This window comes from Ranitomeya imitator, unplaced genomic scaffold, assembly GCF_032444005.1.
Source record: "Ranitomeya imitator isolate aRanImi1 unplaced genomic scaffold, aRanImi1.pri SCAFFOLD_184, whole genome shotgun sequence".
Taxonomy (NCBI): Eukaryota; Metazoa; Chordata; class Amphibia; order Anura; family Dendrobatidae; genus Ranitomeya; species Ranitomeya imitator.
The window spans coordinates 40,405-184,583 of NW_027194894.1; the positions used below are offsets into that span (position 1 = coordinate 40,405).

General features: G+C 47.0%; 2 protein-coding genes and 1 long non-coding RNA gene across 7 annotated transcripts; 1 reads left to right on the forward strand and 2 right to left on the reverse strand.

Annotated features, from left to right (window-relative positions):
• Positions 1-65,578: 65,578 nt before the first annotated feature.
• LOC138656626 (uncharacterized) lies at positions 65,579-71,546 on the reverse strand. The gene is made up of 3 exons (XR_011316930.1): positions 71,410-71,546; positions 67,832-67,970; positions 65,579-65,942 (listed from the first exon to the last, which is right to left on the reverse strand). It is a non-coding gene; the product is annotated as an uncharacterized lncRNA (long non-coding RNA).
• On the forward strand, positions 71,546-101,530 carry LOC138656623 (polyadenylate-binding protein 1-like). 4 transcript variants are annotated; one of them, XM_069743732.1, is made up of 11 exons: positions 71,770-72,131; positions 74,589-74,795; positions 75,692-75,885; positions 75,965-76,080; positions 83,846-83,982; positions 84,288-84,382; positions 85,544-85,681; positions 85,774-85,869; positions 86,178-86,444; positions 86,673-86,775; positions 101,516-101,530. In XM_069743732.1, exons 2-10 carry the CDS (start codon positions 74,603-74,605, stop codon positions 86,760-86,762), a joined length of 1,326 nt encoding a protein of 441 aa, XP_069599833.1. In that variant the 5' UTR covers positions 71,770-72,131; positions 74,589-74,602; the 3' UTR covers positions 86,763-86,775; positions 101,516-101,530. The 4 variants fall into 4 exon arrangements, with proteins under 4 accessions (XP_069599835.1, XP_069599834.1, XP_069599832.1 ...); XM_069743734.1 differs by lacking the exons at positions 71,770-72,131; positions 101,516-101,530 and adding an exon at positions 71,546-71,624 and having other exon boundaries at positions 86,673-86,821; XM_069743733.1 differs by lacking the exon at positions 101,516-101,530 and having other exon boundaries at positions 71,702-72,042; positions 86,673-86,821.
• On the reverse strand, positions 98,916-120,282 carry LOC138656624 (gastrula zinc finger protein XlCGF66.1-like). 2 transcript variants are annotated; one of them, XM_069743736.1, is made up of 4 exons: positions 120,143-120,282; positions 114,153-114,329; positions 113,948-114,071; positions 98,916-99,762 (listed from the first exon to the last, which is right to left on the reverse strand). In XM_069743736.1, exons 1-4 carry the CDS (start codon positions 120,218-120,220, stop codon positions 99,554-99,556), a joined length of 588 nt encoding a protein of 195 aa, XP_069599837.1. In that variant the 5' UTR covers positions 120,221-120,282; the 3' UTR covers positions 98,916-99,553. The 2 variants fall into 2 exon arrangements, with proteins under 2 accessions (XP_069599837.1, XP_069599836.1); XM_069743735.1 differs by having other exon boundaries at positions 113,948-114,329.
• Positions 120,283-144,179: the final 23,897 nt, after the last annotated feature.

The window sequence follows — 144,179 nt, forward strand, 5'->3', positions numbered from 1 at the left end:
TGGTGATTGTCGGCCACTGTGACATCACTGGTTATTGTCAGCCAGGATGACATCACTGGTGATTGTCGGCCAGGATGACATCACTGGTGATTGTCGGCCACTGTGACATCACTGGTGATTGTCGGCCATTGTGACATCACTGGTGATTGTCGGCCACTGTGACATCACTGGTGATTGTCGGCCATTGTGACATCACTGGTGATTGTCAGCCAGGATGACATCACTGGTGATTGTCGGCCATTGTGACATCACTGGTGATTGTCGGCCAGGATGACATCACTGGTGATTGTCGGCCATTGTGACATCACTGGTGATTGTCGGCCAGGATGACATCACTGGTAATTGTCGGCCACTGTGACATCACTGGTGATTGTCGGCCATTGTGACATCACTGGTGATTGTCAGCCAGGATGACATCACTGGTGATTGTCGGCCATTGTGACATCACTGGTGATTGTCGGCCAGGATGCCATCACTGGTGATTGTCGGCCATTGTGACATCACTGGTGATTGTCAGCCACTGTGACATCACTGGTGATTGTCGGCCATTGTGACATCACTGGTGATTGTCGGCCACTGTGACATCACTGGTGATTGTCGGCCAGGATGACATCACTGGTGATTGTCGGCCACTGTGACATCACTGGTGATTGTCAGCCATTGTGACATCACAGCCCCTATAAATAGAAGCCGTGCAGGGTGTTATGTCTGCTAATGAAAGGTGTTATGAAGGCAATCCAGAGACACAGTGTGCCTAGCGATCAGAGCGCACACAGTGATCTGACAAATACCCAAAAACAAAAGAACGAGCTCTGAGACGTGGAAACTCTGTAGACTGCACACCTGAACCTATCCTAGACACAACTAAAAGCGGCTGTGGATTGTGCCTAACAACTACCTATGCAACTCGGCACAGCCTAAGAAACTAGCTAGCCTGAAGATAGAAAAATAGGCCTGACTTGCCCCCAGAGAAATACCCCAAAGGAAAAGGCAGCCCCCCACATATAATGACTGTGAGTAAGATGAAAAGACAAAACGTAGGGATGAAATAGATTCAGCAAAGTGGGGCCCGATATTCTTAGACAGAGCGAGGACAGTAAAGCGAACTTTGCAGTCTACAAAAAACCCTAAAGCAAAAACCACGCAAAGGGGGCAAAAAGACCCACCGTGCCGGACTAACGGCACGGCGGTACACCCTTTGCGTCTCAGAGCTTCCAGCAAAACAAAAGACAAGCTGGACAGAAAAAAAGCAACAAAATAGCAAAAAAGCACTTAGCTATACAGAGCAGCAGGTCACAGGAACAATCAGGAGAAGCTCAGATCCAACACTGAAACATTGACAAGGAGCAAGGATAGCAGCATCAGGTGGAGTTAAGTAACGGAGCAGCTAACGAGCTCACCAGAACACCTGAGGGAGGAAGCTCAGAAGCTGCAGTACCACTTGTGACCACAGGAGTGAATTCAGCCACAGAATTCACAACAGTACCCCCCCCTTGAGGAGGGGTCACCGAACCCTCACCAGAGCCCCCAGGCCGACCAGGATGAGCCGCATGAAAGGCACGAACAAGATCGGAAGCATGAACATCAGAGGCAAAAACCCAGGAATTATCTTCCTGAGCATAACCCTTCCATTTAACCAGATACTGGAGTTTCCGTCTAGAAACACGAGAATCCAAAATCTTCTCCACAATATACTCCAACTCCCCCTCCACCAAAACCGGGGCAGGAGGCTCAACAGATGGAACCATAGGTGCCACGTATCTCCGCAACAACGACCTATGGAATACATTATGTATGGAAAAGGAGTCTGGGAGGGTTAGACGAAAAGACACAGGATTGAGAACCTCAGAAATCCTATACGGACCAATAAAACGAGGTTTAAATTTAGGAGAGGAAACCTTCATAGGAATATGACGAGAAGATAACCAAACCAGATCCCCAACACGAAGTCGGGGACCCACACGGCGTCTGCGATTAGTGAAAAGTTGAGCCTTCTCCAGGGACAAGGTCAAATTGTCCACTACCTGAGTCCAGATCTGCTGCAACCTGTCCACCACAGAATCCACACCAGGACAGTCCGAAGACTCAACCTGTCCTGAAGAGAAACGAGGATGGAATCCAGAATTGCAAAAAAATGGAGAAACCAAGGTAGCCGAGCTGGCCCGATTATTAAGGGCGAACTCAGCCAACGGCAAAAAGGACACCCAATCATCCTGGTCTGCAGAAACAAAACATCTCAGATATGTTTCCAAGGTCTGATTGGTTCGTTCGGTCTGGCCATTAGTCTGAGGATGGAAAGCCGAGGAAAAGGATAGGTCAATGCCCATCCTACCACAAAAGGCTCGCCAAAACCTTGAAACAAACTGGGAACCTCTGTCAGAAACAATATTCTCAGGAATGCCATGCAACCGAACCACATGCTGAAAGAACAAAGGTACCAAATCAGAGGAGGAAGGCAATTTAGCCAAGGGCACCAGATGGACCATTTTAGAAAAGCGATCACAGACCACCCAAATGACTGACATCTTTTGAGAAACAGGAAGGTCAGAAATGAAATCCATTGAAATGTGTCCAAGGCCTCTTTGGGACCGGCAAGGGCAAAAGCAACCCACTGGCACGAGAACAGCAGGGCTTAGCCCGAGCACAAATCCCACAGGACTGCACAAAAGTACGTACATCCCGTGACAGAGATGGCCACCAGAAGGATCTAGCCACTAACTCTCTGGTACCAAAGATTCCAGGATGACCAGCCAACACCGAACAATGAAGTTCAGAGATAAGTTTATTAGTCCACCTATCAGGGACGAACAGTTTCTCCGCTGGACAACGGTCAGGTTTATTCGCCTGAAATTTTTGCAGCACCCGCCGCAAATCAGGGGAGATGGCAGACACAATGACTCCTTCCTTGAGGATACCCGCTGGCTCAGATAAACCCGGAGAGTCGGGCACAAAACTCCTAGACAGAGCATCCGCCTTCACATTTTTAGAGCCCGGAAGGTACGAAATCACAAAGTCGAAGCGGGCAAAAAATAACGACCAACGGGCCTGTCTAGGATTCAAGCGCTTGGCAGACTCGAGATAAGTCAAGTTCTTATGATCAGTCAATACCACCACGCGATGCTTAGCTCCTTCAAGCCAATGACGCCACTCCTCGAATGCCCACTTCATGGCCAGCAACTCTCGGTTGCCCACATCATAATTACGCTCAGCGGGCGAAAACTTCCTGGAAAAGAAAGCACATGGTTTCATCACTGAGCAATCAGAACCTCTCTGTGACAAAACCGCCCCTGCTCCAATCTCAGAAGCATCAACCTCGACCTGGAACGGAAGAGAAACATCTGGCTGACACAACACAGGGGCAGAACAAAAACGACGCTTCAACTCCTGAAAAGCTTCCACAGCAGCAGAAGACCAATTAACCAAATCAGCACCCTTCTTGGTCAAATCGGTCAATGGTTTGGCAATGCTAGAAAAATTACAGATGAAGCGACGATAAAAATTAGCAAAGCCCAGGAACTTTTGCAGACTTTTCAGAGAAGTCGGCTGAATCCAACCCTGGATGGCTTGGACCTTAACTGGATCCATCTCGATAGTAGAAGGGGAAAAGATGAACCCCAAAAATGAAACCTTCTGCACACCGAAGAGACACTTTGATCCCTTCACAAACAAAGAATTAGCACGCAGGACCTGAAAAACCATTCTGACCTGCTTCACATGAGACTCCCAATCATCTGAGAAGATCAAAATGTCATCCAAGTAAACAATCAGGAATTTATCCAGATACTCACGGAAGATGTCATGCATGAAAGACTGAAACACAGAGGGAGCATTGGCAAGTCCGAACGGCATCACTAGATACTCAAAATGACCCTCGGGCGTATTGAATGCAGTTTTCCATTCATCTCCTTGCCTGATTCTCACCAGATTATACGCACCACGAAGATCTATCTTAGTGAACCAACTAGCCCCCTTAATCCGAGCAAACAAGTCAGATAACAATGGCAAGGGATACTGAAATTTAACAGTGATCTTATTAAGAAGGCGGTAATCAATACACGGTCTCAGCGAACCATCCTTCTTGGCTACAAAGAAGAACCCTGCTCCCAGTGGTGATGACGATTGGCGAATATGTCCCTTCTCCAGGGATTCCTTCACATAACTGCGCATAGCGGCGTGTTCGGGCACGGATAAATTAAATAATCGACCTTTAGGGAATTTACTACCAGGAATCAAATTGATAGCACAATCACAATCCCTATGCGGAGGTAGGGCATCGGACTTGGGCTCTTCAAATACATCCTGATAATCGGACAAGAACTCTGGGACCTCAGAAGGGGTGGATGACGAAATCGACAAAAATGGAACACCACCATGTACCCCCTGACAACCCCAGCTGGACACCGACATGGAATTCCAATCCAATACTGGATTATGGGTTTGTAGCCATGGCAACCCCAACACGACCACATCATGCAGATTATGCAACACCAGAAAGCGAATAACTTCCTGATGTGCAGGAGCCATGCACATGGTCAGCTGGGCCCAGTACTGAGGTTTATTCTTGGCCAAAGGTGTAGCATCAATTCCTCTCAATGGAATAGGACACCGCAAAGGCTCCAAGAAAAACCCACAACGTTTAGCATAATCCAAATCCATCAGATTCAGGGCAGCGCCTGAATCCACAAACGCCATGACAGAAAACGATGACAAAGAGCATATCAAGGTAATGGACAGAAGGAATTTGGACTGTACAGTACCAATGACGGCAGACCTAGCGGACCGTTTAGTGCGCTTAGGACAATCAGAAATAGCATGAGTGGAATCACCACAGTAAAAACACAGCCCATTCAGACGTCTGTATTCCTGCCGTTCAACTCTGGTCATAGTCCTATCGCACTGCATAGGCTCAGGTTTAACCTCAGGCAATACCGCCAAATGGTGCACAGATTTACGCTCGCGCAAGCGTCAACCGATCTGAATGGCCAAAGACATAGACTCATTCAAACCAGCAGGCATAGGAAATCCCACCATGACATCCTTAAGAGCCTCAGAGAGACCCTTTCTGAACAAAGCTGCCAGCGCAGATTCATTCCACTGAGTGAGTACTGACCATTTCCTAAATTTCTGACAATATACTTCTATATCATCCTGACCCTGGCATAAAGCCAGCAAATTTTTCTCAGCCTGATCCACTGAATTAGGCTCATCGTACAGTAATCCAAGCGCCAGGAAAAACGCATCGACACTACTCAATGCAGGGTCTCCTGGCGCAAGAGAAAATGCCCAGTCTTGAGGGTCGCCGCGCAAAAAAGAAATAATAATCAAAACCTGTTGAATAGGATTACCAGAAGAATGAGGTTTCAAGGCCAGAAATAGCTTACAATTATTTTTGAAACTTAGAAACTTAGTTCTATCTCCAAAAAACAAATCAGGAATAGGAATTCTTGGTTCTAACATAGATTTCTGATCAATAGTATCTTGAATCTTTTGTACATTTATAACGAGATTATCCATTGAAGATCACAGACCCTGAAAATCCATGTCCACACCTGTGTCCAGAATCACCCAAATGTCTAGGGAAAAAAAAAAGTGAACACAGAGCAGAAAAAAAAAAAAATGATGTCAGAACTTTTTCTTTCCCTCTATTGAGAATCATTAGTTGGCTCCTTGTACTGTTATGTCTGCTAATGAAAGGTGTTATGAAGGCAATCCAGAGACACAGTGTGCCTAGCGATCAGAGCGCACACAGTGATCTGACAAATACCCAAAAACAAAAGAACGAGCTCTGAGACGTGGAAACTCTGTAGACTGCACACCTGAACCTATCCTAGACACAACTAAAAGCGGCTGTGGATTGCGCCTAAAAACTACCTATGCAACTCGGCACAGCCTAAGAAACTAGCTAGCCTGAAGATAGAAAAATAGGCCTGACTTGCCCCCAGAGAAATACCCCAAAGGAAAAGGCAGCCCCCCACATATAATGACTGTGAGTAAGATGAAAAGACAAAACGTAGGGATGAAATAGATTCAGCAAAGTGGGGCCCGATATTCTTAGACAGAGCGAGGACAGTAAAGCGAACTTTGCAGTCTACAAAAAACCCTAAAGCAAAAACCACGCAAAGGGGGCAAAAAGACCCACCGTGCCGGACTAACGGCACGGCGGTACACCCTTTGCGTCTCAGAGCTTCCAGCAAAACAAACGACAAGCTGGACAGAAAAAAAGCAACAAAATAGCAAAAAAGCACTTAGCTATACAGAGCAGCAGGTCACAGGAACAATCAGGAGAAGCTCAGATCCAACACTGAAACATTGACAAGGAGCAAGGATAGCAGCATCAGGTGGAGTTAAGTAACGGAGCAGCTAACGAGCTCACCAGAACACCTGAGGGAGGAAGCTCAGAAGCTGCAGTACCACTTGTGACCACAGGAGTGAATTCAGCCACAGAATTCACAACAGCAGGGTTCCGGGTGCCATTTTTGGTTCTATAGTGACGGAGAGCATTTGCAATTTCTCACTATGGCTGAATTACATCTGAATGATTTTCAGGTACAAGCGCTATTGGAGGTTCTTATCTTCCATCGCCCTAACATTGCGCTTCTACCACCCGATGGCATCCTCTGCTTCACTCACCGGCTGGTGGTGCAGCTAGTAAAGGATTGCCTGACTAAACACCGACAAGATCAACTGACGTCAGAGTATCTGACAGATTTATGTCACAACATCAAGACTTTACTACAGCAGGTAAGTGGCGGACGCTCCGCACACAACTTCTCTGTACTCAGAGATAATAATGGTGGGACAGAAGCTTCTTCTTTCCTCCCATATAAAACACGACGAGTCCCCAAATCCTGTATGGAGTCAGTGTATCTGCAGAGAGGAGCAGATGACACATACAATGGCCACCAATCATCTCAGATTGTTCTTTTTTGTTTCTTTTCTTCTTTATAGGCTGAAAAAAAGTCTCAATCTGGAGACTTGGCTTATATTACAGAACTGTCCGAAAAAATCCTGCGTGTACTAGAACTTCCGGACCGCTCGTCGGACCGCCAGGTAAGCAGCGTCGGACTGGAGCACCTTGGGCCCACCAGAGAAAATCATTCTTGGGGCCCACTATGTAGCTACAAAGAAATAAATACAAGACCACCAATTGTGGGGTAAAATACTAATATCAGGGTGTAATATAAGGTAGTACACTTCTTAATTATATAGCACTGGTTGGAGTAGCCCCATCATAGAATATAAAGTAGGCCCCTCATAGAATAAAAAGTAGCCCCCTCATAGAATTTAATGTAGCCCCCTCATAGAATATAATGTAGCCCCCTCATAGAATAAAAAGTAGCCCCCTCATAGAATAAAAAGTAGCCCCCTCACAGAATTTAATGTAGCCCCCTCATAGAATATAATGTAGCCCCCTCATAGAATAAAAAGTAGCCCCCTCATAGAATTTAATGTAGCCCCCTCATAGAATATAATGTAGCCCCCTCACAGAATTTAATGTGGCCCCCTCATAGAATATAATGTAGCCCCCTCATAGAATAAAAAGTAGCCCCCTCATAGAATTTAATGTAGCCCCCTCATAGAATATAATGTAGCCCCCTCATAGAATAAAAAGTAGCCCCCTCATAGAATTTAATGTAGCCCCCTCATAGAATATAATGTAGCCCCCTCATAGAATAAAAAGTAGCCCCCTCACAGAATTTAATGTAGCCCCCTCATAGAATATAATGTAGCCCCCTCATAGAATAAAAAGTAGCCCCCTCATAGAATTTAATGTAGCCCCCTCATAGAATATAATGTAGCCCCCTCACAGAATTTAATGTGGCCCCCTCATAGAATATAATGTAGCCCCCTCATAGAATAAAAAGTAGCCCCCTCATAGAATTTAATGTAGCCCCCTCATAGAATATAATGTAGCCCCCTCGTAGAATAAAAAGTAGCCCCCTCATAGAATTTAATGTAGCCCCCTCATAGAATATAATGTAGCCCCCTCATAGAATATAATGTAGCCCCCTCATAGAATAAAAAGTAGCCCCCTCATAGAATATAATGCAGCCCCCATAGAATATAATGTAGCCCCCTCATAGAATAAAAAGTAGCCCCCTCATAGAATATAATGCAGCCCCCATAGAATATAATGTAGCCCCCCTCATAGAATTTAATGTAGCCCCCTCATAGAATATAATGCAGCCCCCCTCATAGAATATAATGCAGCCCCCCTGTCACCCACTGCTGCTTCGCTGGCATCAGGCGGGTCCCCCTGACTCACGGGCCCCATAGCAGCTGCATGGTCTGTCGCTTTTAGCAATACGCCACTGGCTAGGGCCCCTGGAGCAGCAGGAGCCCTAGGCAGCTGCCTGCCCTGTATGCCAGCAGGTGTCAATGCCTGGGCCCCCTGGAGAATCCTCCAGTTCTCTGGAGGGCCAGTTGGACCCTTCCGGTAAGGAGCCATCAATTGGTGCATCAGTAAATGTTGGTTTCATCCATCCTGATTGATGGATTTGGGGATTTAGTGAAATCTTCCACATATTAATTATCTCTATTATATCTATTAGAAAACACCAGACGGCGACGACGAATATGGGGAGAATGTGACCCCGGAAATCCCTGACTCTAATAGGAGTCAGCTGGAGCCGAGCAGCGATCTGATTGCAGGTGAGCCGATCACATGACCGTCTACAAGGAATCTCCAGATATTACACAGCAGGGAATAATGGTGGATTTACTCTCTACTCCGTGAAATGGGACCTGTCAGCACATGATACATATAGGAGTGGTGGGATGATGGCAGAGGACGTTCCCCCCATTATATCCAGATATTACACAGCAGGGAATAATGGCGGATTTACTCTCTACTCCGTGAAATGGGACCTGTCAGCACATGATACATATAGGAGTGGTGGGATGATGGCAGAGGACGTTCCCCCCATTATATCCAGATATTACACAGCAGGGAATAATGGTGGATTTACTCTCTACTCCATGTAATGGGACCTGTCAGCACATGATACATATAGGAGTGGTGGGATGACGGCGTAGGACGTTCCCATTATATCCAGATATTACACAGCAGGGGATAATGGCGGATTTACTCTCTACTCCATGTAATGGGACCTGTCAGCACATGATACATATAGGAGTGGTGGGATGACGGCGTAGGACGTTCCCCCCATTATATCCAGATATTACACAGCAGGGAATAATGGCGGATTTACTCTCTACTCCGTGAAATGGGACCTGTCAGCACATAATACATATAGGAGTGGTGGGATGACGGCAGAGGACGTTTCCCCCATTATATCCAGATATTACACAGCAGGGGATAATGGCGGATTTACTCTCTACTCTATGTAATGGGGACCTGTCAGCACATGATACATATAGGAGTGGTGGGATGACGGCGTGGGACGTTCCCCCCATTATATCCAGATATTACACAGGAGGGAATAATGGCGGATTTACTCTCTACTCCATGTAATGGGGACCTGTCAGCACATGATACATATAGGAGTGGTGGGATGATGGCAGAGGACGTTCCCCCCATTATATCCAGATATTACACAGCAGGGAATAATGGCGGATTTACTCTCTACTCCATGTAATGGGGACCTGTCAGCACATGATACATATAGGAGTGGTGGGATGACGGCGGAGGACGTTCCCCCCATTATATCCAGATATTACACAGCTGGTAATAATGGCGGATTTACTCTCTACTCCATGTAATGGGACCTGTCAGCACATGATACATATAGGAGTGGAGGGATGACGGCGGAGGACGTTCCCCCCATTATATCCAGATATTACACAGCAGGGGATAATGGTGGATTTACTCTCTACTCCATGTAATGGGGACCTGTCAGCACATGATACATATAGGAGTGGTGGGATGACGGCGGAGGACGTTCCCCCCATTATATCCAGATATTACACAGCAGGGAATAATGGCGGATTTACTCTCTACTCCATGGAATGGGACCTGTCAGCACATGATACATATAGGAGTGGTGGGATGGCGGCGGAGGACGTTCCCCCCATTATATCCAGATATCACACAGCAGGGAATAATGGCAGATTTACTCTCTACTCCATGTAATGGGGACCTGTCAGCACATGATACATATAGGAGTGGTGGGATGACGGCGGAGGACGTTCCCCCCATTATATCCAGATATTACACAGCAGGGAATAATGGCGAATTTACTCTCTACTCCATGTAATGGGGACCTGTCAGCACATGATACATATAGGAGTGGAGGGATGACGGCAGAGGACATTCCCCCCATTATATCCAGATATTACACAGCAGGGAATAATGGCGGATTTACTCTCTACTCCATGTAATGGGGACCTGACGGCACATGATACATATAGGAGTGGAGGGATGAAGGCGTGGGACGTTCCCCCCATTATATCCAGATATTACACAGCAGGGAATAATGGTGGATTTACTCTCTACTCCATGGAATGGGACCTGTTAGCACATGATACATATAGGAGTGGTGGGATGACGGCAGAGGACGTTCCCCCCATTATATCCAGATATTACACAGCAGGGAATAATGGCGGATTTACTCTCTACTCCATGTAATGGGGACCTGACGGCACATGATACATATAGGAGTGGAGGGATGACGGCGGAGGACGTTCCCCCCATTATATCCAGATATTACACAGCAGGGAATAATGGCGGATTTACTCTCTACTCCATGTAATGGGACCTGTCAGCACATGATACATATAGGAGTGGTGGGATGATGGCGGAGGACGTTCCCCCCATTATATCCAGATATTACACAGCAGGGAATAATGGCAGATTTACTCTCTACTCCATGTAATAGGGACCTGTCAGCACATGATACATATAGGAGTGGTGGGATGATGGCGCAGGACGTTCCCCCCATTATATCCAGATATTAAACATCAGGGAATAATGGCGGATTTACTCTCTACTCCATGTAATGGGACCTGTCAGCACATGATACACATAGGAGTGGTGGGATGATGGCAGAGGACATTCCCCCCATTATATCCAGATATTACACAGCAGGGAATAATGGCGGATTTACTCTCTACTCCATGGAATGGGGACCTGTCAGCACATGATACATATAGGAGTGGTGGGATGATGGCGGAGGACGTTCCCCTCATTATATCCAGATATTAAATATCAGAGAATAATGGCGGATTTACTCTCTACTCCATGTAATGGGGACCTGTCAGCACATGATACATATAGGAGTGGTGGGATGACGGCGGAGGACGTTCCCCCCATTATATCCAGATATTACACAGCAGGGAATAATGGCGGATTTACTCTCTACTCCATGGAATGGGACCTGTCAGCACATGATACATATAGGAGTGGTGGGATGGCGGCGGAGGACGTTCCCCCCATTATATCCAGATATTAAATATCAGAGAATAATGGCGGATTTACTCTCTACTCCATGTAATGGGGACCTGTCAGCACATGATACATATAGGAGTGGTGGGATGACGGCGGAGGACGTTCCCCCCATTATATCCAGATATTACACAGCAGGGAATAATGGCGGATTTACTCTCTACTCCATGGAATGGGACCTGTCAGCACATGATACATATAGGAGTGGTGGGATGACGGCGGAGGACGTTCCCCCCATTATATCCAGATATTACACAGCAGGGAATAATGGCGGATTTACTCTCTACTCCATGTAATGGGGACCTGTCAGCACATGATACATATAGGAGTGGAGGGATGACGGCAGAGGATGTTCCCCCCATTATATCCAGATATTACACAGCAGGGAATAATGGCGGATTTACGCTCTACTCCATGTAATGGGACCTGTCAGCACATGATACATATAGGAGTGGTGGGATGACGGCGGAGGACGTTCCCCCCATTATATCCAGATATTACACAGCAGGGAATAATGGTGGATTTACTCTCTACTCCATGTAATGGGGACCTGTCAGCACATGATACATATAGGAGTGGAGGGATGACGGCGGAGGACGTTCCCCCCATTATACCCAGATATTACACAGCAGGGAATAATGGCGGATTTACTCTCTACTCCATGTAATGGGGACCTGTCAGCACATGATACATATAGGAGTGGTGGGATGACGGCGGAGGACGTTCCCCCCATTATATCCAGATATTACACAGCAGGGAATAATGGTGGATTTACTCTCTACTCCATGTAATGGGACCTGTCAGCACATGATACATATAGGAGTGGTGGGATGACGGCGTGGGACGTTCCCCCCATTATATCCAGATATTACACAGCAGGGAATAATGGTGGATTTACTCTCTACTCCATGGAATGGGACCTGTTAGCACATGATACATATAGGAGTGGTGGGATGACAGCAGAGGACGTTCCCCCCATTATATCCAGATATTACACAGCAGGGAATAATGGCGGATTTACTCTCTACTCCATGTAATGGGGACCTGACGGCACATGATACATATAGGAGTGGAGGGATGACGGCGGAGGACGTTCCCCCCATTATATCCAGATATTACACAGCAGGGAATAATGGCGGATTTACTCTCTACTCCATGTAGTAGGGACCTGTCGGCACATGATACATATAGGAGTGGTGGGATGACGGCGGAGGACGTTCCCCCCATTATATCCAGATATTACACAGCAGGGAATAATGGCGGATTTACTCTCTACTCCATGGAATGGGACCTGTCAGCACATGATACATATAGGAGTGGTGGGATGGCGGCGGAGGACGTTCCCCCCATTATATCCAGATATCACACAGCAGGGAATAATGGCAGATTTACTCTCTACTCCATGTAATGGGACCTGTCAGCACATGATACATATAGGAGTGGTGGGATGACGGCGGAGGACGTTCCCCCCATTATATCCAGATATTACACAGCAGGGAATAATGGCGGATTTACTCTCTACTCCATGTAATGGGGACCTGTCAGCACATGATACATATAGGAGTGGAGGGATGACGGCAGAGGATGTTCCCCCCATTATATCCAGATATTACACAGCAGGGAATAATGGCGGATTTACGCTCTACTCCATGTAATGGGACCTGTCAGCACATGATACATATAGGAGTGGTGGGATGACGGCGGAGGACGTTCCCCCCATTATATCCAGATATTACACAGCAGGGAATAATGGTGGATTTACTCTCTACTCCATGTAATGGGGACCTGTCAGCACATGATACATATAGGAGTGGAGGGATGACGGCGGAGGACGTTCCCCCCATTATACCCAGATATTACACAGCAGGGAATAATGGCGGATTTACTCTCTACTCCATGTAATGGGGACCTGTCAGCACATGATACATATAGGAGTGGTGGGATGACGGCGGAGGACGTTCCCCCCATTATATCCAGATATTACACAGCAGGGAATAATGGTGGATTTACTCTCTACTCCATGTAATGGGACCTGTCAGCACATGATACATATAGGAGTGGTGGGATGACGGCGTGGGACGTTCCCCCCATTATATCCAGATATTACACAGCAGGGAATAATGGTGGATTTACTCTCTACTCCATGGAATGGGACCTGTTAGCACATGATACATATAGGAGTGGTGGGATGACAGCAGAGGACGTTCCCCCCATTATATCCAGATATTACACAGCAGGGAATAATGGCGGATTTACTCTCTACTCCATGTAATGGGGACCTGACGGCACATGATACATATAGGAGTGGAGGGATGACGGCGGAGGACGTTCCCCCCATTATATCCAGATATTACACAGCAGGGAATAATGGCGGATTTACTCTCTACTCCATGTAGTAGGGACCTGTCGGCACATGATACATATAGGAGTGGTGGGATGACGGCGGAGGACGTTCCCCCCATTATATCCAGATATTACACAGCAGGGAATAATGGCGGATTTACTCTCTACTCCATGGAATGGGACCTGTCAGCACATGATACATAAAGGAGTGGTGGGATGGCGGCGGAGGACGTTCCCCCCATTATATCCAGATATCACAAAGCAGGGAATAATGGCGGATTTACTCTCTACTCCATGTAATGGGGACCTGTCAGCACATGATACATATAGGAGTGGTGGGATGACGGCGGAGGACGTTCCCCCCATTATATCCAGATATTACACAGCAGGGAATAATGGCGAATTTACTCTCTACTCCATGTAATGGGGACCTGTCAGCACATGATACATATAGGAGTGGTGGGATGACGGCGGAGGACGTTCCCCCCATTATATCCAGATATTACATAGCAGGGAATAATGGCGGATTTACTCTCTACTCCATGTAATGGGACCTGTCAGCACATGATACATATAGCAGTGGTGGGATGACAGCGGAGGACGTTCCCCCCATTATATCCAGATATTACACAGCAGGGAATAATGGCGGATTTACTCTCTACTCCATGTAATGGGGACCTGTCAGCACATGATACATATAGGAGTGGAGGGATGACGGCGGAGGACGTTCCCCCCCATTATATCCAGATATTACACAGCAGGGAATAATGGCGGATTTACTCTCTACTCCATGTAATGGGACCTGTCAGTACATGATACATATAGGAGTGGTGGGATGACAGCAGAGGACGGTCCCCACATTAAATCCAGATATTACACAGCAGGGAATAATGGTGGATTTACTCTCTACTCCATGTAATGGGACCTGTCAGCACATGATACATATAGGAGTAATGGGATGACGGCGTGGGACGTTCCCCCCATTATATCCAGATATTACACAGCAGGGAATAATGGCGGATTTACTCTCTACTCCATGTAATGGGGACCTGTCAGCACATGATACATATAGGAGTGGTGGGATGATGGCAGAGGACGTTCCCCCCATTATATCAAGATATTACACAGCTGGGAATAATGGCGGATTTACTCTCTACTCCATGTAATGGGACCTGTCAGCACATGATACATATAGGAGTGGTGGGATGACGGCATGGGACGTTCCCCCCATTATACCCAGATATTACACAGCAGGGAATAATGGCGGATTTACTCTCTACTCCATGTAATAGGTTCCTGTCAGCACATGATACATATAGGAGTGGTGGGATGACGGCGGAGGACGTTCCCCCCATTATATCCAGATATTACACAGCAGGGAATAATGGCGGATTTACTCTCTACTCCATGTAATGGGGACCTGTCAGCACATGATACATATAGGAGTGGTGGGATGACGGCGGAGGACGTTCCCCCCATTATATCCAGATATTACACAGCAGGGAATAATGGCGGATTTAATCTCTACTCCATGTAATGGGGACCTGTCAGCACATGATACATATAGGAGTGGTGGGATGACGGCGGAGGACGTTCCCCCCATTATATCCAGACTAGCTATTGAACCCGTTCTACGCCCGGGTGGCGAGCATTTATATTGGTATATTGTCTCCATTCTGGTATGTGCTGCTCTATCCTGCGTCCCCATCCTGTCATGTGCTGCTCCATCCTGCGTCCCGATCCTGTCATGTGCTGCTCCATCCTGCGCCCCCATCCTGTCATGTGCTGCTCCCATCCTGCGCCTCCATTCTGTCATTTGCTGCTCCCATCCTGTCATTTGCTGCTCCCATCCTGCGCCCGTTCTGTCATGTGCTGCTCCCATCCTGCGCCCCCGTTGTCATTTGCTGCTCCCATCCTGCGCCCCCGTTGTCATTTGCTGCTCCCATCCTGCGCCCGTTCTGTCATGTGCTGCTGCCATCCTGCGCCCGTTCTGTCATGTGCTGCTGCCATCCTGCGCCCGTTCTGTCATGTGCTGCTGCCATCCTGCGCCCGTTCTGTCATGTGCTGCTGCCATCCTGCGCCCGTTCTGTCATGTGCTGCTGCCACCCTGCGCCCATTCTGTCATGTGCTGCTGCCATCCTGCGCCCGTTCTGTCATGTGCTGCTGCCATCCTGCGCCCGTTCTGTCATGTGCTGCTGCCATCCTGCGCCCGTTCTGTCATGTGCTGCTCCCATCCTGCGCCCGTTCTGTCATGTGCTGCTGCCATCCTGCGCCCGTTCTGTCATGTGCTGCTGCCATCCTGCGCCCGTTCTGTCATGTGCTGCTGCCATCCTTCGCCCGTTCTGTCATGTGCTGCTCCCATCCTGCGCCCGTTCTGTCATGTGCTGCTGCCATCCTACGCCCGTTCTGTCATGTGCTGCTGCCATCCTGCGCCCGTTCTGTCATGTGCTGCTGCCATCCTGCGCCCGTTCTGTCATGTGCTGCTGCCATCCTGCGCCCGTTCTGTCATGTGCTGCTGCCATCCTTCGCCCGTTCTGTCATGTGCTGCTGCCATCCTGCGCCCATTCTGTCATGTGCTGCTGCCATCCTGCGCCCGTTCTGTCATGTGCTGCTGCCATCCTGCGCCCGTTCTGTCATGTGCTGCTGCCATCCTTCGCCCGTTCTGTCATGTGCTGCTGCCATCCTGCGCCCATTCGGTCATGTGCTGCTGCCATCCTGCGCCCGTTCTGTCATGTGCTGCTGCCATCCTGCGCCCGTTCTGTCATGTGCTGCTGCCATCCTGCGCCCGTTCTGGCATGTGTTGCGGCCATCCTGCGCTCGTTCTGTCATGTGCTGCGGCCATCCTGCGCCCGTTCTTACATGTGCTGCTGCCATCCTGCGCCCGTTCTGTCATGTGCTGCTGCCATCCTGCGCCCGTTCTGTCATGTGCTGCTGCCATCCTGCGCCCGTTCTGTCATGTGCTGCAGCCATCCTGCGCCCGTTCTGTCATGTGCTGCTGCCATCCTGCGCCCGTTCTGTCATGTGCTGCTGCCATCCTGCGCCACCCCCCGCTCCTGTGTATGCCCCCGAATGCTGCTGCCATATAAAAAAAAAAAAATACCATACTCACCTATCGTCCGGCTCCACTGCAGGTATGTCTTCAAGAAAATGGCGCCGGAAAGCGAGGACTGCGCAGGCGCCGATTCCGGCAGCAGGAATCGGCGCCTGCGCAGTCCGCGCTTTCCGGCGCCATTTTCTTGAAGACACACCTGCAGTGGAGCCGGAGTGTGTCTTCAAGAAAATGGCGCCGGAAAGCGCGGACTGCGCAGGCGCCGATTCCGGCAGCAGGAATCGGCGCCTGCGCAGTCCGCGCCCTCCGGAGCTGGGAGCAGAGGAGCCGGGAGACGGAGCCGCAAGCAGCGCTGGAACCGGGAAAGGTGAGTATACTTACCCTCCCTCCTGGCGGTCCCTGCTTCTGCGGGGGAGATCGCGGTGTGCGTTCAGTGTGAACGCACACCGCGATCTCCCGGGGGCGTCGCTCTGTGAGGCCCAGACTGCGCCGGCGCTTGCGCAGTCTATAGAGGCTTCGGACAGAGTGACGCTCCCAGCGTTATATTATAGATATTACACAGCAGGGAATAATGGTGGATTTACTCTCTACTCCATGTAATGGGGACCTGTCATTACATGATACATATAGGAGTGGTGGGATGACGGCGGAGGACGTTCCCCCCATTATATCCAGATATTACACAGCATGGAATAATGGTGGATTTACTCTCTACTCCATGTAATGGGGACCTGTCAGCACATGATACATATAGGAGTGGTGGGATGACGGCGGAGGGCGTTCCCCCCATTATATCCAGATATTACACAGCATGGAATAATGGTGGATTTACTCTCTACTCCATGTAATGGGACCTGTCAGCACATGATACATATAGGAGTGGTGGGATGACGGCAGAGGACGTTCCCCCCATTATATCCAGATATTACACAGCATGGAATAATGGTGGATTTACTCTCTACTCCATGTAATGGGGACCTGTCAGCACATGATACATATAGGAGTGGTGGGATGACGGCGGAGGGCGTTCCCCCCATTATATCCAGATATTACACAGCATGGAATAATGGCGGATTTACTCTCTACTCCATGTAATGGGGACCTGTCAGCACATGATACATATAGGAGTGGTGGGATGATGGCGGAGGACGTTCCCCCCATTATATCAAGATATTACACAGCTGGGAATAATGGCGGATTTACTCTCTACTCCATGTAATGGGACCTGTTAGCACATGATACATATAGGAGTGGTGGGATGACGGCGGAGGACGTTCCCCCCATTATACCCAGATATTACACAGCAGGGAATAATGGCGGATTTACTCTCTACTCCATGTAATGGGGACCTGTCAGCACATGATACATATAGGAGTGGTGGGATGACGGCAGAGGACGGTCCCCCCATTAAATCCAGATATTACACAGCAGGGAATAATGGCGGATTTACTCTCTACTCCATGTAATGGGGACCTGTCAGCACATGATACATATAGGAGTGGTGGGATGACGGCGGAGGACATTCCCCCCATTATATCCAGATATTACACAGCAGGGAATAATGGCGGATTTACTCTCTACTCCATGTAATGGGGACCTGTCAGCACATGATACATATAGGAGTGGTGGGATGACGGCGGAGGACGTTCCCCCCATTATATCCAGATATTACACAGCTGGGAATAATGGTGGATTTACTCTCTACTCCATGTAATGGGGACTTGTCAGCACATGATACATATAGGAGTGGTGGGATGACGGCGGAGGACGTTCACCCCATTATATCCAGATATTACACAGCTGGGAATAATGGCGGATTTACTCTCTACTCCATGTAATGGGGACCTGTCAGCACATGATACATATAGGAGTGGTGGGATAACGGCGGAGGACGTTCCCCCCATTATATCCAGATATTACACAGCAGGGAATAATGGTGGATTTACTCTCTACTCCATGTAATGGGGACCTGTCATTACATGATACATATAGGAGTGGTGGGATGACGGCGGAGGACGTTCCCCCCATTATATCCAGATATTACACAGCAGGGAATAATGGTGGATTTACTCTCTACTCCATGTAATGGGGACCTGTCAGCACATGATACATATAGGAGTGGTGGGATGACGGCGGAGGACGTTCCCCCCATTATATCCACATATTACACAGCATGGAATAATGGTGGATTTACTCTCTACTCCATGTAATGGGACCTGTCAGCACATGATACATATAGGAGTGGTGGGATGACGGCGGAGGACGTTCCCCCCATTATATCCAGACATTACACAGCAGGGAATAATGGTGGATTTACTCTCTACTCCATGTAATGGGGACCTGTCAGCACATGATACATATAGGTGTGGTGGGATGATGGCGGAGGACGTTCCCCCCATTATATCAAGATATTACACAGCAGGGAATAATGGTGGATTTAATCTCTACTCCATGTAATGGGGACCTGTCAGCACATGATACATATAGGAGTGGTGGGATGACGGCGGAGGACGTTCCCCCCATTATATTCAGATATTATACAGCAGGGAATAATGGCGGATTTACTCTCTACTCCATGTAATGGGACCTGTCAGCACATGATACATATAGGAGTGGTGGGATGACGGCGGAGGACGTTCCCCCCATTATATCCAGATATTACACAGCAGGGAATAATGGTGGATTTACTCTCTACTCCATGTAATGGGGACCTGTCAGCACATGATACATATAGGAGTGGTGGGATGACGGCGGAGGACGTTCCCCCCATTATATCCAGATATTACACAGCAGGGAATAATGGCGGATTTACTCTCTACTCCATGTAATGGGACCTGTCAGCACATGATACATATAGGAGTGGTGGGATGACGGCGGAGGACGTTCCCCCCATTATATCCAGATATTACACAGCAGGGAATAATGGTGGATTTACTCTCTACTCCATGTAATGGGGACCTGTCAGCACATGATACATATAGGAGTGGTGGGATGACGGCGGAGGACGTTCCCCCCATTATATCCAGATATCACACAGCAGGGAATAATGGCGGATTTACTCTATACTCCATGTAATGGGGACCTGTCAGCACATGATACATATAGGAGTGGTGGGATGACGGCGGAGGACGTTCCCCCCATTATATCCAGATATTACACAGCAGGGAATAATGGCGGATTTACTCTCTACTCCATGTAATGGGGACCTGTCAGCACATGATACATACAGGAGTGGTGGGATGATGGCGGAGGACGTTCCCCCCATTATATCCAGATATTACAAAGCAGGGAATAATGGTGGATTTACTCTCTACTCCATGTAATGGGGACCAGTCAGCACATGATACATGCAGGAGTGGTGGGATGACGGCGGAGGACGTTCCCCTTTAATAAAAAGTATTTCTTTGCTGAAATCCAATGTGCCAGTCAGGAGAAATGTAACATAGAAGCCATATGCAAATCAGGATGGAAGTGCACTGGGGGCGGGGACGAAGGAGTCAGAGTGCAGTGACACGCCCCCAGTGCACTTCCAGGATAATTTGCATATGGCTGCTATGCTTCAGCTCTCTTCCCATCACTCACATGTGCAGTGAGGGTGGGGGCTCCTCATTCATGTGGTGATTGGGGGTCCACCACCACTTACATTACCTTTATCTGTGGGTGCGCTGTACGTTCTCATATGTAGAGTCCCCATATAACGAGTATTATTCCCATTTTCAGACGTCTTGTCATTTCTCCCTTATATTACGGTATTATGTATGTAGGACTGATATCGACTAATACATTTTATTTTCTCATCACTTTATCATTATTTTAGTACCATCAGCGCTGGCGAATCCCGACAGTGGAATCTGTAAGATCCTGGAGATCCAAGAATCCGCCGATGTAAGTATCATAGAGATATGGGGGGTGTCTGTGTATCACCAGATCATGGGGTGTGAGTGACCCGTCCAGTATTATCCCCATATAACCATGGGACGGCTCTGTTCTAAGTGTAGAGGACACTGTGGTCTTAGAGAATGGCATTTATATTAAATGGAGTCTGTCACCAGGTTTATGCTGTAGCATAATCTAGGGACAGAGACCCTGATTCCAGCGATATATCACTTAATTTACTGGGGTCAGCAGATGTGATAATATCCCTGTCTTCTCTGCTGCAGATCTAGCAGAGCTATGAATGCTGAACCTTGTAGAACACTGCCCACACCATTGATTGGCAGCTTTTCTGTATACACTGTGCATAGGCAGAAATCTGCTATACCGTGGTGGTGGGTTTACAGAGTACTAGGACAACATGGCATGAGGCACATAGTCCTAGTGATAATCTCCGGCTGATAAAACACTGATTTTATTAAAGCAACAGCAGAAAGTCTAGTAAGTAACACATCGCTGGAATCAGGGTCTCTGCACTTATATCATAACTGCTCCCAGATTACATAGCACAGACCTGCTGACAGATTCTCTGCAAGTTCTACCCTGTGTGATCTCGCGTTTTATCCAGCACTTTACAATTATATCGATATATAGAGGATCCGCTTTATATTTCATCCGTGTCTGCAAAGCGTCGGCTCGTATCGTCCCCTACATCGGATCAGTGTAAATTAGCTGGGACATAATAAAGGAGGAAAAGTTATTACATCCTGAGATGTTTTCCAGCATCTACTGAATCTTACCAAGACAACAACGAAAAAAGGGCGAGTGATAGTCCTGAAGACAATTGTAACAATTTTTATTGAAAATACATATAAAATAACAAGTATATAATAAAAAAATCTTACATGTAAGGACAAGATTGAATGAGAAGCCAAATGAGAACAGAAAAAAACGACCCTCCATAATGCTGGTGAAGTGGATATGGGGAGTGAATCCTGGAGCTAGTGTGAGGAGATTAGTAGAAAGAAATGCCCCCATAAAGTGCTGGTGCAGATCTAAGGACAAGCACCATAAAGTGCTGGTGCTAGTGCAGATCTTAGGACATGCACCATAAAGTGCTGGTGCTAGTGCAAATCTTAGGACATGCACCATAAAGTGCTGGTGCTAGCGCAGATCTTAGGACATGCACCATAAAGTGCTGATGCTAGTGCAGATCTTAGGACATGCACCATAAAGTGCTGGTGCTAGTGCAAATCTTAGGACATGCACCATAAAGTGCTGGTGCTAGTGCAGATCTAAGGACAAGCACCATAAAGTGCTGGTGCTAGTGCAGATCTGAGGACAAGCACCATAAAGTGCTGGTGCTAGTGCAGATCTTAGGACATGCACCATAAAGTGCTGGTGCTAGTGCAAATCTTAGGACATGCACCATAAAGTGCTGGTGCTAGCGCAGATCTTAGGACATGCACCATAAAGTGCTGGTGCTAGTGCAGATCTTAGGACATGGTTTTCTGGGGAGGATGGAATACAAATGATATAATTTTCGGGTTATGAAGGTGAAACCTTATCCCATACTAGTAGTGGAACACTAAACCACCCCAGCAAAATCAAGTCCACAGCTCCCGAGGAAGCCCATTCAAAACGCGCGTTGGGGCTGGCTGAGCGCCCATCCTAGTGGGATACTATGGGGAACATCCTGGACTGATGGGGTAGACGTCATTGTTTGATATGTACTTGATTTATACTCACACTAGCTCCAGGATTCACTCCACATATCCACTTCACTAGCATTATGGAGGGTCGCTATTTCTGTTCTCATTTGGCTTCTCATTCCATCTTGTCCTTACATGTAAGATTTTTTATTATATACTTGTTGTTTTATATGTATTTTCAATAAACATTGTTACAATTGTCTTCAGGACTATCACTCGCCCTTTTTTCGTTGTTGTTTTGGTTAGTATTTGTGGAGTGTCCTTGAAATATTGGGCGCATTATACTCACTGGGTCATGGCGCTGATTTCATTATCTATACTATTATGGTTTCTGCTTTAGTATTATTGTATTCAGCTTCTATATCTTAGTATTATTTCTTATTCTTTTCTAGGACTTGATTAAATCATTGATCCCGGCAGGAGAGCCGCGTATAAGCGACTATGAAACTATCAAACTGATCAGCAGCGGTGCTTTTGGGTGAGATTTCTATTAACATAATCCCCATTTCTCAGGGTTCCCTATGACAATGCTTCGGCCTCTGTGCTCTGCCATTCAGTGTTATCATAGGGAGAAGATCTGAGTCCACATCACTGTCCACATCTCAATGTCACTATTCAGCTCCATTATATACAGCAGAGCGAACTGATCTGTAACACATCTGTCTGTAAGGAAAGGGATGATATCATAGAATACATGACACCCACCGGTCCTAGACCTCCTCTGTTCTTATGCTTCCTCCTGATCTTTCGGGGCCCCATTATGAAGCTGGTAATAGTGATTGGCTGCACACGGTCACGTGAGGGGTGACGCGATACTGACGCCGATGACATCTCCACCCTCCACCATGACCATGTCAGTCCAATCACTGGCCTCAGCAGCAGAAGGGAGAACAACCAAAGACAGAGGATGGCGGACTGCAGTGATGGACCGGGGAAGGACCAAGACAAGTGGGTGTAATGTGTTTAATTACTTTTTATCGTCTTCTTGTCCCTCCATTATTTATTCTGCCTTGGGCTGTGGAGAAAGACTAAAAACCATCTTCTTACAACAATTGGAGCAATTTACATTTTGACTAATTATTATTGTTACTGACTTGTATCTACTGGTCGGTTATAGCGAATCTGCCCAAGATGAATGTCAGCAGATTCTCTCATCTATAATGTGACCTGGTGAGGGCAGACGGGGCGCGGTGCGACCTCCCATCATCTATGTAGTGTTATTTCATGGATTTCTAGATGTGGATTTCTAGTGATGGCCGGACTGCTGCCATTAATCATTAGTGCAAATGATCATGTAATGACTTCTATATCCAGACTGTTAAGGGTTCATTATAAACCATGGATTCTCCTTCTCTCCAGGGCCGTCTGCTTAGTGCGCCATAAGGAATCACAAAACATCTTTGTTATGAAGAAAATGGCCAAGAGGAACCTGACTACTTCTAATAAAATGGAAAGGACATATATCGAGAGGGACATCCTAACATTCGCAGATTGTCCCTTTGTGGTCTCCATGCTCTGCTCCTTCCCTACTAGATATCACCTGTGTATGGTCATGGAGTATGTGGGAGGTAGGACACGAACATTGTGTAGTATTCAACTCATGTCTGCTGACATCTTATCACCTCTCATATCATTAAGACTTGTCCCCGTGGATGTTACATTCCCACAGAGCATTTACTATAGGTTGTCTATTAAAGTCATTGATGTGTGTGATCTCCCCGTATGTCCGCACTGAGAACGTCAGTATCTCCAGGTGTAGACCAGATACGAGATCACTTTATGTCATGAGCTACTTGGACGACAATTTCATCATGACCTCAGACTAATATTATGTACATTATATCTTTATATATTATCCCCTGCCCCAATGTTTCCACTCACTTCTCTTCATACATCATGGTGCTCCGCTGTATAAACCCCTCACCGGTCATATTTCCTTTCTTCTGTAGGTGGAGACTGTGCGACCCTTCTAAGCACCAGGGGTCCTTTCTCTGTCCCGATGGCCCGCTTGTACTTTGCAGAAGCAGTCCTTGGTGTGGAATACCTGCATAGTCACGGTGTGGTGCACAGAGACCTGAGGCCACAGAAGTAAGTGAATACCTGTAGTATAACAAAGGGGGGGAGTTATCCTTTATTATCTCACGGTCTATGAAGCTAAAATCATCTTCTCTTTCACAGCCTCCTGATAACATCTACTGGACATATTAAAATTACCGACTTTGGATGTTCAAAACTTGGTGTCATGATACCAAACACCAACACCTACAAGCAATCAGCAGAGAACATCTCCAGAGAGTTCCAGGACCATGAGGTCAGCATTACCTACAGGAACTTAGCTTGTTCTGTACAAATCTCATAACTCTATTTTGTCTTCCCTACGTTCTTCATTTCTAGAGAGCTTTTCCACTGATATTTTTTCTTCTGTAATTCTGATTTTATGTCAAGAGCTTATCATAATAATAGTTTCATCGATTCTCATTGCTTTTTTCTGTTGGTTTCTAGGAGTGTGGCAGCCCTTATTACACAGCCCCTGAGGTCATCCTGAAGAACGCCTATGGAAGACCTGTTGACTGGTGGGATATGGGCATCATATTAAATGAATTTTTCATGGGAATTGCACCATTTGATGGGGCTTCCCTATCTGAGTTTTATGAAAATGTTGTCACTGGTAAGTAAAATAATCTGATCATTGCTTTTACTGGTTATCTTGGTTTAGTTACTTCCTTTGCTTTATCTTACAGTCCTGTAAATAGGTTTTATGTTCTTTAATTTTCTATATAACAGGAAATATCATTTGGGATCATCATTACAGTCCTCCACCCGATGCTAAGGACCTCATCACTCAGCTGCTGAAAACAAATCCTGTGGATAGACTTGGGACAGGTAACAGATACAATAATATCAATATTCCCTTGTTACACCGAGGACACATCACTAATGTCCATGAGGAACATTAATTCTCTATCAGCTTCTCCATTTATAGTTCTCTTTGCTAAAATTTTCATTCTATTTCCTACATGTTTGCGCAGTTGTGTAATTAGTTCAAATTAACATACGTTGTTCAGATATGAAGTTGTCTCTGACAATGTCCGCATCACTTTTGTTTTCCTTTATCCAGGAGGAGCTTTTGAGATCAAGGGTCATCCATTTCTTAATGACTTAGACTTTGACACCCTTCTAAGTCAAAATCCGGTATACGTTCCTCACCTTGCATCAGGATGTGGACACCAGCCTATTTATCAGTAAGTAGGAGACGTCATCTAAACTAAGTATCTGTTTGCCTCGTCTTCCTTATTTTGTGACAATTGGTTCCCATTAATAAATGGTGACTGTGTTATACTGACAACCTCTAATAACACTTCATTACCTATGTCTTGCAGACCATTCTAATATGGAAAAACATCTGGTCTCAGAGGGTGAGAAGGGCATAAGTGAGGACAATGAGAGCCTTGTCTTCAGAAATTTTACATCATCTTCTGAAAGGCTTTCTAAAGTAAGTATGTGTTAATACATCCAAAATATATATAAAAGACCTATGAAGGTAGACATACAATTATTTAATATCTTATTGCTTCCGCATGTAGCTCTGTACCACCGTTACCAGGATGAAGATTAATGAGAATCCTAAGTCTTCTCCAGATCATACCCAAGAATCCAGCACAAATATTTCAGAAATGTGAGTAGATTATGGGGTCATTATTGGGAGGTCTAGGCTGATTTATGTGCACAACACCAAATATAGGACATAATTACCATAGTATCAAATGCAGAATCCACCATCCCAAGGTTAGAGGAAACCGCTCGTGATAACAGCCCATATCTGCGTACCTGTGACCGGTCATGCATTTTTCATGCTGCCTACACTGTAGGAGAGATGTATTATTACATGCCAGACATTCTTAGTTCCGCTCCAATCTATAGAAGGTAGCGTTGAGCAGAAGACCTTCCCCACTATGGCAGTCATATGTCTTATTAGGCCCATTAGTCCATGTTCTTCTAGTGAGACAACCCCTTTTATACTGTGTTTTCTTGCAATTTACATGTTTTTATTCTTCGAAACAGGCAGAAAGAATCTGATGACGACGCTATTATCATCTTGTCATCCTCGTCCCCACTATCAGGTATGTCCATGTCTACAGCACCAACAATGGGAATGTTGACTTCAAGGCTCAAATATATCCACATGGTTTTTCTGTAATAGTTATCCTATGTTATCCATGTTTCATGGATCCCAATTATGTTGCCCATGGGCCCATACTGTACCTCTAGTTCCCTAATTTTGTAGTTTCTTTCATGGATTCTGTGAGATACGTTGTAGCGTCCAGTAACCTCCATCATCATAAGGTGACATAATCTCTTATAGTAGAATATCATCAGTGATGCACCACATGGTGGCACACAGGGCCCTTACTGCTCTAGATCAGTGACACATCTAATGCCCCTCAGATGGGATTATGTACATTATATAGGACTTATTCTGCCCTATTATGATATAACTAGATGGTAGCCCGATTCTAACGCATCGAGTATTCTAGAATATGTATGTAGTTTATTTATGAAGATTTTAGAATAATACATTGAATACACAGTCTTCGGCCGGCCGCGACCAATTAGCGAAGCGTGGTTCAAATCCCGCGCCAATTCGTGGCCAGACTCCGCCTGTCTCTGATTGTTCGCGGCCGGCCACGTAGTATGTAGCACAGCCACGTAGTATATAATAGCCCACATAATAAATAGCACAGCCACGTAGTATATAACAGCCCACGTAGTAAATAGCACAGCCACGTAGTATATTGCACAGCCACATAGTATATTGCACAGCCACATAGTATATTGCACAGCCACGTAGTATATTGCACAGCCACGCAGTATATAGCACAGCCACGTAGTATATCGCACAGCCCACGGAGTATATAGCACAGCCCACGGAGTATATAGCACAGCCACGTAGTATATAACACAGCCCACGGAGTGTATAACAGCCCACATAGCATATAACACAGCCACATAGTTTATAATAGCCCATGTAGCATATAACATAGCCCACGTAGCGCATAACAGCCCATGTAGTGTATAACACAGGCCACGTAGTGTATAACACAGGCCACGTAGTGTATAACACAGGCCACATAGTGTATAGCACAGTCCACGTAGTGTATAGCACAGCCATGTAGTGTATTGCACAGCCACATAGTACATTGCACAGCCCACGTAGTATATTGCACAGCCCACGTAGTATATTGCACAGCCCAGTTAGTATATTGCACAGCCCACGTAGTATATAGCACAGCCCACGCAGTATATTGCACAGCCCACGCAGTATATTGCACAGCCCACGCAGTATATTGCACAGCCCACATAGTATATTGCACAGCCCACGTAGTATATTGCACAGCCCACGCAGTATATTGCACAGCCCACATAGTATATTGCACAGCCCACGTAGTATATTGCACAGCCCATGCAGTATATAGCACAGCCCACGCAGTATATTGCACAGCCCACGCAGTGTATTGCACAGTCCACACAGTATATAGCACAGCCCACGTAGTATATTGCACAGCCCACGTAGTATATTGCACTGCCCATGCAGTGTATTGCACAGCCCACGTAGTATATAGCACAGCCCACGCAGTATATTGCACAGCCCACGTAGTATATTGCACAGCCCACGCAGTATATTGCACAGCCCACACAGTATATTGCACAGCCCACACAGTATATTGCACAGCCCATATAGTATATTGCACAGCCCACGTAGTATATTGCACAGCCCATGCAGTGTATTGCACAGCCCACACAGTATATAGCACAGCCCACGTAGTATATTGCACAGCCCACGTAGTATATTGCACAGCCCACGTAGTATATTGCACAGCCCACGTAGTATATTGCACAGCCCACACAGTATATAGCACAGCCCACACAGTATATTGCACAGCCCATATAGTATATTGCACAGCCCACACAGTATATTGCACAGCCCATATAGTATATTGCACAGCCCACGTAGTATATTGCACAGCCCATGCAGTGTATTGCACAGCCCACACAGTATATAGCACAGCCCACACAGTATATTGCACAGCCCACGTAGTATATTGCACAGCCCATGCAGTGTATTGCACAGCCCACGCAGTATATAGCACAGCCCACGTAGTATATTGCACAGCCCACGTAGTATATTGCACAGCCCACGTACTATATTGCACAGCCCACGTAGTATATAGCAATGTGGGCATCATATCCCTGTTAAAAAAAGAATTAAAGTAAAAAATAGTTATATACTCAACTTCCGTTGGCCCACGGATCCAGGCGAAGCGCTTACCGATGCTCCTCGCACACTCCGGTCTCAAGAGTGCATTGCGGTCTCGCAAGATGATGACGTAGCGGTCTCGCGAGATCGCAATGCAAGGAGCGGTCAACGGAGCGTCGCGAGGAGAAGGAAAGGCCTATTCTGGATCCGAGGGGCCGACGGACGGTGAGTATATAACTATTTTTTATTTTTTTTAATTATTTTTAACATTAGATCTTTTTACTATTGATGCTGCATAGGCATCTTCAATAGTAAAAAGTTGGTCACACAGGGTTAATAGCTGCGTTAACGGAGTGCATTACACCGCGGCATAACGCGGTTCGTTAACGCTGCCATTAACCCTGTGTGAGCGCTGACTGGGGGGGGAGTATGGACTGCGGGCACTGACTGCGGGGAGTAAGGAACGGCCATTTTGCCGCCGGACTGTGCCCGTCGCTGATTGGTCGCTGAATGATCCCTGACCTCACATGTGTGATGGCTGACAATGATCCCTGACCTCACATGTGTGATGGCTGACAATGATCCCTGACCACACATGTATGATGGCTGACAATGATCCCTGACCTCACATGTATGATGGCTGACAATGATCCCTGACCTCACATGTATGATGGCTGACAATGATCCCTGACCTCACATGTGTGATGGCTGACAATGATCCCTGACCTCACATGTGTGATGGCTGACAATGATCCCTGACCTCACATGTGTGATGGCTGACAATGATCCCTGACCTCACATGTGTGATGGCTGACAATGATCCCTGACCTCACATGTGTGATGGCTGACAATGATCCCTGACCTCACATGTATGATGGCTGACAATGATCCCTGACCTCAAATGTATGATGGCTGACAATGATCCCTGACCTCACATGTATGATGGCTGACAATGATCCCTGACCTCACATGTATGATGGCTGACAATGATCCCTGACCTCACAAGTATGATGGCTGACAATGATCCCTGACCTCACATGTGTGATGGCTGACAATGATCCCTGACCTCACATGTATGATGGCTGACAATAATCCCTGACCTCAAATGTATGATGGCTGACAATGATCCCTGACCTCACATGTATGATGGCTGACAATAATCCCTGACCTCAAATGTATGATGGCTGACAATGATCCCTGACCTCACATGTATGATGGCTGACAATGATCCCTGACCTCACATGTATGATGGCTGACAATGATCCCTGACCTCACATGTATGATGGCTGACAATGATCCCTGACCTCACATGTATGATGCCTGACAATGATCCCTGACCTCACATGTATGATGGCTGACAATGATCCCTGACCTCACTTGTATGATGGCTGACAATGATCCCTGACCTCACATGTATGATGGCTGACAATGATCCCTGACCTCACATGTATGATGGCTGACAATGATCCCTGACCTCACATGTATGATGGCTGACAATGATCCCTGACCTCACATGTATGATGGCTGACAATGATCCCTGACCTCTGTGTGATAATATTCCTCTGCCGTGCAGCCACAGTGACCGCACAGTAGTATGGTGCCATATGGAGTCCCATCACTTACATTATATTTACTTCTGTTCTCACAGGTTCCGTCTTCCGCCGGATCTTATCATCCCACCGGCGCGGATTATCCAGGGCTGCTCGAGCATTTGCTTGTTGCGCCTGTTGCCCTAAAACCATCTGAAAGACAAGAAGTCCAGCAGATCCACCATCACTGCTTCTACTGATCACCTGGCATCTGACCCCGGCTGACTCCCTGACTATGATTGTCTCTACTGATTCTGTCCTTTATCCTTCTATCCTATTATTAATTACAAAAAAAAAATTGTCCTTCTATCCTATTATTAATTACCTGTATAGAAGGACCTTCACATTCTTCTACTGATCACCTGGCATCTGACCCCGGCTGACTCCCTGACTATGATTGTGTCTACTGGTTCTGTTCCTAGTTTTACCCCTCCCTTATCCTTCCATCCTATTATTAGTTATATGGGCAGCACGGTGGCTGAGTGGTTAGCACAGCAGCCTTGCAGCGCTGGGTTCAAATCCCACCTTGGACAACATCTGCAAAGAGTCTGTATGTTCTCTCCGTGTTTGCGTGGGTTTCCTCCGGGTTCTCCGGTTTCCTCCCACATTCCAAAGACATACTGATAGGGAATTTAGCACTATCTAAAAATAAAGATTATTATTAATTACAATAAAAAATAAATAAAAATACTTCTAGGTTTACTTACATTTTTTTCACATTTATCAAACGTAACTATGTATTCTGTTAACTGATAACATTCAGTCTTTATACAGATAGTGGCCGGTGGCCGGACCTTATTCTACAAACACTTATTACCTTTTGTGTCCAACACTCAGTGTCTGACATTGAACCTGGAACCTCTGAATGGTGAAACACCATGGAATAGCGACATCATTGTATTATTAGTATATAAAATACATCACAGTTTTACTTTTGTGTTTTACGATATTGATCAGTTAAATGTTTTTAGTTCGTGTTTCCTCATTTTTCTCAATGACTCTCCCTAGACTGTGGTCATGTTTCAGGGGGCAGTAATAAGGCTATGGATGTGCCCGATATTCAGGGATCGTTTACTGTGAGGCTTTAGTCTATGGCCTTATACCCTGACATAGTCGTCCTAACTAGATCGTTAGACTGGCTCCATCATCGCCCTCTAAACTGTGGATAGAATTGGTATTAAAAAAAAAACAACAACTTTGCTCACACACCGCCTGCTGAGATTTTCTGACAGCACTACCAAAACATACAATGAATAAATAACAGGACCAAGCAAAATGGATAACAACATATTGCACTACATCTCTTTTCATTATTAACACTTTTTTATGACATTTATTACCTTATACCCAGAACATAGATTAATAACAGCATAGGGAGGGAGAGTGGACAACTCTAATGTACAGTTGTGGCCAAAAGTACTGACACCCAGTGGCGTAGGAAGGAGGGTGCAGGGGGGGGGGGGGGGGTGTGAGGCGGGTCCGACCCAGAGAGGAGGAGGAGGAGGAAGAAAAAAAAATAGAGACGCGGGCCCTTTAAATCTTCGGGCGGCGCCGACCGCCGCCACGACTAGGGCCCCCCCCTGATGCCAGCGCTGGCATTGGTCCCCCCGTTCTAATACTCACCTCTCCTGGTTCCTGCGGCAGCTGCAGTGTCCTCAGCGCCCTCTGACTCTGCGACGTCTCAGGGCAGGGGGTGCGATGACGTCATCACTGCACACTTAGCCTCTCTGTCCTGAGCGTTGCAGAGCCAGAGAGACGCTGAGTGCACCGGACCTGCGCTGGGAACGGAAGAGGTGAGGATTTTACTTTTTTTTTTCTTTATGTCTGACTCAGACACACTGGAGGTAATATGCTGGACACACTGGGGCAGATAGATTGCTGGGCACACTGTCTGGGGGCAATGCTGGACACACTGGGGCAATGCTGGAGACCCTGGGGCAGATTGCTGGACACACTGGAGCAATGCAGGACACTGGGGCAGATTGCTGGACACACTGGAGCAATGCTGGAGACCCTGGGGCAGATTGCTGGACACACTGGGGCAATGCAGGACACTGGGGCAGATTGCTGGACCCTGGGGCAGATTGCTAGACACACTGGAGCAATGCTGGAGGCCCTGGGGCAGATTGCTGGACACTGGGGGCAATGCTGGACACACTGGGGGCAATGCTGGACACTGGGGCAGATTGCTGGACACACTGGAGCAATGCAGGACACTGGGGCAGATTGCTGGACACTGGGGCAGATTGCTGGACACACTGGAGCAATGCTGGATACTGGGGCAGATTGCTGGACACACTGGGGCAGATTGCTGGACACACTGGAGCAATGCTGGATACTGGGGCAGATTGCTGGACACACTGGAGCAATGCTGGAGACCCTGGGGCAGATTGCTGGACACACTGGGGCAATGCAGGACACTGGGGCAGATTGCTGGACACTGGGGGCAATGCTGGACACTGGGGCAGATTGCTGGACACACTGGGGGCAATGCTGGACACTGGGGCAGATTGCTGGACACTGGGGCAGATTGCTGGACACTGGGGCAGATTGCTGGACACACTGGGGGTAATATGCTGGACACTGGGGCAGATTGCTGGACACACTGGGGGTAATATGCTGGACACACTGGGGCAGATTGCTGGACACTGGGGGCAATGCTGGACACACTGGGGCAGATTGCTGGACACTGGGGCAGATTGCTGGACACTGGGGCAGATTCCTGGACACACTGGGGCAATGCTGGACACTGGGGCAGATTGCTGGACACTGGGGCAGATTGCTGGACACTGGGGCAGATTGCTGGACACACTGGGGGTAATATGCTGGACACTGGGGCAGATTGCTGGACACTGGGGCAGATTCCTGGACACACTGGGGCAGATTCCTGGACACACTGGGGCAATGCTGGACACTGGGGCAGATTGCTGGACACTGGGGCAGATTGCTGGACACACTGGGGGTAATATGCTGGACACTGGGGCAGATTGCTGGACACACTGGGGCAGATTGCTGGACACTGGGGGCAATGCTGGACACACTGGGGCAGATTGCTGGACACTGGGGCAGATTGCTGGACACTGGGGCAGATTCCTGGACACACTGGGGCAATGCTGGATACTGGGGCAGATTGCTGGACACTGGGGCAGATTGCTGGACACACTGGGGGTAATATGCTGGACACTGGGGCAGATTGCTGGACACACTGGGGGTAATATGCTGGACACTGGGGCAGATTGCTGGACACACTGGGGGTAATATGCTGGACACTGGGGCAGATTGCTGGACACAATGGGGCAATGCTGGAGACACTGGGGCAGATTGCTGGACACACTGGGGGTAATATGCTGGACACTGGGGCAGATTGCTGGACACACTGGGGCAATGCTGGACACTGGGGGTAATATGCTGGACACTGGGGCAGATTGCTGGACACACTGGGGCAATGCTGGAGACACTGGGGCAGATTGCTGGACACACTGGGGGTAATATGCTGGACACTGGGGCAGATTGCTGGACACACTGGGGGTAATATGCTGGACACTGGGGCAGATTGCTGGACACACTGGGGGTAATATGCTGGACACTGGGGCAGATTGCTGGACACACTGGGGCAATGCTGGACACTGGGGCAGATTGCTGGACACACTGGGGCAATGCTGGAGACCCTGGGACAGATTGCTGGACACACTGGGGGCAATGCTGGAGACACTGGGGTAGATTGCTGGACACACTGGGGGTAATATGCTGGACACTGGGGCAGATTGCTGGACACACTGGGGCAATGCTGGACACTGGGGCAATGCTGGACACTGGGGCAGATTGCTGGACACACTGGGGCAATGCTGGAGACCCTGGGGCAGACTGGGGGCAATGCTGGAGACACTGGGACAGATTGCGGACACACTGGGGGTAATATGCTGGACACTGGGGCAGATTGCTGGACACACTGGGGCAATGCTGGACACTGGGGCAGATTGCTGGACACACTGGGGCAGATTGCTGGACACACTGGGGCAGATTGCTGGACACACTGGGGCAATATGCTGGACAAACTGGGGCAGATTGCTGGACACACTGGGGGCAATGCTGGAGACACTGGGGCAGATTGCTGGACACACTGGGGGTAATATGCTGGACACTGGGGCAGATTGCTGGCCACACTGGGGCAATGCTGGACACTGCGGCAGATTGCTGGACACACTGGGGCAATGCTGGACACACTGGGGCAGATTGCTGGACACACTGGGGCAATGCTGGACACACTGGGGCAGATTGCTGGACACCCTGGGGGCAATGCTGGACACTGGGGCAGATTGCTGAACACACTGGGGGCAATGCTGGACACACTGGGGGAAATGCTGGACACACTGGGGGTAATATGCTGGACACATTGGGGCAAAGTGCCGGACACACTGGGGCAGATTGCTGGACACACTGTCCGGGGGCAATACTGGACACACTGGGGCAATATGCTTGACATACTGGGGCAATATGCTGGACATACTGGGGCAGATTGCTGGACACACTGGGGCAATATGCTTGACATACTGGGGTAGATTGCTGGACACTGGGGCAAGATGCTGGACATACTGGGGCAGGTTGCTGGACACACTGGGGGTAATATGCTGGACACACTGGGGCAGATTGCTGGACACACTGGGGGCAGGACTGGAGGCATGGGCAGAATGTAGATACGGGGCATGATTGGAGACACGGGGCAGAATGAAAGACATGGGGCAGGATGGATACGATGGAGACAGATGGGGCAGGATGGGGAGATCATATGGGGCAGGATGGATACTCATGAGGGCAGGATGCGAGAACATATGGCTGGAGCCAGGAATGAGATACACGGGGCCAGGATGGGGAATATTATTACCATAGGGGCTAATTAAGGGATATTATTACTGCAGTGATGTATATATTTTATTTTTTGAGTATACTGTTTTAAATGGGGGGGGCGGTCCGGTTACTGTGCAGAGTGACACTATATCACCTTTTTTTCTTCATGTGGTGTAATGTAGAAGTTGTGAAAAATTAAGTAATGTGTTCTGCAAGCGGAGCTTGAGATAACTGTGTTATTTCGTGCAGAAACGAGCCCTGGCTGGAAGAAATGATGGCGGTCTGTGCTGGATGAAAGATGAAGGACTTCACCTAGAGACGTCACTGGTGAGTCACTGTTACCTTTACACTGACACTATACACTGTATACTATATACAGAGGTCCTGTGTATAATGTCACCAGTGCTCACTGTATTACCTGTACATTATATACAGAGCTCCTGTGTATAACACCACCAGTGATCTCTGTATTACCTATACATTATATACAGAGCTCCTGTGTATAACACCACCAGTAATCTCTGTATTACCTCTACACAGACACTGCATACTAAGTACAGATCTCCTGTGAATACTGGCACTTATGGTGATAGTATTGTGTTTTTTTTTTATTATTACTGATCAGTAATAATAATAAAATAATAATCTTTATTTTTATATAGCGCTAACATATTCCACAGCGCTTTACAGTTTTGCACACATTATCATCACTGTCCCCGATTGGGCTCACAATCTAGAATTCCTATCAGTATGTCTTTGGAATGTGGGAGGAAACCGGAGTGCCCGGAGGAAACCCACGCAAACACGGAGAGAACATACAAACTCTTTGCAGATGTTGTCCTGGGTGGGACTAGAACCCAGGACTCCAGCGCTGCAAGGCTGTAGTGCTAACCACTGCGCCACCGTGCTGCCCAGTATTGTAGTATTCAGTCACTATGTGGTGGTAATATGTGGTCTGGAAATGGTGTTGTGGTATTTGTCCCTTGTATGTGCTATTTGGTCACCAAGTGGTGGTAATATGTGATCTGGTCATGGTGTGGCGGTATTTGTCCCTTATATGTAGTATTATTCGGTCACTATGTGGTGTGGTCTGGTCATGGTGTGGTGGTATTTCTTCCTGTATGTGGTGGTATTGGTCTTGGTATGGTGGATTGTGTTGTGTATGGCGGTCATTTGTGCTCTCTGATATTAATTAGGAGAAGATTGTTTATTTCCAATAGAGTTTTAATGCTTTGTACACAGCGGCAGAGATGCACTTACAGGGGGTTTCCTGTGGAAAAAAGTAATCACCTCTCCACAGGATAAGTGATAACGTATTGATTGGTGGGGGTCTGACTGCTTGGACCCATTCAGCAAAATGTGGAACTGTTTATCCCCATTAGACTGGAGTAGCAAGTCCGACTAGATCACTGATCCATTCATTCACTCTGTGGCTGCACTTGTTTTTTTCTGGAAGCCCCAAAGAGAATGAATGGAGCTGCGGTCAGAAATCCCACTTGCCGCTGCATTTTAAAATAGTGATAAAAGTGTCCTGTCAGGGATAAAAATTCCCCATTCTTCCGATCGGTGCAGTTTCTAATGGTCGGATCTAAGCGATCACCTATCCTGTGGAGCCCATGGATGGGTGATAACTTGTTTTAACCAAGAACCCCATTAATGTAAACTACCGTAATTATACATCCCAGTTATTGGGGCACATGGTAGATGTGCAGCAGCCGCCGGTGTTTTACAGCTGATGCTCCACTATAATGACAGATAATTGCATATAGCTGTAGGGTGGGCCCCTAGAGTCCATTCCTCTGGTGGGCCCCAGACACCCCAGTCCGACTGTCACCCCCTCCAGCCGTTATAAACTAAAAGAGCCACCTTGTGCAGCAGTGATGCTGTATTCTAACAAGGTGGCTCTTTTAGTTTTAGGTGCATGTATTACCAAAATAAAGCGTTTTATATTTTCGCCAAAATACCTGTCTTTATCCACGGAGGCAGGTCCTCACCCCCCTGCTTGTAACACCACATTGCCGTCACTCAAATCTTCAGGGGCTCCGGGCGCCACCCCCTCCGTGCTGTTTACCCATGAAATCCGGCGCCTGCGCTGTGTATCACTGTCTGGTGCAGGCGCAGAGAGCTCTGGCCGTCTGACGTCACAGCCAGGCTTGCAGACTGCGCCTGTGTGGCCGCCCTGCTTGTGAATCCCAGCCCCGCACTCTGCATAATGCATAACACACTGCGGGGCTGGGTTTACCAAGGTGGGTGGCCGCACTCGCCGCACAGGCGCAGTCTGCAAGCCTAGCTGTGACATCAGATGGCCAGAGCTCTCTGCGCCTGTACCAAACAGAGATACACAGCGCAGGCGCCGGATTTCATGGGTAAACAGCGCTGAAGGGGCGGTGCCCGGCGTTGAGTGACGGCAATGGGGGGGGGGCGCCAAACTCGGGAACAGCCCCGGGCGGCAAAAGCGCTAGCTACGCCAGTGCTGACACCCCTGCAATTCTGTCAGATAATACTCGATTTCTTCCTGAAAATGATTGCAATCACAAATTCTTTGGTATTATTATCTTCATTTAATTTGTCTTAAATGAAAAAACACAAAAAGAATTGTCCTAAAGCCAAATTGGATATAATTCCACACCAAACATAAAAAAGGAGGTGGACAAAAGTATTGGCACTGTTACAAAAATCATGTGATGCTTCTCTAATTAGTGTAATTAAAAGCACCTGTAACTTACCTGTGGCACCTAACAGGTGTTGGCAATAACTAAATCACACTTGCAGCCAGTTGACATGGATTAAAGTTGACTCAACCTCTGTCCTGTGTCCTTGTGTGTACCACATTGAGCATGGAGAAAAGAAAGAAGACCAAAGAACTGTCTGAGGACTTGAGAAACCAAATTGTGAGGAAGCATGAGCAATCTCAAGGCTACAAGTCCATCTCCAAAGACCTGAATGTTCCTGTATCTACCGTGCGCAGTGTCATCAAGAAGTGTAAAGCCCATGTCACTGTGGCTAACCTCCCTAGATGTGGACGGAAAAGGAAAATTGACAAGAGATTTCAACGCAAGATTGTGCGGATGTTGGATAAAGATCCTCAACTAACATCTAAACAAGTTCAAGCTGCCCTGCAGTCCGAGGGTACAAAAGTAAAGGGCAGTATGGTAGGAGACCCAGGAAGACCCCACTTCTTACCCCGAGACATAAAAAAGCCAGGCTGGAGTTTGCCAAAACTTACCTGAGAAAGCCTAAAACGTTTTGGAAGAATGTTCTCTGGTCAGATGAGACAAAAGTAGAGCTTTTTGGGCAAAGGCATCAATGTCACGATTCACACCGTGACCGTCACGGATCGGGGTGTCTTTAGGCCAACAGACGGCTATCACATGTGAAGGGTGGCTTATCTTAGTTATTCCTCCACTTCTACAATGTGATGAAAACACACACAAGGCTATTGACCTCTTAGTTTACCGCAGGGGCTTATTTTAGTTATCCCACTGCTCTGCAATAGAACACGAACTGCAGGGATTTATGTATATCCCGCTTTACAGTTCCGCTTGCAAACTTGCAGCTCTCTGGCGCCCCCTTACCCTCAGGTCAGATTAGGTACTGCACCTAGGGTAATTAGTTGCCAGAAAGGCTGCCTGCTAGGTACTGGCTATTGGGCACGCTGCAGCAAGGCGATATAACTACTCCCACTCAGGCAGGAACAATAATTATCAACGCCGCCGTCGCTATGACAACTCCCAAAAGCACAAAACAAGGTATTCTGCCATTAGCTTCAATTAAACGGGTCCGAAGCTAACCCAAAACAGTAACGTAATTCCCTTCAGAAGACTTAGGGTACATTTTAGAGCAGGAAGAACAAAACTAGTAGTTTAAATATTTTACTCCGAAAGATTAGGCAGTGTTTATCAAAATATTACAAGGATGTTACAAATGAGACAATTGAAAATATGTACAAGGGTAATTATAAAATAACAGGGATTAAATGAGACGTTAACACTTACATGTGTTCAGGTCATTTCAGGCAAAACCAGGCTAGTGGGCGGAGCTCCAAATATCCCAGTTCATCAGGGAGCTGGCAGTAAGAGCTCCTCAGGTAAGACTGAAGGCTGGGTTAAGTGTAGAGACTTATAAACTGCAGCCTCGTGACATCACTAAAGGGCTGGTTAATGAAATGTACTGAGGTCAGAGATATTTATGTTCTTAGACTACAACAACAGGTGGCTTTGCAGGATTGGTCACCTGCAGTTTAAAGCCACACCCTGCTCACACACAAGCTTCAAGTTACCCAGTGTCTGCCCTAGGGCTGGTTTGTTGTATTCAGTGGGGGAGAGAGAGAGAGAGAGAGGGGTCACAGCTGCCATATGCTTTCAGGACCATGGTCAGATGTGCAAAAATCCCTCAGCTATGGTTTTTTGCATTATCGTGTCAATCAACATAGAGTTTACAGGAGAAAAAAAAGAGGCAAAGAAAAGAACACGGTCCCTACAGTCAAACATGGCGGAGGTTCCCTGATGTTTTGGGGTTGCTTTGCTGCCTCTGGCATTGAATAGCTTGACCGTGTGCATGGTATTATGAAGTCTGAAAACTACCAACAAATTTTACAACATAATGTAGGGCCCAGTGTGAGAAAGCTGGGTCTCCCTCAGAGGTCATGGGTCTTCCAGCAGGACAATGACCCAAAACACACTTCAAAAAGCACTAGAAAATGGTTTGAGAGAAAGCACTGGAGACTTCTAAGGTGGCCAGCAATGAGTCCAGACCTGAATCCCATAGAACACCTGTGGAGAGATCTAAAAATGGCAGTTTGGAGAAGGCACCCTTCAAATATCAGGGACCTGGAGCAGTTTGCCAAAGAAGAATGGTCTAAAATTCCAGCAGAGCATTGTAAGAAACTCATTGATGGTTACCAGAAGCGGTTGGTCGCAGTTATTTTGGCTAAAGGTTGTGCAACCAAGTATTAGGCTGAGGGTGCCAATACTTTTGTCTGGCCCATTTTTGGAGTTTTGTGTGAAATTATCAATGTTTTGCTTTTTGCTTCATTCTCTTTTATGTTTTTTTTCATTTAAGACAAATTAATTGCGAGGGATGGCCTCACATTTCATCCGCTTTTCGCCAGATCCGTCGAAAATAGTTTATCCGGCACCCGGAGAAAACCGACATAGTAACTTTTTTTGTGTCCGTCGAAAAAACGGACAGCGACGGATTCGGCGACTGATCCCGTTTTTTAACTGAGCATGCTCCGATTTTTTTAGGATCCAATTAGCTGGATCAGCTAGTCAGATCCGGCAAAAATAAACATCTGTCGCATCAGTTTTTCACAATCTGCGACGGATCCGTTTTTTTCACAATTCGATGGATTGTGATGGATGGCAAAAAACTGATGTGTGAAAGCAGCCTAAGAGGGAGTCACGCATCCCTATTATCTGTTTTTCACCACTTTAACCCCTCTCTGACCTTAGATGTACTATCCCGTCGAGGTGACCTGGGCCTATCTGACCCTCGACGGGATAGTACGTCATAGCGATCGGCCGCGCTCACGGGGGGAGCGCGGCCGATCGTGGCCGGGTGTCAACTGACTATCGCAGCTGACGTCCTGCAGGGAGGTGGCTTCACAGCGCCTGCTCGGAGCAGGCGCCGGGAAGCCTCCAGGAGTGCACGTCAGATCGCTGATCTGACACAGTGCACAGCAAAGTGTCAGATCAGCGATCTTACACTATAACATGATGCCCCTTCTGGGGCAATGTTATAGTGTAAAAAAAAAATATATTCACATGTGTAAAAAAAATTTTAAAAAAATTCCTAAAAAATATATATAAGCTTGAGAAAGGATACCATATCCGAAACGTTGCCACGCCGTTCAGGCATTAAAGCCCGTTTTTGTTTAATTTTTGTGCTGTTTTCCTTTTTTTATCTCTATTATTGGAAGCCATTTGAACATTGGTTGGGAAAGCGCTGCACGACAACTGCGGTAATACGTGATGCTGTTCCAATTCTGACTAATACATATATATATATATATATATGCGTCCGTAACGTCCCGACCTGTAAAACTGTCCCGCTAATTACCCCCTTCAGTGAACACTGTAAAATAAAAAAAAAAAACAAGGCAAAACACAACGCTTTATTATCATACCGCCAAACAAAAAGTGGAATAACACGCGATCAAAAAGACGGATATAAATAACCATGGTACCGCTGAAAGCGTCATCTTGTCCCACAAAAAACGAGCCACCATTCAGCATCATCAGCGAAAAAATAAATAAGTTATAGTCCTGAGAATAAAGCGATGCAAAAATAATTATTTTTTCTATACCATAGTTTTTATCATATAAGCGCCAAAACCTAAAAATAAAAAGATATAAATGAGGTATCGCTGTAATCGTACTGACCCGAAGAATAAAACTTCTTTATCCATTTTACCAAACGCGGAACGGTATAAACGCCTCCCCCAAAAGAAATTCATGAATAGCTGGTTTTTGGTCATTCTGCCTCACAAAAATCTGAATAAAAAGCGATCAAAAAATGTCACATGCCCGAAAATGTTACCAATAAAAACGTCAACTCATCCCGCAAAAAACAAGACCTCACATGACTCTGTGGACCAAAATATGGAAAAATTATAGCTCTCAAAATGTGGTAACGCAAAAAATATTTTTTGCAATAAAAAGCGTCTTTCAGTGTGTGACGGCTGCCAATCATAAAAATCCGCTAAAAAACCCGCTATAAAAGTAAGTCAAACCCCCCTTCATCACCCCCTTAGTTAGGGAAAAATTTAAAAAATGTATTTATTTCCATTTTACCGTTAGGGTTAGGGTTAAGGTTAGGGCTAGGGTTAGGGCTGGGGCTAGGGTTAAGGCTACAGTTAGGGTTGGGGCTAAAGTTAGGGTTAGGGTTGGGGCTAAAGTTAGGGTTTGGATTACATTTACGGTTGGGAATAGGGTTGGGATTAGGGTTAGGGGTGTGTCAAGGTTAGGGGTGTGGTTAGGGTTACCGTTGGGATTAGGGATAGGGATGTGTTTGGATTAGGGTTTCAGTTATAATTGGGGGGTTTCCACTGTTTAGGCACATCAAGGGCTCTCCAAACGCGACATGGCGTCTGATCTCAATTCCAGCCAATTCTGCGTTGAAAAAGTAAAACAGTGCTCCTTCTCTTCCGAGCTCTCCTGTGGGCCCAAACAGGGGTTTACCCCAAAATATGGGGTATCAGCTACTCAGGACACATTAAACAACAACTTTTGTGGTCCAACTTCTCCTGTTACCCTAGGGAAAATACAAAACTGGGGGCTAAAAAATAATTTTTTGTGGAAAAAAAAAAAGATTTTTTATTTTCACGGCTCTGTTTTATAAGCTGTAGTGAAACACTTAGGGGTTCAAAGTGCTCACCACACATCTAGATTAGTTCCTTAGGGGGTCTACTTTCCAAAATGGTGTCACTTGTGGGGGGTTTCAATATTTAGGCACATCAGTGGCTCTCTAAACGCAACATGGCATCCCATCTCAATTCCTGTCAAACAGCACTCCTTACCTTCCGAGCTCTCCCATACGCCCAAACAGTGGTTTTCCCCCACATATGGGGTATCAGCGTACTCAGGATAAATTGTACAACAACTTTTGGGGTCCAATTTCTTCTCCTACCCTTGGGAAAATAAAAAATTGGGGGCAAAAAGATAATTTTTGTGAAAAAATATGATTTTTTATTTTAACGGCTCAGCATTATAAACTTCTGTGAATCACTTATTGGGTCAAAGTACTCACCATGCATCTAGATAAGTTCCTTAGGGGGTCTACTTTCCAAAATGGTGTCACTTGTGGGGGATTTCAATGTTTAGGCACATCAGGGGCTCTCCAAACACAACATGGCGTCCCATCTCAATTCCAGTCAATTTTGCATTGAAAAGTCAAATTGCCCTCCTTCCCTTCCGAGCTCTACAATGCGCCCAAACAATGTTTTACCCCCACATATGGGGTATCGGCGTACTCAGGACAAATTGTACAACAACTTTTGGGGTCCAATTTCTCCTGTTACCCTTGGTAAAATAAAACTAATTGGAGTTGAAGTAAATTTTTTGTGAAAAAAAGTTAAAATGTTCATTTTTATTTAAACATTCCAAAAATTCCTGTGAAACCCCTGAAGGGTTAATGAACTTCTTGAATGTGGTTTTGAGCACCTTGAGGGGTGCAGTTTTTAGAATGGTGTCACACTTGGTTATTTTCTATCATATAGACCCCTCAAAATGACTTCAAATGAGATGTGGTCCCTAAAAAAAAAAAATGGTGTTGTAAAAATGAGAAATTGCTGGTCAACTTTTAACCCTTATAACTCCCTAAAAAAAATGTTGGTTCCAAAATTGTGCTGATGTAAAGTAGACATGTGGGAAATGTTACTTATTAAGTATCTTGTGTGACATATCTCTGTGATTTAAGGGCATAAAAATTCAAAGTTGGAAAATTGCGAAATTTCAAAATTTCTTCTGCCCCCTGGACCTCTATTAGGATGGGTATTTTTGGTCATGTTCTATTGGTATAGCTGCTTCTAGCCTGGAGCATTCTGCCCTATGTAGTGGGCCTTATTCTTCTATATGCTGCGTACATTGTGTATTGGGGCTGTATCGATATATAGTGGGGCTCTGGATAGCTTCACCAGGTCCAGATAGTCCCTAAGAACAGTACCAGTCTGTTTTCCTCAGGTTTACATGCCCAGGCTGAGGACTATTACAACATTCAGTCTAATTTCTTAGCATATGGGACAAATGCCAACCCCCATAAATGAACTTCAGCATTAGAGGCTGATCACCTCTTGGCTGTCTATACATCTGATATATATGTGGGGGCGTTTAAAGTGATTTACTTCACTAATCCTAGATACTGTGTACCTTTTCTATCTAGCCCTTGGTCACTATCTGTCCATAAGGGATACATTCGTCGTCTATACATCTACATATTGGTCTTTATTTGCCTATATGGACATATTTGTTGTATATGGTATACATCTGGGATATTTGCTAGATTTATTTCTATAGCTACCATCTGGCCTCATAACAGGACCACATATTCTTGTACTAGTGCCTATGACTGTGTGCTGGGAACTGGGCCAGGCATATATACTTATTTTCACTTTGTACTGATATGCTATGCTATGTACTGTTTTGTCACCTGTCCGAATGTGTTTCTAGAGCAGCTGTACCTTTGATCTAACAATCATTTTGTCATTTGTACTCCTATCATATACTATATATCATGTGTCCAGGGGGAGGTTCCTTATAGGAATCTATGATGTTATTTTTGTCTCTTTTAAATGTTTTTAAATTGTAGTGTGTTGTTTTGTGTCTTTTTGGTCGACATAATAAAGTATTTGAAGTTATTATTTTTAATACACTTTCGTTATTGTGTGGTGGTCCCCTTTATATAGCATGACATCTTTTTCTTGGTGTTTATGGATCTTACTGTAGGTCATGCTGTGGGTTGAACCCCTGTCTTTTGTGATTATATTAGATGGAGCCCTCCACCTCTGTTTTGAATATCTCTGTGATTTAGTTGCATAAAAATTCAAAGTTGGATAATTGCGAAATTTTTGCCAAATTTTCATTTTATATATATATTTGATATATCAATATCAAAGAAATGTTACCACTATCATGAAGTACAATATGTCTCGAGAAAACAATGTCAGAATCACCGGGATCCGTTGAAGCGTTCCAGAGTTATGACCTTATAAAAGGACAGTGGTCAGAATTGTAAAAATTGGCCCGGTCATTAACGTGCAAACCACCCTTGGGGGTAAAGGGGTTAACACAAAAAGATCCATTATCCATTGTAATATAGTTGTGCACCAAATAGCTCAACCTCTGTTTTGAAGGTGGGATCGACTCTTTGATTCTAAGCGCCCCCAAAGATCAGAAAACAAAAATAGCCAAAAAAAGAACATTTCTCTCTCGCCAGCTCTGATCAGAAGTGATGAGCTAAGAACAGAGCGCACAGTCAGTCCACATTGTAAGGAGAAAGTGAGCAATCAGAGACCAGTCCCGCCATCGCAAGTGATGTCATTTGTAGGGGTGGCGCTGGCCTCTGCTCGCTCATTCTTTACTGACACTGTACAATGACAGTGCGCTCTAAAGCCGGCTTGTCGCTTTTGATCAGAGCTTATTAAAAAGTGCATTGTCACTGTGTGCTGAGAAGAACAGTTCATATTGACAAGAATCTACTGAGCATCTGTTGGAATGGACATTTGATGTATGCTGAGTAGAGCAGGTGTCAACAGGTAACAGGATGCAGTAACAGACAGCAGGCAGAGCAAGAGTTAACAGGTTTATTAACAGGGGTATACGCCACGCAGGGAGGTAATGAACTAAGCAGGATGTATAGGGGGTTGTTATTGGCAAGATATGGATACGGGGCGAGGTAACAGGTTAAGCAACTATTAATAAAAGGGTAAACTTATCAGTCCGCCGGCTTCCTGGCTGCAGAGCCTTTAAAGGGAACCTGTCACCTGAATTTGGCGGGACCGGTTTTGGGTCATATGGGCGGAGTTTTTGGGTGTTTGATTCACCCTTTCCCTACCCGCTGGCTGCATGCTGGCTGAAATATTGGATTGAAGTTCATTATCTATCCTCCGTAGTACACGCCTGCATAAGGCAATCTTGCCTTGTGCAGGTGTGTACTACGGAGGACATAGAATGAACTTCAATCCAATATTGCAGCCAGCATGCAGACAGCGAGTAAGGAAAGGGTGAATCAAACACCCGAAAACTCCGCCCATATGACCCAAAACCGGTCCCGCCAAATTCAGGTGACAGGTTCCCTTTAAGTTCCAACGGTGGTGCCTGCGCAACTGGTGCATGATGACTCCGGTTTAGTTCTGTCGAAGCTGGAGCTCCAGTTCCCGGTGATGGGGATGAGTCCTCTTTGTTCCAAGTGGGGTCCTGGATCCTAGGTTCGTCATACGGGGTGCAGCACAGTCTGTTACACCGCCGTAGCGTGACTCATCTCGGCGGGGGTATACAGGTGAGCAATAACGCAGTTATGGTTGAGTCACCCGGTTTGTCTTAGGCAGAATGGGCACAGTATCCACCGGCCCGAAACGTCTGTAACTAGCAGTAACAGGGGCCAACGGGCACCCGTCAGAAGTCTGTCCAAAGTCAGTGTAACTGGACACAGGGAATCTCTAGCGCGGGCCTGTGCTCACACAATGCTCATAGGATGGAGCACAAACCTTCCCCTGCTGCGCGCTCTGTCTTCCCACCAAGTCTACCCTCTCTTTCCCACACGGAGCCTTTTATCATGGTCCTGCCCCCTGCTGTCAAGTGCAAAGGTCAGTCCGGGTTAGAAAACTTTCCCCAGGCAACAATGGTGACAGCCCCGATGGTTTCGAAGCCGATGCAAGAGAGGTACCCCAGTCAGGTCTGGTCTATCTTCTTACACTCTCCCTTTCCTTTTCCTCACCACTCCATGGATAAGAGTTCCTGTAAAGTACATTGACATTCTTCAATTCCTTGAACAATTTGTTGCCAAATAAATTGGTCTTGATTGTATCGGTTGGGGGGTATTCCGGCTGTTGCCTATTCGGAGCGCTGCAAGTCAGAAAGAGTAGCTGAGTCCAATTGGGTAGACGAGTTGTACAGTGAGGGCGGGGACATGCCCATTTCCAACGGTACAGCCATTATAGGGACTGCAAGCTCTCGCCTCTCTTTGTCTCACAGGCGGCTATTCAGGATCTTCCTCTTCTTCACAATCAGAAATGTCTGATGGGGGTACTTCGGGAGCATCTTGCACCTCCTCTATTCGGTCAGGATCTCTTGACAGAGTTGAAGCATGTTTCGGTGGACTATACGAGTGGAAGCGTTTTCTTCCCCTTCAGGTTGGAGCTCTTAGACGGGCCCTTCGGAGTTGATTCATCGCTTCACCTGATACAGAATATTCTCCCACCGGTACTCCAGCTTATCTTGAGGGCGTTTATCTCGAACCAACACCCGGTCCCTAGCTTGAAGAGCTGTCTCTCGCAGAGGGGTAGTTTCTGAATGCTCCATTTCCTGTAATCTGGTCTTTAAAGTCTGCAGGCGATTACAATGTTCTCGGACCCAGGTAGACACCCCCGTCCATGGGTAGTCCTCCTCTGGGTCCAGCTCCAGTCGGTAATGTCACTTCCTGGGTCACCGAACAACAAGGTATAAGGAGTGTAACCGATGGTGCGATGTATTCGGTTGTTGTACACCCACACTAACTCAGCTACGAATTTAGGCCTCGGGGCTATATAGGCAATTATATTGAGGGGTATTTACACTATGTGAATCTGAATTGATATTGAATAAAGGTTATACATTTTACGGGTGTCTTTCAGTAAACTACACCCACACTAACTCAGCTACGAATTCAGGCCTCCGGGCTCTTCCTCCAGCGTTCTTAACATCTGTATAGCAAAATGTTAGAAATGTTCTACCAATCTGTGGTGGCAAGTGCCATCTTTTTTGCAATCACGTGCTGGGGTAGTAGTGTGCAGGCCTCTGATGCTAATAAGCTGAATAAGATTATTAAGAAGGCAAGTTCTGCTGTCGGCTGCAATCTGGACTCTTTTGGGGAGGTAGTGGAGAAAAGAACTCTGAGAAAGTGTATGGCAATTATGAACAATAATGCACATCCATTATATGAGCTATTCATGAGACAGAAGAGCACCTTCAGTAACCGGCTAATACTTCTGAGGTGTAAGAAGGAAAAATATAGGAAATCGTTTGTGCCCCATGGCATTTGGCACAAACGATTTCCTATATTTTTCCTTCTTATGTATGGCAATTATGAACAATAACATTAGGGTTAAACCACCAAGGTGAATGTCTACTTATTTCTCTACATTTCAGTTCACTTGTTGTGTATGTCCTATTCTAATGTATAATGTTCTTCTGTCAACAAACTGTAATGTCAACTATGTAATTCCTTTATGATTTTTATGATTTAAGTCGTGCTGCTGTGATACCATAATTTCCCACGGGATCAATAAAGTGTATCGTATCGTATAAGAGTGCGGTTGAACTGTTCACAGGCTCTATTTCCCTGAGGGTGGTAAGGTGTTGTCCGAGATGTTGTGATCTGGTACAGATGGTTCAATTCTTCCATCACTTCCATCTTCCATGCGCAAGTGTGAACAGATTCATATCTAGCAAGCTTTGCTCAGGGTATTTTATCCATCCATCACTCCTGTGTTTTTATTTTTTCCCTGTTTTTGGTTTCTGATTTAAAGTGTTCAAAGCTAATTTTTTTTCTTTCCCAATAAGGTAGATGGTGATGGTGTAAGGTGCAGTCAATAAAGAGGACACAAGGTTGCAGTCTCTTTACTTCTTTACTGAAGACTTCAGGATCCTCAATCCAGAGCACGGTTAACAGGGCTGTCTGAGACCGGTCGGTCCGATGGGCACATCCAGAGTTCCCTTCGCAGGTGGAAACCGTTGCCTACCACTAGCGCCTGTGTGTTGTAGTGCTACCCTGCTGAGCATTTGGAATAGTCCTCACAACTGCTGTTCTCGTTCGTTCTCTACAGCTCTCGCTCTTTAGTTCCAGATGTTTCTAGTTTCTCGTCCCCCAGGTATGTTATGGCTAGGACGCACCCGTATGATGGGAAGGCTCGGAGCTCTTCCGGGATCCTAGAGACACCCCTCTCCACGCGTTGCCCCCTATGTCTTCGTAGGAAATGTAAGGTAGACAGCCAACCTATAATTAACTGTCCTGCGGAGTTCGAAGTAAGGCCTAGAGTCAGTTACTCCCGCGGTGTTCCGGCCACGCGCCTCAGTAGGATGTTGCCTCGGTCTCACGGCACGACTCCTACTGGCTCTCCTTTGTGCTTGATCTCGTTTCTCACTGTTCCACAATATCCTTCTCTTCGTGTCTCTCTCTTAGGATACCGCCGCGGGGTGTGCAGGCGCGGTTCCGTAACGTTCTGCTCTGTTCGCTAGGTACCTGCCAGGTTCCCACGCCTGACAGGGACCCCCCTGTGTCTTCTCCCTGCAACACCCCCTGCCACAGGATGTTGCCTGAATCCAACCCAGTCAGCTTCTCACTAACTTCCTATCCAACCCCTAGTTTTACAAGTGTGAGTGGCCCAATAAATAAAGCCTTTTTCTCCCCCTAGTGGCCGGAGTGTGAAGTGTAATGTGTGCTGGTGATACCTGGTCAGAACTCCTTTAGTGCCATCAGACGTACCATCAGTCCCCTTAGTGGCAGAGTGACATACTGCAACGACCAGATCTCTGGGGCGCTGCATATCCACCCCTCCCTTCTCCCATGTATAACTCTGAGGCTCTACTGACATTTCTTACCCACTCCAAACCAGCCACTACCGCCATGCAGCACTCAAAACGTTCATACAAATCATCCCACCACCTGCTGTTTCTGTTTTTCTCCTTCTACTAGCTGCAGGTAACATGTCCCCAAACCCTGGACCTCCCTCCACCAGCATACATTACTCTCCTCCAGCTACATATAGAAACCCTGCTAATCTTATTAACATTCAGTGTAAGCCTTCTCCTACTGCTTTCCACTGTGCTCTCTGGAATGCACGGTCTGTGTGTAACAAACTAACTTACATTCACGATCTTTTCCTCTCTAGTTCCCTTAACCTTCTGGCTATTACAGAAACCTGGATCCAGCACTCAGACACCACCGCCGCTGCCGCTCTCTCGTTTGGTGGGCTGAAATTTTCACATACCACCAGACCTGAGAACAGACAGGGTGGAGGTGTTGGTTTACTCCTTTCATCACAATGTGCTTTCCAGGTCATCCCCCTTACATTTCCTTCCTTTGAAGTCCACGACGTCAGACTCTATAAGCCCTTCCACTTGCGGGTGGCGGTTGTTTATCGCCCTCCAGGCTCCCCCCGCCTGTTTCTAGACCACTTTGCCACCTGGCTTACTCACTTTCTATCCTGTGACATCCCCACCTTCATCATGGGAGACTTTAACATCCCCATCAATGATCCCCTCTCCCAATCTGCCTCATCTTCTCTCTCTAACTTCTTCATTCAACCTCACAGTTTACCAATTCTCCTACACATGAGGATGGGAATACTCTGGACCTGGTTTTCTCCCGTCCCGGATCGCTGCACGACTTTACTAACTCCACTCTCCCGCTCTCGGACCACAACCTTCTATCCTTCTCTGTCAACAATTGTCTCCTCACCCGGGACACCGCCACTTACCACACTTATCGGAATACACGTACCATTAATACCCAGCAGCTTATGGACAATCTCCACACATCTTTAGCCCCCATCTCCTCACTCTCCTGTCCAGACTTGGCATTGTCACACTTCAATATTACACTGAAGAATGCCCTGGATGAAGCAGCACCTTCTACACGCAGAAAGACCCAACACAGACAACGGCAGCCCTGGCACACTATGCAAACATGCTTTCTTCAGCGTTGCTCAAGGTGTGCAAAGCGGCAGTGGAGAAAATCTCTCTTCGCAGAAGACTTCATCCACTATAAGTTCATGCTCAAAACCTATAACTCTGCCCTTTCTCTGGCCAAACAATCCTACTTCACCACTCATCACCTCACTATCCAACAACCCAAAATGACTTTTTGAAACCTTAAACTCCCTCCTGAAACCTAATGTACAGGCCCCCATCTCCAATCCCAGTGGCGAGGATCTGGCCACTTATTTCCTAGAAAAAAATCAACCACATCCATCAGGATATCTCAGCCCAATCTCCTCAGTGCCTGGATCCCCTTCCCTGCCGCACCTCAAGCTCACTAGACATCTTTGAGCCTGTTTCAGAAGAAGTTTCCAAGCTCCTCACTTCTGCTCGGCCTACAACCTGCAATAGTGACCCAATTCCTTCACCTCTCCTGCAGTCTCTGTCACCAGTGGTCACCACTCACCTGACTAAAATATTTAACCTCTCTCTTTCCTCAGGCATCTTTCCCTCCTCATTTAAACATGCCATCATTACCCCTTTTGTTGTGAATTCTGTGGCAGAGCTCCCTCCTGTGGTCACAAGTGGTACTTCGGCTGATTCTCTCTATGAGCTTCCGTTAGTGCAGGAGAGTGGTACTGCGGCTTCTGAGTTTCCTTCCTCAGGTGATGTGGTGAAGTCGTTAGGTGCTGCTCTATTTAACTCCACCTAGTGCTTTGATCCTTGCCTCCAGTCAATGTTCTAGTATTGGACTTGCTTCCTCCTGGATCGTTCCTGTGGCCTGCTGCTCTGCATAGCTAAGTTGCTCTTGTGTTTTTTTTTGTTTGCTGTTTTTTCTGTCCAGCTTGTTTATTTGGTTTTTCTTGCTTGCTGGAAACTCTGGGACGCAGAGGGTGTACCTCCGTGCTGTTAGTCTGTACGGAGGGTCTTTTTGTCCCCTTTGCGTGGTTGTTTGTAGGGTTTTGTGTTGACCGCAAAGTTGCCTTTCCTATCCTCGCTCTGTTCAGAAAGTCGGGCCTCACTTTGCTAAATCTATTTCATCTCTACGGTTGTCTTTTCATCTTAACTCACAGTCATTATATGTGGGGGGCTGCATTTTCCTTTGGGGTATTTCTCTGAGGCAAGGTAGGCTTATTTTCTATCTTCAGGCTAGCTAGTTTCTCAGGCTGTGCCGAGTTGCATAGGGAGCGTTAGGTGCAATCCACGGCTGCCTCTAGTGTGGTTGGAGAGGATTAGGGATTGCGGTCAGCAGAGTTCCCACGTCTCAGAGCTCGTTCTATGTTTTTGGGTTATTGTCAGATCACTGTATGTGCTCTGACTTCTATGTCCATTGTGGTACTGAATTACCAGCCACAACACCCTTTACTTAAAAAGCCATCCCTGGACCAGAACTGCACAGCTAACTACAGACCTGTCTCTAACCTTTCCTTCATCTCTAAACTCCTGGAAAGCTTGGTCCACTCCCGTCTAATCCGCTATCTCTCGGATAACGCTCTTCTCGACCCCTTACAATCTGGTTTCCGCTCTTTACACTCCACTGAAACTGCCTTCACTAAAGTCTCTAATAACCCAATAACAGCTAAATCCAAAGGTCATTGCTCTCTGCTGATTCTCCTGGATCTGTCATATTTGATACTGTGGATCACCAGCTCCTTCTCACCATGCTCCTCTCCATAGGCCTCAAGGACACAGCCCTCTCCTGGTTCTCCTCCTACCTCTCTGACCGCTCCTTCACTGTATCTTTTGCCGGCTCCTCTTCCTCTCCTCGTCCCCTTACTATCGGGGCTCCGCAGGGCTCAGTCCTGGGCCCCCTCTTCTTCTCTATACACTGCCCCTATTGGACAAACAATCAGCAGATTTGGGTTCCAGTACCATCTCTATGCTGACGACACCCAATTATACACTTCTTCCCCTGACATCACCCCCAATCTAATTCAAAACACCAAGGATTGTCTGTCTGCCGTCTCTAACATCATGTCCTCCCTCTATCTGAAACTAAATCTCTCCAAAACTGAACTTCTTGTGTTTCTTCATTCTACTAACCTCACTCTACCCAACATCGAAATTACCCTGGAGGGTTCAACCATAACTCCCAAACAGCATGCCCGCTGTCTTGGGGTCATATTCGACACCGAACTTTCCTTTACTCCCTATAACCGATCACTCACTCGCTCTTGTCCCCTGCGTCTTAAAAACATCTCCAGAATCTAACATTTTCTCACCTTTGAAACTGCTAAGACTCTTACTGTCGCTCTCATTCATTCTCATCTGGACTACTGCAACTCTCTTCTGATCGGTCTCCCTCTTACCAAACTTTCTCCTCTCCAATCCATCTTAAATGGGGCAGCCAGGGTCATATTTCTGTCCAACCGCTTCACCGATGCCTCCATCTTGTGCCAGTCATTACACTGGCTACCCATTCGCTACAGGGTCCAGTATAAACTCATCTCTCTCACCCACAAAGCCCTCCGCAGTTCTGCACCGCCTTATATCTCCTCTCTCATCTCTGTCTATCGCCCTACATGTGCCCTCCGTTGTACAAATGACCTAAGACTAACATCCCCCGTAATCCGAACCTCACACCTCCGTCTCCAAGACTTCTCTCATGCTGCGCCAGCTCTCTGGAATGCACTTCCCCAGACGATCAGACTGATACCTCGCCCCAACCTATTCAAGCGCGCTCTGGAAACCCATCTCTTCAAACAAGCCTACCACATCAACTACTCAGTAAACTAACTTTGTCCTGTTCCCTCCTTCCAAATATTATCTGCATGTGAATCTGCACCCTACTACTCATCTGTCTCCACACCCTCCATACACATGATAACTGCACTTGATACTTGACTATTGCACTTAAACACACGGGCTGATGACCGGATCATGCAGCTTCATATGAAAATCCCTATTTATTATAATTGCCAGACCTGAAATAACAAGCACTTTTCACCTATTGTGTCCCCCCCATTTCCTTGTAGATTGTAAGCTTGCGAGCAGGGACCTCACTCCTAATGTCACTGTTTAAATTCTCTTAACTTGTATTGAATTTGTCGGTATATGTCCCCGCTTAATTGTAAAGTGCTGCGGAATATGTTGGCGCTATATAAATAAAGATTATTATTATTATTACAACAAGTTTTGGGGTCCAATTTCTTCTCTTATCCTTGGAAAAATAAAAATTTGGGGGCGAAAAGATCATATTTTTTCACAAAAATTATTTTTTTATTTTCACCGCTCTGCATTATAAACTTCTGTGAAGCACTTGTTGGGTCAAAGTGCTCACCACACATCTAGATAAGTTCCTTAAGGGGTCTACTTTCCAAAATGGTGTCACCTGTGGGGGGTTTCAATGTTTAGGCACATCAGGGGCTCTCCAAACGCAACATGGCGTCCCTTCTCAATTCCTGTCAATTTTGCATTGAAAAGTCAAATGGCACTCCTTCCCTTCCGAGCTCTGCCATGCGCCCAACAAGTGGTTTACCCCCAGATATGGGGTATCAGCGTACTCAGCACAAATTGTACAACAACGTTTGGGGTCCATTTTATCCTGTTACCCTTGGTAAAATAAAACAAATTGGAGCGGAAATAAATTTTGTGTGAAAAAAAGTTAAATGTTCATTTTTATTTAAACATTCCAAAAATTCCTGTGAAACACCTGAAGGGTTAATAAACTTCTTGAATGTGGTTTTGAGCACCTTGAGGGGTGCAGTTTTTGAAATGGTGTCACACTTGGGTATTTTCTATCATATAGACCCCTCAAAATGACTTCAATGTGATGTGGTCCCTAAAAAAAAAAATGGTGTTGTAAATATGAGAAATTGCTGGTCAACTTTTAACCCTTATAACTCCCTAACAAAAAAAAAAATTTTGGTTCCAAAATTGTGCTGATGTAAAGTAGACATGTGGGAAATGTTACTTATTAAGTATTTTGTGTGACATATCTCTGTGATTTAAGGGCATAAAAATTCAAAGTTGGAAAATTGCGAAATTTCAAAATTTTCGCCAAATTTCCGTTTTTTTCCCCACAAATAACCGCAAGTTATATTTAAGAAATTTTAGCACCATCATGAAGTACAATATGTCACGATCTGTAGAAGCGTTCTAGAGTTATAACCTCATAAAAGGGACAGTGGTCAGAATTGTAAAAATTGGCCCGGTCATTAACGTGCAAACCACCCTTGGGGGTAAAGGGGTTAAACATTAAAGACAAATTAATGACAAAAAGCAAAACACATTTTGTACCAAAGTCCCCTGTGCTTTAGCTGCAAAAACAGTATTGTGGTGCTTAAAGGGAACCTGTCACCCCCAAAATCGAGGGCGAGCTAAGCCCACCAGTATCAGGGGCTTATCTGCAGCATTCTGTAATGCATTCTGGAATGCTGTAGATAACCCGCCGATGTATCCAAAAATAAAAATAATTAAAAATGAGAAAAAGAGGTTATATTATACTCACCAAGGGACAGTCCAGGTCCGGTCCGATGGGCATCGCGGTCCGGCGCCTCCAATCTTCATCAGACGACGTCCTCTTCTTGTCTTCACGCTGCGGCTCCAGCGCAAAGTACTGCAGTGCGCAGGCCCCAGGCCTCTCTGACCTTTCCCGGCGCCTGCGCACCACAGCGTGAAGACAAGAAGAGGACGTCATCCTATCAAGATGGGAGGCCCAGGATCGGACCGCCCAGGTGAAAATAATATAACCTCTTTTTGTCATCTTTGAGGATACATCGGGGGCTTATCTACAGCATTACAGAATGCATTACAGAATGCTGGAGATAAGACCCTGGTGCCGGTGGGCTGAGCTCAACGTCAATTTTGGGGGTGACAGGTTCCCTTTAACACAAAATTCCTCTCTCAAGCGGACGGGGCGGGGACACAGAGGAGCGGACGGGGCGGGGACACAGAGGAGCGGACGGGGCGGGGACACAGAGGAGCGGACGGGGCGGGGACACAGAGGAGCGGACGGGGCGGGGACACAGAGGAGCGGACGGGGCGGGGACACAGAGGAGCGGACGGGGCGGGGACACAGAGGAGCGGACGGGGCGGGGACACAGAGGAGCGGACGGGGCGGGGACACAGAGGAGCGGACGGGGCGGGGACACAGAGGAGCGGACGGGGCGGGGACACAGAGGAGCGGACGGGGCGGGGACACAGAGGAGCGGACGGGGCGGGGACACAGAGGAGCGGACGGGGCGGGGACACAGAGGAGCGGACGGGGCGGGGACACAGAGGAGCGGACGGGGCGGGGACACAGAGGAGCGGACGGGGCGGGGACACAGAGGAGCGGACGGGGCGGGGACACAGAGGAGCGGACGGGGCGGGGACACAGAGGAGCGGACGGGGCGGGGACACAGAGGAGCGGACGGGGCGGGGACACAGAGGAGCGGACGGGGCGGGGACACAGAGGAGCGGACGGGGCGGGGACACAGAGGAGCGGACGGGGCGGGGACACAGAGGAGCGGACGGGGCGGGGACACAGAGGAGCGGACGGGGCGGGGACACAGGAGCGGACGGGGCGGGGACACAGAGGAGCGGACGGGGCGGGGACACAGAGGAGCGGACGGGGCGGGGACACAGAGGAGCGGACGGGGCGGGGACACAGAGGAGCGGACGGGGCGGGGACACAGAGGAGCGGACGGGGCGGGGACACAGAGGAGCGGACGGGGCGGGGACACAGAGGAGCGGACGGGGCGGGGACACAGAGGAGCGGACGGGGCGGGGACACAGAGGAGCGGACGGGGCGGGGACACAGAGGAGCGGACGGGGCGGGGACACAGAGGAGCGGACGGGGCGGGGACACAGAGGAGCGGACGGGGCGGGGACACAGAGGAGCGGACGGGGCGGGGACACAGAGGAGCGGACGGGGCGGGGACACAGAGGAGCGGACGGGGCGGGGGTTTTGAAACCTTAAACTCCCTCCTGAAACCTAATGTACAGGCCCCCATCTCCAATCCCAGTGGCGAGGATCTGGCCACTTATTTCCTAGAAAAAAATCAACCACATCCATCAGGATATCTCAGCCCAATCTCCTCAGTGCCTGGATCCCCTTCCCTGCCGCACCTCAAGCTCACTAGACATCTTTGAGCCTGTTTCAGAAGAAGTTTCCAAGCTCCTCACTTCTGCTCGGCCTACAACCTGCAATAGTGACCCAATTCCTTCACCTCTCCTGCAGTCTCTGTCACCAGTGGTCACCACTCACCTGACTAAAATATTTAACCTCTCTCTTTCCTCAGGCATCTTTCCCTCCTCATTTAAACATGCCATCATTACCCCTTTTGTTGTGAATTCTGTGGCAGAGCTCCCTCCTGTGGTCACAAGTGGTACTTCGGCTGATTCTCTCTATGAGCTTCCGTTAGTGCAGGAGAGTGGTACTGCGGCTTCTGAGTTTCCTTCCTCAGGTGATGTGGTGAAGTCGTTAGGTGCTGCTCTATTTAACTCCACCTAGTGCTTTGATCCTTGCCTCCAGTCAATGTTCTAGTATTGGACTTGCTTCCTCCTGGATCGTTCCTGTGGCCTGCTGCTCTGCATAGCTAAGTTGCTCTTGTGTTTTTTTTTGTTTGCTGTTTTTTCTGTCCAGCTTGTTTATTTGGTTTTTCTTGCTTGCTGGAAACTCTGGGACGCAGAGGGTGTACCTCCGTGCTGTTAGTCTGTACGGAGGGTCTTTTTGTCCCCTTTGCGTGGTTGTTTGTAGGGTTTTGTGTTGACCGCAAAGTTGCCTTTCCTATCCTCGCTCTGTTCAGAAAGTCGGGCCTCACTTTGCTAAATCTATTTCATCTCTACGGTTGTCTTTTCATCTTAACTCACAGTCATTATATGTGGGGGGCTGCATTTTCCTTTGGGGTATTTCTCTGAGGCAAGGTAGGCTTATTTTCTATCTTCAGGCTAGCTAGTTTCTCAGGCTGTGCCGAGTTGCATAGGGAGCGTTAGGTGCAATCCACGGCTGCCTCTAGTGTGGTTGGAGAGGATTAGGGATTGCGGTCAGCAGAGTTCCCACGTCTCAGAGCTCGTTCTATGTTTTTGGGTTATTGTCAGATCACTGTATGTGCTCTGACTTCTATGTCCATTGTGGTACTGAATTACCAGCCACAACACCCTTTACTTAAAAAGCCATCCCTGGACCAGAACTGCACAGCTAACTACAGACCTGTCTCTAACCTTTCCTTCATCTCTAAACTCCTGGAAAGCTTGGTCCACTCCCGTCTAATCCGCTATCTCTCGGATAACGCTCTTCTCGACCCCTTACAATCTGGTTTCCGCTCTTTACACTCCACTGAAACTGCCTTCACTAAAGTCTCTAATAACCCAATAACAGCTAAATCCAAAGGTCATTGCTCTCTGCTGATTCTCCTGGATCTGTCATATTTGATACTGTGGATCACCAGCTCCTTCTCACCATGCTCCTCTCCATAGGCCTCAAGGACACAGCCCTCTCCTGGTTCTCCTCCTACCTCTCTGACCGCTCCTTCACTGTATCTTTTGCCGGCTCCTCTTCCTCTCCTCGTCCCCTTACTATCGGGGCTCCGCAGGGCTCAGTCCTGGGCCCCCTCTTCTTCTCTATACACTGCCCCTATTGGACAAACAATCAGCAGATTTGGGTTCCAGTACCATCTCTATGCTGACGACACCCAATTATACACTTCTTCCCCTGACATCACCCCCAATCTAATTCAAAACACCAAGGATTGTCTGTCTGCCGTCTCTAACATCATGTCCTCCCTCTATCTGAAACTAAATCTCTCCAAAACTGAACTTCTTGTGTTTCTTCATTCTACTAACCTCACTCTACCCAACATCGAAATTACCCTGGAGGGTTCAACCATAACTCCCAAACAGCATGCCCGCTGTCTTGGGGTCATATTCGACACCGAACTTTCCTTTACTCCCTATAACCGATCACTCACTCGCTCTTGTCCCCTGCGTCTTAAAAACATCTCCAGAATCTAACATTTTCTCACCTTTGAAACTGCTAAGACTCTTACTGTCGCTCTCATTCATTCTCATCTGGACTACTGCAACTCTCTTCTGATCGGTCTCCCTCTTACCAAACTTTCTCCTCTCCAATCCATCTTAAATGGGGCAGCCAGGGTCATATTTCTGTCCAACCGCTTCACCGATGCCTCCATCTTGTGCCAGTCATTACACTGGCTACCCATTCGCTACAGGGTCCAGTATAAACTCATCTCTCTCACCCACAAAGCCCTCCGCAGTTCTGCACCGCCTTATATCTCCTCTCTCATCTCTGTCTATCGCCCTACATGTGCCCTCCGTTGTACAAATGACCTAAGACTAACATCCCCCGTAATCCGAACCTCACACCTCCGTCTCCAAGACTTCTCTCATGCTGCGCCAGCTCTCTGGAATGCACTTCCCCAGACGATCAGACTGATACCTCGCCCCAACCTATTCAAGCGCGCTCTGGAAACCCATCTCTTCAAACAAGCCTACCACATCAACTACTCAGTAAACTAACTTTGTCCTGTTCCCTCCTTCCAAATATTATCTGCATGTGAATCTGCACCCTACTACTCATCTGTCTCCACACCCTCCATACACATGATAACTGCACTTGATACTTGACTATTGCACTTAAACACACGGGCTGATGACCGGATCATGCAGCTTCATATGAAAATCCCTATTTATTATAATTGCCAGACCTGAAATAACAAGCACTTTTCACCTATTGTGTCCCCCCCATTTCCTTGTAGATTGTAAGCTTGCGAGCAGGGACCTCACTCCTAATGTCACTGTTTAAATTCTCTTAACTTGTATTGAATTTGTCGGTATATGTCCCCGCTTAATTGTAAAGTGCTGCGGAATATGTTGGCGCTATATAAATAAAGATTATTATTATTATTACAACAAGTTTTGGGGTCCAATTTCTTCTCTTATCCTTGGAAAAATAAAAATTTGGGGGCGAAAAGATCATATTTTTTCACAAAAATTATTTTTTTATTTTCACCGCTCTGCATTATAAACTTCTGTGAAGCACTTGTTGGGTCAAAGTGCTCACCACACATCTAGATAAGTTCCTTAAGGGGTCTACTTTCCAAAATGGTGTCACCTGTGGGGGGTTTCAATGTTTAGGCACATCAGGGGCTCTCCAAACGCAACATGGCGTCCCTTCTCAATTCCTGTCAATTTTGCATTGAAAAGTCAAATGGCACTCCTTCCCTTCCGAGCTCTGCCATGCGCCCAACAAGTGGTTTACCCCCAGATATGGGGTATCAGCGTACTCAGCACAAATTGTACAACAACGTTTGGGGTCCATTTTATCCTGTTACCCTTGGTAAAATAAAACAAATTGGAGCGGAAATAAATTTTGTGTGAAAAAAAGTTAAATGTTCATTTTTATTTAAACATTCCAAAAATTCCTGTGAAACACCTGAAGGGTTAATAAACTTCTTGAATGTGGTTTTGAGCACCTTGAGGGGTGCAGTTTTTGAAATGGTGTCACACTTGGGTATTTTCTATCATATAGACCCCTCAAAATGACTTCAATGTGATGTGGTCCCTAAAAAAAAAAATGGTGTTGTAAATATGAGAAATTGCTGGTCAACTTTTAACCCTTATAACTCCCTAACAAAAAAAAAAATTTTGGTTCCAAAATTGTGCTGATGTAAAGTAGACATGTGGGAAATGTTACTTATTAAGTATTTTGTGTGACATATCTCTGTGATTTAAGGGCATAAAAATTCAAAGTTGGAAAATTGCGAAATTTCAAAATTTTCGCCAAATTTCCGTTTTTTTCCCCACAAATAACCGCAAGTTATATTTAAGAAATTTTAGCACCATCATGAAGTACAATATGTCACGATCTGTAGAAGCGTTCTAGAGTTATAACCTCATAAAAGGGACAGTGGTCAGAATTGTAAAAATTGGCCCGGTCATTAATGTGCAAACCACCCTTGGGGGTAAAGGGGTTAAACATTAAAGACAAATTAATGACAAAAAGCAAAACACATTTTGTACCAAAGTCCCCTGTGCTTTAGCTGCAAAAACAGTATTGTGGTGCTTAAAGGGAACCTGTCACCCCCAAAATCGAGGGCGAGCTAAGCCCACCAGTATCAGGGGCTTATCTGCAGCATTCTGTAATGCATTCTGGAATGCTGTAGATAACCCGCCGATGTATCCAAAAATAAAAATAATTAAAAATGAGAAAAAGAGGTTATATTATACTCACCAAGGGACAGTCCAGGTCCGGTCCGATGGGCATCGCGGTCCGGCGCCTCCAATCTTCATCAGACGACGTCCTCTTCTTGTCTTCACGCTGCGGCTCCAGCGCAAAGTACTGCAGTGCGCAGGCCCCAGGCCTCTCTGACCTTTCCCGGCGCCTGCGCACCACAGCGTGAAGACAAGAAGAGGACGTCATCCTATCAAGATGGGAGGCCCAGGATCGGACCGCCCAGGTGAAAATAATATAACCTCTTTTTGTCATCTTTGAGGATACATCGGGGGCTTATCTACAGCATTACAGAATGCATTACAGAATGCTGGAGATAAGACCCTGGTGCCGGTGGGCTGAGCTCAACGTCAATTTTGGGGGTGACAGGTTCCCTTTAACACAAAATTCCTCTCTCAAGCGGACGGGGCGGGGACACAGAGGAGCGGACGGGGCGGGGACACAGAGGAGCGGACGGGGCGGGGACACAGAGGAGCGGACGGGGCGGGGACACAGAGGAGCGGACGGGGCGGGGACACAGAGGAGCGGACGGGGCGGGGACACAGAGGAGCGGACGGGGCGGGGACACAGAGGAGCGGACGGGGCGGGGACACAGAGGAGCGGACGGGGCGGGGACACAGAGGAGCGGACGGGGCGGGGACACAGAGGAGCGGACGGGGCGGGGACACAGAGGAGCGGACGGGGCGGGGACACAGAGGAGCGGACGGGGCGGGGACACAGAGGAGCGGACGGGGCGGGGACACAGAGGAGCGGACGGGGCGGGGACACAGAGGAGCGGACGGGGCGGGGACACAGAGGAGCGGACGGGGCGGGGACACAGAGGAGCGGACGGGGCGGGGACACAGAGGAGCGGACGGGGCGGGGACACAGAGGAGCGGACGGGGCGGGGACACAGAGGAGCGGACGGGGCGGGGACACAGAGGAGCGGACGGGGCGGGGACACAGAGGAGCGGACGGGGCGGGGACACAGAGGAGCGGACGGGGCGGGGACACAGAGGAGCGGACGGGGCGGGGACACAGAGGAGCGGACGGGGCGGGGACACAGGAGCGGACGGGGCGGGGACACAGAGGAGCGGACGGGGCGGGGACACAGAGGAGCGGACGGGGCGGGGACACAGAGGAGCGGACGGGGCGGGGACACAGAGGAGCGGACGGGGCGGGGACACAGAGGAGCGGACGGGGCGGGGACACAGAGGAGCGGACGGGGCGGGGACACAGAGGAGCGGACGGGGCGGGGACACAGAGGAGCGGACGGGGCGGGGACACAGAGGAGCGGACGGGGCGGGGACACAGAGGAGCGGACGGGGCGGGGACACAGAGGAGCGGACGGGGCGGGGACACAGAGGAGCGGACGGGGCGGGGACACAGAGGAGCGGACGGGGCGGGGACACAGAGGAGCGGACGGGGCGGGGACACAGAGGAGCGGACGGGGCGGGGACACAGAGGAGCGGACGGGGCGGGGACACAGAGGAGCGGACGGGGCGGGGACACAGAGGAGCGGACGGGGCGGGGACACAGAGGAGCGGACGGGGCGGGGACACAGAGGAGCGGACGGGGCGGGGACACAGAGGAGCGGACGGGGCGGGGACACAGAGGAGCGGACGGGGCGGGGACACAGAGGAGCGGACGGGGCGGGGACACAGAGGAGCGGACGGGGCGGGGACACAGAGGAGCGGACGGGGCGGGGGTTTTGAAACCTTAAACTCCCTCCTGAAACCTAATGTACAGGCCCCCATCTCCAATCCCAGTGGCGAGGATCTGGCCACTTATTTCCTAGAAAAAAATCAACCACATCCATCAGGATATCTCAGCCCAATCTCCTCAGTGCCTGGATCCCCTTCCCTGCCGCACCTCAAGCTCACTAGACATCTTTGAGCCTGTTTCAGAAGAAGTTTCCAAGCTCCTCACTTCTGCTCGGCCTACAACCTGCAATAGTGACCCAATTCCTTCACCTCTCCTGCAGTCTCTGTCACCAGTGGTCACCACTCACCTGACTAAAATATTTAACCTCTCTCTTTCCTCAGGCATCTTTCCCTCCTCATTTAAACATGCCATCATTACCCCTTTTGTTGTGAATTCTGTGGCAGAGCTCCCTCCTGTGGTCACAAGTGGTACTTCGGCTGATTCTCTCTATGAGCTTCCGTTAGTGCAGGAGAGTGGTACTGCGGCTTCTGAGTTTCCTTCCTCAGGTGATGTGGTGAAGTCGTTAGGTGCTGCTCTATTTAACTCCACCTAGTGCTTTGATCCTTGCCTCCAGTCAATGTTCTAGTATTGGACTTGCTTCCTCCTGGATCGTTCCTGTGGCCTGCTGCTCTGCATAGCTAAGTTGCTCTTGTGTTTTTTTTTGTTTGCTGTTTTTTCTGTCCAGCTTGTTTATTTGGTTTTTCTTGCTTGCTGGAAACTCTGGGACGCAGAGGGTGTACCTCCGTGCTGTTAGTCTGTACGGAGGGTCTTTTTGTCCCCTTTGCGTGGTTGTTTGTAGGGTTTTGTGTTGACCGCAAAGTTGCCTTTCCTATCCTCGCTCTGTTCAGAAAGTCGGGCCTCACTTTGCTAAATCTATTTCATCTCTACGGTTGTCTTTTCATCTTAACTCACAGTCATTATATGTGGGGGGCTGCATTTTCCTTTGGGGTATTTCTCTGAGGCAAGGTAGGCTTATTTTCTATCTTCAGGCTAGCTAGTTTCTCAGGCTGTGCCGAGTTGCATAGGGAGCGTTAGGTGCAATCCACGGCTGCCTCTAGTGTGGTTGGAGAGGATTAGGGATTGCGGTCAGCAGAGTTCCCACGTCTCAGAGCTCGTTCTATGTTTTTGGGTTATTGTCAGATCACTGTATGTGCTCTGACTTCTATGTCCATTGTGGTACTGAATTACCAGCCACAACACCCTTTACTTAAAAAGCCATCCCTGGACCAGAACTGCACAGCTAACTACAGACCTGTCTCTAACCTTTCCTTCATCTCTAAACTCCTGGAAAGCTTGGTCCACTCCCGTCTAATCCGCTATCTCTCGGATAACGCTCTTCTCGACCCCTTACAATCTGGTTTCCGCTCTTTACACTCCACTGAAACTGCCTTCACTAAAGTCTCTAATAACCCAATAACAGCTAAATCCAAAGGTCATTGCTCTCTGCTGATTCTCCTGGATCTGTCATATTTGATACTGTGGATCACCAGCTCCTTCTCACCATGCTCCTCTCCATAGGCCTCAAGGACACAGCCCTCTCCTGGTTCTCCTCCTACCTCTCTGACCGCTCCTTCACTGTATCTTTTGCCGGCTCCTCTTCCTCTCCTCGTCCCCTTACTATCGGGGCTCCGCAGGGCTCAGTCCTGGGCCCCCTCTTCTTCTCTATACACTGCCCCTATTGGACAAACAATCAGCAGATTTGGGTTCCAGTACCATCTCTATGCTGACGACACCCAATTATACACTTCTTCCCCTGACATCACCCCCAATCTAATTCAAAACACCAAGGATTGTCTGTCTGCCGTCTCTAACATCATGTCCTCCCTCTATCTGAAACTAAATCTCTCCAAAACTGAACTTCTTGTGTTTCTTCATTCTACTAACCTCACTCTACCCAACATCGAAATTACCCTGGAGGGTTCAACCATAACTCCCAAACAGCATGCCCGCTGTCTTGGGGTCATATTCGACACCGAACTTTCCTTTACTCCCTATAACCGATCACTCACTCGCTCTTGTCCCCTGCGTCTTAAAAACATCTCCAGAATCTAACATTTTCTCACCTTTGAAACTGCTAAGACTCTTACTGTCGCTCTCATTCATTCTCATCTGGACTACTGCAACTCTCTTCTGATCGGTCTCCCTCTTACCAAACTTTCTCCTCTCCAATCCATCTTAAATGGGGCAGCCAGGGTCATATTTCTGTCCAACCGCTTCACCGATGCCTCCATCTTGTGCCAGTCATTACACTGGCTACCCATTCGCTACAGGGTCCAGTATAAACTCATCTCTCTCACCCACAAAGCCCTCCGCAGTTCTGCACCGCCTTATATCTCCTCTCTCATCTCTGTCTATCGCCCTACATGTGCCCTCCGTTGTACAAATGACCTAAGACTAACATCCCCCGTAATCCGAACCTCACACCTCCGTCTCCAAGACTTCTCTCATGCTGCGCCAGCTCTCTGGAATGCACTTCCCCAGACGATCAGACTGATACCTCGCCCCAACCTATTCAAGCGCGCTCTGGAAACCCATCTCTTCAAACAAGCCTACCACATCAACTACTCAGTAAACTAACTTTGTCCTGTTCCCTCCTTCCAAATATTATCTGCATGTGAATCTGCACCCTACTACTCATCTGTCTCCACACCCTCCATACACATGATAACTGCACTTGATACTTGACTATTGCACTTAAACACACGGGCTGATGACCGGATCATGCAGCTTCATATGAAAATCCCTATTTATTATAATTGCCAGACCTGAAATAACAAGCACTTTTCACCTATTGTGTCCCCCCCATTTCCTTGTAGATTGTAAGCTTGCGAGCAGGGACCTCACTCCTAATGTCACTGTTTAAATTCTCTTAACTTGTATTGAATTTGTCGGTATATGTCCCCGCTTAATTGTAAAGTGCTGCGGAATATGTTGGCGCTATATAAATAAAGATTATTATTATTATTACAACAAGTTTTGGGGTCCAATTTCTTCTCTTATCCTTGGAAAAATAAAAATTTGGGGGCGAAAAGATCATATTTTTTCACAAAAATTATTTTTTTATTTTCACCGCTCTGCATTATAAACTTCTGTGAAGCACTTGTTGGGTCAAAGTGCTCACCACACATCTAGATAAGTTCCTTAAGGGGTCTACTTTCCAAAATGGTGTCACCTGTGGGGGGTTTCAATGTTTAGGCACATCAGGGGCTCTCCAAACGCAACATGGCGTCCCTTCTCAATTCCTGTCAATTTTGCATTGAAAAGTCAAATGGCACTCCTTCCCTTCCGAGCTCTGCCATGCGCCCAACAAGTGGTTTACCCCCAGATATGGGGTATCAGCGTACTCAGCACAAATTGTACAACAACGTTTGGGGTCCATTTTATCCTGTTACCCTTGGTAAAATAAAACAAATTGGAGCGGAAATAAATTTTGTGTGAAAAAAAGTTAAATGTTCATTTTTATTTAAACATTCCAAAAATTCCTGTGAAACACCTGAAGGGTTAATAAACTTCTTGAATGTGGTTTTGAGCACCTTGAGGGGTGCAGTTTTTGAAATGGTGTCACACTTGGGTATTTTCTATCATATAGACCCCTCAAAATGACTTCAATGTGATGTGGTCCCTAAAAAAAAAAATGGTGTTGTAAATATGAGAAATTGCTGGTCAACTTTTAACCCTTATAACTCCCTAACAAAAAAAAAAATTTTGGTTCCAAAATTGTGCTGATGTAAAGTAGACATGTGGGAAATGTTACTTATTAAGTATTTTGTGTGACATATCTCTGTGATTTAAGGGCATAAAAATTCAAAGTTGGAAAATTGCGAAATTTCAAAATTTTCGCCAAATTTCCGTTTTTTTCCCCACAAATAACCGCAAGTTATATTTAAGAAATTTTAGCACCATCATGAAGTACAATATGTCACGATCTGTAGAAGCGTTCTAGAGTTATAACCTCATAAAAGGGACAGTGGTCAGAATTGTAAAAATTGGCCCGGTCATTAACGTGCAAACCACCCTTGGGGGTAAAGGGGTTAAACATTAAAGACAAATTAATGACAAAAAGCAAAACACATTTTGTACCAAAGTCCCCTGTGCTTTAGCTGCAAAAACAGTATTGTGGTGCTTAAAGGGAACCTGTCACCCCCAAAATCGAGGGCGAGCTAAGCCCACCAGTATCAGGGGCTTATCTGCAGCATTCTGTAATGCATTCTGGAATGCTGTAGATAACCCGCCGATGTATCCAAAAATAAAAATAATTAAAAATGAGAAAAAGAGGTTATATTATACTCACCAAGGGACAGTCCAGGTCCGGTCCGATGGGCATCGCGGTCCGGCGCCTCCAATCTTCATCAGACGACGTCCTCTTCTTGTCTTCACGCTGCGGCTCCAGCGCAAAGTACTGCAGTGCGCAGGCCCCAGGCCTCTCTGACCTTTCCCGGCGCCTGCGCACCACAGCGTGAAGACAAGAAGAGGACGTCATCCTATCAAGATGGGAGGCCCAGGATCGGACCGCCCAGGTGAAAATAATATAACCTCTTTTTGTCATCTTTGAGGATACATCGGGGGCTTATCTACAGCATTACAGAATGCATTACAGAATGCTGGAGATAAGACCCTGGTGCCGGTGGGCTGAGCTCAACGTCAATTTTGGGGGTGACAGGTTCCCTTTAACACAAAATTCCTCTCTCAAGCGGACGGGGCGGGGACACAGAGGAGCGGACGGGGCGGGGACACAGAGGAGCGGACGGGGCGGGGACACAGAGGAGCGGACGGGGCGGGGACACAGAGGAGCGGACGGGGCGGGGGCACAGAGGAGCGGACGGGGCGGGGGCACAGAGGAGCGGACGGGGCGGGAGCACAGAGGAGCGGACGGGGCGGGGGCACAGAGGAGCGGACGGGGCGGGGGCACAGAGGAGCGGACGGGGCGGGGGCACAGAGGAGCGGACGGGGCGGGGGCACAGAGGAGCGGACGGGGCGGGGGCACAGAGGAGCGGACGGGGCGGGGGCACAGAGGAGCGGACGGGGCGGGGGCACAGAGGAGCGGACGGGGCGGGGGCACAGAGGAGCGGACGGGGCGGGGGCACAGAGGAGCGGACGGGGCGGGGGCACAGAGGAGCGGACGGGGCGGGGGCACAGAGGAGCGGACGGGGCGGGGGCACAGAGGAGCGGACGGGGCGGGGGCACAGAGGAGCGGACGGGGCGGGGGCACAGAGGAGCGGACGGGGCGGGGGCACAGAGGAGCGGACGGGGCGGGGACACAGAGGAGCGGACGGGGCGGGGACACAGAGGAGCGGACGGGGCGGGGACACAGAGGAGCGGACGGGGCGGGGACACAGAGGAGCGGACGGGGCGGGGACACAGAGGAGCGGACGGGGCGGGGACACAGAGGAGCGGACGGGGCGGGGACACAGAGGAGCGGACGGGGCGGGGACACAGACCCTAGCAATATAAATGGAGAGAAAGGGAGGTTTTGGTGTTTTTTCTTTTAGGAATTATACTCGTCTCTCTGACATTATCAGACGCCCACAGTGTCATCCCTTTGGGTCCTCGCATGGATTGTGGGGGCTCCAGCATTCCACTTGGTGAAGAGAAGTCCAGTGATGAGATGACATCTGCAGGGAGGTCACTGGATGGGGAAAAGCGACAATACCTAGAATAAAACAGAAAAAAAAAATCATGCAGAAACCTGGACACAAGTAGTGGCCGCCACCAGTGGCCTCCGGGCTAATACTGACCAGCACAGCGTGCGAGGACAATAAAGCCCGGGATCTGGAGACATTGTTATCACGCAGTGTCGCTCCCAGAGGTCATAGGACAGTCATCAACCTGACGTCATGTGTGCCCAATAATATTAATGAGAAAACGTTTTATGTAAAAAAGAATAAATAAAACAGGACGGACTCCGCACCATCAGGCAGATTCTCATGTTAATATCAATCCCTCAAATCTCCATCATCATTCATCCCCTCCCCTGTCCCCCCCCCCCCCCCACACACGTAGCGCTATACATCCCTGCACCCCCCACCGCAAGAGACATCACACACTGACCTGCACAACGCGTGACATCAGCCCCCCACACCATGCAGCCCCATACAAGCAATATCACCCCTTTCTCCCCAGGCAGATCCCCCCACCGTCCAGCATGCTCATGCAGCCCCATGCAAGCAACATCACCCCTTTCTCCCGAGGCAGATCCCCCCTTCCAGCACGCGCATGCAGCCCCATGCAAGCAACATCACCCCTCTCTCCCCAGGCAGATCCCCCCTTCCAGCACGCGCATGCAGCCCCATGCAAGCAACATCACCCCTTTCTCCCCCAGGCAGATCCCCCCCACCGTCCAGCACGCACATGCAGCCCCATGCAAGCAACACCACCCCTTTCTCCCCAGGCAGATCCCCCCCTTCCAGCACGCGCATGCAGCCCCATGCAAGCAACATCACCCCTTTCTCCCCAGGCAGATGCCCCCGTTCCAACACGCGCATGCAGCCCCATGCAAGCAACATCACCCCTTTCTCCAAAGGCAGATGCCCCCACCGTCCAGCATGCACATGCAGCCCCATGCAAGCAACATCACCCCTTTCTCCCCAGGCAGATGCCCCCACCGTCCAGCACGCACATGCAGCCCCATGCAAGCAACATCACCCCTTTCTCCAAGGCAGATGCCCCCACCGTCCAGCATGCACATGCAGCCCCATGCAAGCAACATCACCCCTTTCTCCCAGGCAGATGCCCCCACCGTCCAGCATGCACATGCAGCCCCATGCAAGCAACATCACCCCTTTCTCCCCCAGGCAGATCCCCCCACCGTCCAGCATGCACATGCAGCCCCGTGCAAGCAACATCACCCCTTTCTCCCCAGGCAGATGCCCCCACCGTCCAGCATGCACATGCAGCCCCATGCAAGCAACATCACCCCTTTCTCCCAGGCAGATCCCCCCACCGTCCAGCATGCACATGCAGCCCCATGCAAGCAACACCACCCCTTTCTCCCAGGCAGATGCCCCCACCGTCCAGCATGCACATGCAGCCCCATGCAAGCAACATCACCCCTTTCTCCCAGGCAGATCCCCCCACCGTCCAGCGTGCACATGCAGCCCCATGCAAGCAACATCACCCCTTTCTCCCCAGGCAGATGCCCCCACCGTCCAGCATGCACATGCAGCCCCGTGCAAGCAACATCACCCCTCTCTCCCCCAGGCAGATGCCCCCACCGTCCAGCATGCACATGCAGCCCCATGCAAGCAACATCACCCCTTTCTCCCCAGGCAGATCCCCCCACCGTCCAGCATGCACATGCAGCCCCGTGCAAGCAACATCACCCCTCTCTCCCCCAGGCAGATCCCCCCACCGTCCAGCATGCACATGCAGCCCCATGCAAGCAACACCACCCCTTTCTCCCCAGGCAGATCCCCCCCTTCCAGCATGCACATGCAGCCCCATGCAAGCAACATCACCCCTTTCTCCCCAGGCAGATCCCCCCACCGTCCAGCATGCACATGCAGCCCCATGCAAGCAATATCACCCCTTTCTCCCCCAGGCAGATCCCCCCACCGTCCAGCGTGCAGCCCCATGCAAGCAACATCACCCCTTTCTCCCCCAGGCAGATCCCCCCACCGTCCAGCGTGCAGCCCCATGCAAGCAACATCACCCCTTTCTCCCCAGGCAGATCCCCCCCTTCCAGCATGCACATGCAGCCCCATGCAAGCAACATCACCCCTTTCTCCCCAGGCAGATCCCCCCACCGTCCAGCATGCACATGCAGCCCCATGCAAGCAATATCACCCCTTTCTCCCCCAGGCAGATCCCCCCACCGTCCAGCGTGCAGCCCCATGCAAGCAACATCACCCCTTTCTCCCCCAGGCAGATCCCCCCCACCGTCCAGCACGCACATGCAGCCCCATGCAAGCAACACCACCCCTTTCTCCCCAGGCAGATCCCCCCCTTCCAGCACGCGCATGCAGCCCCATGCAAGCAACATCACCCCTTTCTCCCCAGGCAGATGCCCCCACCGTCCAGCATGCACATGCAGCCCCATGCAAGCAACATCACCCCTTTCTCCCCAGGCAGATGCCCCCACCGTCCAGCACGCACATGCAGCCCCATGCAAGCAACATCACCCCTTTCTCCAAGGCAGATGCCCCCACCGTCCAGCATGCACATGCAGCCCCATGCAAGCAACATCACCCCTTTCTCCCAGGCAGATGCCCCCACCGTCCAGCATGCACATGCAGCCCCATGCAAGCAACATCACCCCTTTCTCCCCCAGGCAGATCCCCCCACCGTCCAGCATGCACATGCAGCCCCGTGCAAGCAACATCACCCCTTTCTCCCCAGGCAGATGCCCCCACCGTCCAGCATGCACATGCAGCCCCATGCAAGCAACATCACCCCTTTCTCCCAGGCAGATCCCCCCACCGTCCAGCATGCACATGCAGCCCCATGCAAGCAACACCACCCCTTTCTCCCAGGCAGATGCCCCCACCGTCCAGCATGCACATGCAGCCCCATGCAAGCAACATCACCCCTTTCTCCCAGGCAGATCCCCCCACCGTCCAGCGTGCACATGCAGCCCCATGCAAGCAACATCACCCCTTTCTCCCCAGGCAGATGCCCCCACCGTCCAGCATGCACATGCAGCCCCGTGCAAGCAACATCACCCCTTTCTCCCCAGGCAGATCCCCCCCTTCCAGCATGCACATGCAGCCCCGTGCAAGCAACATCACCCCTCTCTCCCCCAGGCAGATGCCCCCACCGTCCAGCATGCACATGCAGCCCCATGCAAGCAACATCACCCCTTTCTCCCAGGCAGATGCCCCCACCGTCCAGCACGCACATGCAGCCCCATGCAAGCAACATCACCCCTTTCTCCCCAGGCAGATCCCCCCACCGTCCAGCATGCACATGCAGCCCCATGCAAGCAACATCACCCCTTTCTCCCCAGGCAGATCCCCCCACCGTCCAGCATGCACATGCAGCCCCATGCAAGCAATATCACCCCTTTCTCCCCCAGGCAGATCCCCCCACCGTCCAGCGTGCAGCCCCATGCAAGCAACATCACCCCTTTCTCCCCCAGGCAGACTCCCACTTACCTGGTCTGTGACTATGGAGGAGGAACCCAAAACACCCCAAATCCTGCACACAGTCCTCGAAATCCCGCCATGACGTCCACAGCTTCCGTTTCTCCTGTCTGCTCTATGGAGGGAGAGGCGCCGCCCCTTCCGGTCACATGGGCGTGACGTCACCAGAGGTCCTTTAGCCGCCTTGGATTTAGCCTCTAGCCTGAGACCAGGCTTCGCTGGAGTAGGTGAGTATGACGTCTTCAAGGAGGCGGGAAGTGGGAGGGGCCCGGGGCGGGGGGAGGAGCCCGGGGCGGGGGGAGGCGGCTCCGGACTCTAATTTAAAAAAAAAAAAGACCAGAAAGAAAACTTGCTCCCGTGCCGCCCCCCCTCCCCCCATCGTCCTGCCGTAGGCACGAGCACACAAGTGCGTAAACATATAATAAGTGATGATCCAGAAAGGAGAAGTCTTATTTGATTGGTGCACATTTATGGCATAAAATGCTTTATTATAAGGGGGATCCAGACACGTGTCGGCCCCGTAGTAACTGCCCGCTCCTCGCGTGGGCATCAGTTGGCACCATGAGGCGGCCATGCTGTGCCCTGACAGTGACAGTTTACCAGGAGCCGCCATCAGGATCTGACTGGAGACAAGATAGGAACAAGGTGATTACCGACATATTGTGCAGAGTCTGTGAGTCCAAAGTCGGCACAACCTGAAATCTTTGCGGAGGAAAGTGAAGAATTCTAGAATCGTAAGTTCTCTAATCAGCGCCACATGTCAGGCCGGCGTCACACTCGGCGTAAGACAATACGCTCCGTAATTTACGGCTGTAATACGCAGAAAAGTCCCCAAAATCGTGGTCCGTAGCTCCTCCGTAGGCAGGGTGTGTCAGCGTATTCTGTGCATGGCATCCTCCGTATGTAATCCGTATGGCAGCCGTACAATGGATCCATGTGCTCAAAAAATAATAAAAACATATATACTGTCTATATATATATATATGTATATGTATGTCAGTGAGACACATGTATGTATATATATTAATATTTCATCCAGCGCGATATAGCAGAAAGCCGGTAATTCAATTGCCGTCTTTTGCTATCTCCTTCCTAAACCCGACATGATATGAGACATGTCTACATACAGTAAACCATCTCATATCACCATTTTTTCTTGCATATTCCACACTACTAATGTTAGTATGTGCAAAATTTGGGCGCTCTAGCTATTAAATTAAAGGGTTAAATGGCGGAAACAATTGGCGTGGGCTCCCACGCAATTTTCTCCGCCAGAGTAGTAAAGCCAGTGACTGAGGGCAGATATTAATAGCCTGGAGAGGGTCCACGGTTATTGCCCCCCCCCCCCCCCCCCCCCCCCGGCTAAAAACACCTGCCCCCAGCCGCCCCAGAAAAGGCACATCTGGAAGATGCGCCTATTCTGGCACTTGGCCACTCTCTTCCCATTCCCGTGTAGCGGTGGGATATGGGGTAATGAAGGGTTAATGTCATCTTGCTATTGTAAGGGGACATTAAGCCTAATTAATAATGGAGAGACGTCAATTATGACACCTATCCATTATTAATCCAATAGTAGTAAAGGGTTAAAAAAACACACACATTATTACAAAGTCTTTTAATGAAATAAACACACAGGTTGTTGGAATAATTTATTATTCTGGTAACCCACCTGAAGACCCTCGCTCTGTAACAAAGGAAAATATCTATCAGCATATGTACGGGTGTTTAATCCATATTTTAAGCACTATCATTACTAAGTGCATACATTTGATAGCACTTTGGTTCAGGATTTATTTAGCAACATTTCAATAGAGCATGCGGTTTGAGCCTCTATTTCTTCATCTCGCTTTAGTCAGTATAATTATAAGTAAATAGATGACTTTAATATTGAAATTCCTCATCAATTGGTGATTTGAAGTTAGTGGAGGTATTTTCTCAGCATGCTCTATTGTTGAAAAATTTGTTGTATCCAGGAATGTTTATTTTATCTCTTGCTCCCTCACTAGTATTATATTTTGCTCTACACCTACCTGCTATTACATTTATCTGTACGGTTTTAAGGCATTGTTTTATTTTTTGTATTTGTCTGTATTAATAAAGTTATAACTTTTTATTGAAAAGAATCAAAACACTCTTTGATTTAGCACGCAGTTTAATAATTGCCTAGCTGATCAGTATGTTTTATTATTGATGTGTAAATTAACTTGGACAATTAATTATTCGGCCTTCAGATGAGCTCACTGGTGGATTCACAGTTACCTCGTTTTGCAGTATTACATGTACTGTGATACATAGAGGCTGTAGAAACCAAACGGCTCAACATACTAAATTACATTTTACTGTAAAAATTATATTTACCCATAAATACAAGAATAAAAAAAACCAAGATGTCAATTTGACTTTGTTTTAGTGAAGCGGTGAAATCTACCAGTTCTTTAAAGCATGTGTCTGGGACTTTAACATTGATGGACTATCCTTAGGGTAGGTGATGAATGTCTGATTGGTAAGTACCCCCGGAGATCAGCCCTTCCTGGTGTCGTCGGCAGCCGGAACTGCTCAGTTATGGAGCTGCACAGCACAGCTTTGTCTACAGAATAGTGACACATGCACATACTATTCAATAGAGAAGGCATGTGCAGTACCTGGCCGTGGCCACTATACTGTCGATGGAGCTGTTCTGGACAGAGCCACAACTCAGCACTTCCAGCCGCCACCGCCAGGATCGGTTGGGTACCGGGTGTCGCACCCCCAGTAATCAGACATTGATGACCTCTCCGAAGAATAAGCCATCAATGTTACAGCGCCAGATAGCCCCTTTAAAGCTGCTCATACACATTAGATAAATGTTGTCTGACTTTGGCGGGATCGGCAGGCCTTATACTGTGTATCGGGGTCCCCAGCTTCACCCTGAACAGAGGACGGGGGCAGAGAATGATCCGCCCTGTTGAATGTCCTTTTGTTCGGGGTGTAGATAAGCTATGGTCAGGCTGCGGCTAATGTGCATGGCCAGCTTTGGCGTGTGACTGCCATGTAATGCTTTTCAAAAACCTGACCAGCACATCCAAACATAGACTAAGTGTGAACAGGTGCATCTTTCAGCGCTGCAGTGTGCTGCCTTATTTACTTAACTTGCCATGTAATGCTGACATGTTATTATCAAGGTGTTTTTCTTACAATCTCCTTTATTTTAGTGACCCTGCTAATAATGGCCACTAGCGCACTCAGCCACAGTACAGCAACCCTGTATGTTGGGGATCTCCTTCCGGAGGTCACAGAGGAGATGCTGCATGAAAAGTTCACTCCTGCCGGCAACATTTTGTCAGTCATCATATGCAGAGACAAGATCACCGGTCAGTCTCTTGGCTACGCTTACATCAATTTCCAGCAGCCGGAGGACGGTGAGAAGCAATACACAACTATAGCTATACATTGCAGCCCTGCCAGCAACAAGGCTGGGGTGAAATATTGCAACTGTTCCACAAATATCATGGACATACAAGATTGTAGATACAGTGGGGAAAATAAGTATTTGATACGCTGCCGATTTTACATGTTTTCCCACCTACAAAGAATGCAGAGGTCTGAAATTTTTATCGTAGGTACACGTCACCTGTGAGAGACAACCTAAAAATAAAAACCAAACAATCACATTGAATGATTTTTACACAATTTACATTTTATTGCTTGAAATACTGTATATTTTTTTTAATTTCTGGCAATTTTTTAGCTTAACATATAATGTATTAAAAATAAAAAAAATCTTGCAACTTTCAAACTGGACATGGGTGCTTTTATAGATTATAACTTCCTGTTGTTTCAGGAAACAACAGGTGTACATAGCTACAGTCATCAGACCTGAGTCCAATAATTTTATTAAAGCATCTAATGAGCGTGTACAAGTGTCATTGTGAAGGGAGGGTGAGCAGGGTCAGCTGTGACATCTCCTATTGTAATTAGTGGATCTTGTATTATCAGCTGTATGTAGAAGCGTTACCGTCATCCTTCCTCTGCTGATAAGGAGCCTGCTGAAAACTCTTCCTGAAAGGGCAGAAAGTATGAACAGTTCAAGATTTCTAAAAAAATTTTAGAACAAGAAAAATTTGCAAATTATTTTTTTTTAAATAAAATTAATGCAAAACAAAATATAGTAAAAAATGTTGTAGCATGGAATGCTGGAGCTGATCAACAATTCCTATCATGGCATGGCATCCTATCAGGGCGCAGAGGTCACCGAGGTGGATAAAGTCATTGATAGTCTCTTTCTTTGAAAATGTCCCCCATCCTTTCCCGCCAGCGGAGCGAGCTCTGGATACCATGAACTTTGAAGACATGAATGGCAAAGCGATGCGCATTATGTGGTGTCAGCGCAACCCGTCCGTAATAAAGAGCAGGATCGGCAACATTTTTATCAAGAACCTGGATAAGACCATCGATAGTAAATTACTGTACGACACATTTTCTGCTTTTGGCAGCATCATGTCGTGTAAGGTAAGTCAGTCATCCACCACATACGGATGTGTGAGGTCTGTGCAGTAGTAAGGTCCCTTATTAATATGAGGTGTTGCAGGTCGTGTGTGACGAAAATGGATCTAAAGGTTATGGGTTTGTACATTTCGAGACCCGCGAATCAGCCCAGAAGGCCATTGACTCGTTGAATGGCAAGATCCTAAATGACCAGAAAGTGTAAGTATGCCCTCATGTAAGGCCGGCTTCACGTGTCTGGGATTTCTGGACTCCTGGACCCCAAATCAACATTCTCATAGGCATATTTCAAGCTTTAGGGTTCGGGTCAGGAGACCTTCGGCTGGTCTGCAAACCGCGACCTGTATACAGACTGAGACGTGCCAAGACGGCCTAACACAAAGAATCCACAATCGATTATTGACTTACATGTCGCCAGTGGCAGGGGTTATCCACCTCTGGGGACTTTTTTTTTTACTTAATTGCATTTATTTGGGGCTAAAAGTCATTTTTGCAATTCAGTTTCCTTACAAAATTTGCACCTTTTGGCTTTTACAGGCTGTTTGTCTCCTCCTCCCTGCACATTCAACTTTTCTGTGGTCAGTGGTCATAAATCAGCTGAGAAGAGCTCAGAAATAGACAGATAAGTGTTAGAAGCTCTCTTTCTGGATCCTTAGGCTATGTTTACACACAGCAGCAAAATCTGCAGCGTTTCCGCAGCAGTTTCCCATGCGTTGTACAGTACAAAGTAAACCTATGGGAAACTCAATCCGCAGTGCACATGCTGTGGAAAAAAACGCGCGGAAACGCAGCGGTTTACATTCGGCAGCATGTCAATTCTTTGTGCGGGATCCGCAGCGGTTTTACACCTGCTCCATAACAGAAAACCGCAGGTGTAAAAACGCAGTAAATCCGCAGTGGACCATTCTACGTGTGCACATACCCTTAGGCCGGCCTCACACTCAGCGTATAAAAATATGGTCCGTAAATTACGTAGAAAAGTCCCCAAAATAGTGGTCCGTATCTCCTCCGTAGGCAGGGTGTGTCAGCGTATTTTGCGCATGGCATCCTCCATATGTAATCCGTATGGCATCCGTACTGCGAGATTTTCTCGCAGGCTTGCAAAACCGACATATGGACATACAATGGATCCATGTGCTCAAAAAATCGTAACAACATATATGCTGTCTATATATATATATATATATATATATATATATTAACCCCTTTCTGACCTCGGACGGGATAGTACGTCCAAGGTCAGATCCCCTGCTTTGATGCAGGGCTCCGCGGTGAGCCCGCATCAAAGCCGGGACATGTCAGCTGTTTTGAACAGCTGACATGTGCCCGTAATAGGCGCGAGCAGAATCGCGATCTGCCCGCGCCTATTAACTAGTTAAATGCTGCTGTCAAACGCAGACAGAGGCATTTAACTACCGCATCCGTCCGGGCGTCCGGAAATGACGTCATCGCCGACCCCGTCACATGATCGGAGGTAGGCGATGCTTCTCCATAGTAACCATAGAGCTCCTTGAGACCTCTATGGTTACTGATCGCCGGTAGCTGTGAGCGCCACCCTGTGGTCAGCGCTCACAGCACACCTGCAGTTCTGCTACATAGTAGCGATCAGCAGATCGCTGCTATGTAGCAGAGCCGATCGTGCTGTGCCTGCTTCTAGCCTCCCATGGAGGCTATTGAAGCATGGCAAAAATTAAAAAAAAGTTTAAAAAAATGTGAAAAAAATAAAAAAAATATAAGTTTAAATCACCCCCCTTTCGCCCCAATCAAAATAAATCAATAAAAATATCAAATCTACACATATTTGGTATCGCCGCGCTCAGAATCGCCCGATCTATCAATTAAAAAAAAGCATTAACCTGATCGCTAAACAGCGTAGTGAGAAAGAAATTTGAAACGCCAGAATTATGTTTTTTTGGTCGCCGCAACATTGCATTAAAATGCAATAACGGGCGATCAAAAGAACGTATCTGCACCAAAATGCTATCATTAAAAACGTCATCTCGGCAAGCAAAAAATAAGCCCTCAACCGACCCCAGATCATGAAAAATGGAGACGCCACGAGTATGGAAAAATGGCGCAATTTTTTTTTTCTGCAAACCTTGGAATTTTTTTTCACCACACTTAGGTAAAAAATAACCTACACATGTTAGGTGTCTATGAACTCGTAGTGACCTGGAGAATCATAATGTCAGGTCAGTTTTAGCATTTAGTGAACCTAGCAAAAAAGCCAAACAAAAAACAAGTGTGGGATTGCACTTTTTTTGCAATTTCACTGCACTTGGAATTTTTTTCCCGTTTTCTAGTACACGACATGCTAAAACCAATGATGGCGTTCAAAAGTACAACTCGTCCCGCAAAAAATAAGCCCTCACATGGCCAAATTGACGGAAAAATAAAAAAGTTATGGCTCTGGGAAGGAGGGGAGTGAAAAACGAACACGGAAAAACTAAAAATCCCAAGGTCATGAAGGGGTTAATATTTTATCCAGCGAGAGATAGCTTTAAAGCCAGTAATTCAATTGCCGGCTTTTGCTATCTCCTTCCCAAACCCGACATGATATGAGACATGGTTTACATACAGTAAACCATCTCATATCCCCATTTTTGTTACATATTACACACTACTAATGTCAGTAGTGTGTATGTGCAAAATTTGGGCGCTCTAGATATTAAATTAAAGGGTTAAATGGTGAAAAAAATTGGCGTGGGCTCCCGCGCAATTTTCTCCGCCAGAGTAGTAAAGCCAGTGACTGAGGGCAGATATTAATAGCCTGGAGAGGGTCTATGGTTTTCGCCCCCCCCCCCCCCTCCCACCCCCCCGGCTAAAAACATCTGCCCCCAGCCACCCCAGAAAAGGCACATCTGGAAGAGGCTGGGAAAATATTCTGAAAAGTTCCCACGCTCGAGGTCATATGAGGACAACCAGCAGATGGGTGCATCACCGCGAATGAAGGTAACTACAGGTCATTGTCCTACTTTCCATTCATTCGCTGGGGTTTTACAGGCAGGAGCACAGCTGCATTATAGCAGAACTCCTGCCTGTAAAATAATTTAACCCCTTCAGATGGATTTACATCGTGGGACGTGACAGATCATCGGAAGGTATGGGATATTGTTTTTTAACCATTTCATACTATTGGATTAATAATGGATAGGTGTCATAATTGACGCCTCTCCATTATTAATCTGGCTTAATGTCACCTTACAATAGCAAGGTGACATTAACCCTTCATTACCCCATATCCCACCGCTACACGGGAATGGGAAGAGAGTGGCCAAGTGCCAGAATAGGCGCATCTTCCAGATGTGCCTTTTCTGGGGTGGCGGGGGGCAGGTGTTTTTAGCCGGGGGGGGGGGGGGGGGCAATAACCATGGACCCTCCAGGCTATTAATATCTGCCCACACTCACTGGCTTTACCACTCTGGCGGAGAAAATTGTGCGGGAGCCCACGCCAATTGTTTCCGCCCAAATTTTGCACATACACACTACTAACAAGTAGTGTGGAATATGCAAAAAAAATGGTGATATGAGATGGTTTACTGTATGTAAACCAGGTCTCATATCATGTCGGGTTTAGGAAGGAGATAGCAAAAGCCGGCAATTGAATTACCGGCTTTAAAGCTATCTAGCGCTGTATGAAATATTAATATATACATATATGTGTCTCAATGACATATATATAAATATATATATATATATATATATACCTATTCTATGTGTACACATTTATTCTACCTATTCTATTGTAACCTGTCAGTGTGATTTTACTGTACACCGCGCTGAATTGCCGGCTTTTCTCTCTAACACCGCAGCGTATTTCTCGCAAGTCACACTGCTGGTCCGTGTGTAATCCGTATTTTTCTGGCCCCCATAGACTTTCATTGGCGTATTTTTTGCGCAATACGGTGACAAACGCAGCATGCTGCGATTTTCTACGGCTGTAGAAGACCGTATAATACGGATCAGTAAAATACGGCTGATAGGAGCAGGGGCATAGAGAAGCATTGTACCGTATGCAATCCGTATTTTCTGCACCTCTCTTACGTCCGTAAAACACGGTAGTGTGACGCCGGCCTTAGAATGAGCTCACTCTTGGATTTTCAGTTAACCCATTCTGCAGCCAGCACTAGACAGAGCAACACTGAGGCTATACAAGGCAAATGGTGCAACATTCTTAATGAAACCCAATTGCAAAACTAAATTTTAGCCAAGAATATATGCATTTAAGTAAGAAACAAAGTGTCCCCAAAGGTGGATAACCGCGCTGCCAGCTATAGGGAAAATTGGGGTTCCCAGACCCTGTTCTACCAGGCTCCACGTATCTAGGACAGTGTGTGTGCCACAAATTTTTATGGGTACATCCAAACATTGCCAAAATGTCTGCAACTAAAAATCAGTTCTATATATCCGAATAAATGTTTTCTGCAATTAATGGTACAGTGGCAGAGATTTCACAATGTATATACAGAAATAAATATAAATATACTACACACATACAGTGGGGCAAAAAAGTATTTAGTCAGTCAGCAATAGTGCAAGTTCCACCACTTAAAAAGATGAGAGGCGTCTGTAATTTACATCATAGGTAGACCTCAACTATGGGAGACAAACTGAGAAAAAAAAATCCAGAAAATCACATTGTCTGTTTTTTTAACAATTTATTTGCATATTATGGTGGAAAATAAGTATTTGGTCAGAAACAAAATTTCATCTCAATACTTTGTAATATACAGTGGGGCAAAAAAGTATTTAGTCAGTCAGCAATAGTGCAAGTTCCACCACTTAAAAAGATGAGAGGCGTCTGTAATTTACATCATAGGTAGACCTCAACTATGGGAGACAAACTGAGAAAAAAAAATCCAGAAAATCACATTGTCTGTTTTTTTTAACATTTTATTTGCATATTATGGTGGAAAATAAGTATTTGGTCAGAAACAAACAATCAAGATTTCTGGCTCTCACAGACCTGTAACTTCTTCTTTAAGAGTCTCCTCTTTCCTCCACTCATTACCTGTAGTAATGGCACCTGTTTAAACTTGTTATCAGTATAAAAAGACACCTGTGCACACCCTCAAACAGTCTGACTCCAAACTCCACTATGGTGAAGACCAAAGAGCTGTCAAAGGACACCAGAAACAAAATTGTAGCCCTGCACCAGGCTGGGAAGACTAAATCTGTAATAGCCAACCAGCTTGGAGTGAAGAAATCAACAGTGGGAGCAATAATTAGAAAATGGAAGACATACAAGACCACTGATAATCTCCCTCGATCTGGGGCTCCACGCAAAATCCCACCCCGTGGGGTCAGAATGATCACAAGAACGGTGAGCAAAAATCCCAGAACCATGCGGGGGGACCTAGTGAATGAACTGCAGAGAGCTGGGACCAATGTAACAAGGCCTACCATAAGTAACACACTACGCCACCATGGACTCAGATCCTGCAGTGCCAGACGTGTCCCACTGCTTAAGCCAGTACATGTCCGGGCCCGTCTGAAGTTTGCTAGAGAGTATTTGGATGATCCAGAGGAGTTTTGGGAGAATGTCCTATGGTCTGATGAAACCAAACTGGAACTGTTTGGTAGAAACACAACTTGTCGTGTTTGGAGGAAAAAGAATACTGAGTTGCATCCATCAAACACCATACCTACTGTAAAGCATGGTGGTGGAAACATCATGCTTTGGGGCTGTTTCTCTGCAAAGGGGCCAGGACGACTGATCCGGGTACATGAAAGAATGAATGGGGCCATGTATCGTGAGATTTTGAGTGCAAACCTCCTTCCATCAGCAAGGGCATTGAAGATGAAACGTGGCTGGGTCTTTCAACATGACAATGATCCAAAGCACATCGCCAGGGCAACGAAGGAGTGGCTTCGTAAGAAGCATTTCAAGGTCCTGGAGTGGCCTAGCCAGTCTCCAGATCTCAACCCTATAAAAAAACCTTTGGAGGGAGTTGAAAGTCCGTGTTGCCAAGCGAAAAGCCAAAAACATCACTGCTCTAGAGGAGATCTGCATGGAGGAATGGGCCAACAACAGTGTGTGGCAACCTTGTGAAGACTTACAGAAAACGTTTGACCTCTGTCATTGGCAACAAAGGATATATTACAAAGTATTGAGATGAAATTTTGTTTCTGACCAAATACTTATTTTCCCTCATAATATGCAAATAAAATGTTAAAAAAACAGACAATGTGATTTTCTGGATTTTTTTTTCTCAGTTTGTCTCCCATAGTTGAGGTCTACCTATGATGTAAATTACAGACGCCTCTCATCTTTTTAAGTGGTGGAACTTGCACTATTGCTGACTGACTAAATACTTTTTTGCCCCACTGTATCCTTTGTTGGCCATGACAGAGGTCAAACGTTTTCTGTAAGTCTTCACAAGGTTGCCACACACTGTTGTTGGTATGTTGGCCCATTCCTCCATGCAGATCTCCTCTAGAACAGTGATGTTTTTGGCTTTTCGCTTGGCAACACGGACTTTCAACTCCCTCCAAAGGTTTTCTATAGGGTTGAGATCTGGAGACTGGCTAGGCCACTCCAGGACCTTGAAATGCTTCTTACGAAGCCACTCCTTCATTGCCCTGGCGGTGTGCTTTGGATCATTGTCATGTTGAAAGACCCAGCCACGTTTCATGTTCAATGCCCTTGCTGATGGAAGGAGGTTTGCACTCAAAATCTCACGATACATGGCCCCATTCATTCTTTCATGTACCCGGATCAGTCGTCCTGGCCCCTTTGCAGAGAAACAGCCCCAAAGCATGATGTTTCCACCACCATGCTTTACAGTAGGTATGGTGTTTGATGGATGCAACTCAGTATTCTTTTTCCTCCAAACACGACAAGTTGTGTTTCTACCAAACAGTTCCAGTTTGGTTTCATCAGACCATAGGACATTCTCCCAAAACTCCTCTGGATCATCCAAATGCTCTCTAGCAAACTTCAGACGGGCCCGGACATGTACTGGCTTAAGCAGTGGGACACGTCTGGCACTGCAGGATCTGAGTCCATGGTGGCGTAGTGTGTTACTTATGGTAGGCCTTGTTACATTGGTCCCAGCTCTCTGCAGTTCATTCACTAGGTCCCCCCGCGTGGTTCTGGGATTTTTGCTCACCGTTCTTGTGATCATTCTGACCCCACGGGGTGGGATTTTGCGTGGAGCCCCAGATCGAGGGAGATTATCAGTGGTCTTGTATGTCTTCCATTTTCTAATTATTGCTCCCACTGTTGATTTCTTCACTCCAAGCTGGTTGGCTATTGCAGATTCAGTCTTCCCAGCCTGGTGCAGGGCTACAATTTTGTTTCTGGTGTCCTTTGACAGCTCTTTGGTCTTCACCATAGTGGAGTTTGGAGTCAGACTGTTTGAGGGTGTGCACAGGTGTCTTTTTATACTGATAACAAGTTTAAACTGGTGCCATTACTACAGGTAATGAGTGGAGGAAAGAGGAGACTCTTAAAGAAGAAGTTACAGGTCTGTGAGAGCCAGAAATCTTGATTGTTTGTTTCTGACCAAATACTTATTTTCCACCATAATATGCAAATAAAATGTTAAAAAAACAGACAATGTGATTTTCTGGATTTTTTTTTCTCAGTTTGTCTCCCATAGTTGAGGTCTACCTATGATGTAAATTACAGACGCCTCTCATCTTTTTAAGTGGTGGAACTTGCACTATTGCTGACTGACCAAATACTTTTTTGCCCCACTGTATATACAAATATCTACATAGGAATACCCCTCTAAGGCCACGTTCACACGCTCAGTATTTGTAGCCAAAACCAGGAGCAGGTGATAAATCCAGAAGTGGTGCAGGTGTTTCTATCACACTTTTCCTCTGATAGTTCCTCTCCTGGTTTTGGCTACAAATACTGACTGAATACTGATCGGGTGAAAGTGGGCTAAATGTTTGGAGTTTTTTTGCCGCTTGTAAATAACAATTTTGGATAAACGTGTCTGCATTCTCTGTAAAGGTATATTGAACATTCCAAGTCCAGTCACAAACGAGAACCTGAAGTTGTTGCCAGTTCTTTATACACTAATGTTTACATCAATAACTTTGGAGAAAATATGGACGATGAACGGCTCAAGGAATTGTTCAGCAAATACGGTAAATATGAATCGTGTAGCTACGAGAATCACGGTTATTTCAGAAGACCGTATTGTGGCCATATTTTATTCTCTGTATTATTGCTCCACGTCCCGACCCATCAGCGGGTCTCATAACCTGAGGTAACCGCATCGCAGCCATTTATGATGTACGTTCTGGGCCAGGAGGCCCGCTGATGGGTCGGGACATCGAGCAATAACACAAAGAATAAAATATGGCCACAATACAGTCTTCTGAAGTCAGACTTATATATGGGTTGTCCTAAAGCTTCCGAAACCTAAATTTGGGCAATACTCTCACTTTAGGGCCTACACGGAGCGTTAAAGTCATGACTGATCAAAATGGGACGTCCAAGGGATTCGGCTTTGTGAGCTTTAAGAAACACGAGGACGCCCTAAAAGTGAGATGGAGACTTACGAAATATCTGGAGTCAGGATTGGTATCTCTGTTATTGTAGGCCGTCTAAGTTGGTGGAAGATGAGCAGCAATAATCATTTATCAGTCTGTATACCACTCTCGTGAGACAGCATTCCCCTTTGTACTGTTAGTTGGGATCTCAGGGCCTATACCCCTACGGCATTGTTTTACATTTTGGAGCAGAAATTGCCTATGTGCATTAGATTCTGGCGCAGCTGCCGACTTTTCTCAGGTGAAGCTACTTCAGTCGGTGGCTTTTTTTTTCCTATTTTTGCTCTGACATCTTCTCCCTTATATCTTCATTATGAGAGAATAAACATGTTACCTCTTTTAATTGCTCCAAGGTTTCCAAACCCTGAAGCAGTGAAAAGAAGTAACAAAATACTGAACATGGGCAGAGTAATGGATTTTGACACTGCTGTGTATTATGTTAATTTTTTTAAGAGCTTTTGAGACACTTTTTCAGATGGATTCCGCTCGGAATCCACTTGAAAAAGATGATGTATGCACACAGCCACTGAGCGGAAACTCTCTGAATCCTCCTCTGAGACTCAAAACTCCTCACAAACTTGGTAGTTCCTGCTTCAAAAACTCAGCAAAAAGACTCAGTGTGCACATACTCTAAGGGGGTTTTACTTTTTCAGACATTTACTGAATACCCACAAAACAGGGGTCCCTGTGGGAAGTGGCGTGGCTGTGCGTGTGCTCAGCTATCTAAGGATGTGTACATGTGCAACCACCTCTTCATTCTCCACCTGGATGCAGCAGCCATCCACTGGCCATCCAGACAGGTTGGAGGTTGAGGGACCCCTTTTCTTGAGATCGGGTGCCACCTCTGGAACCTTATCTATCAGGCAGGGATAGCATCAGATGATTACGCCATCAATGCCTAAGATGGGAATACCCCTCCTGGCGAGGATAATATAGGTTGCAATCATTTTGCAATCTACAATAGTCAGGTGTGCACCATGTGAACAAAGAACCAGGGGAAGATCAGCTCTCTCAGGATGGGATGAAACCCTGTCCTTAGGAGATCAAAAAATGACAGTCCGTAGGAAATGGTGTCCTGATCCCTCAGGGTGAGAGATCTTGTTCTTGTGACCAACGTATGGGAGTAAAGTAACTATTTTCCTACTTCTATAAGGCCGTGAATGAAATGAATGGTAAAGATGTGAATGGTAAGGCCATTTATGTTGGAAGAGCCCAGAAGAAGTTGGAAAGACAACCAGAGGTTAGGAGGACGTTCGAGCAAATAAACCAAGAATGGATCACCAGTTCCCAGGTGAGTGACTTCACTCCCTTTGTATTTAATTTGTGTGAGTGTTTGAAAAAAATTCTGCATTTTTAATAACTTTTTTCTTCTTCTAATTTTAGGGTGTCAATCTCTACATTAACAATCTTGCAGATTGCATTGATGACAGGCTACTGCATCAGGTGTTTTCCCGTTATGGCACCATCATCAGTGCTAAGGTGAGCTCAGCTTGTATCTGCTTCTTTCTTCTTTCTATCCTCACATTCATTTTCATCTACGTAACATTAAGGGTTATACTTATGGCCAACATTAGACGTTTTCATCGATACATAGGAGAGGTGATAACTTGTGGATTTGCGGTGGTCTTACTGCTGGGACCCCATGGATCCTTTAGGAATAGAGTGATGAGTAGATGATAACTTTCAATGTCGGGAATGACCCTTTAGCGTGAACCTTCTTAGGTGAGGGTGTACTATTTATTTTCCTATGTTTCATTGTAAGGATGTCAGGTGATGTAATATTTCAGGTCATGATGGAAGGTAGACGCAGCAAAGGGTTTGGTTTTGTCTGCTTCTCCGCTCCCGAGGAAGCAACCAAAGCGGTCACAGAGATGAACGGAAGGATTGTAGACTCCAAGCCATTGTATGTCGCCTTTGCACAGTGTAAGAAGGATCGGCTAGCTCCTCTAGCCAACCAGAAGAAGATGGATCATATCCGAATTGTACCCAACCAAGTCATCAATACCTACCAACCACCACCACCTCCCAGCTTTATAATGCCACCTGCTTCACAAGTAAGTCTCCAGATAAAAACAACCTACAGAAAGCTTTCTTACAGAAACAGTGCCATCCTTGTTCTAAGGTTGTGGCTGGTCTTGCAGATCAGCTCCATTCGAGAGAATAGGGCTGAGTTACAAAACCACACTCGACGTGTGGAAAGATGGGAACTGTTACAGAAAGAAAGTAGCCATGTTTTTCTAACGATATACAATCCATTTATTACAACCTAAACTTGTTTTTAGGTCCAGAACCATGCAGGATGCTGTCATACAGTACCGAAACCGCAGGTTGTGCCAAGTCCTAGCCGGACACCACAAAGTATGTTCAATTAAGTAACAGCCCCAGGTACACCAATCACTGTATGATAAATAACAAATCAATAAAAGAATATTAAAAGAATATTAAAATTATAATTACAAGTGTCAGTGACTAGTGTCCTGTGGAGAGAAATGTGGAAACCACCACCGTACCAAGGGAAAGCAACCACAGCCAATATAGCAAAGCCAAAGAAGATCTCCCAAGCAGGAATGAGATTAAAATGCCTTTATTATATATACACTTGGCAATAAGTAACAATGATAAAAGACACAAATGTGCACAATGAGATTATTTGTATAATAAAATCAATATGAATAATAGTACAGACTGACCCCTTGAAAATTATATCCTATATTATACTACCATGACAGGTTTAAACATCGCCCCAGGATGACATATATTATTAGCTGGATTTATATATAAAAAAAGACTTTCTGCATATATTGCAAGTACAGACCTATAGATACAAAATGTGCAAAATTGGTAGCAAATAGTAATTTATGTGCAATAAAGCAATATAAAGTGCAACAGGAGGGGGAAGGGAAAAAGGTCAATTATAACCATACAGTGTACTGAATATGTCAGTATATACACCTTATTATAACACGTGCACAACTATGTCAGAAAAAATAAAAAAACTTTTTTTGTGCAAAGAGAAAAAAAGGGGGGTTATATATACCCATAAGATATGCTGGATTATACCAGAAAGTGCTATGTGCAAAAAGAAAGTGTAAAAACTGAAAAAAAGCCACAATTGCAGGTTACACTATTCTAAGAGGATAGAAGGAGTAATCCGAAACGCGCGTCGGGGTGCGTTTCTTTGGGATTCAGCTGACCTCACAGGTATATTTAAAGATTTAAGTACATCCCCCTGCATTACACCATAGTGATTAGTATCCGGCCCTCTGGTGGTCAGAGTGTGCCAGTGGTGACTTTATGGTGGTGATTTAGCTGCTCTTTTATTTTTTTGGCCACTATAATTAGTACTATTGGAAATATATAGATATATTTGATACTTTCTTATAGACCTATTTTTGTGCAGTATGGTTTAGTATACACTCCTCTTAGAATAGTGTAACCTGCAATTGTGGCTTTTTTTCAGTTTTTACACTTTCTTTTTGCACATAGCACTTTCTGGTATAATCCAGCATATCTTATGGGTATATATAACCCCCCTTTTTTTCTCTTTGCACAAAAAAAGTTTTTTTATTTTTTCTGACATAGTTGTGCACGTGTTATAATAAGGTGTATATACTGACATATTCAGTACACTGTATGGTTATAATTGACCTTTTTCCCTTCCCCCTCCTGTTGCACTTTATATTGCTTTATTGCACATAAATTACTATTTGCTACCAATTTTGCACATTTTGTATCTATAGGTCTGTACTTGCAATATATGCAGAAAGTCTTTTTTTATATATAAATCCAGCTAATAATATATGTCATCCTGGGGCGATGTTTAAACCTGTCATGGTAGTATAATATAGGATATAATTTTCAAGGGGTCAGTCTGTACTATTATTCATATTGATTTTATTATACAAATAATCCCATTGTGCACATTTGTGTCTTTTATCATTGTTACTTATTGCCAAGTGTATATATAATAAAGGCATTTTAATCTCATTCCTGCTTGGGAGATCTTCTTTGGCTTTGCTATATTGGCTGTGGTTGCTTTCCCAAAGTATGTTCAATGTATTGTGAGAATGGGGTTTAGTGTGTACGCCGAGTGTCTTCTCCCGCTAAACCTTACTAGTGCACATCACAGTCTATACAGCGATATTACATAAACTCTGTGGTCTACTATACCAGTCCTCACCATTTTTAAGATTTGCACTTGCCGTGGGGGCATGGTCTGCCAGCGATGTGAGAGGATGCATGCCCGGTCAGCTCCGTGTGCAGATCCTTATACGATCCTCAAGCTGCCCTTTTTTTCACCCTCTGGTCGGGTATACTTACCTGCTTATGCCTGGACACTGTAAACAGCCTTTTCCCTGGCACGGAGCCCGCCATGAAGAAAGGGAACGTGCTCAAAGGCCAGGAGTGCAATCTACAAGGTGGGGTCGACACAATTGTGGCAGAGAGTGCAAGCTGAGCGGGTGAGCACTAAAAGGAGGATGTGGCTAGTTTAGAAAGATTTGCAAGATCAGGAGTGGAAGAAACGGGATGACACGTTGAGAGGGATTCATCCAGACCCAAATTCCTTCTCCCACCTGCTTACTACAGATCAGCCTGAGTATGAACCAGATGAGAACCGGGGAGTCCATGCTGTTTCTCCTACATGCCAACTAGCAGCTACAGAGCCCAAGATATCATGCAAGCCATTGGGGATTGTAGTAGCTCTCTTTCATCTCTGGTGCTGCAGGTAGGAGGAATTATGAAGAACATTTCAGTGGTCAGACAAGATATACGCAGTATCTCAGAGAGGACCACAGACCTCGGGAAGAGCGTTAATGAATTATAGGACATCCTACTTCCAATGAGGCAAGATTTGCAGCAACACACCAAGTTATCAGAGGCAAATCGCATCAACCAGGATGATTTGGAGAACCGCCCGTGCAGGAAAAATATCTGGATTGTTGGAGTCCCTTAAAAATCCTAGGGCGCAAAGACCACAGAATTCTTTGAAACCTGGCTAGTGATGGTGTGTGGGAAGGATACTCTTAGCCCCCTCTTTGCAGTGGAACGGGTGCAGACAAGGCCACTACCGCCTGGAAGTCAGCCATGCACAGTCCTGGCCAAGATACTTCACTATAGGGATACCATCCTATGAAGCTCCATAAATGGTCCAAGAATCTCCATATTCACAGATTATTTTGCTGATGTACAGAAGAGAAGTGCGCAGTTCGTGGAAAATAAAAAAACAACTGTGGACAATGGTTTGCTCCTACTCTAGGTAATATCTGGCCCACCTGTGGGTTGCTGCTATGAATTCAATATCCTTCTTTAGTTTTGCTACTTTAGAACGATGGAGAATTTAGAAGGTTGCTTGGTTACCCCCATTGTGACTGCTACATCCAAGGTTTCGACTTAGGCCCTGGTCCCTTAGAGAGCGCCTGTTAGGGCATGGTCGCAGTGGCCAAAATGTTAGTGTTGAAATTTGGGTTATGTTGAAGCATAAAGGGGGCACAACCGGCCCTCAGATTGCTGTTTAGGTTTACATCAGATCTAGAGTGGTTCTTCTAATCTTGTGCAATGCCACCGATGGAGATAGCCTTTTCTGGAATACCCCTATCTATTCCACAAGGCTGACTCTCAAGGCTAAAAAGATTACCTTATTGTCGTGGAACGTAAGGGGAGTACATGAACCTGATAAAAGGAAGGCGATCTTCGATACCATGAAGAAATGTCAGCACGTAATATTATGCCTCCAAGAGACTCACATGAAGGAGCATAATATATATCTATTAACCCCAGCCTAAGTGGGCTCGAGCTATCATGCAACATTCTCCAAATATTCACGCGGAGTTAGTATTTTAATTAATCATACAATTCCCTTTCACTGTATTGACCAAGAAATAGCTAAAAAGGGACGATACATCTGTCTGCGGGGGAGATTCTATAATATTTTAATCCTTATTGATGCGGTTTATATCTCTCCTCCATACACAGGAACGGTCCTTCAGAAAATAATCGAATTTTGTTAGTAAAGCCCCTGGCTGCCCCCTAGTACTAATGGATGACTTCAACAATACGATACATTGGCTATGAGTTTAGCTGGGATGCGGGAGGGACTTACTCCTTTGGAAAGAAGTTAGAGGAGGTAGCACTTAGATGTTTGGCCATTACCTTACCCTAAAGTTAAGACTTTTTCCTGTTATTATGCTGTCCACAGCTAATTGTCCCGTATAGGTTTGTTACTATGTAATTCCGCAGCTGTGGGAATGATGGGAAGAATAGAATACTTACCTCCGAGTCTCTCTGACCACTCTCCACTTATGGGGCGCCTCACTTCACTCCTGCAAGTTTAACCCTTTCTGGGTTTTTTTGATGGTGTCCATCAGTTCATGTAAAGAACATGCCTACAATTGTGAAGATTTGGTTTTTTTTATTGTGAAGTAAGCAACAAATGGGACAAAATACCTGACAACTTCAGTGTGCATAACTATTCATCCCCCTAAAGTCAGTACTTTGTGGAGCCTCCTTTTGAGGCAATAATGGTTGCAAGTCGCTTTGGATAAGTCTCTATGAGCGTTCCACATCTTGCCACTGGGATTTTTGACCATTCCTGAAGGCAAAACTGCTCCAGCTCCTTCATGATAGATGGTTTCCTCTGGTGAACATCAATCTTCAAGTCTGGCTAAACAATAAAGGGCAGGGTGCACCACAGTATATATTTCAAATGCAATTATAATCACAGGGTGCTACTAACGCATAGAAAGGAGGAGCAATAACTGGAGGAAAGACTAATGTGTATGTAGAAAGTCCACACCCGAGGTACAAAAAATATCAAAAACTACTTTATTATCACCAAAGCACAAACATGACTAAAAACATTTAAAAGCAACAATGATAACACCCCCATCCATGTACAATAATGCATCTATGTGACCCTAGGACATGATACCGTAGGAGGGAGTACCCGTGCCAAAGACACTGCCGAGAACCAGCTGACAGTACTGGAACCCGGATGGGTAGCAGAAGGTACAAGAGCCAATGGAACTACCGAGGACCAGCTGATGGTACTGGAACCCGGTTACTAAGCAGGAGGTACCCGTGCCAGAAAGCACTACCAAGGACCACCAGACATTGGTGGAACTCGGATACCGAGAAGGAGGCACCTAAGCCAAAGGCTCTGCCTGGAACCAGCTGACGGTACTTGAACCAGGATGGGTAGCAGAAGGTACAAGAGCCAATGGAACTACCGAGGACCAGCTGATGGTACTGGAACCCGGTTACTAAGCAGGAGGTACCCGTGCCAGAAAGCACTACCAAGGACCACCAGACATTGGTGGAACTCGGATACCGAGAAGGAGGCACCTAAGCCAAAGGCTCTGCCTGGAACCAGCTGACGGTACTTGAACCAGGATGGGTAGCAGAAGGTACAAGAGCCAATGGAACTACCGAGGACCAGCTGATGGTAGTGGAACCCGGTTATTAAGCAGGAGGTACCCGTGCCAGAAAGCACTACCAAGGACCACCAGACATTGGTGGAACTCGGATACCGAGAAGGAGGCACCTAAGCCAAAGGCTCTGCCTGGAACCAGCTGACGGTACTTGAACCAGGATGGGTAGCAGAGGGTACAAGAGCCAGTGGAACTACTGAGGACCAGCTGATGGTACTGGAACACGGTTACTAAGCAGGAGGTACCCGTGCCAGACAGCACTACCAAGGACCACCAGACGTTGGTGGAACTCGGATACCGAGAAGGAGGCACCAAAGCCAAAGGCTCTGCCTGGAACCAGCTGACGGTAGGCAGCAGAAGGTCCACATGAAAAAAAAGTTGCAAGGCCGCGAGTTGACCGCAGTTACCGAAACCCACAGTTCTACAGGGGGAGCTTGTCCACTTGGCACTATGGAACCAGCCTTGATTGCCAGATCCCGCAGCCCACATAGGAAGCATCTAAACTGCAGGCACCATGGAGTCGGCTAACCCGACCGCAACCCGACAGGACAACGTATTGGAGGCAAAGTGACCTTGACACTACCCGGAAACAGCTGGCGTGCTGGAACCAGGCTGGGCAGGAGGGAGTACCCGTGCCAAAGACACTGCCGAGAACCAGCTGACAGTACTGGAACCCGGATGGGTAGCAGAAGGTACAAGAGCCAATGGAACTGCCGAGGACCAGCTGATGGTACTGGAACCCGGTTACTAAGCAGGAGGTACCCGTGTCAGAAAGCAATACCAAGGACCACCAGACGTTGGTGGATCTCAGATACCGGGAAGGATGCACCAAAGCCAAAGGCTCTGCCTGGAACCAGCTGATGGTACTGGAACCAGGATGGGTAGCAGAAGGTACAAGAGCCAAAGACACTGCCGAGAACCAGCTGACGGTACTGGAACCCGGATGGGTAGCAGAAGGTACAAGAGCCAATGGAACTACCGAGGACCAGCTGATGGTACTGGAACCCGGTTACTAAGCAGGAGGTACCCGTGCCAGAAAGCACTACCAAGGACCACCAGACATTGGTGGAACTCGGATACCGAGAAGGAGGCACCTAAGCCAAAGGCTCTGCCTGGAACCAGCTGACTAGACAACGTATTGGAGGCAAAGTGACCTTGACACTACCCAGAAACAGCTGGCGTGCTGGAACCAGGCTGGGCAGGAGGGAGTACGCGTGCCAAAGACACTGCCGAGAACCAGCTGACGGTACTGGAACCCGGATGGGTAGCAGAAGGTACAAGAGCCAATGGAACTGCCGAGGACCAGCTGATGGTACTAGAACCCGGTTACTAAGCAGGAGGTACCCGTGTCAGAAAGCACTACCATGGACCACCAGACGTTGTTGGATCTCGGATACCGGAAAGGAAGCACCAAAGCCAAAGGCTCTGCCTAGAACCAGCTGACGGTACTGGAACCAGGATGGGTAGCAGAAGGTACAAGAGCCAAAGACACTGCCGAGAACCAGCTGACGGTACTGGAACCCGGATGGGTAGCAGAAGGTACAAGAGCCAATGGAACTACCGAGGACCAGCTGATGGTACTGGAACCCGGTTACTAAGCAGGAGGTACCCGTGCCAGAAAGCACTACCAAGGACCCCAGACGTTGATGGAACTCGGATACCGAGAAGGAGGCACCTAAGCCAAAGGCTCTGCCTGGAACCAGCTGACGGTACTGGAACCAGGATGGGTAGCAGAAGGTACAAGAGCCAATGGAACTACCGAGGACCAGCTGATGGTACTGGAACCCGGTTACTAAGCAGGAGGTACCCGTGCCAGAAAGCACTACCAAGAACCACCAGAAGTTGGTTGATCTCGGATACCGAGAAGGAGGCACCAAAGCCAAAGGCCCTGCCTGGGACCAGCTGATGGTACTGGAACCAGGATGGGTAGCAGAAGGTACAAGAGCCAAAGACACTGCCAAGAACCAGCTGACGGTACTGGAACCAGGATGGGTAGCAGAAGGTACAAGAGCCAATGGAACTACCGAGGACCAGCTGATGGTACTGGAACCCGGTTACTAAGCAGGAGGTACCCATGCCAGAAAGCACTACCAAGGAACACCAGACGTTGGTGGATCTCAGATACCGAGAAGGAGGCACCAAAGCCAAAGGCTCTGCCTGGAATCAGCTGACGGTACTGGAACCAGGATGGGTAGCAGAAGGTACAAGAGCAAAAGACACTGCCGAGAACCAGCTGATGGTACTGGAACCCGGATGGGTAGCAGAAGGTACAAGAGCCAATGGAACTACCGAGAACCAGCTGATGGTTCTGGAACCCAGTTACTAAGCAGGAGGTACCCGTGCCAGAAGGCACTACCAAGGACCACCAGACGTTGGTGCAACTCGGATGCCGAGAAGGAGGCACCTAAGCCAAAGGCTCTGCCTGGAACAAGCTGACGGTACTGGAACCCGGATGGGTAGCAGAAGGTACAAGAGCCAATGGAACTACCGAGGACCAGCTGATGGTTCTGGAACCCAGTTACTAAGCAGGAGGTACCCGTGCCAGAAAGCACTACCAAGGACCACCAGACGTTGTTGGAACTCGGATACTGAGAAGGAGGCACCTAAGCCAAAGGCTCTGGCTGGAACCAGCTGACAGTACTGAAACCCAGGGGGACCTATTCAAGATTGACTGCTAAAGAACCAGCTAATGGTGCTGGAACTCAGATATGCAGCAGAAGGTCCACATGAAAAAATAAGTTGTAAGGCCGCGAGCAGGCCGCAGTTACCGAAACCCACAGTCCTACAGAGGGAGCTTTGTTATGATCAGGTTACCTTGGAGCAGCATGAAAACTTTCACTGGAGTAGGTGGTAACTATACTGACCGCAAACCCTGATCTTATCACCGCAACTAGAAGTAGCCGTGGGGTGTGCCTAACAAAACCTAGACACCTCGACACAGCCGGAGAACTAAATACCCCTAAAGGTGGAAATAGGAATACTATCTTGCCTCAGAGCAGATCCCCAAAGGATAGGCAGCCCCCTGTTGTGAATTCTGCTCTTGGGCTCCCTCCGGTGGTTGAACCCAGGACAGGGCCCAGTACTAAACGAGAGAAAGGTTTGTTAAACTATTAGATACACAGGTCTCCCTTCCACATACAGGGGTCACAGGGCAGAAAAGAAAAGGGGCCCCCAATACTGCACAGGGGCGACAGGAAGCATCCGGTGAGACTACACCAGGAGGCCTCTACAGCCATCGGTAGCACAGACATGGGAGAAAAGGCGCCCATACTCAGCAAATCACCCCCGAGCACAGGCTCTGAATGCAGGCATTGCAAAACTACTGTCCCTTGAAATGCTCTCATTCAGGCTGGTGGAGACTGACACCTTCCGTAACTTCATGGCATTGGCAGTCCCACAGTACAACGTGCCCAGCCGCTTTTATTTCAGCAGGCAAGCCGTCCCTGCCCTGCAAAAGCATGTGGAGGGAAAAATTAAACATGCGCTACTAAACGCGTCAGTAGCCAGGTCCACCTGACCACCGATGTGTGGACCAGTAACCATGGACTGGGAGGATACCTTTCCCTCACTGCCCATTGGGTAATTGTTGTGGAGCCGGGTACAGATCTTGAGAGTGGCGCTGTACATGTTCTGCCAACTCCAAGGATTGCAGGAATCCAGTCTGTACACATTGACTCCTCATACTCCAGTTCCTCTGAATCATTGCTGCAGGAGCCATCACAGTCTACCTCCACATGGAACCGTGAAGGCTTACCTGTTACGACCGATATGAACACAGTCATGGCCAAACGTCAACAGGCCGTATTGAAATTAATTTCTTTGGGGAATCGAAGCCACACAGCACAGGAGCTCTGGAATGCCATCAATTAGGAGAGCGACGTGTGGTTTGTGCCAGCGAATCTCCAGCCAGGCATGGTAGAGTGTGACAATGGCCGAAATCTGGTGGCAGCTCTGGGCCTAGGCAATCTCACTCACATCCCATGTCTGGCACATGTGCTCAACTTGGTCGTGCAGAGTTCTTTGAGGGACTATCCGGATCTTGATGCACTGCTGCACAAGGTCCGCCTTGAGTGTGCTCACTTGCGGCGTTCCAGCATGGCAAGATCGCGCATTGCAGCTCTGCAGCACTGATTCCGCCTTCCGGAACATCGCATCATATGTGACCTACCCACCAGGTAGAATTCAACGTTACATATGTTGGAGCGGTTGTGTGAGCAGCAGGCAGCAGTAATGGAGTACCAGCTGACAATGATCCAAAGCACACCGCCAGGGCAACGAAGGAGTGGCTTCGTAAGAAGCATTTCAAGGTCCTGGAGTGGCCTAGCCAGTCTCCAGATCTCAACCCAATAGAAAACCTTTGGAGGGAGTTGAAAGTCCGTGTTGCCAAGCGAAAAGCCAAAAACATCACTGCTCTAGAGGAGATCTGCATGGAGGAATGGGCCAACATACCAACAACAGTGTGTGGCAACCTTGTGAAGACTTACAGAAAACGTTTGACCTCTGTCACTGCCAACAAAGGATATATTACAAAGTATTGAGATGAAATTTTGTTTCTGACCAAATACTTATTTTCCACCATAATATGCAAATAAAATGATAAAAAAACAGACAATCTGATTTTCTGGAATTTTTTTTCTCAGTTTGTCTCCCATAGTTGAGGTCTACCTATGATGTAAATTACAGACGCCTCTCATCTTTTTAAGTGGTGGAACTTGCACTATTGCTGACTGACTAAATACTTTTTTGCCCCACTGTATACTGTGTATATATATACAAACATATCAATTAGTAAGTTAATCACCTGGAGAGAAAGCCGGCTGGCAAGGGAGCAGACAGAAAGCACATGGTAGCAGCCATCTTGTCAGTGTCCGTCTGTCGTCAATAGTCAATAAAGTCAGTTGAAAGTACAATCGCGCATGCAGAGATTGCCACGTGACGCGTGCGCGGGTCGCGCTATGAATTGTGTCTAGCAGCACAGGCCCAAAACAAAGCCGCAAAAGCGCGGGCGCCGTCACCTAGCAACACCAGGATCAGACAGACAGTAAAATACAAACACATAATGAATTTGTTAGCGTACGCGCAGTATATCTGTTATCAACATAAAAAAGGTGAGCCTGAGCGACTATATTGCAATTATTCATTGATATAAATAGATTGAATAATATATGGACTAAACATAGAAAGATAGCACAGAAAATATCAACTATGAGGCTAATATGCATCGGCAATGATTGCGATACACAGAAGCACAAAATGGCTAAAAAATTAAATGAATTAAATTAATAAAGAAGGGTGAAAAGCATGTGAAGGCACAAATTATTGAAAAAGAAAGAAAATGAAAAAAATATATAACATAAAAAAATGAAACATATATAGAGTACAGACCAAAAGTTTGGACACACCTTCTCATTTAAATACTTTTCTGTATTTTCATGACTCTGAAAATTGTAAATTCACACTGAAGGCATCAAAACTATGAATTAATACATGTGGAATTATATACTTAACAAAAAAGTGTGAAATAACTCAAAATATATCTTATATTCTAGGTTCTTCAAAGTAGCCACCTTTTGCTTTGATGACTGCTTTGCACATTCTTGACATTGTCTTGATGAGCTTCTAGAGGTAGTCACCGGGAATGATTTTCACTTCACAGGTGTGCCCTGTCAGGTTTAATAAGTGGGATTTCTTGCCTTATAAATGGGGTTGGGACCATCAATTGGGTTGAGCAGAAGTCTGGTGGATACACAGCTGATAGTCCTACTGAATAGACTGTTAGAATTTGTATTATGGCAAGAAAAAAGCAGCTAAGTAAAGAAAAACAAGTGGCCATCATTACTTTAAGAAATGAAGGTCAGTCAGTCCGAAAAATTGGGAAAACTTTGAAAGTGTCCCCAAGTGCAGTTGCAAAAACCATCATGCACTACAAAGAAACTGTCTCACATGAGGACCGCCCCAGGAAAGGAAGACCAAGAGTCACCTCTGCTTCTGAGAATAAGTTTATCTGAGTCACCAGCCTCAGAAATCGCAGATTAAAAGCAGCTCAGATTAGAGACCAGGTCAACACCACAGAGTTCTAGCAGCAGACACATCTCTACAACAACTGTTAAGAGGAGACTTTGTGCAGCAGGCCTTCATGGTAAAATAGCTGCTAGGAAACCACTGCTAAGGACAGGCAACAAGCAGAAGAGACTTGTTTGGGCTAAAGAACACAAGGAATGGACATTAGACCAGTGGAAATATGTGCTTTGGTCTGATGAGTCCAAATTTGAGATCTTTGGTTCCAACCACCGTGTCTTTGTGCGACGCAGAAGAGGTGAACGGATGGACTCTACATGCCTGGTTCCCACCGTGAAGGAGGACGTGTGATGGTGTGGGGGGTGCTTTGCTGGTGACACTGTTGGGGATTTATTTAAAATTGAAGGCATACTGAACCAGCATGGCTACCACAGCATCTTGCAGCAGCATGCTATTCCATCCGGTTTGCGTTTAGATGGACCATCATTTATTTTTCAACAGGACAATGACCCCAAACACACCTCCAGGATGTGTAAGGGCTATTTGACCAAGAAGGAGAGTGATAGGGTGCTACGCCAGATGACCTGGCCTCTACAGTGGTTTGGAGTGAGCTGGACCGCAGAGTGAAGGCAAAAGGGCCAACAAGTGCTAAGCTTCTCTGGGAACTCCTTCAAGATTGTTGGAAGACCATTCCCGGTGACTACCTCTTGAAGCTCATCAAGAGAATGCCAAGTGTGTGCAAAGCAGTCATCAAAGCAAAAGGTGGCTACTTTGAAGAACCTAGAATTAAGACATCATTTCAGTTGTTTCACACTTTTTTGTTAAGTATATAATTCCACATGTGTTAATTCATAGCTTTGATGCCTTCAGTGTGAATTTACAGTTTTCAGAGTCAAGAAAATACAGAAAAATCTTTAAATGATAAGGTGTGTCCAAACTTTTGGTCTGTACTGTATATAATAAAGTTAATGAAAATAAATATAAAAAAATAATAATAAAATAATAATAAAGAGATAGATGATGTAATAGAGTAAGATAACACAGAACCACATGAGAATATTTAATAACTATCACACTGTATAATGCATACTGAATCTTTATTGAACCATTAGGCAAAATACAAAAATACAAAAAAGAAACCCGAAAGTCTCCTTCAACAAACTGCCCGAGACTAAACATGACTTTATAAATAGATGAAAAAGGTCAAAATGCAGGGAAAAAAATCTGAAACAAATCGAGGAGGCTGGCCCATGACAATACATGGTACATATACATAAGTCTCAAGTCGTACTGAACTGCCAATCATCCACGATTAATGATCCAGAATATAGGAAACAAACACTTGTTAGATAAGTGTCGGACCCAGCTGAACAATTAGAATAAAGGAAAACTCAAAAAAACATAAATGAAGATATGGTACTGTGAATAGACGCTTCAGGAAAGAGATCTGATGACTAGAAAATAAGGCCGGGTTCACATTGCGTTTACAGCAGCCCGTTCAACACATACGTTAACGGGCTGCTGATGCAAGTGCCGGTATGGCAGCACGCTAGCGCAGATAGAGCATCTGCTAGCTCTATCTGCGCTAGCAGTGACGGACTAGGAAACGCTGCAGCCCGCGTCTCAGGGTCCGTCACTCAATGACGGCACATCCCTAGCGCACGCCCATTGTGCGATGCATCCCACATAGGAATTAATGGCGGCCTTAACGGACTACGTTACACCGTGTTTATGCCGCGGTGTAACGTAGTCCGTATAACGGGCGCCCATAACGCAATGTGAACCCAGCCTAATTCTCTGATGAAAATAGCCATAATACTCCAAGCAAGCACCAAGGTGAGAGTAAGATGTAAATCCTCTCCAGGGAAAGTGAATGTGCTTCCATCACAGAACAACGAATACCAATGTCTACTGGTCCAGGGTATATCTAAAAAAAATAGAAATAGAATAGAGATGAGCCATATAACTAAACAAAAAGACATATAATTATGGTGTGTATTTTAACCATAGAACCCAGAAAACGAGAATTCCTCCTTTAGACCTCCAGGGGACATGCTCTTTAAATTGAAAATCCAACGGGACTCCCGGCGAAGGAGGTCCTTAGTTGGATTCCCACCCCGAATGTTGCCAATAACCTGGTCCACCATCATTACACGTATTTTGTGATGTCTACTCCCATGGTGTTCTATATTGGAAATGTGCTGCTGAATTCTGCGTTTGATTTCTTGGCTACTTTGTCCCACATACTGTATATCTTTGGGCATTGACAGATAAGAATATATATCACACTAGATGGTGGCCTGATCCTAACGCATCGGGTATTCTAAAATATGTGGACAGAACTTGTTCAGTAAACGTGACTAAACTATGTGGCACTGTGACTGACAGAACTTGTTCAGTAAACGTGACTGAACTGCGTGGCACTGTGACAGACAGGACTTGTTCAGTAAACGTGACTGAACTACGTGGCTCTGTGACTCACAGAACTTGTTCAGTAAACGTGAGTGAACTGCATGGCACTGTGACTGACAGAACTTCTTCAGTAAACGTGACTGAACTGCGTGGCACTGTGACTGACAGAACTTGTTCAGTAAACGTGACTGAACCACGTGGCACTGTGACTGACAGAACTTATTCAGTAAACGTGACTGAACTGCATGGCACTGTGACTGACAGAACTTGTTCAGTAAACGTGACTGAACTGCGTGGCACTCTGACTGACAGAACTTGTTCAGTAAACGTGACTGAACTACGTGGCACTGTGACTGACAGAACTTGTTCAGTAAACGTGACTGAACTACGTGGCACTGTGACTGACAGAACTTGTTCAGTAAACGTGACTGAACTGGGTGGCACTGTGACTTACAGAACTTGTTCAGTAAACGTGACTGAACTATGTGGCACTGTGACTGGCAGAACTTGTTCAGTAAACGTGAGTGAACTATGTGGCACTGTGACAGACAGGACTTGTTCAGTAAACGTGACTGAACTGCATGGCACTGTGACTAACAGAACTTGTTCAGTAAACGTGACTGAACTGCGTGGCACTGTGACTGACAGAACTTGTTCAGTAAACGTGACTGAACTATGTGGCACTGTGACTGGCAGAACTTGTTCAGTAAACGTGAGTGAACTATGTGGCACTGTGACTTACAGAACTTGTTCAGTAAACGTGACTGAACTATGTGGCACTGTGACAGACAGGACTTGTTCAGTAAACGTGACTGAACTGCATTGCACTGTGACTGACAGAACTTGTTCAGTAAACGTGAGTGAACTATGTGGCACTTTGACTTACAGAACTTGTTCAGTAAACGTGAGTGAACTGCATGGCACTGTGACTGATGGAACTTGTCCAGTAAACGTGACTGAACTACATCACACTGTGACTGACACACTATGACTGCGCCTGTCGCTGATTGATCGTGTGCGGCTGGCGCGACCAATCAGGGACGCGGGATTTCCATTACAAACAGACAGAATTAGACAATATAGTAGATTCCTCGAGCGACAGTTTGAATAAGGTTTAAAGTGCCTGGAAACATTGGGAGGGTAACATTATCAGCTGCAACCATGTAGGGGCAAATATTGCAACCACCACATGGAAATGACTCCGTGAGGTGATTCCCCGTGCCCAATCTAGTGGTTGGTCGTTAGTTGATTCTCTTTCTCGTTTCCAGTTCGAGCGTTTCCGGTCTTTGGCTCCGGAGGCAGAAACCATCGGTTTGGATTGCCCAGCGGACCTTTGGCTCGTGGCATCGGGGATGCTGAAGATCTGATAAGGTCGTCGTTGGCTCCCAAAACATGGGAGGCTTATCAGATGGCTTGGTCTTCTTGGGAAGGGGTCTTGGCATCCTGCCCGGGTGGAGGTAATGCTGATGATCAGGTGGGGATTTTGTTGTCCTGGATTAGCCGTGGTTTGGATGAGGGTTGGTCGTGGGCGAAGGTATCACGCTTGCTGGCGGCTTTGGCGTTTGGTTTCAAATTGAGGGGGCAGTGTGATTTGTCTAAAGCTTTCCTGGTGAGGCAAGCCGTAAAAGGTTTCCGGAGACAATATGGTAGGTTGGATTCCCGGCGTCCCGTGTCTTTTGCGATGTTGGAGCGATTGGGTGAGATTTTGGGGGACTGTTGTGGGTCACTGTTTGAACAACGTCTTTTCAGTTTGGCTTTCTCGTTGGCATATTTTGGTGCAATGAGAATTAGTGAACTGGTGTCTCCTAATAAGTATACAGCTGGGGGAGTTTTGGCAAGGGATGTTCTCTTGTCTGAAGGGCGTGTGGAGTTCTGGTTGCGTCGATCCAAGACGGATCAGATGGGGCGCGGTAGAAAAATTGAGTTGGGTGCGGTAGTTGGTTCACTGATGTGCCCAGTTAGTTGTTTGAAAAGTTTTTGGGGGCTAGGGCCTCGCAGGGAGGGATCTTTACTTTGTCATGAGGACGGTTCTGCTTTGTCAAGATATCAGTTTCAGATGATTTTCAAGAGAGCGCTTGATGTATTGGGGTTGGATGATTCGCGTTTTACTCCTCATTCCTTTCGGATTGGGGCAGCTACGGATGCGGCTGCGGGAGGTTTGGATGCGGAGGCTATCAAGCGTATTGGGAGATGGAAGTCGAATAGATATCGCAGTTATGTTAGGTGTTAAGTGGGGGTGTGTGTTTTCGTCCTGGAAAGGTTCGTTTTGATAAATCGCGGTCTTTAGGTGGTGGATTGAACTTTGTGTTTGTATTTTTAGGTTCCTTACCGTTTTTGGTGTGGATTTTCGGCCATTCCTATGTGCATTGGGGAGCCCGGCGCGCTGACGTACGGTCGAAGGGTAGACAACTCGGTTTCGATCGGTCGGTAGCAGTGGTCCGGTGGATTGGTTTTAGAGGTTTGTCCTGGAACAGGGTGCTGAAGGAGATCAATGCTGCGGTAGTTTTGGACAGGTCACCGTAGATTTTGGTGCTACACGTGGGAGGTAATGATTTGGGTATGCGCCCATTTAGAGAACTAATTAAGGACATCAAGCAGGACTTGTTGCGGTTGTGGCGGTTATATCCGGGGATATCGGTGGTCTGGTCGGAGATTGTACCGCGAAAACGGTGGAGGAATATGCGGTCCTTGGAAAAACTTAATAAGGCCAGGATCAAGGTCAACAGAGCGGTGTCCGCGTTTGTGGCCAGGAATGGTGGAGTAGCCGTAAGGCATTTTGAGTTGGAAAAAGGTGACGGGGCGTTCTGGCTGGCAGACGGTGTGCTTCTGAATGCCGTTGGGATTGATTTTTGGGCACTTGGGCTGCAGGAAGGTGTGGAGAAGGCCATAGCGTTTCGGAGTGGTGGGGTCTCAGGTCTTTAAGGTTTCAAAGTCCCTCGTTGTGGTGGCTGGGGGGAGTCCTTGGAGTTGATGGAAATTGGGTTGGGGGGATTCATTGGCTTATGGCTCCCCGTTATTTTGTGTTAAAACTGGTTTTGGATCTGGTGACTTGGGGGGTTCCGGCGGGGGTGGTCGGTTCCCCGGGAATTGTAACGTGAACAGGGAACCCGCTGGGGTTTTGGTGCTCCTGAGCCAGGCGGTATCGGCTGGGAGTAATTTGGTTTTGGTAACGTTCACGTTGTGCTGTGTGTTTGATCACCAGATCCATGGGAGCTCCAAGGACCCCTCCTAGTTTAAAGTTATTGGATGTTATAATTTATTATGTTTGTTTGTATTTAAATAAAAAGGCTGCAGTGGCCGACATTATTCCAAAAGAATATGTAGTTTGAGTCTTTATTTAGGGGTAAGAGGGCATGGGTTATGGGGGGGGGTTATTAAAAGGGAAGGTTTGTGCTGTTTATCTACCCCAACTGCTCGACATTACCAGGGTCAAGAGCTAGAGGCTGAGTCAGCAAGGAAAGCCAAAACTTTTTCCTGCTGTTCCGGCTTTAAAAGCGGTTTTCCTACTCCCAGATAAGGGAGCCTTTGAGGCCTTGTGTAGCCAGACGATGACGCTGGCTCAACACCTCGAGCCTTATGTGCTATTTTGCTTTTTCCACTACCACCATCATTACCAGCTGGCAACGACCGCCCACGGCCTCTTCCACCAGACTTCCTCATTTTTGGGAAAATGTAACCAAAATAACAACCGTTATATGGTACTATAAAACAAGGTAGGTGTATATAAACTTGTTGAGAATTTAAATCTCCCTTTTTTGGGGGGGAGACTGCACCTAAACTCAGGCCCAGTGTATTTCACTACACAATGTAAGTGGCAGAACGTGGCTGGAAGATATACGACAAACAGAACTGACGTAGATCCACTTAGTGCCAATTTAAATCTCCCTTTTTTGGGGAGGAGAATACACCCAAACTCAGGCCCAGTGTATTTCACTACACAATGTTAGTGGCAGAACGTGGCTGGAAGATATATCAAAAAATACAAGGACTGTAGTACAATTTCAATCTCCCTACAATGAGCTCAGGACAAGTTTGGCAGCCAGCAATAAAAAGGACTGCTGCACACAAAAGTGTGGAGTGGTCAAATAAACAAGATAACTGTGCAGAAAGGAGCAACAGGATTTTTGCTTTTCAAAAAGCAGTTGGTTTGCACAGCGGCGTACAAACAGCAATGCAGCTATCAGGGAGCCTTATAAGGCAGCCTAATAAGCTACAGAGCTGATGCACAAAAATATAAACTCCACTGTCCCTGCAAAGAAAAGGTGGTGTTGGACAGTGGAAATCGCTACAGCACAAGCAGTTTCGGGGTTAATCTTCCCTCCCTAACTATATCCCTTCTTCTGATGCAGCTGCAGCAACCTCTCCCTATGCTAAGATCGGCAGAAGTAAGATGGCGGTCGGCGTGCATGCCCCTTTATAGCCCCTGCGTCGCCGCAGAAAGCAAGCCAATCACTGCAATGCCCTTCTCTAAGATGGTGGGGACCAGGACCTATGTCATCACGCTGCCCACACTCTGCATCCTCCTTCATTGGCTGAGAAATTGTGCTGAAAACGTCATACGAAACACGACTTTGGCGCGCTGATCGCCGACCTCGTGGCCGATCCCACATTAGGATTGGGTCGGGTTTCATGAAACCCGACTTTGCCGAAAGTTGGAGATTTTTCAATTTGTCCGATCCTTTTCACTCAACCCTAATTATCACTCTGTTTTCGTGAAATATCTAATGTTTTCATCCCTTGACCAAGGCATTGCACTATTTAACGCTTTTCAGCAGTAGAGAAATCCTTTTTATTTCTCATATTGCTTGAAACCTGTGGCCTGCTTGATAATGTGGAACATCATTTTTAAGTAGTTTTCCTTTAATTAGAATCACCTGGAAAACTAATTATCACATGTGTTTAAGATTGATTTCAGTGAGCCATTGAGCCCTGAGACACAATACCATCCACGAGTTTCTTTGAAAAACAAAACAATTAAATCTTTATGACACTTAAATCCAATTTGCATAATAATTTGGAACATGGTGTAGACCTTTATGGCCTGCCTCTCTGGAACAGAAAAATTATATAATAGCCCCATTGAATATTAGATAATGGCCCCATCAATAAGATTAATAGCACAATCATAAGGACTATGAGGAAGGAGGTCTTGACACCCCTGTTCTGAAAACACATCCCCGAAGTCAGACAGGTATTCCGGCAGAGACCGGGTATCCACCCTGGCTAACCGGGTGCCCAACCAGTGTCCTTGACAATACTCGCTCCACTTTACCACCTCCCGAGTCTGTCAGTCCACTACAGCATTGTTCAGCATACGCCAAGGTAGTTCAAATGCCACAGGAGAGGGCAAACTATCTAGCACATAACACTTGATTAATTCTGAGTGCATTGCCCCTATCAGCAGATGTATCATTCGAATGACCTGAGTAAAATACCCCTGGCTCAAGGGTACAGAGTCAATGGCAATTGTGGGCATAGACTAGACAGTTTATGTGTCTTGAGACCCTTGTCCTGGACGAACCTGGCATTAATCTGATAAAACACTGCCTCACTGTCTAGAAAGGCTTAAATAACCACTTTAATTTTACCAAAATGGATCTTGGCTGGTAAAAAAATTGTGACCTTACCACAGAGGAAATATATACACCTGGGTTGTTAACTTACCCACAACCCGGGCTCCTTACTTTTCTCGTGGCTGTTTGCGGTTATGTATGGAAGGACAAGTACCCACAAAACGATCCTTCTCACCAACAAAACACACTTCCCCTGTATGCCAAACTGCAGTGGGACAAATAAACAAGCCATTCCCGCCAAATGCATTGGTTCTTTGGTTGAGTAAGCCCTAGGTTCCCTTGACCCCGGATCCCTCGAAAATTGGGGTGTCTGTTTATGTCTCTGCTGAAGACGGCAGTCCACCTGGATAGCCAGAGACATGGCCGCCTTCATCCTTTACCCTCACAGAAAGCCCTTGACAGAACTGGACCACCTACGAGACTCGGAGCAATACACCTCCACTGTCCGGTCTCCCTGCGGAAGCTCACAGTTTAGATTCGGCCAGAGAAACAAGGTCGGGGTCATCGTATATATGACCCAGAGCCTGAAAAAAAATCCTCAACCGTCTGAAGAGACAGAGTCACACGGAATACAAAATGCCCAGGTGATCCCCACCCATTGCTCCTCGGTACCTGAGTAGTGATTATGTAATATAAAATAAAGTTTACAGGTTTCCCTGAAAACAACAAACATCCCAACTCCTAGAGAACCTATCTGGCAATGTGATCTTGGGCTCAACTAAGGGTTGCCTGAGAGCCCTAAGCCTGAAGTGTTAGGGGTTGCCAAACAACTGGGCGCAAGTCTGCCAAGCTGAGTGGCTGCACTTAACCTGTCAGAGCAGCCGCCGGATCCATGATGGATCAAAAAAGTTATGGGCCAGTGTTAATATCACGAAATACCTTGTGACTGTGGGCGCTAACCAGGTCCCTAAAAATAGGGGAGCTCTAGACTATCCCTGTTTCCTTGGATTACTTTTGAAGAATGAGACACCTGGTTCACGTGCTTTGCTGTGCTCCTATATCAACCCTTATCTGTTCCCTCCCCCACCCAGGAAGGTGAGAAGCCAAAGTGTGTAGGAGAACACTAACCAGACAAACAAGGGAAGACGGACAGAGATAAATGAAAATAAGAATCTTATAAAATACACTCATTAAACAACAGAGTGGAACACACGGGAGTAAAAGGAAGGAGAAACCAAGTAGGAGAGGATGAGGATGTGCACACAAAAAAAACTGAGCAACAATAACAAATCTCCAAACAAGAACTACACCTCCAACTCCAAACCAGGCAGTGAGAGCTAGCACTGACAATTCCAAAGGTGATCATGTATAGTAGAGGGGAGTGGCAAACATTAAAGAGCTGACAGATTGACCCTTGCACTGCCAGCAAGGAAAAAACCTGCACCATTTAATAAGATGGTGAAGTACTTCTAGTACCAGTAGAGGGTGAAACGTACGTCTTTATAGGATCTAGAATGCTACAAAGGCCCATACAGGGCTCATGGATTCTGTTATTGTGGATATACAGTATGTACTGGATTTATCATATCTGGACTTGGCTTCAGGACACACATTACAATGTACGGCACTGTATATGACACATAATCAGTGTCTGGCCCACGAAGAACCATCTCCAGAACCCCACTTTTCAACTACGTGCAAATGTGACATTATCCTTAATCACAAATTTGTATAACAATGAACTGGGTAGATTGTTCAATTAATAAGATGCTGCCTGTGTCCGTACATAATGATTCAATTATAAAGTGTCAAGTGCTGCTTATATAAGAGGGTGGTGACCCATTCGTGCACGTGGGCCCACCGGAGGAGCCAGTCCAAGCCTGCATATAATTTATGATGTCCTTTAGGAGCTGTTAGTGCACTTCGGTGTATGCTGAGTTCGGTAGAAGAAGCTGTCGACCAGATGATCATTTATCCGACAACTATGAGGCTTTACAATGCATGGAGGAAGAGTGGAATTGTAATGTACAAAGAACAAATGGCTTTTCTTATCTAAAATTGACATCGTATTCGCTTATCTTAATAAAACTCATGCTGGAATAAAATGCAAAAAGGAGCATACAAATTTGCAACAATGTACTCGGCAAGCTGTGACTGCCTTTCTCGGTACATTATCTACCTTACCCTACATAAAAAGAATATTCCAAATAGAAAATGTTTGGCCATTTCCACAGAAAGATTTGGTTTCCGTAAGTTTTTCATGTGTAGGAGGCCCCACTAACGCTCATTAGAGCAGTCTATACTTCAAAATGTATTCACTATCGTTTGGACAACTTTTCTCAGGAGCTTTCAGATTTTAGGAAAAGAGGCGTTCTTGAAAAATGTGCAACTGTTTCCATAGTTTTTTCACCCCTACATACAGTTCTTATTTCTCTTTCAATCCCAGATAAATGCTGCTATAAAACAACAGCAGACATTAACCCCTTAGCGACCGCCGATACGCCTTTTAACGGCGGCCGCTAAGGGTACTTAAACCACAGCGCCGTTAATTAACGGTGCTGTGGAAAAAGTAAATAGCGCCCCCCAGAGTCGGATTTTCTCCGGGGTCTCAGCTGCCGGGGGTAGCCGAGACCCCAGAGAACATGATTCGGGGGGTTTTTAACCCACCCCGCATTTGCGATCGCCGGTAATTAACCGTTTACCGGCGATCGCAAAAGAAAACGCGATCTCTTTTTAATTTCTCTATCCTACGATGTGATCGCACATCGGAGGATAGAGAAAAGGGGTCCCAGGTAGCCCCCCAATACTTACCTATCTCTCCCGATGCTCCTCGTGGCTCCCGGTGGGCGCCGCCATCTTGAAAATGGGCGCATGCGCAGTGCGCCCGCCGGCCCCGCGAGAATCTTTGGGGTCTCGGCTCCGGGGGTAGCCGAGACCCCAAAGAGCATGATCGGGGGTCGGTTTTAGCGACCCCTGTTTTGCAATCGCCGGTAATTAACTGTTTACCGGCGACCGCAAAAAAAAAAAAAAAAAAAGCTAAGTGTAATTCTCTGTCCTCTGATGTGATCGCACATCAGAGGACAGAGAAATAGGGGGATTCGGGGACCCTGCCATACTCACCTGTGTCCCTGGATCCTCCTGCTGCTCCTCCTGGCCGCCGGCATCTTCTGGGCAAAAGAAAATGGCGGGCGCATGTGCAGTGCGCCCGCCATCTGTCTCCATCTGCCGGCCGGCAGGAGAAGAGCAGTTGGGGCTAAAATTAGGGTTAGGGGTAGGGTTAGGGGTAGGGCTAGGGTTAGGGGTAGGGTTAAGGCTAGGGTTAGGGCTAAATTTAGGGTTAGGGTTGGGGCTAAATTTAGAGTTAGGGTTGGCGCTAAATTTAGGGTTAGGCTTCTTTCACACGTCGGTACGGGGCCGTCGCAATGCATCGGCTCGACATACCGACGCACGTTGTGAAAATTGTGCACAACGTGGGCAGCGGATGTAGTTTTTCAACGCATCCGCTGCCCAATCTATGTCCTGGGGAGGAGGGGGCGGAGTTACGGCCACGCATGTGTGGTCAGAAATGGCGGATGCGACATACAAAAAAACGTTACAATGAATGTTTTTTTGTGCTGACGGTCCGCCAAAACACTGATCCAGTGCACTACGGACGCGACGTGTGGCCATCCGTCACGATCCGTCGGCAATACAAGTCTATGGGCAAAAAACACATCCTGCGGGCACATTTGCAGGATCTGTTTCTTGTCCAAAATGACGGATTGCGACGGATGCCAAACGACGCAAGTGTGAAAGTAGCTTTAGGGTTAGGGTTGGGGCTAAAGTTAGGGTTAGAGTTGGGATTAGGGTTAGGGTTTGGATTAGGGTTGGTATTAGGGTTAGGGTTGGCATTAGGGTTACGCTTGGGATTAGGGTTAGGTTTGGGATTAGGGTTAAGGTTAGGGTTGTGATTAGGGGTGTATTGGGATTAGGGTTAGGTTTGAGGTTAGTGTTGAGATTAGGATTAGGGGTGTGTTGGATTTAGGGTTTTGATTAGGGTTATGGTTAGGGTTGACATTAGGGTTGTTTTGGGGTAAGGGTTGGGATTATCGTTAGGGTTAGTGATTAGGATTATGGATCGGGTTGGGATTAGGGTTAGGGGTGTGTTGGAGTTGGGTTGGAGCTAGAATTGGGGGGTTTCCACTGTTTAGGTACATCAGGGGGTCTCCAAACACGACAGCCAATTTTGCGCTCAAAAAGTCAAATGGTGCTCCCTCCCTTCTAAGCTCTGCCGTGCGCCCAAACAGTGGGTTACCCCCACATATTTGGCATCAGCATACTCGGGATACATTGGATAACAACTTCTGGGGTCCAATTTCTCTTGTTACCCTTGTGAAAATAAAAACTTGGGGGCTACAAAATCCTTTTTGTGGAAAAATATATATATATATTTTTTTTATGACTCTGCATTATAAACTTCTGTGAAGCACTTGGGCATTCAAAGTTCTCACCACACATCTATATAAGTTCCATGGGGGGTCTAGTTTCCAAAATGGGGTCACTTGTGGGGGATTTCTACTGTTTAGGCACATCAGGGGCTCTCCAAACGCGACATGGCGTCCAATCTCAATTCCAGCCAATTCTACATTGAAAAAGTAAAACGGCACTCCTTCTCTTCCAAGCTCTGCGGTGCGCCCAAACAGTGGTTTACCCCCACATATTGGGTATCAGCGTACTCAGGAGAAATTGCACAACAACTTTTCTGGTCTAATTTCTCCTGTTACCCTTGTGAAAATAAAAATTTGTGGGCAAAAAGATCATTTTTGTAGAAAAAATGCGATTTTTTTTTTTTCACGGCTCTACATTATAAACTTCTGTGAAGCACATGGGGGTTCAAAGTGCTCACCACACATCTAGATAAGTTCCTTAAGGGGTCTAGTTTCCAAAATGGGGTCACTTGTGGGGGGTTTCTACTGTTTAGGCACATCAGGGGCTCTCCAAACGCGACATGGCGTCCAATCTCAATTCCAGCCAATTCTACATTGAAAAAGTAAAACGGCGCTCCTTCACTTCCAAGCTCTGCGGTGCGCCCAAACAGTGGTTTACCCTCACATATGGGGTATCGAGAAATCGCACAACAACTTTTGTGGTCTAATTTCTCCTGTTACCCTTGTGAAAATAAGAATTTGTGGGCGAAAAGATCATTTTTGTGTAAACAAAAGCGATTTTTTATTTTCACGGCTCTACGTTATAAACTTCTGTGAATCACTTGGGGGTTCAAAGTGCTCACCACACATCTAGATAAGTTCCTTAAGGGGTCTAGTTTCCAAAATGGTGTCACTTGTGGGGGGTTTCCACTGTTTAGGCACATCATGGGGCTCTGCAAACGCAACATGGCGTCCAATCTCAATTCCAGCCAATTCTGCATTGAAAAAGTCAAACGGCGCTCCTTCACTTCTAAGTTCTGCGGTGCGCCCAAAAAGTGGTTTACTCCCACATATGGGGTATTGGCGTATTCAGGAGAAATTGCATAACAAAATTTATGGTTACATTTCTGTTTTTACACTTGTGAAAATAAAAAAAATGGTTCTGAATTAAGATGTTTGCAAAAAAAAGTTAAATGTTCATTTTTTCCTTCCACATTGTTTCAGTTCCTGTGAAGCACGTAAAGGGTTAATAAACTTCTTGAATGTCGTTTTGAGAACCTTGAGGGGTGTAGTTTTTAGAATGGTGCCACACTTCATTATTTTCTATCATATAGACCCCTCAAAATGACTTCAAATGAGATGTGGTCCCTAACAAAAAAATGGTGTTGTAAAAATGAGAAATTGCTGGTCAACTTTTAACCCTTATAACTCCCTAACAAAAAAAAATTTTGTTTCCAAAATTGTGCTGATGTAAAGTAGACATGTGGGAAATGTTATTTATTAACTATTTTTCGTGACATATCTCTCTGATTTAAGGGCATAAAAATACAAAGTTTGAAAATTGCAAAATTTTAAAAATGTTCGCCATATTTCCGTTTTTTTCATAAATAATCGCAAGTAATATCGAAGACATGTTACCACTAACATGAAGTACAATATGTCACGAAAAAACAATCTCAGAATCAGCGGGATCCATTGAAGCGTTCCAGAGTTATAACCTCATAAAGTGACAGTGGTCAGAATTGCAAAAATTGGCCCGGTCATTAAGTACCAAATTGGCTCTGTCACTAAGGGGTTAAACAGTTCTTGTATCTTTCACATCCACATTCTGGCTGTATTTTGCAACCATATTTAATTTGTATTTTGTCTGAATATATAACTAAAAATTAACAGAACACAAACACTAAAGAGCTGGCGACGGAGAAGAATATCCGACTTCTCTTTTTATCCCGCGGTCACCACTCACCTGGGCGGTGATCTGTAGGGGTCTCGTCTTTACACCGCTGACCGCCCCTCACATTAGGGGTCTCCTCTTTACACCGCTGATCGCCCCTCATATTAGGGGTCTCCTCTTTACACCACTGATCGCCCCTCATATAAGGGGTCTCCTCTTTACACCGCTGATCGTCCCTCATATTAGGGGTCTCCTCTTTACACCGCTGATCGCCCCTCACATTAGGGGTCTCCTCTTTACACCGCTGATCGTCCCTCACATTAGGGGTCTCCTCTTTACACCGCTGATCGCCCCTCACATTAGGGGTCTCCTCTTTACACCGCTGATCGCCCCTCACATTAGGGGTCTCCTCTTTACACCGCTGATCGCCCCTCACATTAGGGGTCTCCTCTTTACACCGCTGATCGTCCCTCACATTAGGGGTCTCCTCTTTACACCGCTGATCGTCCCTCACATTAGGGGTCTCCTCTTTACACCGCTGATCGCCCCTCATATTAGGGTTCTCCTCTTTACACCGCTGATCGTCCCTCATATTAGGGGTCTCCTCTTTACACCGCTGATCGTCCCTCATATTAGGGGTCTCCTCTTTACACCGCTGATCGTCCCTCATATTAGGGGTCTCCTCTTTACACCGCTGATCGTCCCTCACATTAGGGGTCTCCTCTTTACACCGCTGATCGCCCCTCACATTAGGGGTCTCCTCTTTACACCGCTGATCGCCCCTCACATTAGGGGTCTCCTCTTTACACCGCTGATCGCCCCTCACATTAGGGGTCTCCTCTTTACACCGCTGATCGCCCCTCACATTAGGGGTCTCCTCTTTACACCGCTGATCGCCCCTCACATTAGGGGTCTCCTCTTTACACCGCTGATCGTCCCTCACATTAGGGGTCTCCTCTTTACACCGCTGATCACCCCTCATATTAGGGGTCTCCTCTTTACACCGCTGATCGTCCCTCACATTAGGGGTCTCCTCTTTACACCGCTGATCGCCCCTCACATTAGGGGTCTCCTCTTTACACCGCTGATCGCCCCTCACATTAGGGGTCTCCTCTTTACACCGCTGATCGCCCCTCACATTAGGGGTCTCCTCTTTACACCGCTGATCGCCCCTCACATTAGGGGTCTCCTCTTCACACCGCTGATCGCCCCTCATATTAGGGGTCTCCTCTTTACACCGCTGATCGCCCCTCATATTAGGGGTCTCCTCTTTACACCGCTGATCGCCCCTCACATTAGGGGTCTCCTCTTCACACCGCTGATCGTCCCTCATATTAGGGGTCTCCTCTTTACACCGCTGATCGCCCTTCACATTAGGGGTCTCCTCTTTACACCGCTGATCGCCCTTCACATTAGGGGTCTCCTCTTCACACCGCTGATCGCCCCTCATATTAGGGGTCTCCTCTTTACACCGCTGATCGCCCCTCACATTAGGGGTCTCCTCTTTACACCGCTGATCGCCCCTCACATTAGGGGTCTCCTCTTCACACCGCTGATCGCCCCTCATATTAGGGGTCTCCTCTTTACACCGCTGATCGCCCCTCACATTAGGGGTCTCCTCTTCACACCGCTGATTGCCCCTCATATTAGGGGTCTCCTCTTTACACCGCTGATTGCCCCACACATTTCTCTTTGGACCATTAATATTGTTCAGATCTTTTTCCGGATCCAAAATCTGCAAAACAAATATTGTAAAAGTCCCCGATGATCGGAGAAGTCCCTGGGGTTGTCCTTTTACTGGAGAGAACTGAGGAGACACAGACGGGACTGACATCGTTATTACATACAGAGAATTATAGGCCGTGTGTATTTAGTCCTGACTATTACCTGGTGATGTGCGGGGCCGGTGCTCCTCCATCATCACCTCCTGGTACCGATCCTTGGGTCCTTCTAGATACTCCCATTCCTCCATGGAGAAATAGACGGTGACGTCCTGACACCTTATAGGAACCTGACACACAATGATACCGTCATCACCCAGAATCCTCCAGTGCTGTCCTGTATAATGTCCCAGCATTCCCAGCAGCGTCACCTCTCCAGTCAGCAGCTCAATCATCTTGTTGGCGAGTTCTAGGATCTTCTGGTCATTGATCTCCTCATGTATCTGGGAGTGAGGTGGAGGCTCCAGGATTGGGCTCAGGGTTCCTCCCCGTCCTTCAGACACAGGGGCCTGACAGCGATCACTAGAGATCTTCACTACTATGTAATCCTGAGTGTGGAGACATTAATAATATCACTACAGACATCTCCAGAGTCCATCACCTCTCCGGTCATATCCCCTGTTATTCCCATAGATAATGAGGTCATGTGATGACATCAGAGCCTCTCTCCTCTCCGGTCATATCCTGTTATTCCCATAGATAATGAGATCATGTGATGACATCAGAACCTCTCACCTCTCCGGTCACATCCCCTGTTATTCCCATAGATAATGAGGTCATGTGATGACATCAGAGCCTCTCACCTCTCCAGTCATATCCCCTGTTATTCCCATAAATAATGAGGTCATGTGATGACATCAGAGCCTCTCTCCTCTCCGGTCATATCCTGTTATTCCCATAGATAATGAGGTCATGTGATGACATCAGAACCTCTCACCTCTCCGGTCATATCCCCTGTTATTCCCGTAGATAATGAGGTCATGTGATAGACTCAGTCTGCTGAAAATCATCTTTTAACTTCCATCTTTTAAATTACATCTTTTTAATTATGATTCTGAATTAGACTGAATTCTAGAATGCATTTGGCTACTCATCACTACTACAATATTATCATCATCTGCACCATCTAATCGAGCTGTTCTCCTCTTCCCACAGGTATGCACTGACTTTACCCAGCTCTCCCTGGCTCCAGAATATCTCTGTATACTGCATTGATTTTCCATGGTATGCACTGACTTTACCCAGCTCTCCCTGGCTCCAGAATATCTCTGTATACTGCATTGATTTTCCATGGTATGCACTGACTTTACCCAGCTCTCCCTGGCTCCAGAATATCTCTGTATACTGCATTGATTTTCCATGGTATGCACTGACTTTACCCAGCTCTCCCTGGCTCCAGAATATCTCTGTATACTGCATTGATTTTCCATGGTATGCACTGACTTTACCCAGCTCTCCCTGGCTCCAGAATATCTCTGTATACTGCATTGATTTTCCATGGTATGCACTGACTTTACCCAGCTCTCCCTGGCTTCTGAATGTCTCTGTATATTGCACTGACTTTTCTATGCTTCCCCTGGACCTGAGTGTCTTGGTGCAGCACATATAATCCTTTTAGTATGCTTTCTTACCTATGAGCTTGTTTCCATGACCTGTTTTCATGTATCCCATTGTGTGATCCTGGCATCTCTTTGAGTGGTCAGTCTTACCCCTCCCTCACTTTATGACCTTTGCTTAACTCTCTACATCTGGTCTCCCATACCCAGCCACCCCCTCATTCACACCTGATTGCCCTTAACTGGGGATATATTCACATGCAGGAGTCTGCTATAGACTCAGTCTGCTGCAAATCATCTTTTAAATTACATCTTTTTAATTATGATTCTGAATTAGACTGAATTGGACTGGAATTGACTGGAAGGTAACAGAACACCAACCACTACAATGTTTCGGTTTCTTTTCTCTTTCACCCCCATACTACTTTCCTTCTTACAATCTCCTGCAATCCCTCCTCCTAGTAAGGAACTAGTCATTTCTTCCTCCATACTCCCCAGCCATCTCACCTTCCCCTCAGAACTGTTCCTCCACATACAATCCTTTTTATCCAGACACACACGGCCAATCATGTCCTATCCTGCTCCCACCTTCTAATGATCTGTCTGTTACTCCTCATTGCTGGTGACATATCCCGGCCCTCCCCAATTCATCCCCACACTCGTTTCTAACCCCCTGCCACGATCCTCCGCACGTTTTCCCAACCACGACAACCTCATACCCATTCATCCAGCCCCCACTCCCCCGCTCCCCCTACTTGGAGCACTATGGAACGCACGCTCCATCTGCAACAAACTGCCATTTATCCATGACCTCTTCATCACCAACAAACTCTTCTTCCTCGGCCTCACTGAAACCTGGCTCACCCCCTCTGACTCGGCCTCTCCAGCTGCGCTCTCCTATGGCGGATTCCACCTCTCTCACACCCCTCGCCCCAGCAACAAACGCGGTGGAGGAGTTGGCTTGCTCCTGTCCGACACCTGCTCCTTTACTCCAATCCCGCTACCACCCTCCGCTACTCTTCCCTCGTTTGAGGTGCACTCTGTCCGCATCTATTCCCCCTCCAACCTCCAGCTGGCTGTCATCTACCGCCCCCCAGAACTAGCCATCTCCACCTTTCTCGACCACTTCACCACCTGGCTACTTCATTTCCTCTCTGTTGACATCCCCACTATCATCATGGGTGATTTCAATGTCCCCATTGACACTTTCACCTCAGCTACCTCTAAACTTTTATCACTGACTGCCTCCTTTGGCCTCACTCAATGGTCCTCTGAGGCCACTCACAAAGATGGCCACACGCTGGACCTCATCTTCACCCGCCTCTGCTCCCTTACTAACCTCACTAACACACCCCTCCCCCTGTCTGACCACAACCTACTGACATTCTCGTCCCTCTCCTCTCCTAGTGTGCAACCCCCACTCCACAAACTCACTCACCCTCGCAGAAATCTCAAACATCTCAACTTACAATCACTCTCTGAGTCCCTTCTCCCTCTCACAGACATAGCCTCCCTTCATGACACAGATGCTGCTGCCACTTTTTATAACACCACAATAACAACAACACTCGATTCGGCCACCCCACTCATGCATAGTAAAACTCGTACAATTAACAGGCAGCCCTGGCTGACCAGCCTGACCAAAGAATTGAGACGGGCTTCCAGGATTGCTGAGCGGAGATGGAAGCGATCCCACTCTGCCGACCACTTCACTGCATACAAGCAGTCCCTCGCCAGCTTCAAGTCTGCGCTCACTGCCGCAAAACAAACTTACTTCTCATCCCTCATATCCTCCCTGTCCCACAACCCTAAACAGCTTTTCAACACTTTCAATTCTCTACTCCGTCCCCCCGCACCTCCTCCCTCCCCCCTCATTTCTGCTGATGACTTCGCCTCTTTCTTTAAACAGAAGATCGACACGATCAGAGAAAGCTTTGGCCCACAGCTCCCACTGCCCCTCTTAGCTGCTCAACCCTGCTCCTCCAAAACCAGCTTCTCCACCATGACAGAAGATCAGCTCTCCACCCTCCTGTCAAGATCACACCTCACCACCTGCACGCTTGACCCGCTCCCATCCCACCTCATCCCTAACCTTTCCACGGTCTTCATCCCAACCCTAACACACCTCTTCAACCTCTCACTCACAACAGGTGTCTTTCCCTCATCCTTCAAGCATGCCAAGATCACACCCATCCTCAAAAAGCCCTCCCTCGACCCATCCTCTGTGTCTAGCTATCGCCCAATATCTCTTCTCCCTTATGCCTCCAAATTGCTGGAGCAACACGTCCATCTTGAACTGTCCTCCCACTTCTCCTCCTGCTCCCTCTTTGATCGGTTACAATCAGGCTTCCGTTCCCATCACTCAACTGAAACTGCCCTAACTAAAGTCACCAATGACCTACTAACTGCCAGGAGCAAGCGACACTACTCTGTCCTCCTTCTCCTGGACTTGTCTTCTGCCTTTGACACTGTAGACCACTCCCTTTTGCTACAAATCCTCTCATCCCTTGGCATCACAGACTTGGCCCTTTCCTGGATCTCGTCATATCTGACAGACCGAACATTCAGTGTCTCCCTCCCCCACACCACCTCCTCACTTCGCCCCTTGTCAGTCGGTGTTCCTCAAGGCTCTGTTCTAGGACCCCTACTCTTCTCCATCTACACTTTCGGCCTGGGACAGCTCATAGAATCCCACGGTATGCAGTACCATCTCTACGCTGACGACACGCAGATCTACCTCTCCGGACATGACCTCTCCTCCTTGCTTACCAAAATCCCGCACTGTCTGTCTGCCATTTCAGCCTTCTTTTCTGCTCGCTTTCTACAACTGAACATGGACAAAACAGAATTCATCATCTTTCCCCCATCTCACTCTACCCCTCCACCAGACCTATCCATCAATGTCAATGGCTGCTCACTATCCCCAGTCCCACACGCCCGGTGCCTCGGGGTGATCCTCGACTCTGCCCTCTCTTTCAAGCCACATATCCAAGCCCTTGCCTCCTCCTGTCGTCTCAAACTCAAAAATATTTCCCGGATCCGTGCTTTCCTTGACCGCAACACTGCAAAAACGCTAGTGCATGCCCTTATCATCTCCCGCCTCGACTACTGCAACCTCCTACTCTCTGGACTCCCCTCTAGCACTCTGGCACCACTCCAATCCATCCTACACTCTGCTGCCCGACTAATCCACCTGTCCCCCCGCTATTCCCCAGCCTCTCCCCTGTGTCAAGCCCTTCACTGGCTTCCTATCGCCCAGAGACTCCAGTTCAAAACCCTCACACTGACATACAAAGCCATCCACAACCTGTCTCCTCCATACATCTGTGACATGGTCTCCCGGTACCTACCTACACGCGACCTCCGATCCTCCCAAGACCTCCTTCTCTACTCCCCTCTCATCTCTTCTTCCCATAACCGCATCCAAGACTTCTCCCGTGCTTCCCCCATACTCTGGAACTCTCTACCCCAACACATCAGACTTGCGCCTACCATAGAAACCTTCAAAAAGAACCTGAAGACTCATCTCTTCCGACAAGCCTACAGCCTGCAGTGATCCTCAACCTACTGAACAGCCGCACAGCCAGCTCTTCCCTCTCCTAGTGTATCCTCACCCACCCCCTGCAGACTGTGAGCCCTCGCGGGCAGGGTCCTCCCTCCTTATGTACTCGTGTGCCTTGTTATCTGCTCATGTTTAATGTATTTGTCTATATTTGCCCCGTATTCACATGTAAAGCGCCATGGAATAAATGGCGCTATAAAAATGTATAATAATAATAATAATAATAATGTGATGACATCAGAGCCTCTCACCTCTCCGGTCATATCCCGTTATTCCCATAGATAATGAGGTCATGTGATGACATCAGAACCTCTCTCCTCTCCGGTCATATCCTGTTATTCCCATAGATAATGAGGTCATGTGATGACATCAGAACCTTTCACCTCTCCGGTCATATCCCCTGTTATTCCTGTAGATAATGAGCTCATGTGATGATATCAGAGCCTCTCACCTCTCCGGTCATATCCCGTTATTCCCATAGATAATGAGGTCATGTGATGACATCAGAGCCTCTCACCTCTCCGGTCATATCCCGTTATTCCCGTAGATAATGAGCTCATGTGATGATATCAGAGCCTCTCACCTCTCCGGTCATATCCCGTTATTCCCGTAGATAATGAGCTCATGTGATGATATCAGAGCCTCTCACCTCTCCGGTCATATCCCGTTATTCCCATAGATAATGAGGTCATGTGATGACATCAGAGCCTCTCACCTCTCCGGTCATATCCCGTTATTCCCATAGATAATGAGGTCATGTGATGACATCAGAACCTCTCACCTCTCCGGTCATATCCCGTTATTCCCATAGATAATGAGGTCATGTGATGACATCAGAGCCTCTCACCTCTCCGGTCATATCCCGTTATTCCCATAGATAATGAGGTCATGTGATGACATCAGAGCCTCTCATCTCTCCGGTCATATCCCGTTATTCCCATAGATAATGAGGTCATGTGATGACATCAGAACCTCTCACCTCTCCGGTCATATCCCGTTATTCCCATAGATAATGAGGTCATGTGATGACATCAGAGCCTCTCACCTCTCCGGTCATATCCCGTTATTCCCATAGATAATGAGGTCATGTGATGACATCAGAGCCTCTCTCCTCTCCGGTCATATCCTGTTATTCCCATAGATAATGAGGTCATGCGATGACATCAGAACCTCTCACCTCTCCGGTCATATCCTGTTATTCCCATAGATAATGAGGTCATGTGATGACACCAGAGCCTCTCACCTCTCCAGTAAGATGGAAGATTATCTCCAGGGTGAGGTTTATTATCCTCTCCTCCATCTTCTTCTTCTCTCTATCCATCCTTGGTGGGTGAACCAGTAAAATTATTTGACATTAAAAGAACTAACGGACAGGATTATTCAGTGCAAGACCCTGAGTAGAAAAAAAGATGAACCAATATAAAAACATACCGAAAATCTTATGGAAAAATTACAATTACTGGAGATAATCCGATGCTGAAGTTGGTTTCTTATTTGGCAATTTCTTTTCTTTCTTTACCCCTTCATGACCCAGCCTATTTTGACCTTAATGACCTGGCCGTCTTTTATAATTCTGACCACTGTCCCTTTATGAGGTAATAACTCAGGAACGCTTCAACGAATCCTAGCAGTTCTGAGATTGTTTTTTGTGACATATTGGGCTTCATGTTAGTGGTAAATTTAGGTCGATAATTTTTGCGTTTATTCGTGAAAAAAATGGAAATTTGGCTACAATTTTGAAAATTTTGCAATTTTCAAATTTTGAATTTTTATTCTGTTAAACGAGAGAGTTATGTGACACAAAATAGTTAATAAATAACATTACCCACATGTCTACTTTACATCAGCACAATTTTGGAACCAAATTTTTTTTTTGCTTGGAAGTTATAAGGGTTAAAATTTGACCAGCGATTTCTCATTTTTACAGCAAAATTTACAAAACCATCAGTTTGAGGGGTCTATATGGCTGAAAATACCCAAAAGTGACACCATTCTAAAAACTGCACCCCTCAAGGTGCTCAAAACCACATTCAAGAAGTTTATTAACCCTTCAGGTGCTTCACAGCAGCAGAAGCAACATGGAAGGAAAAAATGAACATTTAACTTTTTAGTCACAAAAATTATGTTTTAGCAACAATTTTTTTATTTTCCCAAGGGTAAAAAGAGAAACTGGACACCAAAAGTTATTGTACAATTTTTCCTGATTACACCGATGCCCCATATGTGGGGGGGAACCACTGTTTGGGCGCACGACAGGGCTCGGAAGGGAAGGAGCGCCATTTGACTTTTTCAATGAAAAATTGGCTCCAATCTTTAGCGGACACCATGTCGCGTTTGGAGAGCCCCTGTGTGCCTAAACATTAAAGCTCCCCCAAATTTGACCCCATTTTGGAAACTAGACCCCCCAAGGAGCTTATCTAGATGGATAGTGAGCACGTTGATCCCCCAGGTGCTTCACAAATTGATCCATAAAAATGAAAAAGTACTTTTTTTTCACGAAAAAATTCTTTTAGCCTCAATTTTTTTCATTTTCACATGGGTAACAGGATAAAATGGATCCTAAAATGTGTTGGGCAATTTCTCCTGAGTACACTGATACCTCACATGTAGGGGTAACCACTGTTTGGGCACACGGCAGGGCTCGGAAGGGAAGGAGCGCCATTTGACTTTTTGAATGAAAAATTAGCTCCAATCGTTAGCTGACACCATGTTGCGTTTGGAGAGCCCCTGTTTGCCTAAACATTGGAGCTTCCCCACATGTAACCCCATTTTGGAAACTAGACCTCCCAAGGAACTAATCTAGATGTGCGGTGACCACTTTAAACCCTCAAGTGCTTCACAGAAGTTTATAACGCAGAGCCGTGAAAATAAAAAATCATTTTTCTTTCCTCAAAAATTATTTTGTAGCCCACAATTTTTATTTTCACAAGAGTAACAAGAGAAATTGGACCCCAAAAGTTGTTGTCCAGTTTGTCCTGAGTACGCTGATACCCCATATGTGGGGGTAAACCACTGTTTGGGCACACGTTGGGGCTCAGAAGGGAAGTAGTGACTTTTGAAATGCAGACTTTGATGGAATGGTCTGCGGTCGACACGTTGCGTTTGCAGAGCCCCTGATGTGCCTAAACAGTAGAACCCCCCCACAAATGACCCCACTTTGGAAACTAGACTCCCCAAGGAACTTATCTAGATATGTGGTGAGCACTTTGAACCCCCAAGTGCTTCACAGAAGTTTACAACACAGAGCCGTGAAAATAAAAAATCATGTTTCTTTCCTCAAAAATGATGTTTTAGCAAGCAATTTTTTATTTTCACAAGGGTAACAGGAGAAATTGGACCCCAATAGTTGTTGCCGAGTTTGTCCTGAGTACGGTGATACCCCATATGTGGGGGTAAACCACTGTTTGGGCACACGTCGGGGCTCGGAAGGGAAGTAGTGACTTTTGAAATGCAGACTTTGATGGAATGGTTTGTGGGCGTCATGTTGCGTTTGCAGAGCCCCTGATGTGCCTAAACAGTAGAAACCCCCCACAAGTGACCCTACTTTGGAAACTAGACCCCCCAAGGAACTTATCTAGATATGTGGTGAGCACTTTGAACCCCCAAGTGCTTCACAGACGTTTACAGCGCAGAGCCGTGAAAATAAAAAATCATGTTTCTTTCTCAAAAATGATGTTTTAGCAAGCATTTTTTTATTTTCACAAGGGTAACAGGAGAAATTGGACCCCAATAGTTGTTGGCGAGTATGTCCTGAGTACACTGATACCCCATATGTGGGGGTAAACCACTGTTTGGGCACACGTCTGGGCTCGGAAGGGAAGTAGTGACTTTTGAAATGCAGCCTTGATGTAATGGTCTGCGGGCGTCACGTTGCGTTTGCAGAGCCCCTGATGTGCCTAAACAGTAGAAACCCCCCACAAGTGACCCTACTTTGGAAACTAGACCCCAAGGATCTTATCTAGATATGTGGTGAGCACTTTGAACCCCCAAGTGCTTCACAGAAGTTTACAACGCAGAGCCGTGAAAATAAAAAATCATTTTTCTTTCCTCAAAAATTGTTTTAGCAAGCAATTTTTTATTTTCATAAGGGTAACAGGAGCAATTGGACCCCAATAATTGTTGCCCAGTTTTTTCTGAGTATGCTGGTACCCCATGTGTGGGGGTAAACCACTGTTTGGGCGCACGTCGGGGCTCGGAAGGGAGGGAAAACCATTTGACTTTTTGAATGCAAGATTGACTGGAATCAATGGTGGCGCCATGTTGCGTTTGGAGACCCCTGATGTGCCTAAACAGTGGAAACCCCTCAATTCTAACACTAACCCCAACACACCCCTAACCCTAATCCCAACTGTAGCCATAACCCTAATCACAACCCTAACCCCAACACACCCCTAACCACAACCCTAACCCCAACACACCCCTAACCCTAATCCCAACCCTAATCCTAACCCTAATCCCAACCCTAACCACAACACACCTCTAACCCTAATCCCAACCCTAATCCTAACCCTAATCCCAACCCTAACCACAACACACCCCTAACCACAACCCTAACCACAGCCTAATCTTAACCCTATTTCCAACCTTAGCCCTAATTCCAACCCTAACCCTAAGGCTATGTGCCCACGTAGCGGATTCGTGTGAGATTTTTTTTTGAAAAAAATTTTTTTTTTTTTTAAATCCGCAGGTAAAAGGCACTGCATTTTACCTGCGGATTTACCGCTGATTTCCAGTGTTTTTTGTGTGGATTTCACCTGTGGATTCCTATTGAGGAACAGGTGTAAAACGCTGCGGAATCCACACAAAGAATTGACATGCTGCGGAAAATACAACACAGCGTTCCCGCGCGGTACTTTCCGCACCATGGGCACAGCGGATTTGGTTTTCCATAGGTTTACATGGTACTGTAAACCTGATGGAAAACTGCTACGAATCCGCAGCGGCCAATCCGCTGCGGATCTGCAGCCAAATCTGCACCGTGTGCACATAGCCTAATTCTAACCCTAATTCTAGCCGTAACCCTAAGGCCAGGTTCACACTGCGCTAGCAGCAGCCCGTTCAGCACATACACTAACGGGCTGCTAGCGCAAGTGCCAATGTTTGCATTGCGCTAGCGCAGATAGAGCATCTGCTAGCTCTATCTGCACTAGCAGACACGGACCCGGAAACGCTGCAGCCCGCGTTTCCGGGTCCGTCACTCAATGACGCTAGTGATGCATCCGACATTGCTGTCTATGGCGGCCGTAACGGACCGTGGCATAAACACGGTGTAACGTAGTCCATCTAATGGACTGCTTAGACGCAGTGTGAACCAACCCTAACCCTAACCCTAGTGGGGCAAAGGAAAAAAAAAATGTTTTCTTTATTTTATTATTGTCCCTATCCATGGGGGTGATAAAGGGGGGTTTATTTATTATTTTTTTTACACAGTGATCAAAATGTACCTGTAACGAATCTGCCGGCAGATTCGGCGGGCGCATTTGGAAGATGGCGGCGCCCATCGAACACACGGACGGACACCGGGAGGGGCCCAGGTCGGTAAGTATGAGGGGGGGGGGAGGGGTGATCGGACAGCGGGAGGGGAGCGGACAGCGGGGGGTGGGGCGGACAGGAGATCGGAGGGGAGCGGGGGACAGTAGATGACAGGACGGAGGACCGGAGGGGAGGAGATCGGTGGCGGTGGGGGGGTCAGATCACGATCTCCAGCCATGGGTGGATTGTAATATTTCACCAATTTTCATTGGTGAAATATTACTATCGCTCTGATTGAAAGTGAAAGGTCACTTTCAACAGCCAATCAGAGCAACCGTAGCCACGGGGGGGGGGGGGGGGGGAGGGGGGGGGTTGAAGCCCCCTTGGGCTAAAGTACAACTCCCCGTGTCCCTGCAGGCCAGGTGAAATTACAGTTAACCCTTTCACTCGGCCTGCAGGAGCCCAATCCTGCCATGACGCATATGCTGCGTCACAGGTCGGAATGGCACAGGTTTTCATGATGCATACGGTGCGTCAAAGGTCGGGAAGGGGTTAATGAAAAAAATAACAATAATAAAATACAATGCAGTTAGGTGCCCTGATGTGAATACGCATAAAACAGCTACAAAAGTTATAAAACTGTAACAAAAACGGGCACTGAAGGGGCGTTATTGAAAGGTTTAAATGACTTTGGGCCACTGAGCTCACACTATAGTGATGGCCCGCATCATATTCTGGGGTCTGGGCATGAGCCCATTTGGGCCAAACTGGAGTCACACCTGAATTTGATGCTGGACCTCATGGACCACTATATGAATTGCTCCTGGAGTAAAATCTTTGTTGGTCGTCCATTACTGTTGTTGGTCCTCCATTTGTACAGAAGAAAACAGGGATGGAGGGCACCATCGTATTATCAAAAGACTGGGATCCACCTGGAGTATGTCAAACCAGAGTAATGAAAAGGAAGAAAAGATACATACACAACACCAGGGATCACCAAAAAATAATAAATCCTAGATAAATAATATAACAAATGGGGGGCGTGTCCTAGCTGGCCATGTGAGTGGAAGCAGGGAAGAGTGCTCCTGCTGCCAGAAGGACAAAAATCCTGCTTTAACCCCGATTTTCGGGTAAACTCACCTAAATCCGGCTGGCTGAAGGTCCGGAGAGTGCAGCGGTGCGGAGCGGCGGGTCCGGAGTCGGCAGCGATGACCAGGAGGCGGCAGAAAGACGCTGGCACCAGCGATGCAGGAGCCGGCCAAGATGGTGCCAATGCTAGGGAGGACGCCGAGAAGGAGAACGCCGCATGTCAGCGGCGCATGGAGGTGGCCGCAAAGCTGCAGCAGTATGCCAGAGTGGAGGCTGCTGAGGAGGCAGAACCAGGAGCTGGAGCTGGAGCTGACCAGGAGGAGGAGGAAGCAAGCAAGGCTGAGCAGCATGAGGTACAGAGGGGGAAGGAGAGAGGCAGCATGGCTGGGGCTAGTGGGGGACCTGAAGCCATATCACAGGGAGAGGAGCCGACCCTTAGGGATGTAATCACCCTGATCTCTTCATGTCAGCAATCCCTGAACTCCTTGGCCCAGCAGATGCAGGAAGTTAAAGGGGACACGGCACAGATTAATGCGGCTCTGCAGAAAATGGACAAACATATAGGAGTGGTGGAGGAGAGGGTGAGCACGGCAGAAGATCACATAGTTAAGCTACAAAAAGCTGAAAAGAAGTTCGCCCAAGCAATAGCCGAGCTCGCTGCTAAAAATGAGGATCTGGAAAATAGATCCAGAAGAAATAATATACGTATAGTGGGGCTGCCTGAAAAGACTGAGGGGAGAAATCCCACTGAGTTTGTGGAGAACTGGCTGCTGGAGAAGATTGGGAACACAGTGTTGACTAAAGTTTTTGCTGTTGAACGGGCTCATAGGGTCCCGCCGCAGCCCCCTGCCCCAGGAGCGAATCCCCGTACCATGCTTGCTAAAATACTCAATTACAGAGACAGAGACATTATCCTTAGAAAGGCTAGAGAGATGGAGGATCTGACGGCTGGAGGTCAGAAAATCGCCATTTATCTGGATTATTCCGCTGCGGTTCAGAAACAGCGGATGAAGTTTACTGGAGTCAAGCGGCGACTGAGGGAGCTGGGAGTGCAGTACTCAGTGATGTTTCCTGCCAAGCTGAGACTGGTGGCTTTTAATAAGACCCACTTTTTCTTGACGCCGGAGGACGCTACCCAGTGGCTTGATACTCATGAGAAAAAACTTAAGGGAATGGGCGACTGACATTTCGGCGAGATCCAATTGGGATTTGTTTTCTCTGTCGATAGTTAGCAATGGTTAAAGAGTTGAGCAACTGTTGGGGGTTTTGCTGGGCCATATTGAAGGAATGGCCGGAGGGGACAGTACCAACTACTAAGTACGGGGGAGGAGGGTTATGCTGGGTACTGTGAACTGGTTTGGTACTTTTTCTATATGTTAATATAAGTTGAAATGAATAATAAAGTGAAAGTTGGGGGGGCAATTGTGATTGCTATGGCAGCGGGACGCGAATGGAGAGGGTTAAGTAAGGGAGAGTGTTCGCAGTGGGCAGTGGAGCCCCACTCTTGATGAGAGGAAGAATGCGTTATATTGGGGGGGTTAGGGGGGCAAGTTGGGAGGGGGCAGGGGAGGTGGGAGGGTTGGGGCAGCTCATACTTGGGAAATTGGATACTTTAAGAAATGATGAGCCACATTATGGGAGATTGTATTAAAATATTGAGTTGGAATGTGAGAGGTCTGGCGGATAAAACACGGCGGGCGGCAAGTCTGCAGTATGTCCGAGAACAGAAGGTCTCAATGATATGTCTGCTGGAGACACATTTAGTGCGGGAGAGGGTAAACGTATTGAATAGGCGCTGGATACAGAGGGCGTATCATTCTACTTTCTCGACGTATTCTAGGGGTGTGTCTGTGTTAATACCTGCGGGGGTGCAGTATGAGGAGGTAATGGTAAAAGAGGATGTGGATGGTCAGTATGTGGTGGTGAAATGTAAAATAAATGGAGTGTTGATGTGTATAGCGGCAATGTATATTCCGCCCCCATACTCAAGTAAGAAGATAAGAGAGGTGCTGGAGAGGGTAGAGCGTTGGGGACCGTTACCATCTCTAATTATTGGCGACCTTAATAATATCTGTGATGACTTTTGGGATAAAAACAAAAATCCCCAGAATAGAACAGGGGGACATATCACTATGTTTGGGACCTATGTCCGGGAAGTAGGTATGATTGATTTATGGAGAGTTAGACATATTGGGGAAAGGACGTACTCATGCTACTCGCCAGCTCATGGTACTTTGTCTAGGATTGACTTGGCGCTGGGTAACTGTTTACTGGACACGATGGTAGGGGAGGTGAGATATTTGCCTAGGGCTCTTTCAGACCATAGTCCAGTTGAGGTGGAATTTCGGCTGGTGGGGACACGGATCGGGAGCAGGAAGGAGTGGAAGATTCACCCTAATTGGCTACACAGTATGGACTTGGAAAAGATAAAGAAGGAGTTGGTGGAATTTTTTGAGATCAACGAGGGAAGTGTAGATGTTCTTACTGTGTGGGAAGCCATGAAGGCGTACTTGAGGGGACTGCTGTTCAGGGATATTAGCAGGTGTAAGAGGAAATCAAGAGAGACAGAGAGGTTGGCGGTTGAAGGGCTGAGAATAGCCGAGGATGAGATGGTAATAGCGGGTACTCCGGAAGCTGGGAGGAGGCTAAAGGCAGCTCAGAGTCAGTTGGAGGAGGTATTGCTCGGCAAGGCTGAAAGGAAGAGGGAATTCATGAATCTGGCTTTTTACCAGGATGGCGAATCTGTGGGTCATTTGCTATCGATGGTGGCTTCTGCCCAGAGAAACACTTCCTTTGTTCATTCTTTGGTATCGGGGAGCGGTGTGGCTGTCTCTGAGACTTCAGAGATTTTGGCCTTTTGTGCGGATTTTTATGCGGACCTATATTCCTCTCAGGTAGATGGGTCGGTGGAGGACATGGTGGCGTTCCTTGAGGAATTGGAGCTCCCAAGGCTGAGTGACATAGATAGAGAAGATTTGGAAGCTCCCATTACGGAGGAGGAATTGGGTCGGGCACTGCAGTCTATGGCTAATGGGAAGGCACCTGGCGTAGATGGATTTCCTGCTGAAATTTATAAAAACTTTGGGGAAGTGCTGATCCCTAAATTAAGGGTACTTCTGGAGGAGGCTAGGAGTGGCGGTCGTCTACCGGCATCTATGCGGGAGGCCATAATAGTGGTGATTCCTAAGGAGGGGAAGGACCCGACACAGCCGGATTCATATCGGCCAATCTCCTTGCTTACTACAGACGTTAAACTTCTGGCTAAGGTGTTGGCGATGAGGTTGACAAGTGTTATTTCCGGCCTGGTGCACTCAGACCAGTCCGGCTTTATGCCTGATCGGTCCACTGCGATCAACTTACGAAGGCTGTATATGAATTTGCAACTCAGATCCGACAACTGTGGCCAGAGAGTTATTGCATCTTTAGACGCTCATAAGGCGTTCGATAGTGTGGAGTGGGGATATCTCTGGCAGGTGCTCCGGAGTATGGGGTTTGGACCGCAGTTCATATCCTGGATTCGACTGATTTGAAACCAGGGATTCAAGCTTGAGGAGGCTAATTTGCATATTCCAGGTGCCTTCTGGGAAAAGCGAAGAGTCTCCCTAAGCTAGAAGATCGTTGGGTACAGCCGGGACCAGCTGCTTGGAAAGCATCACCAAATTTTTGCCTGTAGGACATTATTGCAAGAGAGCTTGGCTGAGTAGATTACACAAGAAGGAAAACACACAGCAAGTCAGCAGGATCTAGGAGCAACATGGCAGATGTGACAACCTACATGGTGAGCTGCAGCATCTGCTACATGTTCACAGATCGACCAGAAGAAGAATCCAATTTCACCTGCCAGAAGTGTAGACTAGTGGCCCTTTTAGAAGAAAAGGTGCGGGGTCTTGAAGAAAGAATAGCAACTTTGAAACTCATCAAAGAGAATGAAGACTTTCTAGACAGAACAGAAGCATCTCTACTGGTCACAGAAGGTTAAAAAAGTGTCAGAGAACCTCCAAAAGCAGATGAGTGAAAGCATGTGACCAAAAGAAGCAAGAAGACCATGGAGAAATCACCAACCACACAACTGAAGAACCGATATCAAATCTTTGTAGAGGATGAAGATGGCACACCTAAGGATGAAGCAATACCAGCAAGCAAAAAAGAAAAGGGCACACAGCAACAAGTGACAGCAAAAAGTACAGCCAAGAAGCAACGAAGAGTGGTGGTGGTGGGAGACTCACTACTGAGAGGCACCGAAGCAGCCATCTGCAGACCGGACATAACTGCAAGAGAAGTATGCTGCCTTCCAGGTGCGATGATCAAGGATGTGACCGATAGGATACCAAAGCTCTTCAGCTCCAAGGACGTCCACCCATTTCTTCTGATACATGTTGGCACCAATGACACGGCAAGGAAGGACCTACCGACAATCTGCAAGGACTTTGAAGAGTTGGGGAAGAAAGTAAAGGAACTGGATGCACAGGTAGTTTTTTCTTCTATCCTTCCAGTAGACGGGCATGGCACCAGGAGATGGAACAGGATCCTTGATGCAAACAACTGGCTAAGACGATGGTGCAGACAACAAGGATTCGGATTCCTGGACCACGGTGTGAATTACTTGTACGATGGACTCCTCGCCAGAGACGGACTACACCTCAACAAACCTGGGAAACACACATTCGCCAGAAGACTCGCTACACTCATCAGGAGGGCGTTAAACTAGAAGAAGAGGGGACGGGAAGAAAAACATTAGACTCGAACAAAGAAGACCCAGGAAAACATACTCAGAAGGGAGGTAAGAACATTTCTAAAACAATCCACAGCAAGGAGATTGGAACAAAACAAAATCCTCTAAACTGCATGCTCGCAAACGCCAGAAGCCTGACAAACAAGATGGAAGAACTAGAAGCAGAAATATCTACAGGTAACTTTGACATAGTGGGAATAACCGAGACATGGTTAGATGAAAGCTATGACTGGGCAGTTAACTTACAGGGTTACAGTCTGTTTAGAAAGGATCGTAAAAATCGGAGAGGAGGAGGGGTTTGTCTCTATCTAAAGTCTTGTCTAAAGTCCACTTTAAGGGAGGATATTAGCGAAGGAAATGAGGATGTCGAGTCCATATGGGTCGAAATTCATGGAGGGAAAAATGGTAACAAAATTCTCATTGGGGTCTGTTACAAACCCCCAAATATAACAGAAACCATGGAAAGTCTACTTCTAAAGCAGATAGATGAAGCTGCAACCCATAATGAGGTCCTGGTTATGGGGGACTTTAACTACCCGGATATTAACTGGGAAACAGAAACCTGTGAAACCCATAAAGGCAACAGGTTTCTGCTAATAACCAAGAAAAATTATCTTTCACAATTGGTGCAGAATCCAACCAGAGGAGCAGCACTTTTAGACCTAATACTATCTAATAGACCTGACAGAATAACAAATCTGCAGGTGGTTGGGCATTTAGGAAATAGCGACCACAATATTGTACAGTTTCACCTGTCTTTCACTAGGGGGACTTGTCAGGGAGTCACAAAAACATTGAACTTTAGGAAGGCAAAGTTTGAACAGCTTAGAGATGCCCTTAATCTGGTAGACTGGGACAATATCCTCAGAAATAAGAATACAGATAATAAATGGGAAATGTTTAAGAACATCCTAAATAGGCAGTGTAAGCGGTTTATACCTTGTGGGAATAAAAGGACTAGAAATGGGAAAAACCCAATGTGGCTAAACAAAGAAGTAAGACAGGCAATTAACAGTAAAAAGGAAGCATTTGCACTACTAAAGTAGGATGGCACCATTGAAGCTCTAAAAAACTATAGGGAGAAAAATACTTTATCTAAAAAAACTAATTAAAGCTGCCAAAAAGGAAACAGAGAAGCACATTGCTAAGAAGAGTAAAACTAATCCCAAACAGTTCTTCAACTATATCAATAGTGAAAGAATAAAAACTGAAAATGTAGGCCCCTTGAAAAATAGTGAGGAAAGAATGGTTGTAGATGACGAGGAAAAAGCTAACATATTAAACACCTTCTTCTCCACGGTATTCACGGTGGAAAATGAAATGCTAGGTGAAATCCCAAGAAACAATGAAAACCCTATATTAAGGGTCACCAATCTAACCCAAGAAGAGGTGCGAAACCGGCTAAATAAGATTAAAATAGATAAATCTCCGGGTCCGGATGGCATACACCCACGAGTACTAAGAGAACTAAGTAATGTAATAGATAAACCATTATTTCTTATTTTTAGGGACTCTATAGCGACAGGGTCTGTGTCGCAGGATTGGCGCATAGCAAATGTGGTGCCAATATTCAAAAAGGGCTCTAAAAGTGAACCTGGAAATTATAGGCCAGTAAGTCTAACCTCTATTGTTGGTAAAATATTTGAAGGGTTTCTGAGGGATGTTATTCTGGATTAGCTCAATGAGAATAACTGTTTAACTCCATATCAGCATGGGTTTATGAGAAATCGCTCCTGTCAAACCAATCTAATCAGTTTTTATGAAGAGGTAAGCTATAGGCTGGACCATGGTGAGTCATTGGACTTGGTATATCTCGATTTTTCCAAAGCGTTTGATACCGTGCCGCACAAGAGGTTGGTACACAAAATGAGAATGCTTGGTCTGGGGGAAAATGTATGTAAATGGGTTAGTAACTGGCTTAGTGATAGAAAGCAGAGGGTGGTTATAAATGGTATAGTCTCTAACTGGGTCGCTGTGACCAGTGGGGTACCGCAGGGGTCAGTATTGGGACCTGTTCTCTTCAACATATTCATTAATGATCTGGTAGAAGGTTTACACAGTAAAATATCGATATTTGCAGATGATACAAAACTATGTAAAGCAGTTAATACAAGAGAAGATAGTATTCTGCTACAGATGGATCTGGATAAGTTGGAAACTTGGGCTGAAAGGTGGCAGATGAGGTTTAACAATGATAAATGTAAGGTTATACACATGGGAAGAGGGAATCAATATCACCATTACACACTGAATGGGAAACCACTGGGTAAATCTGACAGGGAGAAGGACTTGGGGATCCTAGTTAATGATAAACTTACCTGGAGCGGCCAGTGCCAGGCAGCAGCTGCCAAGGCAAACAGGATCATGGGGTGCATTAAAAGAGGTCTGGATACACATGATGAGAGCATTATACTGCCTCTGTACAAATCCCTAGTTAGACCGCACATGGAGTACTGTGTCCAGTTTTGGGCACCGGTGCTCAGGAAGGATATAATGGAACTAGAGAGAGTACAAAGGAGGGCAACAAAATTAATAAAGGGGATGGGAGAACTACAATACCCAGATAGATTAGCGAAGTTAGGATTATTTAGTCTAGAAAAAAGACGACTGAGGGGCGATCTAATAACCATGTATAAGTATATAAGGGGACAATACAAATATCTCGCTGAGGATCTGTTTATACCAAGGAAGGTGACGGGCACAAGGGGGCATTCTTTGCGTCTGGAGGAGAGAAGGTTTTTCCACCAACATAGAAGAGGATTCTTTACTGTTAGGGCAGTGAGAATCTGGAATTGCTTGCCTGAGGAGGTGGTGATGGCGAACTCAGTCGAGGGGTTCAAGAGAGGCCTGGATGTGTTCCTGGAGCAGAGCAATATTGTATCATACAATTATTAGGTTCTGTAGAAGGATGTAGATCTGGGGATTTATTATGATGGAATATAGGCTGAACTGGATGGACAAATGTCTTTTTTCGGCCTTACTAACTATGTTACTATGTTACTATGATGTACTCGATGCCGATGGCTAGGGTTAGGGTAAATGGGGAGTTATCACAGACCATACAACTGGCTAAAGGGACGAGACAGGGGTGTCCGCTCTCTCCTCTTTTGTTTGCTCTGGATGTGGAACCACTGGCTGCTAAGCTTCGACGATCTGATGAGGTGACTGGGTTTAAATATGGGATGATTGAAGAAAGGGTGGCGTTGTATGCGGATGACATTCTGCTATTTCTGGCTGACCCGGGTACGTCCTTGGAGGGAGCCATTGGGATTATTGAGCGTTTCGGATCGGTGTCGGGACTTAGGATAAACTGGAGTAAGTCTGTCTTGTTTAAGGTGGATGATGATGGTGGGGAGCCACTGGAGGATGGGCGACTGGAGGTGACTAGCCAATTTAAGTACCTTGGAATATGGGTATCTATGCCGGTCACTGAGTATATACATAGAAATCTGACTCCAATCTTAGGTGTTCTTAAAGCGAAAGCGGATGCTTGGCTTAAACTGCATTTATCTGTGGTAGGTAGGGTGAATCTTATTAAAATGATTTTGATGCCAAAAATACTGTATATTCTTCATAATGCGCCAGTTTGGATACCACGTGGGAGATTTAGACAGATTAACTCTCTGTTCAGGAATTTGAAATGGGGGAGACAGCATCCGCGTATCAAACTGGAGACACTTCAGCGACCCAAGGAAGATGGGGGATTGGCATTGCCTAACCCTGAAATATATTATCTTGCAGCCCAGAGTCAGCATTTAAAAGGCTGGGCGCATGAAGGGTCATCTGGGGCGGTACAGCAGCTGATGGAAGTGGTGACAAAAAGAAGGCCAGTGGTACAATGTTTGGAGGATGGATCCCTGGGGGCTCTGGGGAAATTATACCCAACTGTGTTGTTGATACGCAGGCTGTGGGGTAGGCTGAGACATATACCGGGGGTCACGGATTTGACTAGATTCTCACCGCTATGGCATAACAGCAACTTACAGGAGTTTGAGGCACTGGGGGTACTGACAGAATGGCAGGTCAAAGGGATTCAGTACGTGTATCAAATAATTGAGCGTGGTGAATTGAAATCATTTTCCCAATTACAGGCGGAATTTGGTCTTGGGACTGTGGGGGAATTTCAGTATTTGCGGATGAGGCATGCTTTTGGAGCTCAGAGTAGAAACGGAGGTATTGGAATTCAGAGGGATATAGTACTGGAGTATGTGTGTAATGAAGGGACTACTGGGGGAGTCATATCTACTTTGTATAAAGATCTGTTGCACACTTTCCTATTGGGGTTTCCAATAATGGCGAGAGCTAAGTGGGAGAGGGATCTGGGTCCAATGGAGAACGAGACTTGGGAGTCGGTGCTAGAATGGGTCCCACGATTGTCACTGAGCGAACCGTATAGACTGTCACAGCTCTATGTGATACACAGGGTTTATAAGTCACCGATGGTGCTATATAAGGCTGGTTTGCGTGATGATTCTGAATGCCCGAGGTGTAAAACTGCAGATGCTGATATACTCCATATGATGTGGACGTGTCCGAGACTGGCTGCTTTTTGGGTGGTAGTTTTGAGTCGTATGGAAGGTGCGTATGGATGTAAGGTGCCAAGGGATCCACTTGTGTGCTTGTTGGGATGTGTGGATGAGATTGGAGTGGATAACAACCTGAAGATAGCTATAGCCAGATTGTTATACATGGCTAGGAAGGTAATAGCTCGAAATTGGATTAGGGAAGAACCGCAGTCAAGAGGAGAGTTCCTCCAGTATGTGAAGCAGGGCCTGACACTGAAAAAGGGGTTTTATAAAAAAAGAGGGAAAATCGAAATGTTCAATAAAATGTGGTCTCCGTGGATTGCTATGGGATAGGGGTATTATAGAGGGAGAGTTAATTAAGGTTCCTAATTAATGGTAATGTTAAATGTGGCTTATATTATTGGCCGAGGGATTAGATAGTATATTGGTCTAATGATGGAAGTGCTAAGCAAGGTGAGCTGCTTTGTTGGGTGGGGTTGGGGGGGTGGTGGGATTGAAGGGGAATGTTTGAAGGGGGGGGGGAAAGCTTTGTATTGAAAATGAGAATGTAACATGTCATTTATCTTGTTATTCTTAATAAAAATTTATTTGAATAAAAAAAAATAATATAACAAATTTTATTAAGGTCAAACAAGACACTGCAAACAATTAAAAACATTTAAAAACCAAAACGGTACATATCCCAAATAGGGAATACCCCCCCAAGACCCAGAAAATGACTTCATACCAGACAATACATACAGATATAGCATGTAGATTCACACTACAATATGTGATATCAATGAATAAACAATATACAGCTGTTCAGGGCTCAAAAACAATAAGATGTGCTCTATAGGCGTATAGAGATTATATCCATAATGGATAAAAAGTAGAGCTCCCAAAAAAAGGCCCACACACACAATGTATCAATAATATACGGGTAGGGCAGTGTCCTAAGTTAGATGGATCTAATACTTTAGATGTGTACACATCCCGTATGCCTAATTAGCCAAAGGACAACCTCCAGCAGGGCCGGCTCCAGGTTTTTGAGGGCCCCGGGCGAAAGAGTCTCAGTGGGCCCCCCCTTTAACACATACCCCGATTCATGATCGCATATAAACACAGCCATGTAGTATATAACACTGCCCACGTAGTATATAGCAGCCCATGTAGTATATAGCAGCCCACGTAGCATATAGCAGCCCACGTAGTATATAGCAGCGCTGCCCACATAGTATATAGCAGCGCCACTCACTCATGCACTGGTAGGACTAGGAGCTCCTCCTGAATCTGCCTCATAACTTCAGCAGCACGGCAGCCAGCCAGGGGCGGAGATCAGAGCAGAGAATGTGCTCTCTCCCCCCACAAACAATGTCACACTGGCTGCCTTCTCTTAACCCCTATTTGTGCCTGCCTGGCTGCACTCACTGAGTGATAAGATGCTTGTGTCAGAGCTGGCACATAGGGGTTAAGAGAACGCAGCCAGCAGTGACTTTATAGGCCAAGAGAGCATGTTATCTCCTGCTCTGCTCTCCCAGCTGTATCTATGACAGCATGAGTGGGCCCCCCTCTCTCCCCAGGGCCCCGGCATTTGCCCGCTGTGCCGGGTGCTGACGCCGGCCCTGGGGCTGCCCCTCAGTGGGGAGATACTATAGAGCAGCCATATTATACACCCCAATAACAGAACTGGGCTGCCCCTCAGTGGGGAGATACTATAGAGCAGTTATATTATACACCCCAATAACAGAGGGAGGACTGGGCTGCCCCTCAGTGGTGAGATACTATAGAGCAGCCATATTATACACCCCAATAACAAGACTGGGCTGCCCCTCAGTGGGGAGATACTATAGAGCAGCCATATTATACACCCCAATAACAGAACTGGGCTGCCCCTCAGTGGTGAGATACTATAGAGCAGCCATATTATACACGCCAATAACAGAACTGGGCTGCCCCTCAGTGGTGAGATACTATAGAGCAGCCATATTATACACCCCAATAACAGAGGGAGGACTGGGCGGCCCCTCAGTGGTGAGATACTATAGAGCAGTTATATTATACACCCCAATAACAGAGGGAGGACTGGGCTGCCCCTCAGTGGTGAGATACTATAGAGCAGTTATATTATACACCCCAATAACAGAGGGAGGACTGGGCTGCCCCTCAGTGGTGAGATACTATAGAGCAGCCATATTATACACCCCAATAACAGAGGGAGGACTGGGCGGCCCCTCAGTGGTGAGATATTATAGAGCAGCCATATTATACATCCCAATAACAGAGGGAGGACTGGGCTGCCCCTCAGTAGTGAGATACTATAGAGCAGCCATATTATACACCCCAATAACAGAGGGAGGACTGGGCTGCCCCTCAGTGGTGAGATACTATAGAGCAGCCATATTATACACCCCAATAACAGAGGGAGGACTGGGCTGCCCCTCAGTAGTGAGATACTATAGAGCAGCCATATTATACACCCCAATAAGAGGGAGGACTGGGCTGCCCCTCAGTGGTGAGATACTATAGAGCAGCCATATTATACACCCCAATAACAGGACTGGGCTGCCCCTCAGTGGGGAGATACTATAGAGCAGCCATATTATACACCCCAATAACAGAACTGGGCTGCCCCTCAGTGGTGAGATATTATAGAGCAGCCATATTATACATCCCAATAACAGAGGGAGGACTGGGCTGCCCCTCAGTGGTGAGATACTATAGAGCAGCCATATTATACACCCCAATAACAGAGGGAGGACTGGGCTGCCCCTCAGTGGTGAGATACTATAGAGCAGCCATATTATACACCCCAATAACAGAACTGGGCTGCCCCTCAGTGGTGAGATACTATAGAGCAGCCATATTATACACCCCAATAACAGAACTGGGCTGCCCCTCAGTGGTGAGATACTATAGAGCAGCCATATTATACATCCCAATAACAAGACTGGGCTGCCCCTCAGTGGGGAGATACTATAGAGCAGCCATATTATACACCCCAATAACAGAACTGGGCGGCCCCTCAGTGGGGAGATACTATAGAGCAGCCATATTATACACCCCAATAACAGAACTGGGCTGCCCCTCAGTGGTGAGATACTATAGAGCAGCCATATTATACACGCCAATAACAGAACTGGGCTGCCCCTCAGTGGTGAGATACTATAGAGCAGCCATATTATACACCCCAATAACAGAGGGAGGACTGGGCTGCCCCTCAGTGGTGAGATACTATAGAGCAGCCATATTATACATCCCAATAACAGAGGGAGGACTGGGCTGCCCCTCAGTGGTGAGATATTATAGAGCAGCCATATTATACACCCCAATAACAGAGGGAGGACTGGGCTGCCCCTCAGTGGTGAGATACTATAGAGCAGCCATATTATACATCCCAATAACAGAGGGAGGACTGGGCTGCCCCTCAGTGGTGAGATACTATAGAGCAGCCATATTATACACCCCAATAACAGAGGGAGGACTGGGCTGCCCCTCAGTGGTGAGATACTATAGAGCAGCCATATTATACACCCCAATAACAGAACTGGGCTGCCCCTCAGTGGTGAGATACTATAGAGCAGCCATATTATACACCCCAATAACAGAACTGGGCTGCCCCTCAGTGGTGAGATACTATAGAGCAGCCATATTATACACCCCAATAACAGAACTGGGCTGCCCCTCAGTGGTGAGATACTATAGAGCAGCCATATTATACACCCCAATAACAGAACTGGGCTGCCCCTCAGTGGTGAGATATTATAGAGCAGCCATATTATACATCCCAATAACAGGAGGAGGACTGGGCTGCCCCTCAGTGGTGAGATACTATAGAGCAGCCATATTATACACCCCAATAACAGGAGGAGGACTGGGCTGCCCCTCAGTGGTGAGATACTATAGAGCAGCCATATTATACACCCCAATAACAGAACTGGGCTGCCCCTCAGTGGTGAGATATTATAGAGCAGCCATATTATACATCCCAATAACAGAGGGAGGACTGGGCTGCCCCTCAGTGGTGAGATACTATAGAGCAGCCATATTATACATCCCAATAACAGAGGGAGGACTGGGCTGCCCCTCAGTGGTGAGATACTATAGAGCAGCCATATTATACATCCCAATAACAGAGGGAGGATTGGGCTGCCCCTCAGTGGTGAGATACTATAGAGCAGCCATATTATACACCCCAATAACAGAGGGAGGACTGGGCTGCCCCTCAGTGGTGAGATACTATAGAGCAGCCATATTATACATCCCAATAACAGAGGGAGGATTGGGCTGCCCCTCAGTGGTGAGATATTATAGAGCAGCCATATTATACATCCCAATAACAGGCGGAGGACTGGGCTGCCCCTCAGTGGTGAGCTACTATAGAGCAGCCATATTATACATCCCAATAACAGGAGGAGGACTGGGCTGCCCCTCAGTGGGGAGATACTATAGAGCAGCCATACTATACATCCCAATAACAGAGGGAGGACTGGGCGGCCCCTCAGTGGGGAGATACTATAGAGCAGCCATATTATACACCCCAATAACAGGAGGAGGACTGGGCTGCCCCTCAGTGGTGAGATACTATAGAGCAGCCATATTATACATCCCAATAACAGAGGGAGGACTGGGCTGCCCCTCAGTGGTGAGATACTATAGAGCAGCCATATTATACACCCCAATAACAGAGGGAGGACTGGGCTGCCCCTCAGTGGTGAGATACTATAGAGCAGCCATATTATACATCCCAATAACAGAGGGAGGACTGGGCTGCCCCTCAGTGGTGAGATACTATAGAGCAGTTATATTATACACCCCAATAACAGAGGGAGGACTGGGCTGCCCCTCAGTGGTGAGATACTATAGAGCAGCCATATTATACATCCCAATAACAGAGGGAGGACTGGGCTGCCCCTCAGTGGTGAGATACTATAGAGCAGCCATATTATACACCCCAATAACAGAGGGAGGACTGGGCTGCCCCTCAGTGGTGAGATACTATAGAGCAGCCATATTATACATCCCAATAACAGAGGGAGGACTGGGCTGCCCCTCAGTGGTGAGATACTATAGAGCAGCCATATTATACACCCCAATAACAAAGGGAGGACTGGGCTGCCCCTCAGTGGTGAGATATTATAGAGCAGCCATATTATACATCCCAATAACAGAGGGAGGACTGGGCTGCCCCTCAGTGGTGAGATATTATAGAGCAGCCATATTATACATCCCAATAACAGAGGGAGGACTGGGCTGCCCCTCAGTGGTGAGCTACTATAGAGCAGCCATATTATACACCCCAATAACAAAGGGAGGACTGGGCTGCCCCTCAGTGGTGAGCTACTATAGAGCAGCCATATTATACATCCCAATAACAAAGGGAGGACTGGGCTGCCCCTCAGTGGTGAGATACTATAGAGCAGCCATATTATACACCCCAATAACAGAGGGAGGACTGGGCTGCCCCTCAGTGGTGAGATACTATAGAGCAGCCATATTATACATCCCAATAACAGAGGGAGGACTGGGCTGCCCCTCAGTGGTGAGATACTATAGAGCAGCCATATTATACACCCCAATAACAAAGGGAGGACTGGGCTGCCCCTCAGTGGTGAGATATTATAGAGCAGCCATATTATACATCCCAATAACAGAGGGAGGACTGGGCTGCCCCTCAGTGGTGAGATATTATAGAGCAGCCATATTATACATCCCAATAACAGAGGGAGGACTGGGCTGCCCCTCAGTGGTGAGCTACTATAGAGCAGCCATATTATACACCCCAATAACAGAGGGAGGACTGGGCTGCCCCTCAGTGGTGAGATACTATAGAGCAGCCATATTATACACCCCAATAACAGAGGGAGGACTGGGCTGCCCCTCAGTGGTGAGATACTATAGAGCAGCCATATTATACACCCCAATAACAGAGGGAGGACTGGGCTGCCCCTCAGTGGTGAGATACTATAGAGCAGCCATATTATACATCCCAATAACAGAGGGAGGACTGGGCTGCCCCTCAGTGGTGAGATATTATAGAGCAGCCATATTATACATCCCAATAACAGAGGGAGGACTGGGCTGCCCTTCAGTGGTGAGATATTATAGAGCAGCCATATTATACATCCCAATAACAGGAGGAGGACTGGGCTGCCCCTCAGTGGTGAGATACTATAGAGCAGCCATATTATACACCCCAATAACAGGAGGAGGACTGGGCTGCCCCTCAGTGGTGAGATACTATAGAGCAGCCATATTATACACCCCAATAACAGAGGGAGGACTGGGCTGCCCCTCAGTGGTGAGATACTATAGAGCAGCCATATTATACACCCCAATAACAGAACTGGGCTGCCCCTCAGTGGTGAGATACTATAGAGCAGCCATATTATACACCCCAATAACAGAGGGAGGATTGGGCTGCCCCTCAGTGGTGAGATATTATAGAGCAGCCATATTATACATCCCAATAACAGGAGGAGGACTGGGCTGCCCCTCAGTGGTGAGATACTATAGAGCAGCCATATTATACACCCCAATAACAGAGGGAGGACTGGGCTGCCCCTCAGTGGTGAGATACTATAGAGCAGTTATATTATACACCCCAATAACAGAGGGAGGACTGGGCTGCTCCTCAGTGGTGAGATACTATAGAGCAGCCATATTATACACCCCAATAACAGAGGGAGGACTGGGCTGCCCCTCAGTGGTGAGATACTATAGAGCAGCCATATTATACATCCCAATAACAGGAGGAGGACTGGGCTGCCCCTCAGTGGTGAGATACTATAGAACAGCCATATTATACATCCCAATAACAAAGGGAGGACTGGGCTGCCCCTCAGTGGTGAGATATTATAGAGCAGCCATATTATACACCCCAATAACAGAGGGAGGACTGGGCTGCCCCTCAGTGGTGAGATACTATAGAGCAGCCATATTATACACCCCAATAACAGAGGGAGGACTGGGCTGCCCCTCAGTGGTGAGATATTATAGAGCAGCCATATTATACATCCCAATAACAGGAGGAGGACTGGGCTGCCCCTCAGTGGTGAGATACTATAGAGCAGCCATATTATACATCCCAATAACAAAGGGAGGACTGGGCTGCCCCTCAGTGGTGAGATACTATAGAGCAGCCATATTATACACCCCAATAACAGAGGGAGGACTGGGCTGCCCCTCAGTGGTGAGATACTATAGAGCAGCCATATTATACACCCCAATAACAGAGGGAGGACTGGGCTGCCCCTCAGTGGTGAGATACTATAGAGCAGCCATATTATACACCCCAATAACAGAGGGAGGACTGGGCTGCTCCTCAGTGGTGAGATACTATAGAGCAGCCATATTATACATCCCAATAACAGGAGGAGGACTGGGCTGCCCCTCAGTGGTGAGATATTATAGAGCAGCCATATTATACATCCCAATAACAGAGGGAGGACTGGGCTGCCCCTCAGTGGTGAGATACTATAGAGCAGCCATATTATACACCCCAATAACAGAGGGAGGACTGGGCTGCCCCTCAGTGGGGAGATACTATAGAGCAGCCATATTATACACCCCAATAACAGAACTGCGCTGCCCCTCAGTGGGGAGATACTATTATAATTGACAAATGCTTGAGAAGAACGATAGCAAAAAACGTGCTGGGGTTGGACGACTTGTCATTTTGCTACTTTTGATTTTCCACACCAATTATCTATCGTCTCCATATTTACGGATTCAGTTTTTGTTTATTTTGACCACCATGAAATTATTGTATTTCTATTAGGCAGTTTTTAATACTGCAATTTGTACAGTCAATATTACATCGTTGCCTTATTTGTGCATAATGTAAAAATACTTATATTTCCTCATTTATTTCATGTGTGTTTATATTTCTGTGGTCAATTAATTTTTTATAATCAAAAATTAAATAATTTTAGTTTACAGCAAGTTCATGAATGACTGCTGCAACGGGTCCTCCAGCTACCTGTGGGTAGTATAACAGAAGTACAACATAGGGTGCAGGGCGACGCCTAAACCACAAAACCGGCAGGTAAAGAACACATGCACAGATAGAATAAAGAGATCAGGTAAAAACCTGCCTGTAAGCAGTAGCTAAATCTGACCGATAAGGGGAAGGCATAAAGGTGGTAATATACAGATAAAAAACAAGCGAGAGTTCAGAACGCCATATAGAACCTGCCCATGAAAGGAACAGCACTAGTCCGGTAGGAAGTCAGTCATGGGGGGCAAAAAGAAGCCCAACGCGTGTCGCCACGGAGTGGCTTCGTCAGGGGCAGAGGTAACAATGTCCGTATGTTGACGCTTATATATACAACTATCTAAATAAGTTACCATAACAGCTGAGCGGATCCTCCTCAGGGAACAACAGCAGGCTCCATAATAGACGCAATAGCGCCATGTTGGAGACCAGAAGTGTAACCACGGTACCGGATGTGACGCCGGCGGGTATACCAAGATGGAAAGTATCGGCTAGTGCGCATGCGCTAAGAGCGGTCACCTACTGCAAATCACCAAGAGAGCTGGTCAGAAGGTGTACAAACATGGAGGCGCCACAGCACAATGCGCAAGCGCATTTAGTGCGTACAGAGCATCCAGCATATCGTAAAAATTTTTAGAGTTCAAGAGATATGAACACAAAAGGCTAGTACGCCCCGTATACAACATGAAAGAAGCGATACATGTTGTTAGATGTTATTTTATATGCTCGCCAACGGGTGTGACAGGATGGAAGGCCGCAAATAATATACGCATGCGCAAAGAAGGGTCGCCTATTACAAGGCACTGAAGGTGTAGAAAGTAAGGCGTACCAAAGAATAGGGGCGCAACAAAATGGTGCGCAGGCGCCAGAGCACATTAGATGCTTATACAACGTCCTACTTGCCATAGGTAATAATAAGGCATATACACAATAAACAAATAATTAATAAACCCCATATATAGACCTTGAAAAAAGGTGATAGTCCACAATGCTATATATTAGTTCAGATGCTCAGATTTGACGCGAATATCAAATAAAGAGATGATAGAAGTGATATGCATGCTAGAACCGATGACCAATCAGTTGTTATATTATAGAAGTATACGTATAGAATGTCCGGATCGTACAAAGATCGACAAAGATGTATGTACCGCATACATTGACAGAGGTCCCCAGTATTGTTATATTCATATAATAGCTATTACATAGTAACATAGTAACATAGTTAGTAAGGCCGAAAAAAGACATTTGTCCATCCAGTTCAGCCTATATTCCATCATAATAAATACCCAGATCTACGTCCTTCTACAGAACCTAATAATTGTATGATACAATATTGTTCTGCTCCAGGAAGACATCCAGGCCTCTCTTGAACCCCTCGACTGAGTTCGCCATCACCACCTCCTCAGGCAAGCAATTCCAGATTCTCACTGCCCTAACAGTAAAGAATCCTCTTCTATGTTGGTGGAAAAACCTTCTCTCCTCC

Bases quoted from the DNA above. Each gene is read 5' to 3' on its own strand.
- LOC138656623 (XM_069743734.1), top strand. From the start codon at position 74,603: ATGGCCACTAGCGCACTCAGCCACAGTACAGCAACCCTGTATGTTGGG. The intron at 76,081-83,845 runs GTAAGTATGCCC...TTCTCTGTAAAG, and splicing joins ATCCTAAATGACCAGAAAGT to GTATATTGAACATTCCAAGT. The intron at 83,983-84,287 runs GTAAATATGAAT...CTCTCACTTTAG, and splicing joins GGAATTGTTCAGCAAATACG to GGCCTACACGGAGCGTTAAA.
- LOC138656624 (XM_069743735.1), bottom strand. From the start codon at position 120,220: ATGGATAGAGAGAAGAAGAAGATGGAGGAGAGGATAATAAACCTCACC. The intron at 114,330-120,142 runs GTGAGAGGCTCT...CTCCACACTCAG, and splicing joins TCTTCCATCTTACTGGAGAG to GATTACATAGTAGTGAAGAT. The intron at 99,763-113,947 runs GTAATAGTCAGG...TATTTTTTTTAG, and splicing joins CCGGCCCCGCACATCACCAG to ATATACCCTGGACCAGTAGA.